The sequence below is a fragment of the Schistocerca cancellata genome, chromosome 11 (genome assembly GCF_023864275.1).
Source record: "Schistocerca cancellata isolate TAMUIC-IGC-003103 chromosome 11, iqSchCanc2.1, whole genome shotgun sequence".
NCBI classification, from domain to species: domain Eukaryota; kingdom Metazoa; phylum Arthropoda; class Insecta; order Orthoptera; family Acrididae; genus Schistocerca; species Schistocerca cancellata.
The window spans coordinates 107,161,187-107,305,365 of NC_064636.1; the positions used below are offsets into that span (position 1 = coordinate 107,161,187).

At 41.0% G+C, this 144,179-nt stretch overlaps 1 protein-coding gene across 1 annotated transcript; it reads right to left on the bottom strand.

The window, feature by feature from the left end:
• Window positions 1-36,098: 36,098 nt before the first annotated feature.
• LOC126108642 (zinc finger protein 729-like) lies at window positions 36,099-117,260 on the bottom strand. The gene is made up of 5 exons (XM_049913951.1): window positions 117,228-117,260; window positions 113,390-113,479; window positions 75,325-75,417; window positions 53,001-53,038; window positions 36,099-38,229 (listed from the first exon to the last, which is right to left on the bottom strand). The coding sequence occupies exons 2-5, from the start codon at window positions 113,459-113,461 to the stop codon at window positions 36,963-36,965; spliced, it is 1,470 nt and encodes a 489-aa protein (XP_049769908.1). The 5' UTR covers window positions 113,462-113,479; window positions 117,228-117,260; the 3' UTR covers window positions 36,099-36,962.
• Between the last annotated feature and the right edge of the window lie 26,919 nt (window positions 117,261-144,179).

Sequence of the window (144,179 nt, forward strand, 5' to 3'; positions counted from 1 at the left end):
GATGACTGCCATGAATAGAAATAATAGAAGTGGCCATCCTCGCAATTGGCAGTTTTCGTACCAAAAACCCATGGTTTTTCAGGGATTTCTTAAGAACCCCCCATGAATAAATGGTACTTTCATAAGCCGCCTAACATCCACCTAACAAATTTTCTCAATTTACCTGCTTTGGAGGAACTGCATAACGTTTAAATTTTGACCTATACTATAGAATAGCTACAGTATACCTGTTCTTCTGATGAGTATAAAGATGGTTGCTGGCCAATGGCTATCCAAAACAGTTGGCCCCTTTCGTCTGTGATCAGTAGAATCCGAGATACGATCCTCTGAAGAATCACATTTTCGTGCACAGCTTTTTGGAGCATTTTGGTACCGGGTACTGTCGTGTACAGATCAGTCCATGAAGAATGCATCCTCTTGAGTCTATATAATCCCTAGACCTTGGTTCACAGTGTCACTGTTGTCCTCATATATCCTATTACCTCTGTCATCAATTCCTGTAATGCATATCTATTGTGTAACACCTGTTGTTCCAAACTTGACAACTGTGTGACATACCATTCTACAACTGCTTTGTTACCTTACTCTTCCCATGTGCTATTGCAGACACCAGGAACTATTTGCCATACAGCAGTTATTAAAATGTTAAAGACTTACTAATATAGTAACCATGCATAAATACTAGACTTCATTCATGTTGTGTTGCTCATCGATAATTATTTTTCTGCTTTTTAATTTCCACCTCAACCGTAACAAGAAGTCACGCAAAGATATAAAAATGTATGTGTCGATATTTGGAATAATACTAAAGAAGGTTGCTTGCTTTGTCAAAACCATCCCATTCACTACGCGAAATTATCCTCTCTTGAGTATCAAAGTTTTCTATCGTTGCTATGACTAGTGCTGTATCTGGTGTTATCTGTGTGAATATTATTAGTGTGATGATAAAAACATCGTAGCATCCGTAGCATTTTCTTGTGTTCTGTTCCCTCCATTGTAAACGTTTGTTTAAAGATAAAATGGACAGGTAGTGAACACAAAAGCTCATTCACTTGTGTTCACTTTCATTCATTCTGATGTAAACGAGGCTTCAGGTGAAATGTTCAACTGCAGCCGCTTGAAGATACTGCAGTTACATTCACACTGGCTTTTGCTGTTGATGCAACAGCTGAGAATCGCCACACAGTTTCCTCTGCGCTGTTGCCACTGCTGAAGGTTACACGTCACAGACTGCCACACTGCCTCACAGCTGTTTGCCTCCACGGGCGCTGGGAGCCGCACTGACTGAGTGCTGAACTGCTCACGTTCAGCCTGCTGGCAGCTGGGCACACAGGAGAAACCACTGTACAGCAGGCGATGGAGTGCAGCAGCTTGCTCAGGAGAAGGCCTTACTGTATCTTCCATTTGTATATGCTTCCCGGCACTGTCATCTGAGCATTCATGCACTTTGCTTGAGAGTTGCTCTATTTGTCAGATTTGTACTTTATAATGTCTGTTCTGGTGCACAACACAACTGCTGTTTAGCCAGCAAGGCAACTCCACAGACCGCTCTGCCCTCTCCAGTTTTCTTCTTTCTTGTAGGGTCTGGACGTCAGCGCCAGGACATCACTATTTTAGGCAGTACAATGCAAACTCCAAAAAACAGTATGAAAATTGGAAGATTTCTGAGCACTGTTGAGCACCAAACATGTAGACTAAATAAACCATATAGTCAGACGCACTAATGATAAAGTACTTCGCTGAAATCTCGCCAGTAACAACTTTTTTAACTTAATTTGAATTCGATATTTATTAACAAATGGAAATACTGATATTTTTATTATTCATCACATGAAAAGAAATTAAAATTTGATACAGATATGCAAAATATCTTATCATTAAAAATGTTACACATGTCAATAATACTGTTCAGTCGCCAGAAATAGAAAAGTCTTTCACTTCCTATGTGAAATTTTGCATTTTTGCACCATATTTTAATTAACTCTGAATACTGGCACTTTCATATACCTGATAATTAACAGTAGAATGTATGTTACTTTTACTGGAAATATGATTCAATATTTGTTAATTAACATTTCCATTTGTTAATACATACAGAAATAAAATAAAAAAGGGGGAAGATGATGCTATGAGTGAGATCCGAAGAGCTCTGTGATCAGTCCCAGTCCCAGTGGTAACTGCCCCTGTACTATCCGATAACAATCAAGTTCTGCCCTGGTGTTAACAGTGCTGTCCGTGTACTGCACGGTGAATGGCTCCTTGTAAACTTGTCATCACTACTTGTACATCCAATACGCCATTGGTTAATGACTGCAACCATTATCTTCATGGCCAATGCATCCTCTCCAGTCTGTATAATCCCTAGACCCTGGTTCACAGTGTCAGCTGTTGTCCTCATATATCCTTTTATCTCTGTCATCAAATCCTGTAATGCATGTCTATTGTTTAACACCTGTTGTTCCAAACTTGACAACTGTGTGACATACCATTCTACAACTGCTGTGTTGCCATACTCTTTCCATGCTCTATTTAGCTCCCATATAGCATTGCTCTTCAAGCTCCCGAATAAAGTTTGCAATACCCCCACTCACCATCTAACTAACCCCTCTAGCGCCACTGCAAGGTACACTGTACTACATCTACTGGCTGCTGCATTTGCCCCAGTAACCATTTGTAGAACATACACAATTTATTGTACTCCAACTTCCCACACTTCTCTGAATACAACTTTGTTCTCCACTTCTTCTTATAACACTGAGAATACATCCTCCAAACTCCTCGCCTCACATGCACTAAAAGTTAGTCACAGGGTCCCTCAGGTAATGGTAAAAAGTAGTCTGCTTTTCAATTTCTAATCCCACAACATTCCCACTCCACCCTTGGTGAGCAGGTGAAACACTGCTATGAGTAGGATTCCTTGGAAAAAGGGAGCTGCAAATAACTCTCTTTGCCCTATTTGAAAAGATTTGCTGTCACAAGACATAATTCTCTCAGGCACAATGACTAACTCCGTGATATAAAAACTTGTTCCTTGCATCTTCCTTACAGTCAAATGTTGCCTTCCGATAGCCACACAATACAACAGCTCAACTAATGTTACTCTCTTTAATTACATTACAACATAACACAAAATATCCCTCCTTATTTCCTCGACCTTCACAATACAGTATCCCATACGCAAGTTGCGCCAGATCCTTGTGTTCATACTTACCCTTACTACTTGTAACCTTGTTCTCAGCAATGGATGCTGCTATCTGTCATAATGAATCTGGAGAATCTTAAAATGGTTGTAGGCATCTGACGTGAACTATTATCATTCTAGTTGGCAACTGAAGCTTGACATTAACTGATGATGTTGTCTATTACTTAATGCAATTCCTTGTATCTCATAACAAATTCTTTTGTTATGCCATTTGGGGTATACAGCCTTGATAGCATTACTCATAGTCCTGTTCTATATTGTGGTAATTCTCCAGTGTGGTTTCCTATTGACTCTTGGCATTCCAGGGACCTTGGTCTTTGCCCTGCCACACATCTCCATACTCCCCTAGTGTGTTGGCGAAATTTCGAACCAATTCCCCATCCTTGCTAATTTTTGGTCTTACCATATCGAACAGTGAAGGTATCTCTCTCCCATCACCTCATAATGGAATGGCTCAGTTGTATGCAGCTATGACAAATGACAAGTACATATCCCTACCATTATGGTGAGAGTTTACATACTAACTCAACATCCTACCAGTAGCACAATGCATGCATTTCATTCTGCCATTAGTTTGCAAGCATAGCGGCCTTGTTCTTAATGTCTAAGCCTCTAGCAAAAGACATAGCTGTTTCATCAAGTGCAGCATGAAGTTCGTCCTCTGGTCTATGATCACTGTTTCAGGTGCACCAGACTTGAGCAGCCAGTTGTTGACCATGGTCTGTGCAACTGTAGTTGCCTGCTGATTAAAAATGGCAGTCATTTCCAAGTACCATGAGAAGTGGTCAAATATCATTAAAATGAAATGGTTTCCCACTGGAGTCTAGTCCCAGGAAATCCATTCATATCATTTGAAATGATTTAGTTGTCTCTGATAATATTTGCAATAGTACTTGCTTATAGTCCATGTTTACTTGTCGTGCACACAATATACAATTTTTTCCATTCATATCTATAAGTTCCTTCTATCTAGTTCACCAGCACCATTCTGCTACCATTTCGTTCATTGCCCTATAACATTCATGACCAGACAGCGTGTGATTGTGTGTTTCCTATAACATTTCTTCCCTGAGCTTAACTCTTACTACCACACATAGCCCAAACATAGTTGACTTACATTACCAGCTGTCACTCATGCTGAACTATGGTTGTGTCATTTCCAACTTGCATTTGGCGTCAGTAGCTTGCACTGTCTGCCACTCCACAAGGCCATAACTCAGGGCTCATACTACTCTTACCTTCCTTCTCCATCCATTCATGTTCCATGCTTCTTGCCTGACATATGAACAACTACATAGTCAAACTTTTACAGTCTCAATACCACCTCATGAATATGCTAGAAAGGTCCTTCAACCATAATAACCATTTTAGACCTGCATGCTCGATTGCCGCCTTGAATTGTTTTCCCAAACAAATAGTATCAAAAATATGTAATTCCATATATTAATCTGAGCATTTCCTTTTTTGTCATGGAATAGTTCCTTTCCACATTATTCAGCCGTTGTAAAGTGTAAGCCACAGGACGATATTCACCATCTACCATCTGACTTAAAACACACTCCAATACCTGACTGGAAGCATAATATCACAGTACAAAGTCCTTCTTACAGTCTGGGATAATGAACACTGGGCTCCATGTCAAAGCTTTTTTCAACTCCTTGAATGGGACTTTGCATACCTTTACGACTTGAGTTTCATGCCCTTTTCCAGTAGTTATGTAAGTGGCCATATAACATCTTTGAAGCCATTTACAAATTCATCGTAATATTTTGCTAACCCCAAGGGTGAGTGCAGCTCCTTACTTGTCTCAGGACTAGAAAATCTCGAACTGCTTGTACCAATATCAGACTCATCTTTACCCCTTCTTTATTAATTATATTCCCTAAGTAACGAACTTCCTCCAAGACAAAATGAAGCTTCTCCATCATTAATGTAAGATGTGTGGCACACAACCTTTTCAGAGCCTCTTTTAACTGTTGTATATGCTCCCTCATATCCCTCAAGAACATATTTATACCACTGAGGTAAACCATACATTGCCAAGGTTTCAATCCCCTCTGTACCAACAACTGCTGAAATGTTGCTGGTGAAGTCTTTAATCCGAATGTCATCCTACAGTACTGATAATGACCCCAAGGGACCGACAATGTTGTCTGTGGTTGGTCCTTTGGAACCCCTCTAACTGATAGCACCCACTCCCGAAATCTTTGCTACAATTACCAGCACTATCCCAAGTTATCGATGGTCTCCATCGCACTGTGTATTAGATATGCAGCTGTTACTGATGATCCCCCCCACCTTCCTCCGCCCCCTGTCCCGCAATGGACTAGAGCTCTTCTCTAGTATTCCATCAGCTAGTTGTTCATTAATTAAATGTTCCATCAATGGCTGTAAATGCTGAGGTATATGACATAGTTTCTGATATACTGGTGCTTCATTTCCTGTTGGAATTTGATGCTACGATATGAGTGTTATCAGAAAACGGCCTTGAGCATAGAACATATTCTTGGACATTAATGGCAATTTCTCAATCTCTACACTTTCCATTTCTTTCAAATGCTCTACCTTCTTATGTAACGAAATTTTTTCAGTGGCCTGCAGATGTCCATGGTTCACATTTGATGTGTCATAATCATCCATATCTACATGTCTAAATTTGCTACCAAAAGTCCCTTAGTTAACTTCACCTCATTGGTGCTAAAATTATCTAAAATCGATGTTACCATTTTTCCACCATCTCCTTCTTGTACGCATACAATTCTTCTTCGCAAAAAAACAATGTGATGTTTCATATACATTGTTCTCCTGTAGTGGCTCTATCACACAACATATCAACAGGCATCGCCGATTCTTCATTAACCCAAAGGAACTTCCCAGCATCATCTTCTGGCACAATATCATGTGAATCAAGACTTAAAGCTTTTTTTTTTTAAGTTTAACTAGTTTGCCCCTTAAGGCAGATGAATCTCGCGCCAATACTCCACTTGTGATAGTTTTTCCTAGCTGGAATTTTGTCTCTCTGCATTCCACTGTATGTCACCAAAAGCTCAATTATGGCTTCATGTTCGAATAGAAAGTCCAACCCTGTGATCAGACAGTACTCGTCACTTACACAAGGCACTACTTGGACACACTGCTTAAACTATTCTGCATCAACATGAAAATTTAATAGCATTGAAACAGATGACTTCACATCAGTCTCCCACCCCACGTAACCTATAGCACAATAGGTTCAATCTCTTCTGACTTACAAGATCCAGACTTGCCACTGCCATGTGGCCCTGTGCCCAACAAAAACTTACGTTTTCTGATGCCTAAAATTCCCATTACACTATATTCTACCTCTGCATATGAATTTGTAGAATCAAAATTTAACAGGAACGCCACTCAGCTGACTTGTGGCTACCTTTTTGCATTTAACACCTGTCCATTTCACCAATGTCTATCTTTACCATTACTTTTTCAGTCTCATTGTTGGTGTACATTCACATCACATTTACCCCACTAAGACTGCTGACACTGCATACGGACATACTTTGACCAACCACACCTGTAACATCCTTCATTAATACAAAACACCACTCGCTTATCACATACCCCTGTCCCTATGTCAGTCTTCTCAAACTCTGTAGCCAATGTGACAGCAGTGTATAGCTATTATGCGGTATCTGTCTGAACCATCTACACAGATCAGGCGACAAGCCCCTTAGAAAAGCACCTAACGCCCTGGATTGGACTTTCTGGAGCATAATCCAGTTTGCATTGTCGCTCCCCCCTCCACTTGTACGTTTGAAAATTAATTTTACGTATCCTATCTGCAAAACTTTCTACTGTTTCACACTGGTTCTTTGTTATACATACTTAATTGTTCACGGAAAACCTCACGCTATTCTGTTTCTTTAAAACACTGCAGGAGGCAGTGTTTCAACTGATCAAATGACCGCATATCTCAACCACTCCTCCACGTATCTGATAAAAGTTTTGCCGGCCGGGGTGGCCGAGCGGTTCTAGGCGCTACAGTCTGTAACTGCGCGACTGCTACGGTCGCAGGTTCGAATCCTGCCTCGGGCATGGGTATGTGTGATGTCCTTAGGTTAGTTAGGTTTAAGTAGTTCTAAGTGCTAGGGGACTGATGACCTCAGAAGTTAAGTCCCATAGTACTCAGAGCCACTTGAACCATTTGATAAAAGTTTTCGCCTCCCCTGCCAACTGTAATATTGCTACCTCCAATACCCGATCATTTAACCAACTTCCAACCTTCACCGATTCCATGTAGTCCAAGACAGACATTACGTCCTAAGATGACTTGCAAAAAAAGGGGGAGTGATTAAACTGATGGTACGTTGATCTATCTGAGAACTAGGCTGTGTAGTTAATGCTAACCGCTCCTCCCTATCTGCAAGTTGCCCACTTGGTATGGTCTGCTCTCAGCTACGGTATCTTGCCAAGTAAACACTGTAATGCGTCTTGCTGAGAAAGACTCTGTGCCCTGGACTCTGACACTGTGGAATCTTTACTGTCATTACACAATTAGATACAACACAGCATCAATCAACATAGCCATCTCAACTCACTTCACTGCCTAGTCATGTGGTCATATCAGTGACAAGTAGAATACACAACTCCCACCAACTTCTCCTCTGCTCATGAAAGCAGTAACAAACAGTTCGTTCAGTCACCCCTATGCGCGATGATCAGAGCCTGGATTTGCATGTAAAAACAAATGCATGAAAATGTTTGGTAATATGCACCAAAATTCGTAAAATATAGATAAACATGCGGGAGGCCGGGTGGACGTACCGCCGAATTGCTCAACACGTGGGGCGTGAGGTCTCCACAGTACATCGATGTTGTCGCCAGTGGTCGGCGGAAGGTGCACGTGCCCGTCGACCTGGGACCGGACCGCAGCGACGCACGGATGCACGCCAAGACCGTAGGATCCTACGCAGTGCCGTAGGGGACCGCACCGCCACTTCCCAGCAAATTAGAGACACTGTTGCTCCTGGGGTATCGGCGAGGACCATTCGCAACCGTCTCCATGAAGCTGGGCTACGGTCCCGCACACCGTTAGGCCGTCTTCCGCTCACGCCCCAACATCGTGCAGCCCGCCTCCGGTGGTGTCGCGACAGGCGTGAATGGAGGGACGAATGGAGACGTGTCGTCTTCAGCGATGAGAGTCGCTTCTGCCTTGGTGCCAATGATGGTCGTATGCGTGTTTGGCGCCGTGCAGGTGAGCGCCACAATCAGGACTGCATACGACCGAGGCACACAGGGCCAACACCCGGCATCATGGTGTGGGGAGCGATCTCCTACACTGGCCGTACACCACTGGTGATCGTCGAGGGGACACTGAATAGTGCACGGTACATCCAAACCGTCATCGAACCCATCGTTCTACCATTCCTAGACCGTCAAGGGAACTTGCTGTTCCAACAGGACAATGCACGTCCGCATGTATCCCGTGCCACCCAACGTGCTCTAGAAGGTGTAAGTCAACTACCCTGGCCAGCAAGATCTCCGGATCTGTCCCCCATTGAGCATGTTTGGGACTGGATGAAGCGTCGTCTCACGCGGTCTGCACGTCCAGCACGAACGCTGGTCCAACTGAGGCGCCAGGTGGAAATGGCATGGCAAGCCGTTCCACAGGACTACATCCAGCATCTCTACGATCGTCTCCATGGGAGAATAGCAGCCTGCATTGCTGCGAAAGGTGGATATACACTGTACTAGTGCCGACATTGTGCATGCTGTGTTGCCTGTGTCTATGTGCCTGTGGTTCTGTCAGTGTGATCATGTGATGTATCTGACCCCAGGAATGTGTCAATAAAGTTTCCCCTTCCTGGGACAATGAATTCACGGTGTTCTTATTTCAATTTCCAGGAGTGTATTTGCACAACCAAATGGTACATGAAGGTTTTGGAAGATGTTTTCATCCCTATTATCCAAAGCGACCCTGATATTGACAAGATGTGGTTCCTGCAAGACGGAGTGTTTGATGTCCAGAGGAGCACTTTGGGGAGCGCATTCTGGCTCTGGGATATTCAGAGGCCACTGGCGTTGGCCTCCATTGGCCGCCATATTCTGCGGATCTGAACACATACGACTCCTTTTTGTGGGGCTACATTAAAGACAAAAGTGTACAGCAATAACCCCAAAACCATTACTGAGCTGAAAGCAGCCATTCAGGTGATCATCAACAGTATCGATGTTCCGACACTTCAGCGGGTCATACAGAATTTCGCCAGTCGTCTGCGCCAAATCATCGCCAAGGATGCCAGGCATATCGAACATGTAATAGCCTAAATCAGAATATCTGTAGTGATATTTACATGTTGAATAAAAAGTGCACAGACTGTAGTCTGTAACTAATTAACTTTTTTCCTTAGTTTGTCACAAAAGGTTTTGTAGAGCGAAAAATAGCTCCCTGCATCACAAGATGTCACCAGTACATGAGAAACTTCAAAGGTCTTTCTTGTGTTGTTCTTGCACTTCACAAGATTTCTCAGGCAGGTGTTTTGCAATTTCGCAAAATGTTATATAGCCTGTATTTTTACCAAGAACTACATTCAGCTTATCAGAAGCAATTTTTGCAACTCCATGTACTTGAAAGGACAATGCTTGCAATACCTGATTCACTAGGAACTATGTTTGTTGCAATAAATTATTCCTAGCTTTTAACTGCTTTGTGATTTCTAGTACTATTGAGGAATGACTACATATGTATTGTAATTTAGTTTGTATGTCACTTGAGTTGAAACTCTGTTGCACTATCTGTATAGAAGCTGCGTCTTTCAGGTCTGAACTGTCTACAATTTTTCAAACTACAGAAATGTTAGAATAGTAGCATATAGTGTCCAATCACAAACCCAACCACGTTAACATAGGCTGAGGAAATAATGCTAACTTTGGCGCCAGTCTTCTGAAAATTTAAACTCTAGCAGCTGGTTCAATGAAACGTTTCTTGACACTGGGAACAAGATGGTCAACATCCAGATGTTGCGATCTCCCCATTTATGCTATGGGCTGGGCTAAATGGGGCAAATGTATTTGTTTGGAGTAAAGAGCTTTTAATGCATTTGCTGCTTTCAAAATGCATGGAGCAGCGTCTGTAGAAAATACGAGTAACAGTAAACTGTCATATTTTATACCATTTGGCCACAAAAAATCTAGGGCACCATTAATAAAATATTGCAACTGTAGAATGTTTTACTGTTTCTAATGTCTGAATATTTAAAAGGTACGTTTTACTTCCTGATTTCATTGTAACTGACTACAGCACTAAATATACACTGGCATGCAACCTGGTCTCAACTACTGAAATCCAAATGTTTTCATGCTTCCTGGAAATGACGAATAACTTCGTTGAAACACTCGGGCACAAATTTCTGATGGTAGGTTCATCAAGATCTCTTTTATTTAGGTCTCTTTCTAATAACGTTTCAGGATACGTGTTATTTATAAACGCTGAACATATGTCCTTGACGGAGGAGTGACATGAACATGTGGGGATGTCGACCTGACCACTACATGACCTAATTAGAAATTTTTGACGTAAAGTAGATTTTCTGGCTCTAGTTTGTTTGGGCTTTAGTGTTCAGATGCTATACTACTTGGAACTTTTTGTCAGAAGCAATACTTCCTCCAAATGACAAACAAAATAATACTTGTCCATCCTCATTGAAATTTTCAATGCCAAACAACATAACATATTTATGTAACACCGACGACCATGGCAGTTTTACTGCTAGCGTAATTAAGCAAAGTATTACTGATTCCATATTCATGCTTTTGAACTGTGATTGCAACTGCAGATAAATGCATGCAACACATCCAGCAGAAGTGATCTTAAGGCATAACTCAGATGATTACCATCAACCTACGAAGAACAGAAACCCCAGCCTGAGTTACAACGTGGTTAAATAATTAGCTCATATGATGAACTCATAAATACACTCATTATTCCAAGAAAATTAAAAAAACTATTGCATGTGTCAATGAACTAGAATTTTATATACAGTACTTCAGAATTTGGTGACAAATGTTATTTTATTACGAATGAGAAATTTTATTTTGGGGAGAAAAAGAAAAATATGTCATTATTTGAAAAAAATTAATAAATACACTTGCAAAACCGGTTTCCCCCAAAATATTCAACTCTATGCACTTTAAAACTGACTAGTAAAGGCGAGAATGGTTAATAAATGAACTCTAAATAAATTCAAAAACTCTTTTCATTTTGCATACAAATGTGGACTCTGGTGTTGACACTGTGAGCTGCAGCTGTGATGTGGTGCTGCATGGATAGCGGCTTTTCCAGTACCAAGAGCACTGGCCAGGGGTGAAGAGTCACTTGTGTGCAGGGTGGTGTTGCAGTGGTGCGTCGCGGTGGTGATGCAGGCAGTTGTTCATGAAAATTGCATCAAAAAATTAAATACCTGATTCAGATTCATGCTACTACACCCATAGCATTGTGGCACAGTGTCTTCAGCTCACTGACATGGTTGACTTGGGGTGTGTTGTGGTGGCCAGCTATCAGCTAGGAGACCAGCTGTGACATCAGCCCCAGGAATGTTGATACCCAGGAGACTGCTCAGGAGCATTTGTGTCACAGTTATGTGCAGTGTGGCTGCTTGTGGTGGGCACCAGCGGTGCAGAAGCCCGCTGGAATTCTTGGAGTGGATGACAGCCTCCAAGGTTGGAACTCAACCCTGCAAGCAGAGGCATTTGGTGCCTGGATGCCCTCATCAGCACTGCAGGGCAAATGGCTGTATCACTGCAGTCATGAACTGCCGCCCCCATTCCCCCCACATTGGTCTCCAAGGGAAGAGATCTGGCTGCTGCCAAAATGAGACTGAGAGGTGGTTCACCAGCAGAAAGGCGCCAAGACGAGGGATGAGGAATTAGTACCAGAAGATGGTCCATCAGACACACAGGCCCAAGTTCCTGGTGGCTCTCACTGACCCATATTGCTCCATAACCTGATGTAGTACGTACTGCCAGACTGTGAATACCTACGCTATAATTGATGGTTATTTATACTCGTTAGAAGCTCATTTGCTGTGTTGATACAGTACTTACAGCCCTGTAATGAACAACAAATCCATTGGCTGATGGTGTAGAAACTACTCGACTTGTCCTGCAAAAAGCCCTATCTTTCCCCTGCAGCATCAGGATTGCTGTGCTCGGCCTGGCTCCGTCCACATCAGCCCTGTTACTGCAACAGGGCAACAAGTGCGCCAACACTTTGGCGCCTTCTGGCTGCTTGTGGCTAATTCAGTTACTGTGGGTGACGTGTCATTTTCCACACAAACGTCCAAAAATAGTGACAGTGCTACAATTTCAACAAATCAACATTTATTTACTAAGCAAAAATTCCTTAAACAATATTTAAAAGGCAGTACACAGAGCCTATTTATATTAGCCATCTTTTTATCTTTCAAAGTACCAAATAACACAAATGCTGTGTCATCAAGAGATGTGAAACAGAACCATGTACTAAGAGAGCAACACTTGCAAGGACAGTCTCCAGAGAGGCAGAACAGAACTACAATCATGCACTACAGACTGTGTGCACAACATGAACTATGTTACAGTTCTGCTCTACATGACACTGATAGTTCACAAGTGAACATCCATCTGCCAAAACCGGATATAGCCAGATGCACAGTTTCACTCAGACAGTTACTTCAACAGTATTAATACTATACCTGATTTATCTGCAGTCACTGCCCAAATCAGCCCAACTCGACATTCTATTAGCTATACTAGTCACCATTCACTATATTCAATACTAGACCAGTATCCAAAGATTTGTCAGTGCAACTTCACTGTGAACTACACTGCTATGCATGATCTTCACATGCAAGTTATAGAACGTATAGACTTCTTTAACAAGCTATTGTAATTTGTTGATGACCTATATCGCCATATATACTTTTTTTGTTTAGCTGTTGTCTAACCAAATTTGGCGTAGTGATGAGACTGTAAAGTTACTACATATGAACAATGTCATTGTGTTCTCACTCACTGATCAGTGGATATTCACAGCCACTAAGGTTGGCAGCCCTGCACCCGGCAAAATATATGAGTTACATTGCATTACATTAATAGATCATGAATACGACATTTTTTAATGATGTGGAATGTGTCAGCTTAGCACAAGTTTTCTTTTCATGATATAATTAATTTTTTTCATATCTAAAAATTCATCTATTGAGTAGGAGCTGCTCTTCAAAAATTTTTTTAATTTGTTTTTAAATGTTGGTTGCCTATCTGTCAGACTTATAATGCTATTTGGCAAATTACCGAAGATTTTGGTGGCAGCACAATTCACCCCTTTCTGTTTCAAAGTCAGATTTAACCCAGAATAGTCAAGATCATCCTTTCTTCTAGTGATGTAGCTATGCACTTCGCTATTATTTTTGAATTGGGTTGGGTTATTAATAACAAATTTTTTAAGTGAATATATATACTGTGAAGGTACTGTGAATATCCCAGGTTCCTTAAATAAAAGTGTGCAAGATGATCTTGTGTAGGCTCCAGCTATTATGCTGATTACATGTTTATGTGCAATGAATACTTTTTCTCTTCATGATGAATCACCCCAAATATGTCATATGAAAGAAGTGAATGAAAATAGGCATAGTAGGCTAATTTACTGGTATGCTTATCACTAAAATTTACAATAACCTTAAATAAGTTTCTTCCAATTCAATTTCTCATCAGTGCACACACCCAGAAATTTTAAAGATTCTGCCTTAGCAACAGACTTCTGGTCAAAGTCTATATTTGTCAATGGTGTTATGCCATTTACTCTACAGAATTGAATGTACTGTGCTTTCTCAAAATTTTGTGAGAGTCCATTTACAGAGAACTACTTAACAGTTTTCTGAAAGGCATTACTTACCATTTCCTCAGCTGATTCTTGTTTGTTGGGTGTGATTGCCATACTCTTATCACCAGTGAAAAGAATTAGCTTTACATCTTCATGAATGTAGAGTGGCAAACCATTAATATATATTAAGAACAATAAGGGACCCAAGGCTGATGCCTATGGGACACCATCTTGATACTTCCCCAGTTAGAGGACTCTGCTAATTTTTGCACACTATCTGTACTGTTAATTTCAACCTTCTGCATTCTTCCAGTTACATATGAATTAAACCATTTGTGCACTGTCCCATTCATACCAAATTACTAACGCTTATCTAGAAGAATTTCATGATTCATACAGTCAAAAGCCTTTGAGAGACCAGAAAATATCCCAATGGGTGATTTACAGTTATTCAAAGCATTTAATATTTGATCAATGAAAGCATATACAGCATTTTCTGTTGGAAAGCCTTTTTGCAAACCATACTGACATTTTGTCAGTACTTCAGTTTTACAAATATTAGATGCTACTTTTGAATACATTACTTTCTTAAGTTCTAAGTTTTTGCACTTTCATAAAGATGACTTCTTTAGAAGAGAGTAGAGCACTTGCCCGCGAAAGGCAAAGGTCCCGAGTTCGAGTCTCGGTCGGGCACACAGTTTTAATCTGCCAGGAAGTTTCATGACTTCTTTAGATTGTAATAACAGTTAGTTTAGTACAAATTACTCATTTAATAGGGGTATCAGGGCGTTTTTAAGCTTACTATCTAAGGTGTCACCTTCCTTTATTTATTAGTCCAGAAAACGCGAAAAGACTTAACTTCGGGCTGTAATTGTACAGTTGTTTACGTTTGGCACAATTAACTTAGAGAATTCCGCTTAGTTGCTCTGTTTTTCTTTCCAATAATTTAATTTGAGCATTTCCACTCACTGTCAAGTTCATGTTTCCAGAAAGTAGCGCAAATCTTAAGTTGTTTTATTTAGAATCTTTCTCACTAGTCGGTTATTTATGTGCAGTTTCTGTACAGTAGAGTTAGAGTCTTTTCTGATTAAAATAATTTAATGGATACAGCAGTTGAGTGAGTCATGAGTTGTTCTTGTAAGTGTAAAGAATAACTTTTGACGATATATCATACACCTGAACCACTAACATCTAGGCCAAATTTTTATTGCTCTTAAGTAACAAATATTCGTGTAATGTAAAGGGAGGCAATTGATTTAATTCTGTTATTGAAGGCGTAATCTGTGTTGCAATGGGATTGTAGGCTTTGCAAAAAAAACACAAGAGAATAGCTAAGTAGGAGGCAAAGATTTGTGCCCTTCAGGCTGAATTAGAAATTTGAACTAGATAGGTTGAATGGGGAAAAAGGTCTTGGAAAATGGGTAAAGGTGAAAGAAGGGCAGCTCTTCAACTTCACTACATCTGAGCTAACAGTATCAAATAATTTTGACTTGGTACTTGAAGTAGGAGGGGAAGTGATACATCCAGTTGTGCACCACAGTAGGCTTCTAGGCAAGGAACTCAATGTAGGATGGCGCCGAAATAGAGTAAGTAGAAAACAGTCTTGCTGATAAGTAGTAGTCATCGGAGAGGAGTTGGCCAGATGATACAAGACAAATTAATAACTGGCTACCAGGTCACAAGTATTGTGAAGCCAAGTGCTAGTCCTAGCCAGGTGATAAAGGAAATAGGGAATTTTTGCAAAGGTTTTGGCAAAGAGGAACAAGTAATTATAGTTGGTGGAGTGGGGATTTGCCCAGCTAAGAACAGTAATTACAGCATTAGGGGGTGACCTGGACGAAATGGGAGTCGCAACTACACACACAAAGATGAGTTCTGTGGAGGTCCTGGAGCGCCATGACCAGCCCTGGGTAAACACTACTGAGAGATGTGTGAATACTAAGTTGAGCACACTACTGACTGAAACACAATCTCATATGAGTGCAGTGCCAGTTGTTACAACTGGGAGGTGAGAATACACTAGGTATGGCCTACACCAGAATAGGAGAGGGAAAGATTGGATAGCTGAGCTTCTCGCTGATAATATACAGAGGTGGGGAGGGGGGGGGGGGCACCATCACACATAACAAGAGCCTTGTGGTTACTGGCGTCAGATGGGCACCTTTCTTAAGTTAGAATCAGAATGCAGGCACCCTGTTTTGAAAAATGTGAAAATAACAGAAGAGCCTGATAAAATGCTTAATAGTACACAGAAAAGTAAGGTTAGTTTATTTCATCAAAATATTATAGGACTGAGTAATAATGAAAAAGAGCTTCTTGTCTGGAAAATTTAGAGAACTCTGAAAAGATACACATCCTGTGCCTGTCTGAGCACCACATGACAGGGTTAGATTATTTACATATAAAATATTACACTACTGCTGCTTACTCATTAAAAATTACAAGGGAAAGGAGTTGTTACAGACAAGTTCAAAAACATTGTGACAAGTAGATTTTGTAATGATCAGCACCTAGAAGAGTGTGCTTGTGAGTGAAGGCTGAAAAATAGTTCACTTTTAATTTTAACTGTATTAGATCCCGACTGGGAAATTTTGAACTATATATAAGAAATCTGGATTCCTTACTATGCTATCTGTCAGACATCAGCAAGCAGTTAATCGCCTGTGGTGACTTCAATGTAGATTTTATTAGGGATTCTGACAAGAAAAACAATCTGGAAACCTCATTTGAATCCTACAACTTAGTTTCAGTAATTAACTTTCCAACAAAAGTGTATAAAAACAGTAGAAACATAATTCATCATGTTTCCTCTGATGATACTCAAAGTAAGAAAATAACTGTTTACCCAGTAATAGGTGCTGTCTCTGATCATGGTGCACAGTTGATTACGGTAAATAACATAGCACCTCTACAGTACGGATACTCCTCAGTGGAAAATAATTAGAATAATTAATGATTCCACAACAAATGGTTTTAAAAATAGTTTACAGGAGATGACACGGGATTTAATTTATGGTAACACAAAATTTAATCTGCTCCACGATAAATTCATGTCATTATTTGAAAATAGCTTTCCTCATAAGCAAATCAGGAAGGGCGCTAAAAATACATTTAAGAACCTATGGATCATCAGAGGGATTAAATTATATTGTGAACGAAAATGAGAAGTGTATCTTTTGCCAAGATCAACTAGGGATACTGTGCAATAGTTGCACACTATAAGAAATACACAGAATTACTCAGAAAAGTTATTTAAAAAATCAAGTAACATGGATATAATGTCAGAAATCAGTACTTCTGGCAACAGACTTACGACTATATGGAATATAGTGAAACGAGAGACAGGACAACCAGCCACAGAACATGGCAACATCTCTATTGACTAAAAATGTGGTGTCACAGGTAGCAAATGCATGTAATAATCATTTCTTAAATATAGTAGAAAGCATAAGCACAAACAATTCAAGAACAATATCACTGCAGTATCTTGAAAAATTAACTGTCATAAAATTCAATCTATATGAATGAATCTCTCAAAAACGGAATCTCATCTGGTTTTGATGAGTTTTCGAAAGAGTACTAAAAATTTGTTCCCGTGTAACAAGCAGTAAAGCACCATCTGGCAGAACTAAAGATCTAACTCAAAACGACAAGGGATTGTACTGTACCAACATCACGATCCCCCTGATGTATGTCCTCCTGCTACTCAAAATTGCTTGAGCAAATCAATCGACCACTACAGCAAGAATCAGGTACAGTTTTGTATTGACAGTCGTTGTTATGACTGTGGATCGCTATCTGATCACGGAAGATTCCAGTAGGAGCCGAGCGTCTGGCAAACTCTTGAACCCTAGCTTGTACAGTAGCTGCACTCTTTGACAACAAATTGAGGACAGATCAACCCTTTGGTGATTAGCAACTGCAACAATAATAAACACTGATGAGACAGCAGACTCAAATGCTAAACAATAACACCCAGCATTTTCATTATATGCATAATTCGAGGTCATACAGCAATGCTACTACAGCACAAATAGATACACCACAAATTGATACACCAAAATATCCAAATAACACGACCAATCGCTATCTACCAGCAATGACGAGACTAGCAGAAAACAGCAACAACACACGTTATCTCCCTATCGTCCAAAACAAGACACCAAAATTATTTAAATACGAGACCTGTTTACATTGTCAAGCTAAATTGTAAATCCAGCTTGCAATTGTCCTCACAAGCAATGACCTCATTCCAACACAGAACAATCGCTCTGGAACCACCTTGTAGTCTTTTAATAACTCTTAACATTCATCTCAAATATGAAGTGAGTGCAAAGACCAATTCACATTGTGGGAATCGCCAGAAGAACATCTCTGCAGCATTATTCTGTGACAACGAGCGCAACAGCAATCTGCTTTACTCTTTGAGTTTTTAAAAGTATTCTTTCTATTGACATGTTTTTCAGTTGATTGGTGTTCAGGCATTAGTAAATAAAAAGTTATTGCTTGACTACTACGTTGTATCACTTCAGCAGATGGAGATAAGCTGTAGTTGAACAAAATATTAAACTCTTATTTGGAAAACATTTGCACAGGAATAAAGATAACTGAAGCGATAATTCTATTTCTTGCTGTGTAATCTAACGTTCCTATGAAAATAATGACATGTAATGTATTCCACAGATTAACCTCTACAGCTTTGTGAGTATAATCGCTGACTTTTCATAACAGCTTCAAAGAACTTCAATTCTGAGTTTAACTCACAGAGAACTTCTCTTACGTAAATGTAATCTTGTTAGCTTTTATTAGTATCGGACTCTTGTGTAATTTGCGTGTACCAACGCAATTATGTAATTTGCATATAAACCAAAATTTCCTAATGTCAGCTCGAGATTATGTTACACAAGAAGCTAGTAATATCTCTGAAACATTTATTTGCTTTCACCGTTTTGTACGAGTTTCTATTGATTCACCTTTACGTGGTAACACTGTTTTCAGAGATTATTCATCACTCAAATTCAACCAAAATAAGTTTCCCTTGCACTTTGAAATTAAGTATCCTCCAAACACATCGCTTTCAGGGTGACAAACTTGCAATTACATCACAATGAACTACATGCAACAGCTACTAAATAACAACTTTTGACCCAACGAAACTTGTCTTTATTTGGGCTAGGTATCTCAATACAAGTTCAAGTCTCATAAGTGTTCAAGCGCCAGCAAAGACTATAATCCCCCCACAGAAACGGAAATTCAAGAACAAACAAATATATAATCAAAAAATAGGCGCCACCGCCTCTTTTGCCTTAACCATAATTAACAAGTCAAACAAAACTGAGCCTCTTATGGCGTTAGCATAACATGACCCACTAAAGTTCCCTAAATTAAATCAGGCCACTCTCCACTTCAACTAACCAAGTTTTTTGTTTAGTTATGTGTTGTTTGTAAATGGTTCCCTTCTATTCCTATCGCTTACTAACTCAACCTAATGGTGAGATCTCTCATATCGAGGTGAAACAGTTCAAATATACACAAGCCAATACTAGATCCACTGTAAGATCGTGGCATCCAAACAACAAATGTGTTCGAGGTTTTCCCTTCTTGATACACAGCAGTCATTGCCACACCACTCCCAAAAACAGCAGCAACACAATTACCTATAGGCGAGCCACAATAACTAATCACGCAACACGGACAGGATATCGGGTTCTGGCGATTCTCTAAAGATCATCAAATGCAAATCTCTCTGACTCTGCTCACGCTGTATCTACCACAGCAAAATAACCACTCCTTCCTCCGAACTGTCCACAGGATCCAACCAATCGACCACACAAAAACACAATTTCGCCAAAACAGTGTCTAATCCACGACTTCAAAATCCCGAATCTACACATATTCCATAGCTTGGCCTTGGGAGGAAAACTGCAGTTGCAGCTATATCTATCAACAGGGGCCTAAACGACAAAGTTGCCACACTGTCTTTATAAACTGCACAACATACTACACTGGTTTCACCAACCAAACTCCTTCATCTCTCCCAAGCCTTAAACACAAATTGCAGTTCCTCTATACAACACACAGTGAGTCAGTACCACATCCAACCTTGACCTGTCCCAAGATAAACTTTATCAGTAAGAAGTCTACTGGGGAACTAACTATTTTCTGATGTCATACAATAGGCATCAATTACATGAACACACACACAATGCGTCGCCAACTTTAGACAGTTAAATTATTATTCCATTTGGCCATCAGGCAACATCAATAGCAGCCGGCTATGTCGTGTCGCTAACATAGCATCTCTCGAATCAGCAATGGCCAGTTGTTACATCGCTGAAGCTGCGCCTGTTCACCATCTGTTTTCTCTGCGGCGCACTCAGGTCATCTACAACATGTTTTATCGCCTTTCAATAGATCATACACACATTGTTGTATTCACCAGGGTTTATTGGCCATTTAACAGACTGGATGCTCAGCAATTGTAACCGTGAACGAAATCTGTGCTTTCGACACAGCATAAAACACAGACTTATCTGAAATACGTAATGCATCGTTAACTCAAGGCATCTTTTCTGAGACGTAAATATATCGTCGTTAAACCCCTCTTTAAGAAAGGTGATCAGAGGGGGTACAAATCACTATCGAACTGTTTCACTGCTGTCATCATCCTCCAAATTTTTTGAGAAGATGGTGTATTCTAGAATAGTATCTCACCTTAGCAACAATAGTATCCTTAGCAAGTCACAGTTTGGCTTTCAGAAGGGTGCTCTATTGAGAATGTCATTTACATGTTTACTCACCAGATTTTACAACCATTAAATAATGAAACAGAGCCAGCTGATGTTTTCTGTGACCCCTGTGTGAATCACAGTATTCTCCTACATAAATTGACATTTTATGGGATTGATGGTATAGCCAACCATTGGATGTTGTCACATCTAATCAAAAGAATGCAGAATGTTGTACTTAGTAATTCAAGCAATACTCCAGGGACATAATTCTGACTGGGGAGAAATCGCATAGGGGTTCCCCAAAGTTCAATATTCGGTCCACTCATGTTCCTAGTATGTGAAAACTACCTTCCATCTATTACACAAAAAGCAGTAGTAATTATTTTTGCAGATCACACTAGTATTGTAATCAGTCCAGACATATCTACAGAAACAGAAGAAATTTTAAACGAAATTCTTAAAAGTATCATTGCCTAATTTTAAAGAGTTCTGCACGTCTAGAGGTTCAAATGGCTCTGAGCACTATGGGACTTAACTGCTGAGGTCATCAGTCCCCTAGAACTTAGAACTACTTAAACCTAACTAACCTAAGGACATCACACACATCCATGCCCAAGGCAGGATTCGAAGCTGCGACCGTAGCGTCACACGGTTCCAGACTGTAGCGCCTAGAACTGCTTGGCCACTTCAGCCAGCGGCAGTTCTTTATTCGGTTCTTCGTTATGGTGCCCATGGACTCAATGTTCTGATTTTTTAAAAGTATGTTATAAGTTCAAGGCTGCAAAAGAAATTGACAAAATAAACTCTGGGGGAAATATCTCTTGGAATACTTTTGCAAAGTGTAACCACAACTTGTCTTCATGCTAGCGTAAGGAAAAGAAAGACGGAGTTGAGCAAAAACAAAGCAGCAACTCCTTGTCCAAAGACATGCACACATCCATAAAAGATAATATCATGCATCTGCTGAAACAGCAATGGTGTGATGTACTACACGTTGCTTCCACAAGTAGTAACCATAACTGCTTACATTTATTGTTAATTGACATCTTGCAAAGACAATGCAACAACAACAACAACAACCAGGAAGACTGCATGAAGTGAAAACTCCAGTATAATGCCTGTCTACATTCTGCTAGACTGACAAAAATGACTACACAGTAGTTTTCACCTGATCTTGCACCTTCAGATTTTCACCTCTCCTGTACTCTACTCACTTCCTTCAAGGGACTTCCTTACCAGATGAAAATGACAAGGTCTTCACCCCAAAAGCAGATGACTTCTCCACGCACAGAGTCGAACATTTACTATAGTGCTGACAGACTATTGTAAGCAGTGAAGGAGAACATACTACTGTTGACTGAAGTTTACACAGAATAAGGTAACACAATTTGAAATCAACGTATTTTCACTCTGAATCCCAACAAAAATTTGTCGTCATATATGTATGAAGAATGAAAGACCAGAAATAGCAAGTAAGTCAACATTACTTAAAAATTTAAGGGGAGTTGGAATGCCCTATCTCGCCAATGTTAAATTTGCTAACTTTGTGTACCTTTTTCTTTGGAACTATTATCTTCAGAACTTTGAAATTCTGGCAGAGGTTTTCAGCATATATTGTGAGCCCACTGAACTAGAACCAATGTTTTCTTTTTGTTGGTATAGTATTTATGAATTTTTTACCATTAAGCCATTTTTTATTGGAAAAAGTATAACATAAACTTCCCTAGTTCAGAGAATAAGCCAGTTCTTGTCATGATTCTAGTTCAGTGGCCTCTTTGAACTGTTTTGCAGCATTTCTGAAAATTTGAATGTTGTTGGTTGAGTGGTTTATGAGATAAAGGTACATGTAACACTAAAAATGTCAAATGCCAGAAAATGCGATTAAAGTAATTTATTATGAAAATTCACAAATACCTTTTATTCTATTATCAAAAGTGTCCAGCAGAGTAATCAGGGTCATCTTCTAGTTCTTCTTCTTCACCTAGAAGCTTTCTTCTCCTTGCTGCCCTTGCTTTTTTTGTATTAAATTCAGCTGCATACTGAGCCTTCCTTACTCGCACGCTGTCCAGAAGCTGAAGACCTCTGATGGTGTTGATACCAGGAGCAATGCCGAGCCTTGCCATGACCTTTAGCCTACCCATATGACCATCATTGAATGAAATAACAGCATCACTGACTCCCCATTTCAATGTTTTTATCCCAACAAATACATTCTTAGGTACACGAGTCCAAATGAGGTTGTTGAACGACTCGTTTTGATTCTGGGTACAACCATGAAGACATTTTCGCAGAAGATCAGGATGCCCCAAGTCTCTATATATTGGTTTAATTACTTCCATAACAGCCAATGGAATATAATTTTTATGGTGATAAGGATCCCCAGTAGCTTGAGATTTTCTATAATTGCACCATGACTGAGGACCATCTGGACAAGCAAAATGTTGAGGATTATCATCAGTTGATGATCGATGTAAATATGTGGCCCATACAGCTTGTCTCATTTCCTGCAAATTATTTGCATTATTTCTTATTGCCATACCATAGTATTGTTGTAATTCATTTATAATTTTATCTGACAGGCGACCTCTAATGGTTTTACCATCTGACAAAATTTTGTCCTTCAGATTCTGTTTCAGTTTCCTTAGACGAGTGCCCATTCGTTTCTGAACATGACCGACACATTCTAGTTTAGTTATTGTCTTATTGACATATGGCATGGATTCTGTAACACTTTTGTATGCCTTGGAGTCCCCATCTCCAAGGAATTTTGTGTAAAATACTCCCCGTTCTTTTTCTGATCTGCTAAACATTTTCACAGCAGCGGCAGCCTCCATGCCTCCACTCGTACCTTCATAATTCTTGCTACATATGTGAGCTGCTTCTATCTTACCAGATGCACAATGGTAACAATGTTTAGTGAGCACTTCATAGTCCAAAACTTTACCGCTGTCCACACTAGTAACAGTAGCAACAGCATTTTTGGATGTGTGACCCCTTTTCTGCCAGGTTCCATCAAAAGCAACAGGGATATCTGGGTTTCCTTCATTTATATATTTTGCTTCACTGGCAGCAGCTTTCATTGATAAATCTGCTACAGACTGAACAGCATCTCCTATCACTTCAGTGTAATTGTCAATTTTAGCAGGTGGAGGTGGAAGATTCATTATGGCACAAAATGTTTGAGCAGCAGTATGTCCTTTACCAATTGCTCTCATTGCATACATTAGCCTGATATTACTCTCAAACAAATTGCTACTGCATGTTTTAGAGCTCCAAAAACAGGTCTCATTTTCACAACTGGCACAAACTATAGCAATTTTGCAGGAAAGTCCTATAGATTTTGTTATGTTCATATCAAAAGAACCTCCACAAAGATTACAACACAAACATTTCTTCATAAACTCAGTAAAAACAGGAAAGTCGACTAAAACATATTGTTCATTAGAAGCTTCATCTGTAATTTCACTTGCACAGTTTGATAACTTCTTTTTTGATGCACTGGTGGGCGTGTCTCCTTCACACATCTCAGCTGTACAAACGTCAGAACTTTCACCAGCATCAACAGGTGCTGAAGCAGAATCACTTGAACAAACGTTATTTGTAAATCTATTACCGCGAAACTTTCGCTTTTTAAATAATGATGCACTCCTAGGCATCGTAGAAACTACGCACTCACCACTGAAAGTCAAAACAAGACAGATAACAAACTCCAAATGAGCGACAAACTAAACTCGAGGCTCAAAACAAACACTCACAGATCAAAAACTGAACAATAAACACAGCTAGTCGTAAAAACAATGGTACCTATGGAAGGATCAAAGATTCTACAACTGAAGAGTGAAATCCACAGCCTTCTATATGTAATGTTTTCGGAAATGCGAAGATTTAAATGTGTACAAATCACAAGATGGGTAACTTTGCTGGGCGCACATGTAATTTTGAAAAATTAAATAAAAATACTTCCAATTGGAATTTCTTAACAAATTTTGCACCATTTTAAGCAGAAAATTTCAAATTAAGTTATAAGGTTAAAAACTGAAAATGTGAATTTTTTCCATTTTCCGGCATTCCAACTCCCCTTAAAAGCCACAGTGTTATGTTGCAAGAACGAGAATGATAATGAGAATGATAATTCATGAACCATGGACCTTGCCGTTGGTGGGGAGGCTTGCGTGCCTCAGCAATGCAGATGGCCGTACCGTAGGTGCAACCACAATGGAGGGGTATCTGTTGAGAGGACACACAAACATGTGGTTCTTGAAGAGGGGCAGCAGCCTTTTCAGTAGTTGTAGGGGCAACAGTCTGCATGATTGACTGATCTGGCCTCGTAACACTAACCAAAACGGCCTTGCTGTGCTGGTACTGCGAACGGCTGAAAACAAGAGAAACGACTGCCGTAATTTTGCCCAAAGGCATGCAGCTTTACTGTATGCTTAAATGATGGCGTCCTCTTGGGTAAAATATTCTGGAGGTAAAATAGTCCCCCATTCGGATCTCCGGGCGGGGCTACTCACGAGGACATCGTTATCAGGAGAAAGAAAACTGGCGGCCTATGGATCGGAGCGTGGAATGTCAGATCCCTTAATCCGGCAGGTAGGTTAGAAAATTTAAAAAGGGAAATGGATAGGTTAAAGTTAGATATAGTGGGAATTAGTGAAGTTAAGTGGCAGGAGGAACAAGACTTTTGGTCAGGTGAATACAGGGTTATTAATAGAAAATCAAATAGGGGTAATGCAGGAATAGGTTTAATAATGAATAAAAAAATAGGAGTGTGGGTAAGCTACAACAAACAGCATAATGAACATATTGTTGTGGCCATGATAGACACGAAGCCCACACCTACCACAGTAGTACAAGTTTATATGCCAACTAGCTCTGCAGATGATGAAGAAATTGATGAAATGTATGATGATATAAAAGAAATTATTCAGGTAGTGAAGGGAGACGAAAATTTAATAGTCATGGGTGACTGGAATTCGAGAGTAGGAAAAGGGAGAGAAGGAAACGTAGGTGAATATGGATTTGGTGTAAGAAATGAACGAGGAAGCCGTCTGGTAGAATTTTGCACAGAGCATAAATTAATCATAGCTAATACTTGGTTCAAGAATCATGAAAGATGGTTGTATACACGAAAGAACCCTGTAGATACTAAAAGGTATCAGATAGATTATATAATAGTAAGACAGAGATTTAGGAACCGGGTTTTAAATTGTAAGACATTTCCAGGGCTAGATGTGGGCTCCGACCACAATCTATTGGTTATAAACTGTAGATTAAAACTGAAGAAACTGCAAAAAGGTGGGAATTTAAGGAGATGGGACCTGGATAAACTGAAAGAACCAGAGGTTGTACGGAGTTTCAGGGAGAACATAAGGGAACAATTGACAGGATGTGGGAAAGAAATACAGTAGAAGAAGAACGGGTAACTCTGAGGGATGAAGTAGTGAAGACAGCAGACGATCAAGTAGGTAAAAAGACGAGGGCTGGTAGAAATCCTTGGGTAACAGAAGAAATATTGAATTTAATTGATGGAAGGAGAAAATATAAAAATGTAGTAAATGAAGCAGGCAAATAGGAATACAAACGTATCAAAAATGAGATCGACAGGAAGTGCAAAATGGCTCAGCAGGGATCGCAAGAGGACAAATGTAAGGATGTAGAGGCGTATCTCACTAGGGGTAAGATACATACTGCCTACAGGAAAATTAAAGAGACCTTTGGAGAAAAGAGAAGAGCTCAGATGGAAACCCATTCTAAGCAAAGAAGGGAAACCAGAAGGGTGGAAGGAGTATATAGAGGGTCTATACAAGGGCGATGTACTTGAGGACAATATTATGGAAATGGAAGAGGATGTAGATGAAATGGGAGATACGATACTGCGTGAAGAGTTTGACAGAGCACTGAAAGACCTGAGTCAAAACAAGGCCCCGGGAGTAGACAACATTCCATTAGAACTACTGACAGCCTTGGGAGAGCCAGTCATGACAAAACTACCATCTGGTGAACAAGATGTACGAGACAGGCGAAGTACCCTCAAACTTCAATAAGAATATAATAATTCCAATCCCAAAGAAAGCAGGTGTTGACAGATGTGAAAATTACCGAACTGTCAGTTTAATAAGTCACAGCTGCAAAATACTAATGCAAATTCTTTACAGACGAATGGAAAAACTGGTAGAAGTCGACCTTGGGGAAGATCAGTTTGGATTCCATAGAAATATTGGAACACATGAGGCAATACCGACCTTACACCTTATCTTAGAAGAAAGATTAAGGAAAGGCAAACCTACTTTTCTAGCATTTGTAGACTTAGAGAAAGCTATTGACAATGTTGACTGGAATACTCTCTTTCAAATTCTAAAGGTGGCAGAGGTAAAATACAGGGAGTGAAAGGCTATTTACAATTTGTACAGGAACCAGATGGCAGTTATAAGAGTCGAGGGGCATGTAAGGAGGCAGTGGTTGGGAAGGGAGTGTGACGGGGTTGTAGCCTCTCCCCAATGTTATTCAATCTGTATATTGAGGAAGCAGTAAAGGAAACAAATGAAAAATTCGGAGTAGGTACTAAAACCCATGGAGAAGAAATAAAAACTTTGAAGTTCGCCGATGACATTGTAATTCTGTCAGAGACAGCAAAGGAAGAGCAGTTGAACAGAATGGACAGTGTCTTGAAATGAGGATGTAGGATGAACATCAACGAAAGCATAACGAGGATCATGGAGTGTAGTCGAATTAAGTCGGGTGATGCCGAGGGAATTCGATTAGTAAATGACACACTTGAAGTAGTAAATGTGTTTTGCTATTTGGGGAGCAAAATAACTGATGATGGTCGAAGTAGAGAGGATTTAAAATGTAGACTGGCAATGGCAAGGAAAGCGTTTCTGAAGAAGAGGAATTTGTTAACATCGAGTACAGATTTAAGTGTAAGGAAGTCGTTTCTGGAAGTATTTGAATGGAGTGTAGCCATGTATGGAAGTGAAACATGGACGATAAATAGTTTGGACAGGAAGACAATAGAAGCTTTCGAAATGTGGTGCTACAGAAGAATGCTGAAGATCAGATGGGTAGATCACGTAACTAAAGAGGAGGTATTGAATAGAATAGGGGAGGAGTTTGTGGTGCAACTTGACAAGAAGGAGGGACCGGTTGGTAGGGCATGTTCTGAGGCATCAAGGAATCACAAATTTAGCATTGGAGGGCATGGTGGAGGGTAAAAATCGTATAGGGAGACCAAGAGACGAATACATTAAGCAGATTCAGAAGGATGTAGGTTGCAGTAAGTACTGGGAGATGAAAAAGCTTGCACAGGATAAAGTAGCATGGGGAGCTGCATCAAACCAGTCTCAGGACTGAAGACAACAACAATTGTTATGGCATCACTACAAGAGAGAGTTGCAAAACTGCCCCTCAGTTATGATTACCTTAGGTTATTACACGTTTGACGAGATATACCAAACCAGATGTCTTACACCAATAATGAATTGGTTGTAAAACTGAAAATAAATTGATCATAAGCACCAAGATTATGAAATAAAATACAAATCGTAAGTAGAGACTTCTGAAAACATCATGTTCATTCACAGAATGTAAGAAAAATACACAATATGAAATCACATTTAGAATGCATTAAACTGAAGTAATTCCTGTGTATGTATTTAGTCCAACACAAATTGTGCCTTTTAATTAACCCTTCAGCAGGCATGCCATTCAAACTGCCACTGCTTGCCACAATCAATCTCAAAGTTCATGGTATATAGTCTTTTTACATCACACAAGGCATAAATCATGTTTCCCTATTTTGTAGGTTTATTTAGAACAGGGGTCGGCACCACGTCAATCGTGATCTACTGGTAGATCGCGAGTGCTTATTTGGTAGATCGCGCGAGTTATGAGAGTGCAAAAGAAAAATTGTTGAATAAAATCGTCAATTGTTTTCCGTAGCAGTATAAATGCGTGTTCGTTCGGCACAAGTGGTTTTGTTTGTTAATAACAGCGTTGAACTGGCACCAACATCTACCTTGAACCTCTAAAATTTTTTCCTGCATTCGTTTAATCAGCCACTAACTGTGCGCCACTCGTTGCTTCACTGTTTCATTCATCTTTGTGAAATGTGTTCAGTACGTGTCTGGAAAAGGCGGTGAGTTCCGTGCCGTGCACTACCAACTTCTGCGATGTAATAGATAACGAAAAGGACATAGGTAGAACTTTTTGTGCTGCCGTACTCAGTGCTGAGCATGTGTAGTTGCGTACCCTGTTGACAATTTTCGAGAACACACTAGTAGTGCAGCGACTTCACACGTAATTAGTTATGTATAAAAAAAACGTAAAATTTATTTTTATTCCGAATGGGAACACGAATTTTTCATAACACAAAGAAATGGCACATGCATTTGTTTATTGTGTGACGCAAAGATTGCATTTGTGAAAAAGACAAACGTCGAGAGACATTTCCAACTGTGCACTCACGTGTTAACACAGAGTTTACAGGAAACTCCGAACTGAGAAAAGAGAAAACCAAGAAACTTAAAAATCAATTAAGTGTACAACAAAGCATGTTCACGAAACCAGTAGACAAAAGTGTTGCTGCCACTCTTGCTTCTTATCGTGTTTTGAATGTATTGGCGAAAAGGAAGGAACCCTTCGAAGACGGTAAATTTGTAAAAGAAGCGTTTTGAGAAGCTGCTGATGAGATGTTTCATAATTTCAAGAAAAAGTCTAAAATAGTTGCTGCCATCGAATCCCTTCAACTTTCATCAAGAACAGCCACAAGGAGAGTTGACATTATGTCTAATGAAGTTTCCTTTCAACTGAAAACAGATTGGGATGAGTGCTGTCATTTTTAAATGCAATTAGACGAGTCCATTGATGCAACAGGTATTGCTCAGTTGCCAGTTTTTGTAAGGATGGTTTTTGATAACTTTACTGTCAAGGAAGAACTTTTGAAAGTAATTTCTTTGAAAGGCCATACAAGAGAAGAAGATATTTTTTGCCATGAAGCAACTCATTCTACTGGAGAAAATACCTATCCACAAGCTTGTAAGCATTACCACAGATGGTGCACCAGCCTTGAGAAGTTCTGAAAGTGGTGTTATTGCTCTGTGCCAAAGAGATGAAAGTTTTCCACCGTTTTTAACTTATCACTGTATTTTACACCAGCAGTCTCTTTGTGGAAAGATTTTAAATTTGAATGAAACTATGAATACTGTTGTAAAAATAGTCAACAAAAGTAGGTCTCACTGTCTTCAAAGAAGACGTTTCAAAGATTTGGCAAATGAACTAGAACTACAGTATGGAGATTAACTGCTCCACACTGAAGTGCATTGGCTCAGCAAGGGAAAAATGCTGCAACATTTCCACAACCCTTTACCGTCTATCAAACTGTTTTTTCAAGAACACGATGAGAGTAGTGTCAGCCTGTATTGAAGATCCTCTCTGGCTTATGAATTTTGCTTTCTTAATTCGCCTAACAGAAAAGCTTAATGAGCTGAATTTGAAATTTCAAGGCAATGACTAAGATATTGCTGATATGGTATCTGAAGTAAATGCTTTTACTGAAAAATTGTTTTTGTGGGAGTGCTGCCTTACGAGGGGTGAATTAAGACATTTTCCAACTCTGAAGACACAAATAGAAGAAAGTGAGATACCTTACAATAGTGAATATCGTGCAATAATGATCTCCAGTTTGAGGGGAGATTTCAGTGATAACCCAGTTTGTATCTTTCCTTTGGGCTAACATTGAATTATTGAATATATCTTCTTCCATTGCAAAAGTTTCTGACATAGATAGGGCAGCTCTTGAACTTGAAATAATATCATTAAAAATGATTTGTTTCTCAAAAGTGTTGCAGAACCTAATACTGTTGGCCTCTAATTCCTCAGGAGAAGTACCCTATCTTAGTTAATGTTGCTCCTAGAATAAAGGCCTTCTTTGCTTCTACCTACCTGTGTGAATCACTGTTTTCAAATATGAACTTCATTAAAAATAAACACAGAACAAGGTTGGTTGATAAACATCTGGAGTCATGTATTCGACTAAGTGTAACAAGTTAAACACCAAACTACTCAGATTTCACATTAAATGCAAAATAATTCTTGGGTTATTAGTAAGAGTATACTTCAGAATATTATGAAATAAAATTATTATGTTTCGAATAAATAGTGAAAATTTAAAGCTTTTAGTTTTAATAGTTGTTTTGCAGTACCGGCATCCAAAAATTAAAAATGTAGCTATTGAATTTTTAAAAGTAGATCACTTTGATATGTTGGTAAGGAATAGTAGATCATGAAGGCTTTGTGGTTGCCTACCCCTGATTTATAAGATACTGTACAAATACACAGCATTCTCTGAAAGAATGCAACGTCTCGTCTCATCAATAATGACAAACTTACTGGCACTGCCGTGAGCAAGACAGTCGTTGACAAATTCATGATGGAAGCATCAATAGGTGCTAGTTTGTTTTCTCTCATTCGGGATGCCCAAGTTGTTGAACCTAAGAGTTCGAAAAAGAAAGGAAAAATGCTTATAGCTGAAGACAGATTGTAAAATGTTCATTCCTATGCCATCTGAACCCCACAGTTCACAGCAGTTCATGTGTGCTGCTCTTTTTATACCTACTACATATACTGCATCTAGAAGAGCCATTATCTATGGTTTTGTGGTGTCTCTATGGTCTCATTCTATTGAATGTGTAACTTCAGCTCTTTCACTATTCTGTGGGTGTCAGTTTATATTTTCCACAATTTTCTGTACTTTTAGGAGTTGCTTTTGGACTTGGCGAAAAGGATGAAGTAAGTATTTGGATTGGTGAACCACTTCCTCCTTGTAAAATCAAGGCCAAGAACGTGCCACCTGGCAGCAGTGCTCAAACGACAAAGTAAGGAATGTACGTAAGCAAAGCCTAAAACGAATGGATAATCATTCTAAAAAATACAGGCCACAGATGTGTAATTTCACTGATGCAATCAGTTCTAACCCTCCCCCCCCCCCCTGCCCCAATGAAACAAGCCTTATTATTGGTGGGGTGGTCATACTATAAGAGCAACCACAATGAAGGATTATCTGTTGAAAGGCCAGACGAAGGTGTGGTTCCTGACGAGGGGCATCTGCCTTTTCAGTAGTTGCAGGGGCAATAGTCTCGAAGACAGATTGATCTAACATCAGCCAAACAGGCCTTGCTGTGCCGGAACCTACCGCTGTAAATTTTAATTTTTCTCAGGTATACAATTCTGTCGTTAAAATGATGATGGCATCTCTTGGGTAAAATATTCTGGGGATAAAATAGTCCTCCACTCATATCTCAGAGAGGACTTCTGAAAAGGATGTCATCAGGAGAAATAAAACTGGCGTTCTAGGGACTTACAGTTGGTTTACGAATTATGAAAGATGAGTGTATCTGTGGAAGAGACCAGGAGACACCAGAAGGTTTAACAATGGTTATGTGATGGTAAGACAGAGACTTTGGAACCAGATTTAAGTTACGAGATATTTTCATGAGTAGATGTGGACTCTGAATACAATTTGTTGGTTATGAACTGTAGATTAAAACTGAAGAAATTGCAAAAAGGTGGGAAATTAAGGGGATGGAACCTAGATAAGTTGGATGAGCTAGAGGTTGTTGAGAATTTCAGAGGGAGTATTACAAAACAACTGTCCAGAACAGGAGAAATGAATATAGTAGAACACAAAAGGGTAGCTTTGAGAGATGAAATAGTGAAGGCAGCAGAGGATTAAATACGTAAAAAGACAAGGCCTAGTCGACATCTTTGAATAACACAAGACATTGAATGCAACTGATGAAAGGGGAAAATACGAAAATGAAGCAGGTAAAAGGGAATACAAGCACCTAAAAAACGAGGTTGACACCAAGTGCCAAATAGCTATGTTGGAATGGCTAGAGGACAGAGACAGGGTGACACACAGGAAACGGACAGTTTTTAATGAAATAATACTCAGCCAACTTTAAAATTAATGCATGTTTATTAACACAAAATCAAATGTCATTATTTGCCATTTTAGTTCACAAAGTTATTTGTGAAAAATAGTGTTGTCAAGGTGATGTCCATCATTTCCCTTCTCAAAATCCTCCATCACATGGACTAAAATCTCTGCAGGGATGGCAGCAATTTCTTGAATGATTGCATACTTCAACTCGTCCAAATTTTGAGGTTTAGGTTATAGACACAGTTCCTAAGGTAACCCCACACAAAAAAGTCACATACTGACAAGCTGGCAGACCTGGGAGGCCAATTAACATTGCCAAAACGTGAGACAATCCGGCCAAGAAACATGCGTCCAACAACTGTCACTGAAGTGTTTGCAGTGCGCGATGTTGCCCCATCCTGCTGGAACCAAATGCGTTTTAAAGGGATTCTTCATCTTCTTAGTTCTGGTTTCAAGAATACGAACGTGACAAATTGATTTAACAATAACTGTGACCCCATTCTCTTAAAAAAATAAAATAAAAAAAAATAAGGTCCAATAATGCCAACAGAGCCAAGAGCACACCCGACTGTTACTTTTTCTGAGTGTAGAAGATGATGGTGGATAAGGTATGAATGCTCTGGAGCCCAGTAACATAGTTTTTGGTTATTCATGGTCCTGTTTAAATGAAAATGAGCTTCATCGCTCATCAATAAAATTTCATTTTCATTCGATCCCAAAATCACTTTCATTCTGTAAGTGAAGTCTTCTCGTACAGCAAAATCAGTTTTCTTAAGTTGTTGGACAATGAGCATTATGTAGGGACGGAATCTTAATTTTTTATGCAAAATTCGTCTAACCGATTCACGGCTGATTCGTAACTCACTAGCATGACATCTAGCTGACCGTCCTGGGCTTCTGACTGCTGCTTGCCTTACCCTTTCAACATTTTCTGGTATCGTTACTCTGCGTCTCGGACCAGGATGCTTCTTATCCAGTATGTTTCCAGTTGATCTGAAGTTTTCCACCTATCTGTGGATTGTGTTATAGCTCGGAACAGCTCCATGTTGACCGACTTTAAACTGCGCACGAAACAATCGCTGCATAGCAATAATAGACTCACCACTGTTCACGAAACTGTCATAGACAAACACTCGACGTTGCAAGCCCCACTGCTCCATAGTGACTGAGTAAATGAAATGGTGTCTTGTGTGGATCAGAACTATCCCCACCATGACCACCTCCCACCACCACGCCCTCAGTACTACGCAGTTCAACACTGTCCATTTCCTGTGTGTCACCCTGTACAAGGATTCATATGAATCACTAGGGGAAATATAGATACTACATACAGGAAAATTCAAGAAGCCTTTGGAGAAAATAAAAGCAGCTGTATAAATATCAAAAGCTCAGATATAAATCCAGTACTAAGCAAAGAAGAGAGAGCTGAAAGGCAGGAGCATACTGTGATGAACTTGAAGGAAATATTATAGAAATGGAAGAGGGCATAGATGAACATCACATGGGAGATATGATACTGCAAGAAGAATTTCAGCACTGAAAGACAGAAGTCAAAACACAGCCTTGGGAGTAGATGACATTCTGTCAGAACTACTGGTAGCCGATGACAAACCTCTTCCATCTGGTAAGTAAGATGTATGAGACTATGAAATACACTCATACCTTATAGATGAATGTAATAAATCCAATTCCAAACACAGCAGGTGTGAATATTACCAAACTATAATTTTATAGGTTATAGTTGCAAAGCATTTGTAGACTGACAAAAAGGTTTAGACAGTGTTGATTGGAATACTCTCTCTGAAATTTTGGAGGTAGCAGGCGTAAAATACAGGGAGCAAAAGGCTGGTTACAACTTGTACAGAAACCACATGGCAGTTATAAGAATCAACAGACATAAAAGGGAAGTAGTTGTTGAGAGGGAGTGAGACATGGTTGTAGCCTATCCCTAATCTTATTCTATCTGTACATTGAGCAAGCCGTAAAGGAAACCAAAAAAAAAAATTTGTAGTTCAAATTAAAGTCCAGTGAAAAGAAATAAAAGCTTTTAGGTTGGCAAGTGACATTGTAATCCTGTCAGAGACAGCAAAGGACTTGGAGGAACAGCTGAATGGACTGGACAAAACAAGGATAACTGATTGAAGTTGAATTAAATCAGATGATGCTCCAGGAATTAGATTAGGAAACGAGAAAGTGGGAGATGGAGGTTTGCTATTTGGGCAGCAAAATAACTGATGATGGCCAAAGTAGAGGGGACATAAAATGTAGACTGGCAATGGCACGGAAAGTGATCCTGCAGAGGAGAAATTTGTTAACATGAGATACAGAGTTAAGCATTAGGAAGTATTTTCTAAAAGCTTTTGTGCGGATGTGAAACAGCTTAGACAAAAAGCAAATAGATGCTTTCAAAATGTAGTGCTACAGAATAATGTTGAAGATTAGATGACCAGATAAAGTAACTAATGTGGAGGTAATGAATAGAATTGGACAGAAATAAAATTTGTGGTACAAACTGACTAGAAGAAAATATTGGTGATAGGACACATTCAGAGATATCAAGGGATAATCAGTTCAGTACTTGAGGCAGGTGGAGCAGTAAAAATCATAGAGTGGAAGCAAGAGATGAATACACTAAGCAGATCCAGAAGGATGTAAATTGAAATAGTTATTCAGAGATGAGGAAGACTGCACAGGATAGTGTGGAGACCTGCATCAAACCAATGTTTTGACTGAAGACCACACCAACAACGGCCTCTGATGAAGGGCAGATTGTTAGGGCCTGCTGCCTGGGAATGAGCATCTGAAAAGCAACAGAACTGGTTGGCTGTTTGTGTGCTAGTTTTGTGAGCATCCATGGAAAGTTGTTCAAGGGCATTTAAACCACAGACTGGTGACAAAGATTAAGAAATCCATGTCTTTTTGCAGAATGTGAAGGTAAGAAGCTGATCCTCTCTCTAAAACAACAGAAACAGTGACACTAGCAGATGTGACAACAGGCCACAGCATACGAACACTGTATGTTCCCATTTTGATCCAACAACATTGACAATTATGACTGCAGTGAGCACAAGATTATTGGGATTGCATCACAGCCCAATGAAAATGTCACCTGGACACATAAGTGATTTTACTTGTTACAGCTGGTCAATAGTACTGTCCAAATAAGTCATCATGCAAATCAATACCTGCTCAAAATGTGCACCACCCCTGAGACACAGTCAATGCATGAAGTATTATGTAATGGGGGGCATTCACTTGGGCTGCTAGGAGACAAATGGCGGTAACTGAAGGACAATGGTAACTGAAGGACAATGGTAACTGAAGGACAATGGTGTGTGTGGACTACATGACCACTACTGCAGCAACTGCAGCAACCTACAGCCCTCTTCCATGATAATTGTTCATGTCACAATGCCAATTGTGCCAACAACTCATACTGACGTCTTGGCCACCCAATTTACCTGATACAAACCTAGTGGGACACATCTGGGAAGCTAACTTGGCATTTGTTCTGTGCTCACAAACCAGTTGGCCTACAATTTGGGAACTTAGTGCTCTATGTATAGACATCTGGCACAACATAGCTCTGGAAATCAGACCATGCAGAATGACTGCTACAAAGTGGTCCAAGGGTGGGCCAACACACTATTAATCCCATGATCTAGTTCTGGCTCATTAGTATATATTTACCATTACCAGATATTTCATAACAGAGGATCAGCAGAATAAGTACACATATGTACACAACATTACATACACAGCACTACTGTTGTGTAAGTATGCCCGAGTATTAACTACCTGAGAGAAGGATACGCCATGAACTTACTTTTTTTTTCCTGCTCTATGCCTAATATGAGTCTTGACATCCCATCTTTAGAATGATAACTGACAAACCATTACATTTCCTTCAACTATGTGGAGTGATGAATACTGCACGATATGTTCAATTACTAATGTAGGTAAGCAATTTCTCTACAATGATGAACTTCTGAAGTGCAATAGGGGCATAGGAGTATCAATCACAGAATCCACATAGGGTGATTGGTTTCTCATTTTTAGTACCGTAACTTCGTGAAATGTCTAGCTAAACAAATTGATCTGTCACATTCTCTGTGACTTCTTTCTAGTGCATATTACTGCATATATCTTCAAAATCCTGACACATGTAAAGGCTTTTCACAGGTGTCAATGTCTTCCTCCAATATGTATTATCATGTGGACCTTGAGGGCACCAGCAAGGGCAAATTCTTTGCCTTAGGTAGCATATTCCTTACGTCTCTTGCCAGTGTGTATTAGTAAATGGCTCTTAAGATGACCCAACTGAGTAAAAGACTTGCCACAAATTTTGCATTTGTGTGGTCTTTTTCCTGAGTGAATCGTTGCGTGCCTCTTGAGCCAACGCAACTCAGTAAAAGTTTTACCACAAATGTCACATTTGTGGGGTCTCTCTCCAGAGTGCATTAATTTGTGGCTCTTGAGGGTATCCAACTGAGCAAAACATTTGCCACAAATATCACATTTATGAGGCCTATATCCAGCGTGTAGTAATTCATGCCTCTTGAGATTATGCAAGCGTGTAAAAGATTTGCCACAAATACCACATTTGTATAGTCTCTTGCCAGTGTGAACCAAAGAATGCCCCTTGAGATAGCGCAACTCAATAAAAGATTTGTCACAAATGTCACATTTGTGTGGTTTCTTTCCAGAATGTATTAGTGAATGACTGTTGAGATGACCCAACTGAATAAAAGATTTGCCACAAATATCGCATCTGTGTGGTCTCTCTCCAGTGTGAATCAACGAATGTGTCTTCAGATGACGCAATTCAAAGAAAGATTTGCCACAGATATCACATTTGTGGGGTCTCTTTACAGTAACTACAGCAGCATCAGTACTGGCATTATCTTCTGTACATGAAGTTCCATAACTATCACTTTTGTCTTCTCTCTCTGCAACATGTGTTATACTGTGTGTGTCACATACGTCTTTCATGGAATTCTTTGAAGTTTTCAAAGTTTCTTTGTGTGAAAACTGCTTCTCAGTTTGTTCTGTTACAGAAACTGCTTTACCATCTTCCAAGATATTGTTTTTGTGCTCATCACAGCTGTCAAATATCTCTCTATTGCCAGCAGATAAGGCTTCATCTCCTCCACTCCCTTTCAAATGTTTGTTCAAGCTAGATTTACTGGAAAATACCTCCCCACATGACCTACAAACAAATATAGGTGGCTGTACACCATCAATGTGGGTGAAGATATGCATTATAAGCCTGTATTTTGAAGGAAATATCTGTAAGCAGAAACTGCAACTAAATTCATGCAATTCCATTTCACTTAAACTACAATTGTGTCTGGTGCTGAATGAGCTATCCTCTTGCAAAGTCAATCCTTGTGTATGGGTACCACATATGTAGACAGGTACTGTGTCCTCTGCACCTCTCTCCAGCTTGTCATGGATTACTCCTTCATGAACAGTTTCTTCGAATGAAATGCCACAGCTCTCACCCATACTATGAACCAACCTAAAGAATAAGAAGAACATAAAAACATTGGTTGGTGACATGTCCTCCAAATCCAGAGTTGTCATAAGGCTTAAGTAATGCAAATATATGCTAAGGTTTAACACATTTCTAAGGAAAATGATCAGACAAATATCAACAACATTATTTACTACTGATTCAGGTTGCTACATTTTAGTATGTATTTTAATTTAAAAGTGTGTGATTTTGTTTAACATATGGTACTGCAAGCTACTGGTTCGTATCTATTTATTTTAATTGCACTTCAATATGTTCCAAAAATGGAAGGCTGAGACATTGCAGACTTATGTAAGAGAAATACTGAATATGTATAATTAGATCCTTATTTCTTTAACATTCATCTCACAAGTGAACAGTGACTAGTTCATTCTGTAAGACTTTTTAAGTACAACTAATACTAGGACACAAAAAGAACCAGGAAAGTAGAGCAAATAATGATTTTAACCCTTTGTTGCCTGACGGTACTTAAAAGTACCAGTAAGTTTTGACTCTCATTATTTTCTCGTGGTGCAGTTTTGTGATCTGAAAGCCTGTCGGTACGTAACAGTAGCTCTGCTCTACTGTTTCATAGATGTTATTGTGCAATACATAGACCTCTCTGGCGGTCAGAGCTTGAAATTGTTTTTCGTGCGCTGCTGTGAAAACAGAAGATTGTATGCGCTCGTTTCCATGGTGTTGCCTGAATTTGTGTGCAATTTATTGAAACTTTCGTTGAGTTTTCCATTGTACGTACTTACCTTCTTTGTTTTTTTATAATAGTTTGAAACATTACGTTACAAGTGAATGAGATAAAGTGGAAAATATAAGGCGGACTTATTAGTACCGTCAGGTTGTGCAAACACTTTATTGTAGCAACAGTGCGTTACCTCTCACTATTTGTTCTGTCCACTTTTTCTCACACAGAAATCTGTAAATACATTTGCCTGTGGAACAATTAGAACAAACAGGAAAGGTTTGCCAGGGAATTTACCCAAAGAAAAATGTCTAAACCGTGGGGAATCAAGTCACAGAGAGTCATCTTTAGACCTAACAGTATTTCAATGGAGGGAAAATAAAGTAGTGTATTTTGCGTCAAACTTCCATGGCAGTGAACAGAGCGTAGAGACAAGAAAACAGAAAGATGCAAATAACTCCCCCAAAGAGAAGGAAGGATAACTTTTCTGTTCCGAAGAATGTACTTCTTGGCAACTGAGAAAACCATTTTGTAGTGTTCAGTTGTAAAGGAGGGTGATGCGAAATGTGTGCGAAAAATAAAATTCAGTCGACACCACATTCACAATGTTGTACATGTACCATGACCAGTTATTGTACGTGATTACAATAAACACATGGGTGGTGTGGATTATGCAGACAGATTACGTTCAACTTATGGTCTTGACAGGCGATCAAAGAAATGGTGGCACCATCTCTTCTGAGGAGCAATAGAAATTGCTTTTGTCAATGCTTACGTCATTTGCAGTGATCTACAAGGGGCACTGCCACTGCTGGAATTCAACCATGCTGTGGCACTAGGGCTAATGAATGAACAGCAAGTGCCAAATCTCAAAAAGAGAAACTCTGGTAAAGATGAAATAACTCCCCCAAAGAGAAGGAAGGATAACTTTTCTGTTCCGAAGAATGTACATCTTGGCAACTCAGAAAACCATTTTGTAGTGTTCAGTTGTAAAAGAGGACGATGCAAAATGTGTGCGAAAAATAAAATTCAGTCGACACCACATTCACAATGTTGTACATGTAAAGTGTATTTGTGCTGCAATGAGAAAAAGAACTGTTTCCTACAATTTCATGAGGTATCATTAACACTAAATATGTGATATGTATATACTGTCAAAAATGTATAGCTGAGTTACTATGTATTGTGAAGTTGCTCTAGAATAAATTTATGCGAAATTTAAAAAAAGAAATTCAGAAATATCATATTTCTGTTAATTTTCTAATGTAAAAATATTTAATATTTATGTGGAATAAAATACAAGTTATAAAAATGGGAGCACTTTTCTGCGCATATTGTGATTCTGTCCATGGAGTCTGACGGTACTTCTGAGTACCAGGAGAGAAAAAAGTACTGAAAAATAAAATAAAATTTTACAAAAAATCCTACCGTCATTTGAGGGCACAATAGCCTAAATTCTGCAAAGAAAATGTTAAAAAGTAAATTTTTTCTTATGTCAGGAAACAAAGGGTTAAAATAATGATAAAATAACACTTTTGCAGTTGGCTTTTCCTTTGTTTTGAAAAATATTTTTAGCTTTAGGTAAAACAGTCATTGATAAGTTTATTTCATTGAGTAAAATAGCAAAGTTTGTTATTTGATTTCATGTAAATCAAAAACAAGGGCAAGCTGCAGCGTTTTTATTGACCATCTAGTATGGCTCCAATTACATGGATAATGACTGTACATAAACAGGAAACAATTTCAGTTCAATAAATAAAAACAAATAAATATGCTGAGGAATTAATTAATTAATTAATTTCAAACACACACACACACACACACACACACACACACACACACACACACACACACACAGAGAGAGAGAGAGAGAGAGAGAGAGAGAGAGAGAGAGAGAGAGAGAGACATTGGCTCTGAAACAGATGTAAAACCCTGTATAGATGCAAATGATGCATGGTACACACATGCACCCCTCCAATACACCACAGACCTTTCCGAGACAGGGTAGCTAGTGGCCCTCAACAATACAGACAGGTATAATATCTGTGTAGCCACAACAGAGGAAATCTGTGGAGAGGTCAGAGAAACATGGTTCTTGAAATGTGTCCGCAACCTTTCCAGTAGTTGCAGAGGCGACAGTCTGGATGACTGACTGGCCTGGTCAGCCAACATGGCCATAGGATTTCGATATGCAGAAAGAAGCAGAGGTTGTTGAGAGTTTCAAAGGAAGCATTATGCAGAGATTGACTGAAACAGAAGAAAAGAATTAGATGAATGGGTAGCTTTGAGGAAGTAGAAGATAAAATAGGTAGAAAGACAAGATCTGGTAGAATCCTTGGATACTGAATTTAATTGATGAAACCAGAAAACATTAAAATGCAGTAAAAGAAACACACAAAATGGATTACAGATGTGTAGAAAATGAGGTTGACAAAAAGTGTAAAATGGCTAAGCAGGAATGGTTAGACGATAAATGCAAGCCTATAGAAGCATTTATAACTATAGAGAAGATAGATATCGCCTATAAGAAAATTAGTGACACCTTTGGAGAAAAATAACCCAGTTGCATGATAATATTGTCAGACACAGCAAAGGACATGCAAGAGCAGTTGAATGGAATGAGAGTGTCTTGAAGGAAAACTAAGATGAGCATCAACAAAAGCAAAACAAGGATAACTGAATGTAGTCCAATTAAACTGCGCAATGTTGAAGAAATTATATTATGAAATGAGATTCTTAAAGTAAAAGATGAGTTTTGCTATTTGGACAGCAAAATAATTGATTATGGCTGAAGTAGAGAGGGCATAAAATGCAGACCAGCAGTGGCAAAAAATATATTTTAGAAAGAAAGTCATTTATTAACAAATTATATAAATTTAATGTGTTAGGAAGTGTCTTCTGAAGCTATTTGCTTGGAGCATAGCCTCGTATGAGAGTGAAACATGGGAACTGACAGTTCAGATGTAAAACGAATAGAATCCTTTTACGTGTTGTGCTACAGAAGAATGCTGAAGATTAGAGGAAATAATGAATAGAATTGAGGAGAAAATAAATTTGTGACCTAACGTCACTAAAAATAATAATAATAATAATAATAATAATAATAATAATAATAATAATAATAAACTGCTGACAGGACACATTGTGAAGCACCAAGGAATCATGGATTAGTATTGGACGAAAGTACAGAGGTACAAGTTATACAGAAAGAGCAGAATACGGTAAGAAGGTTCTAATGACTGTAGATTGTAGTAATTATCTAAAGATAAACAGCCTTCCACCAGATAAAGTAGCATGGAAAGCTATATCAAACCCTATTCAGACTGAAGACCACAACGTTTGGCAGGGTGGAAACAATAGTAAGCTTAACAATACACTTACAATCAGGCATTTTAAAATATTTTTTTTTGAATCCCCAACAGCAGATCACCTGGGATGCGAGAAGACCCTCAACTGATTCAGGTGCAGGTGTTAAAGGCTAGGTCTCCAGATCACACACAGTGGAAGCTATAATACCATGCCGAAGGCCATTAATGGAAGCTATTCGCTGGGCTACCCATGTGGTGTCTGGGTCCAGTCATTACATCTACAGTTACCCACTACAGCAGAATCGAAAGGTGACATCTTTCAGGATCCCAATGTGTGCGTCATGTAGGGGCATGAAACTTGTGTGTGTGTGTGTGTGTGTGTGTGTGTGTGTGTGTGTGTTTCTTTTCTGGTTGTTGCTTCTGACTTGTTTGCATTTTGGTGTGAATGTATAGTTTTGTTCGGCACAGTATCTGGCAAATAGAAAGTGTTTTTTATACATATTTCCAATTTTCTCTACATCACAGCTCTGGTGTTGTATGGACAAATATTCCTCTCTTAATTTACCTGTTGAAATTTTTGTTTTCAAGATATGCATGTGTAGTGTTTCGTTCATTCTGAAATTGATGAAGAGGTGATCTCTTGCTTGTGGTACTTAAAACTGTGTTAACTTGACTGCTTAAGAACTGAGTAACATTTTTTTCTGCATTGCTATGAGTGATTGATGCTCTTCTATTAGTGATTTACCATATTTACTCGAATCTAAGCCGCACTTTTTTTTTCAGTTTTTGTGATCCAAAAAACCGGCTGTGTCTTAGAATCGAGTGCAAAGCAAGCGGAAGTTCTGAGAAATGTTGGTAGGTGCCGCCACAACTAACTTCTGCCGTCGAATATATGTAGCGCTACATAGGCAAGCTTAGTAGCTTCAAATATAAATACTGGCGAAAAAACCTTGTGACAGTAAAAAAAAAAAAAAAAAAAAGGTGCAAGACGAGCTTTTTTTCTCGACCCTGAGTTTCGACCACTGCATTTTCAGACATTATCCAACGAAGTAAATACAAATTCCGTATTGTTCATCTTCGAATGTAGCAGAATTTCAATGTACTACGAAAATCCAACTGGCAAGACTGTTTGGGATGTTTGTCAATATGGCCAACTCTACGTTCTCAATTTTTTCCTACCTGCGAGAAGAGATGGTTGCTAATAGGAACCTGATGAAATGTGAATCACATGCAGTATTCTCTTCACCATAAGAATAATACGAATATAAACATTTTGCGGTTAGATTCGAGTAAATACGGTACATGTTATTACTATAAGCTGTTCAGACTAGGGTTCTGTTTTCTTTTGTAGGTTCAAATGGCTCTGAGCACAATGGGACTTAATATCTGAGGTCATCAGTCCCCTAGAACTTAGAACTATTTAAACCTAACTAACCTAAGGACATCACACTGATCCATGCCTGAGGCAGGATTCGAACCTGCGACCGTAACGGTCTCGTGGTTCCAAACTGAAGTGCCTAGAACCGCTCGGCCACAATGGCTGGCTTCCTTTTATAGCTGTGATTTACTTTTGGTAGTCAGACTCTGCAGTGTTAATCTGTCTTTGTTGTTCATCCACAATATCTCATTTTGATATCCATTTTTACTAAGGGATAGGTTAGGTTTTGGGTGGTATATGCCTACTTGCTAATGTCAATGTCTGACAGAGTAATTCAGTTGTACAGGTTTCCACAATTAAAGTTACAGTTTCAAAATGCTACAACAAGAGAACCTCTACTCATGACATCAAATTTGAACAGCATATTATTGACACGGGGAAACACTATGGAACAAAAAGGACACTGACTAAAATCTGGCCAACAGATGGTACCATAAGCATCACAATATGCATGCCAACAGACACTTATTTGTAAGTTTGTGTCCAAGACCCCTGACATGACTGCCTCCATGAAGGATCGTACTCTGCTGATAAAGTGCACCAGTAACCTTGAAGTTCCATGCACTCAAGGGTATAAAAAAGCAATGGTCTGATGTCTGCTAAGAGTCTGGAGAATACGATTGCAAAATTCTAAGAGAAGTTCTTCTGACGTACAGTGCAGCAGAGAAAGGAAACCAGCTGAACAAACATCTGCTGAAGATGTGTCCACACTCCAGGTGGGGTCAAGGGGTGGTGGTGGTGGTGTGCAACACACGAGGAATTTCCTGAATGCTGAACATGCCTGCAAGCACGGTGCATAAATAACTGTTTTAACATCCTGCAGTGCTATCCATGCAAAATTGTCCATATTTAGGAGTTACTTCCTGCTGGCCTGCCAGCAAGACAAAAGCTCACTGAAGTATTTCTTCCATGGAACATTCTGAAGTTTGTTTCCATATCCAAGGACATGTTGCAGTATGCTGAATATAGCAAATGGAAAATCTGCACACACATCAAACAGTACCACCTCATTCTGAAAATGTTAACTGTGTAGTGCAGGTTGACAACAAGCACCATTAATTGTAGGGCCACATTTTCTGGAGGAGGTGAGTAGTGTGGGCCCTGTTATCTGTACTTTTCCTGGTAAATGCTTTGGGAATCATTTGTGCATCAACATCACTTCAAAATTGTGAATGTGTGTGTAGGTTTATTTTTATGCAAGATCACACTTCTGCCAACGCATTTTGAAAAAGCTAGAATTATTATCTATCATTTCTCCAACAGCCTGGCTGTCCAGATCACCTAATCTTAAACTGTGCGACTTCTGGCTCTGGGGTTATCTGAAAGAACGTATCTGAATCTAAGGCACCCACAGTGCAATGTGTTCTGAATGTGACCCCCAAAACACACTGATGTGGAACAAGCTGCTTCTCGATTTCAACTTGTCACAGAAAATGGTGGACAGCATATTGAGTATGTCTACCAGTCTCTCAACTAGAAACCGATGTCCTTTTGCTTTTTATGCAGTTTTTGGCCTCAGGACAATTAAAAACTGTTTTTTTCCCATCCAATGTGGTAGGATCTTGTCTTGGTGGATGGGCTTACCTAACTAACAGTGTCACAACTACTGATTACCAAACTTGTGGAGTCCTGTACATTTGACAGTACAGGTGGTGTAATGTGAATCTCAAACCATCGCCATTGTATTGTGACTCATCTGTCATTTGTAGCTGACCCAATTTATGTTAAGATGCGTGCAGTTCAGTGTACTGGTAAAATTTTCGTTAACTTTTTGTTCCTTTGCCCCTGCATCAATAATATGCTGCTCAAATTTGGCGTCGTTCTGAGTAGTAGTTCTCTTTCTACAGTGCTTTGAAACTGGAATTTTAATTGTGCGCACCCTACATATGTTGATGTGGGTTTTTCTGCTCAAGTTGAAAGAGAGGTCATTATTTTCTTTATGTATAGTGATGAATAGGATGTTGACCTCTGTGTGTGTGTGTGTGTGTGTGTGTGTGTGTGTGTGTGTGTGTGTGTGTGTGTGTGTGTGTGCACCTCCCTCTCAAAATCACCCCCCCCTACTCTGTCTCATTTCTCTTTCATGCAAACAGTTTGCAACAAAGAGAAAATTTAAGTGACCTGTAAGAGTAACTTTCCCTTTAATGGGATTTGTATACCGAACAGTGTACATAATTATTTAGTCTAAGTGTTTGGACAAATACATTTTCTATGTGATTAATCAAAATACTTGCAGTTAAGCAACACATTAGTTAATAGTATTCACTGCCAAGAATATACATAACAAATTATTCTTTAAGAAGAACTCCTCAGTCACAAAGCTAATGCATAATATTGTAACTGTCTGGTTCTTGTATTCTGTGGACTCATATTAGAGGTGGCCCAGAACACCTCATACTTTCACATCTACAGCAGCAAGGTGCTGACTGTCCATGTAAGAGTCCTCTAAGTACAACTACAAAGAGGAATGGAGTGGAAGTCAGTGTATTCCAGCGGCTGGATTGTTCAGGGTGGAGTGATACCTTTTGAATCAAGGCAAGAAGTCAGTAAATAGTTTCTTGGATTCTACAGCCTAGTAAGCCACTTGTTCAGAAAACTTTTTATTTAATGCTGCTCACAGCTACCTAGGGCCACATTATCACAGCTCTCGTGAAACGTACAGTCCTTCTCTGGTTTCAGGAGAGGAAATCAGATTGCTTCCTAGCATTAAGTACAAAGATCTCTAGTCAGTCAGCTTTTAATTAAAAAGAGCCCATTTCAAGGGGTGATGGAATTTATTTGACTTTTGGGAATACAGAATCCAAACTACACAAGAACATATAGCAAATGCTTGCATATTAGGTCTGTAAGTGCTGTACCAATTAGTACTCACTGAAAATAAAAAGGAATATCTACGTTTTTCATGGTACAGTTTTCGCCACAGAACTACACTCTCCAGTGTTTATGTCATCCCTGCTGATATAATAGCTTTGGTGAGCTATTATGACAGTAATAAATCACACTCTGTTTCTCGTATCTTCACTGAGCTCGGTAAACAATGGAAAACAAAATACATTTCTGAAAAGTTGTTCTGGGGGTAATGTTCACGAAACCAATGTTCTCTTAATCTACAACAGTTTGGTGTTCGCTGAACATAATCACCATTAAACTTGTCACCAAGCTGTACAAAAATGCCTGCTATGGACTGAAATACTTAGTTCCACAATAGGAGTGTATTAGCAGTGTGGTTAGTCTACTCCATGATATTCCTTGTCTGAGATGCTGTAAGCAATTCTGAAAATTTCCAGATGGTAAAACATTGCTCAATTTGTTCTACATGGTTTCCACCCCAATGACTTCCTTTTGTGTTACAAAGAACAAGCCCCTGAGAGGAGCTGGCAACCACTACGAAGCAAGATAAGAGATTAGTTGCAGAATGTGTTACCTTGCTGAAGCAAATGCTACTGCTTGTATTCAGAAGAGACAGCTCTTGTAACGACCAAGTTTTCTGCATTCTGACCACAGGGCGTGCTGGAATTCTATTACATATTACTGCCATTAATACCTCCTAAAAAAGAAATGGATGCCTCACTTTGCAGATGAGATTAGTAATGCAACTTTCAAGGGCTGCCTTGGCACAGTAATCAAAACAAAATAGACTCATCACTGAGTAAATGTTGAATTTGATGCTGTGAAAGCTTGATGTCCAACTCTTTTGACAACTGTTATTATCTATATGTTTTCCTCCGATGATTATGGTGGTCCTTTTGGTCTTAAAAGGTCAAGTATTATCTGTCTTTGAATGCTAGGAAAGAGTAGAATGTTAAGTGATACTTGTAACTGCTGCATCAGCTCCCAATCTGGAAGGAATAACAGTCTGTGCATATGGTCCACCATTGGATGTGTTCTCGAAAAAATTGCTGGTGAAAGCTTGAACATTGTATGTATCCTCTTTTCTGAATGGCGTCTCCCATAACAAAACCAAATGGCACAGCAAATATCCATCATCAATGCCAGTTAGTCATTCCTCAAAACTGCATAACTGTTTCAACAGTCAACAAAAACTTTTGAAATGTAACATCTTGGTCCTGCTCCATGTGTAGTTTTATGGTACTTTCCACAGTTTCTGGTTTCCTAATTTATACAGTGAAATCCCACTGAAAAAAAAAAACTTTAAACAGATCAATAGCTTGTCCTACTTGGGATAAATAGCATCACTTCAATGCTGTCTAAGCAGTTACACATTCTGTTAACAATGATAAAATGGAGTTTAATATTAATACCACTGTTGATCTCCAGCTCACTATTCCCATGATTTAAAATTTTCCTCAATTATTTTCTGCATCCTTTCCACCAGCCATCCTCCAATTCCTGTTCAGCCCCTTGACTTGGCTATATCTTGCACCATTCTCTCTTCGAACCCACGTAATTGTGCTCGTGCCTTCTAGTGCTTTCTTGCAGCACAGCATAATCTACCATTTTGGAGTGCTTCACTCAAATCAAATGATTGTTGTGATTTGAAGCTTTTGGCAGCAGCAATGTGTGCTATGAAAATAAGCTTGTTCCATTTGATTTATTTTGATAGTCTCGTGAAGGATTTTATCAGAGAAGTGAATGCATAAACATTACTTTTCCAAAAATTAGTATTTCAAGGATTACTTTCCTCGTGTAATACATTTCAAAATCGAGTTTCTCAACTACACCTTGTAGGAATAACATTACAAACAAAAATACACATCTCAATTGTTTGCTAACGTGTGCTTACATGATCAGTAAAGTATCTGCATGTGAAGTTAAAAGTATTCTTACTAATTATCATTGTTAACAGCCCTTCATCAAAAAAGAAAGTGTAACCTCAAGTGGATTCAGAGGATTTGCAAGATGAAGTTTTACACATGGTGCCCCCATAGGTGCAAATTTACTCTCCCCTGCATGAAAATTAACAGATTACATTCTTGTAGAATCACTGTCAGCAGTCAGTACTTCTTCGGCATTTGACACTTCTGCATCGCTGTCATTTAAGTCCTTACCTTTTCTGTCTTCTTTAAACTACAGAAAAGTCAGCAATATCTGCTAGATGACCATTACACAACATAGTGCAACACTTGTTGCTGATAGACAACTCTAAATAAACTTTGTAGCACCTCTTGAATACTGCCAACTGAGGCCAAATGCTGTTCTTAGAATTAATAGCACTGCACCACCAGGCACCCTGAACTCAGTTTTTAGTGCATGGTCCACAGGTTAAATTCTCAAAAATGGCTTACAAGAAACCATACATTTACTAAAGTTTAATATGTTGAGATATTCCATGACATTAAGTGTACAATTGCTGAAGTCCAGCCTGTTTTGATATTGTTTGACTTGTTAATTGTACATTTAATATCTCCATGACAAAATGTCATTTTCTAAAAGTCTGTGAGTTCTGGTAATGGTCAAATTATTTTACATCCTTCAGCTGTGTGACACACACCCCTCCCCTTTCCACATGAACCAATGACCCAGTTGAAACCAGATGGCTTGTATGCCTTAATGAAACAGACAGCCATACCATAGGTCCAACAGCAATGACATGACATCTAGAGAGAGCCCCCATTAATATGTGGCTACAACCGAAGATCAAAATCCTTTTCACAAGTTGAAGATGCAACAGTTTGGATAACTGACTGATCATGGCTTGTACAATAAGCTAATATGGTCTTTCTACACCGGTACTGTGAACGGCGAAACTACCATAATTAGATATCCTGAGGACATGTAGCTCTATTGTACAGTTTAATAATGATGGCATCCTGCTGGATAAAATATTCCAGAAGTAAAATAATCTGCCATTCATAACTCAAGACTACTCTGTAGGATGTTGTCACCAGGAAAAAGAAACAAATAATCCTATGGGTCAGAGTGCGAAATGTTAATTCCTTAGTCCAGTAGGTTGGTTAGAGAACAGAAAAGAGAAATGGATAGGTTCAAGCAGGATATGATGGGAATTAGTGATGTGCAGTGTGAGGAAGAACAGAATTTTTAGTCAGATGAATACAGGTTATCAAGACAAAATGAAATAAGGGTAATGCAGTAACAGGTCTAATACTAAATAATAATTTAGGAATGTGCATTAATTATTATGAACAGTATAGTGAACACAGTATTACACCCAACATGGACACAATGCCATGACCATCCATAATATAAGTAGTCATCCATAATATAAGTAGTGTATATACATATTAGCTCTGCAAATGATGAAGAGATTGGAAAAACGTATCATGTAGTCCCTTAAAATTTTGAAGCAGTGCAAAGATTGGCAACTTGCTTTACATGTTCAGACATAGAACAGTACACTTCACAAAAATAAAAAGAAATAATATACTATGGCTACATCATCAATGTCCCATCTTTTACAAATATCCAAATGTAACAATATGTGGTGATCTAAAATGGAATCATCAAACTGGCTCAGTCATAGATAAAGCTGGTGGCAGACTTCAGTACACTGCTAGGATACTGAGGAAATACACACATAGTAAATGAGAAATTTAACAAATTCCTGTAAATATTTTTGCAACACTATGAATAATGTGTTCTTTTACAACACATAAGGGGTAATTATTATGTCAAGAGAAAGTGTGGTTAACATCTGAACTCAAGTATCATGTGCCAGGGACAGCTTTAGTCAATACAGAGGGGTAGGTCTAACAAAGATTTGAATGTGCACTACAAATAGTATAGCAAAATTCTTCACAGTGTCATCAAACTTAAGCCATACAAACAAAAAAAGTTGTCCTCTGAATTATATAAAGCTCCCTCTTCCTCACACAAGATACTTAACCCACAAGCTTCTGTTCAATTTTATACCTTTTCAGGGGTAAAGAAGTCTAGGAATATGGTTAGCAAAAAGTATAATTTTCTGACCACACTGTCTTTTCAATTAACAACATTCATCCTGTAATCTAATACAGTAACTGAATCATTGCTTTCAATTCTGTGATAATACTTTCCTGCTATGATCTAAGCCTAACTGATCAGTATACTTTTGGCTACCACATTCTGGAAACTGGTGACCAATTGTTTTGCTACTACATCACTGATGGTTGTTGGGTTTATAAACAAACTTGATAGCTCTTGCACTATGTCTGTAAGTCCTTGTATGGCATAATTTTTTTTTTTTTTTTTTGGTAGGTTTTTGACAGTGGACATCAGCAATTTGAGGTATTTTCAGTTAGTATTATCTGACAGAGAATCAATATAAAAGTATCTACAAACATTGACACGTCAGTTAGGTCTTCATAATATTACTAAAACTGTCTTCAGCTGCTTAATCATAGTTAAGATACGTTTTGATGGTGGCCTGTGGAATGTTGGTACCACAAGATCATGTGTTTCCTGATCCACTATTGTGGCACAACAATCAAACAACTGTTCAACACTATGTCCATTAATCTGATGAGGCTGGAAATTCAATATAATTTTTGGATATACAGCCACTCAGCCCTTCTTCTCACTTGTACCGTAACATTAGCTTATACCCATCAACACGAATCTGTTGAATTTCAGTAACTTCCATAGTTCCAAGTTATCTTCTGGGAAGTACAGTATAACTGTTGAAATTCTATCTGCAATTCATTTCCCTGTATGTATATTCAAAGTTCTCATTTTTATTTTATGACAGCCATCGTTTATATATTAGCCGTTCAGCATGTTTACTATGCAATTGGCATTCACACTAAGGATTCTGCCTTTTACTATTGTTGTTTATCGATAGTATTTACTCGAGTCTAAGCCGCACTCGAATCTAAGCCGCACCTGAAAAATGAGACTTGAAATCAAGGGAAAAAAAATTTCCCGAATCTAAGCCGCACCTGAAATTTGGGACTCTAAATTCAAGGGGAGAGAAAAGTTTTAGGCCGCATCTCCAATTCGAAACAAAGTTGGTCCACTGTAATATGAGACAATTTAGGTCGAATGAATGACGATACAGCTACAGTAGTTTGGTTCGAGTCGTAAGCTTAGCAGTTAAGCTTTACCAGGTAGCCATTGCTATGCGTCAGGCGCTCCGTCCGTATTTATACGGGTACCCTTCCTTTTTCACGTGCTTCGTCTGTTTTGAATTGATTGCTTATTTTTCTTTGATCTGATAAGCGCAGTTTTCTTTGTTATAGGTGTTTACGTCACTCTACGCTGAATATGCTTTACTGTACTGTGTCATGCTTTGTTTGTCGTACTCCGATACTGCGTGTTTACGGCCTGTCGCTGATCGTGGCATGGCTTGCTTTTGTGCGCGCTACCGCCGCTTACAAATAAAAAAAAAGAGAGAGGAATTGTCTCATTAGCGAAACAATGGCAAGAGACTGCTACTTGTTGTTACTTACACTGCTGCTTTCTTTGATAATGATCAACAAGAACCAAATAATAGACCGCGTATGATAGAAGATGTTCTGAACGAGAGTTTAGCGAAAAATTTTCTCCATTTGAAAATCTTTGCAGGCGCCTCTTTAGTACATTACATTCTGCACAGAAATTAGAGTCATCTTAGATTTAAAAATCTAGTCAATTGCTCGCTTCATTTCTGACTGTATCACTGTTTAGCATAAGAATAATACGAATATAAACATGACATGATATGTATATTCTTCCGCGTTTGCTGTTGTCTCACTCCAGTTTTGTGGTTTATTACGCAGACAGGATTTAAATGAGATAGCAGCAAACACGAAACAGTACATGGCAAAATGTTTATGTTCGTATTATACTTATGGTGACGAGAATACTGCATGTGATTCACAATTTATAAAAGTTCCTATTAGCAACCATCTCTTCTCACAGATTGGAAAAAATTCAGAACGTAGAATTGGCCATATTGACTAACATCCTAAACATTCTTGCCAGTCGGGTTTTCGTAGTACATTGAAATGCTACTACATTCGAAGATGAACAATACAGAATTTGTATTTACTTCGTTGGATAATGTATGAAAATGCAGTGGTCAAAACTCGGCGCGGAGAAAAAAAGCTTGTCTTCCACCTTTTTTTAAAAAAATTTATTTACTGACGCAGAGGTTTTGGCGCCAGTTTTATCTTTGTGCCTACAAAGCATGCCTGTGTAGCGCTACATATATTCGGCGGCAGAACTAAGTTGTGGCGGCACCCACCGACATTTTTAAGAACTTCCGCTTGCTTTGCACTCGATTCTAAGCCGCAGGCGAGTTTTTGGATTACAAAAACCGGAAAAAAAGGGTGGCTTAGATTCGAGTAAATACGGTAATTAACAATTATCAAAGTAGATTTTATGTTTTAACTACTTTCATGTGCAGTAAATAAAAATGTAAACTGCAGAGAGAGTTCTGCAATGAATAACAAGAACTTACCTTACACTATCAGAAGCACATCTCATTGAGGCTAACACCTGAAATATTTCAAGAAATTATTAGTGATTTAAGAAACACTAAATAAATGAAACTTAATAAACACCAACTACCATCTGATTGTTCCACAAGATAATGTCTGTAATGCTCGCAAATAGCAATAAAGTGGACATGCTATAAAAACTGTAGTAGTTATTGACACATAACACAGTACAAGCAAAAATTTAAACTTCATTTCACCACTGTTTTTAGTACCATAAGTAACTATAATAACGTAGTGGTTCAGTTAAAACCATACTTCCTATTTGATACTTCAAACAGGAAAGTGGCCAGAAACATCTCATCTGCCACAACTTGCGTAAAAGTTCTCTGCTTTCTTTCATTATAAAATTATATCACGAGTGATGCATTTGGGACTTTGTCTTCTGGAAAGTCCAAACCAACAGGCAAAGGCAACTGAGTATCTTCTAAACTCAACTACAAAACTCAAACCCAAAATGAAGTACAGGCATGTAACATTAAATATAGAAACAGTACTAAATGTCGGCAAACTCAAACTACTGAAATAAATTGCTAATTTACAAGTTAGAATATCGGCATTAAAAATACCATATTCAAAGGTGAAGAAATATCACATTCAGTGGATTATAGGCTCTTCAAAGGGGAAACAGAGAAGAGTGTCATGAGAACTATGCCACACCTAGCCACTGCATTCATAATTAACAAATCTACACTACTCAGTATCAAATTTTCTATCATCTTCAGAAGGACACTTCGCCTTCACAATTCAACATGTAAAAAAGAGGTACACATTAAAAATACACATGCACCAATAAATTGTGAGAACAAAAATAATGCAGATGAAATACAACAGTTCTGAGAACAATGTGGAGAAGAGTTAAATTGCTTAATGCTCCAATATAAATAAACAGTAATAATAGTAAATAACAAAAATTAAAACATTTTTATGCCTGAACTTTTATTAAATGAATTTATACACAGCTGAGAGCAACATTGTGCTGGTCCGTCAGACACATTGAGCATCTTTCGGCAGAAGTTGGAGGAGAGCAAGTGAAAGCATCATTTCGGCACAACCAAGTGGAGATGGAGAGGACCGTTGCTACCCGAGGGGAGCATTCTGCTGTAACGCTACAGGGGCTACAGCAGTTCATATCTTTGAGCTGGAAGCAAATTTCTGACGAGTCTCCATTAAAGATACCAGATGGCAAGTTTTGGAATGGTTCACAAAAATTCAGCTGTCAAGTGGTCTTTCCCAGTGATGTTTCCACACTGTGCAACTCCACCTGTATATCTCCGGGTGTGCTGCATTTGTGTATAAGGTGCTTGCCAGCTTATCACGTTTGCCGAGTGAACTTTTCTCATGCCAAACTTTCACTATTGTGAGTGTAACGTGGGGCCTTGTTTTGGCTATACTCAGTCCCCCATGTCCTTCCGGTGTACTTATCTGATGTTTATTTAATGCCTTTATCTTGATACATATAAATGTATTTGGTGGTTTATAAATTTAAGGTATATTATGGATGTCCTTAGCACCTAGCATGTGAACTTTACTACTTCCTTGTGATTGCTTGTGCAGGAACTGTTAAATGAGTAATTAACAGTTGTCGTTACCTGCTTTACCTACAGGAAGTGATTAGTATGACTCCCTTTTCTTGAATTATCAACTGGAGAGAGAGAGAGAGAGAGAGAGAGAGAGAGAGAGAGAGAGAGAGAGAGACTCCTTCACTTAACTGTTTGGGAAACAAGTTGGCATATTGCTGCTGCATGATTGTGTGCATCTTCTATCTTCTTTCAGAATTGTATTTTGTGTGTGTGTGTGTGTGTGTGTGTGTGTGTGTGTGTGTGTGTGTGTGTGTATTTTAGAGGCAGTTAGTCTGAGTTGGTTGGTTGGTTTTTTGGGGGGGTTGATGAGGGCTAAACATTGAGATCATCAGTCCCCTGTTCCAAACAGACGTACTTGTAAAAGACCTACACAGTAAAAGCGTAACCTCTGCACCCAGAGGGAGGGAACACCAAGGGGTACAGAGCTAAAATGAACACCGCAATAACACAAAATAGAGGACACTTAAAAGGAGCAGAGCAAATAGTTGACTAGATTAAAACAGACTACAGTGGTTGATGGATCACGTAAAAGGTCAACCACTCAAATACAAACGAAGAACCTCCAGCTGGAAAGCGTTGATAGAGGTACCAACACAACTTATTACCATAAAAGACACTATTTTGGTATCCACGTCACAATTAAAAGTCACTGTAGTGGGTGTAGTCTGAGAAATGATGCAAGAGCACTCACACTAGAGTGAGTGGTAAAACCCAGCTGCACGGATAAAACATAAAACTGAGTCAGCTATAGAGGCATCGTCACCGAGAATTAAAGGAAGTGCAGCTAGTAAATTAAAGGACTGCCGCAAGGGGGCTAAAAGGGGGCAGTCCATCAGAAGATGGACCACTGTCAGTCCTGCACCACAGCGACACTTGGGCACGTTCTCACGGCGAAGGAGATAGCTGTGGGTCAACCGCGTATGTCCAATTCGGAGATGGCAGAGAACAACTGCGTCACTATGCGTACTCCTCAAGGATGAGTTCCATATGGCTGTGGCCGACTTTACCATGCGGAGCTTATTTGGCATGTTCAAGACAGACCATACAGAGCTCCAACCATCGCGGACCTTGCGATGTAGGGCTGACCGGAGGTCTCTTTCCACGAGACCAAGCCCCAGGGGTGGCGAAGTGGTGGCCTGCTTGGCCAACCGATCGACACGTTCATTTCCTGGAATGCCAATGTGGCCGGGGGTCCACGTAAATGCCACTGAATGACCACACTCGGTGAGAGCAAAAACCGCATCTTGAATACCGCGCACCAAAGGGTCCCAAGAAAAACACTGGTCGAGTGCTTGCAATCCACTCAGAGTGTCACTGCATATGACAAATGACTCCCCAGGGCAGGAGGAAAGGCGAGCGAGTGCACGATAAAGAGCAACCAGCTTCGCAGTGAAAACACTGCTCCCACAAGGCAGGGAATGCTGCTCAGCATAGTCGCCGTGAATGAAAGCAAACCCAGTGCGTCCATCGACCACAGAACCATCGGTGCAGACTACATCTGCATTGCGAAATGAGGCAAGAAGAGCCCTGACTTGTTGACGAAGACTGGCAGGTGGAACGGAGGACTTGGAGTCACAGGACAAATCCAAGCAAAGCCGCAAGTGAGGGAGGGACCAAGAAGGGGCAGAAGATGAGGGCCGGAAGGATGGAGGAAGGGGAAAGGACTCGAGTGACGAGAGAAGGGAACAAACGTGGACCACGATCAGGAGACCTGACCTAGGCTGCCGTCATGGGGAGGGGAGTGCAGAAGATGGAAAAGGAGCCTGCGGTTTGGGTGGTCGGGCGAGGCATGGACAAGGGGGATGTATGATGCAAGCAAATGTTGTCAGCGGAATCATAGGGGAGGGATTCCAGCTTCTACAAGAAGGCTAGTCACGGGACTAGTGCGGAAGGCACCTGTCGCCAATCTGACGCCACAATGGAGAATCAGGTCAAGGATCTGCAATGTTGAAGGTGCTGCTGAGTCGTACACCACACTCCCGTAGTCGAGATGGGACTGGACTAAGGCCTTATAGAGCTGTAGGAGGGTTGTTCGTGCAGCCCCCCAAAGGGTGTGGCTGAGGCAGTGAAGGATGATGAGGTGCCGCCAGTACCGTTTGTTTAAGATTGCAAAGATGAGGTGTCCAAGTGAGATGAGCATCAAACAGCATGCCAAGAAAGCGATGCATCTCCTCAATATGAAGGAGTTCATTGGCAAGGTATAGCTCTGGATGGAGTTGGACCGTTCGACGACAACAGAAATGCATCACTCGGGTCTTAGAGGCTGAGAACTGAAAACCATGGTTGGATGCCCAAAAATGTGCCTTACAGATAGCTCCCTGCAGCTGCCGTTCAGCAACACTGATGCCTAGGGAATTTTAATAAAGACAAAAGTCATCGGCATATAGAGAGGAACAGACAGATGAGCCCACCGCAGCCGCAACACCATTAATCGCCACAAAAAGATGGGAACACTGAGAACTGAGCCCTGCAGGACACCGTTCTGAATATGAGCAGAGCTAAAATAAGTGCCAACTCTAACCCGAAAGGAGCGAGTGGAGAGAAAATTCCGTAGGAAAAATCTGAAGTGGACCCTGTAACCCCATTCGTGCAGCATAGCAAGGATGTGATGGCGCCAGGTGGTATCGTACGCCTTCTGGAGATCAAAGAAAACAGCAAATAGATGTTCTCGCCGAGTAAAAGCTGTACAAATAGCCGACTCTACCGAGACTAAATTGTCGGTCGCTGAGCGGCCCTGATAGAAGCCCCCCTGATGTTGGGCCAGGAGGCCCGGAGCTTTGACGATCCACATGAGACTCCGACTCACCAACCGTTCCAGGAGTTTGCACATAGCGTTGGTAAGGCTGATAGGGTGATAGCTATCAACCACCAATGGATCTGCACCACGTTTCAGCACTGGGATGGTAACGCTATCCTGCCAACGAGTTAGGAAAACACCCTCCATCCAGATGCAGTTAAACAGGGCGAGTAATTCACCCTGACAGTGCGCCGAGAGATGGCGAAGAAAGTGGTTGTGAATTTGGTCTGGACCTGGAGAAGTATTGGGGAAAGCTGTAAGGGCACTTTGGAACTCCCATTCACCAAACAAGGTGTTGTACCGTTCCCAATGGTGCGTGCGAAACAACAACTGTGTACACTCAGCCTGCTCTTTAATGGCGCGGAATTCTGCGCTGTAGCCTGCTGTCGCCGAACTACGAGCGAAGTACTCTGCCAGATGTTCGGCAATAGCGATTGGGTCAGTACAAAGTGTACCCCGAAGAGAAAGGCAAGGGACAGATGCACGAGGGTGAAAGCCAAAAATGTGCCGAACCCGTGACCACACCTGAGATGGGGAGGTGCGAGAACCCATGGTGGCAACATATCGTTCCCAGCAGTCCTGTTTGCTCCTCAGGATTAACTGCCCATCCCGGGCCCACAGCCGTTTAAAGGCAACCAGATTAGGGAAAGATGACGCCGGTGTCATTGCAGGGCTTGCTGGCGGTCCCGGATAATTTCTGCAATCTCTGGTGTCCACCAAGGGACTGACTTACGCCTTAGAGTACTTGAAGAACAGGGGACAGTTGCCTCGGCAGCAGAAACAATGGCCTTAGTGACCTTGTCCACTGCCAAATTAATGTCACCAGGAAGCGGAGCAATGGCCAAAGTAGCTGACGTGTAGGCTGCCCAAACAGCTCCACGAAGAGACCATCATGGCAGCTGGTCAGGGGGATGGGATTGAAGAAGAGAAACCAGGATAGGAAAGTGGTCGCTACCACAGAGGTCATCGTGGACCTAAGGTATGGAAGAAGACCTGGGCTACTAAGACAGAGGTCAATGGCCGAGTATGTGCCATAAGTCAAGCTAAAATATGTGGGAGCACCAGTATTAAGGAGGCAAATGTCCTGCTGTGCCAAGAAAGCCTCAACATTCCTACCCTGGCGCGAGATCTGGGCCCCACCCCGTAAATGGTGGTGGGCATTGAAGTTCCCCAAAAGGAGGAATGGCGGGGGGAGCTCGTCGAACAAGGCAGCTAGGTCAGCAAGAGGGAAAACGTCATCTGGGGGAAGGTAGAGGGAACAGATGGTAAGCTCCAATCCTGCACGGATTCTAACAGCCACAGCCTCGAGAGCCGTGTGAAGTGGCACTGGAGCACTAGGAACAGTGGCAAGAACATAAACACAGACATCGCCAGGCACCCTGTCATATTCTACACAGTTCTTATAGTAACCCTGGTAGCCACAGAGGGAGGGGGTCCGCCGAACAGGAAACCAGGTTTCCTGTAGGGTCAGACAAATGGCAGGGAAGCGGTACAAAAGATGTTTCAACTCGGCAAGGTAGTGGAAAAACCCACGGCAATTCCATTGAAAGATAATGGTATCCGACTGTGAAGACATGAAAGAACCTTGGCGGGGGGGGGGGGGGGGGGGGTAGATCACACTTTAGAAGCACTCGCCGCCACCGATTGTGAAGTAGCCTGATCAACTTCCATAGGAGCTGCGGGTAGAGCAACATCTAGCTCCTGAGTGGATGCTAGATGCCCCACATCATCTTCAAGTGCAGTGGTGAACTCCTTTTCTGTCTCTATGTCCTCCTCTTTTTGCTTTTTCTTCTTTTTGGTAGGGTCCCATTTGTCCTTCAGTTTATCAGGCTGAGTGGGCTTTTCTGACCCAGTCTCATGGACCGAGGAAGACCTGGAAGCCCTACGGCTCTCAGGTGGTGGCTTTTTCAGCCAATGGCTGACATCTGGAGGGGCAGTAACCGTGGAAGGGAGGGCACCAAGCGATCCCTTCCGCACGAGTGGAGCCGGAGGAGGTGGGCACTTCTCCGGCTCAGAGGTAGGGACTGCAGTCCCCAAGGAAGGCGGGGTTGTTACTCTCGATGTTGAAAACAGGGGAGCAATGGAAGAGGGTGTTCCCCCAACTACCAGGAGGGCAGGAACAGACGGCTGGGCTGGAGGGGCCACAGAAAGCGGCTGAGCTTGGGGGCTCATCGCCAGGGATGGCGACATCAAAGCTGTTGCAGCATACGTCGATGAAATGAGCACAGGGTGAAGTTGGTCATACTTGCGTTTAGCCTCCATGTAAGTGAGCCTGTCCAAGGTCTTATACTCCATAATCTTCCGTTCTTTTTGATAAACTGCGCAGTCTGACAAGCAAGGTGAATGTTTCTGTCCGCAGTTGACACAAACAGGGGGTGGTGAACATGGGACGCTGGGGTGGGAGGCACGTCCACAATCCCGACAGGTAGAGTTGGCGTCACATCTCAATGACATATGCCCAAACCTCCAGCACTTATAGCAGCGCATGGGAGGAGGGACGTAAGGCTTAACATCACATCGATATATCACCACCTTCACCTTCGCGCGCAGGGTGTCACCCTCAAAAGCCAAGACGAAGGTGCCAGTGGCGACCCTACTATCTTTAGGTTCCCTGAAGACACGTCGTACAAAGTGGACACCGCGGCATTCCAGATTTGCACGGAGCTCGTCGTCAGACTGCAACAACAGGTAACGATGAAAAATAAGTCCTTGAACCATACTGAGGCTCTTATGAAGCGTAATGGAGACTGCAACATCACCGAGTTTGTCACAAGCAAGCAATGGCCATGACTGTGCTGGGGATGCTGTCTGTATGAGGACTGCTCCAGACCTCATTTTCGACATGCCCTCAGCTTCTCCAAACTTGTCCTCTAAATTTTCCACAAAAAACTGAGGCTTTACGGTCAGAAATGAGTCTCCATCTGTTCAGCTGCAAACCAGAAATTGAGGAGAATACGTCTCACCAGGTAATTTAGACCGCCATTCCTCCCCTGGTGTGGGCAGGGAAGGGAACGATTGGGGGTCATACACTTAAACATTGAAATTTCCTTTCTTGTGCTTGTGCACTATTCGTATTTCTTTTCATGGTGGTCCCACGAGCAGCTAGGGAAAGGAATGTCCACCCGGACAGAGCCCCACTTGCCTGGGTAAACCTAATACAACAGGGGGGCGGCAGGTTCCCCAGAGGTAGCCCGCTAGCAACAGTTCTACTTCAACAGTAATTTGTCTCCTCAGCGCGCAGCACACCTTGAGATTGAGGTTTCTTTTTATAGAGGTTTATACAATCCTCACGACCCACACAGTTAAAGCCAAGATCCCCGGGCTCTGTACCGTACCTTACGGTGGGCGTTGAAGCACGCTCAGAGCTTACGGTATTGAGGACTGGTGGCGCTTCCAGTCACCAGCTCAGGGACCCCGAATCGCAAAGCCCGTACCCAGCAACTAAATGCTGAGCCCCCTGAGGGGAATCTGAGGCTTTTTTTTTTTTGTGGTTTTAGGGCGCACAACTTCAATGGTCATTAGCGCCCAGACTATGTTAGGAATGCACCGCGAGGCACAAGTTTAAAACAGCAACTAAAAGGGAAAACACGATAAAAGATTGACAGGCATAGGATTAAAAAAAAACGGCATAATCAAATGTCCTTAGACAGGTGTGTCACGTTGATAAAACGAAGAACGCGAGCAGCTGCTCCTCGGTCATCTGCTAAAATGGCATCGAGAGTACATGGCAGGCCAAGATCAAGATGCAGTGTAGTAAAATCCGGACAGGACGTTAAAATGTGGCGGACCGTCAGCAATTGCCCACATGGGCAGAACGGCGCTGGCGCAGCCGTCAGCAGACGGCGATGGCTGAACCGGCAGTGTCCAATTCGTAACCGGGCCAAAACTACCTCCTCCCGCTGAGAAGGGCATGAGGAGGACGTCCAAGCCGCGGGAAGAGGTTTCAAGGCCCGAAGCTTGATGTCCGTAAGTGCAGCCCAATCGGCATGCCACAGCGATAAAATGCGCCGACAAATGACCCTGCTACAATCTGATGAAGGGACACAACAAGAAGCTGTCCGAGGCTGGAGGACCGCAGTCTTGGCCGCGGCATCTGCAGCTTCGTTCCCAGGGATACCGACATGGCCAGGAACCCACATAAAGCTAACCGGGGAACCGTCATCCACCAGCTGCTGAAGAGAGCGTTGGATCCAGTGCACGAAAGGGTGAACCGGATACTGATCACTGAGGCTCTGGATGGTGCTCAGGGAATCGGAGCAGATGACATAAGCAGAATGTCGGTGGCGGCAGATATAAAGAACAGCCTGGTAGAGGGCAAAGAGCTCAGCTGTGAAGACCGAACAATGGCCATGGAGCCGGTATTTGAAACTTTGTGCCCCGACAATAAAAGAACAACCGACCCCGTCATTGGTCTTAGAGCCACCTGTATAAATGAAGGTCATATTAATGAACTTCGAACGAAGTTTGACAAAACGGGAGTGGTATACCGAACCGGGGGTAACCTCCTTTGGGAGCGAGCTGAGGTCAAGGTGAACATGAACCTGAGCCTGGAGCCAAGGTGGCGTGTGGCTCTCGCCCACTCTAAAGGTTGCAGGGAGTGAAAAATCAAGGTGTTGAAGGAGGCGACGAAAGCGAACTCCAGGGGGTAGCAGGGCAGAGACATACAACACGTATTGACGATCAAGAGTCGTCAAAAAAGGAACGATAAGACGGGTGGTCGGGCATTGAAAGTAGCCGACAGGCATACCGACAAAGCAGTATATCGTGCCAGTAGGTCAGTGGCAATTCACTGGCTTCAGCATGAAGACTCTCGATGAGACTAGTATAAAATGCTCCGATCGCAAGACGTAAACCCTGATGTTGTATGGAGTTGAGGCAGCGTAAGATGGACGGCCGTGCAGAGGAGTATTCGAAGCTCCCATAATCCAGCTTGGAGCGGACGATCGACCGATATAGGCGAAGTAGGACGGTTCGATCCGCTCCCCACGACATACCACTGAGAACACGGAGGACATTTAGAGAACGGGTACAACGGGCAGCCAAATAAGACACATGTGGAGACCAGCTAAGTTTCCTGTCAAATGTAAGACCTAAAAATTTTGTTGTCTCCACAAATGGGAGAGCAACGGGACCAAGTCGTAAGGACGGTGGGAGAAACTCTTTGTAGCGCCAGAAGTTAATACAGACCGTCTTCTCGGCAGAAAAACGGAAGCCATTGGTGACACTCCAGGAGTAAAGACGGTCATGAGGACACTGAAGACAGCACTCCAGGGAACATGTACGCTGCGCGCTGCAATAGATGGTAAAATCGTCCACGAAAAGGGAGCCTGATACATCAGCTGGGAGGCAATTCATTATTGGACTGATCGCTATGGCGAAGAGAGCGACGCTCAAAACTGAGCCATGTGGCACCCCATGCTCCTGGTGAAAGGTGTCTGACAGGACAGAACCCACACGTACCCTGAACTGTCGATCCATTAAAAAGGAACGAATAAAAAGAGGGAGGCGACCGCGAAGGCCCCATGTATGCATGGTGCGGAGAATGCCCGCCCTCCAACAGGTGTCGTAAGCCTTCTCCAAATCAAATAACACAGACGCGGTCGGGCACTTCCGCAAGAAGTTATTCATAATGAAGGTCGACAAGGTAACCAGATGGTCAACAGCAGAGCGGCGCCTACGAAATCCACATTGTACATTGGTCAGTAGGCGTCGAGATTCGAGCAGCCAAACCAAACGAGAGTTAACCATTCGCTCCATCACCTTACAGACACAGCTGGTAAGCGAGATGGGTCGATAACTGGAAGGCAAGTGCTTGTCCTTCCCCAGCTTAGGAATCGGTACAACAATAGACTCGCGCCAGCATGCGGGAACATGTCCCTCAATCCAGATGCGATTATAAGTACGAAGAAGGAAACCTTTACCCACAGCAGAAAGGTTCTTCAGCATCTGAATATGAATAGAATCAGGCCCTGGAGTGGAAGACCGTGACCGGGCAAGTGCATTTTCGAGTTCCCGCATCGTGAAAGGGGCATTATAACTTTCACAATTCAAGGATCGGAAGTTAGGTGGCCTAGCCTCCTCTGCCTCTTTTCTGGGGAGGAAGGCCGGGTGGTAATGAGCGGAGCTCGAAACCTCTCGAAAAAGCGGCCGAAGGCATTGGAGACATCCTCAGGGGCCACAAGGACGCCATTCGCGACCGTCAAGCCAGAAACTGGCGAGTGGAACTTAGTGCCAGATAGCCGGCGCAGGCTACCCCAGACAACAGAAGAAGGAGTAAAACTGTTGAAGGTGCTTGTGAAAGCAGCCCAGCTGGCTTTCTTGCTTTCTTTAATAACACGACGGCACTGCGCACGTAATCGTTTATAAGTGATACAATGTGCCACTGTAGGGTGGCGTTTAAAGGTGCATAAAGTACGTCGACGAGCACGTAAAGCATCTCTACATGATGCGGTCCACCAGGGGACTGGTACGCGACGTGGAGAAGAAGTAGTGTGAGGGATGGAATATTCAGCAGCAGTGAGAATGACTTCCGTGAGGTGTGCGACCTGACTATCGCAGCTTGTGAAGGTTTGATCCTGAAAGGTCGCCCTGGAAGAACCCCCAGTCTGCTTTGGAGATGTTCCAACTAGTTGAGCACGGAGAGGGGGTATGATGCAGGAGATGGATGACACATGGGAAGTGGTCACTCGAATATGTATCAGAAAGGGCATACCACTCAAACCGGCGTGCAAGTTGGGTAGTACATATAGAGAGGTCTAAATGGGAATACGTGTGAGATGTGTCCGAAAGAAAGTATTGAGGCAGACAAGATTGAGCTGGTTCAAAAGGTCTGCTAACAGGGAGCCCCTCGGGCAGGATGCTGGAGAGCCCCAAAGGGGATGGTGAGCATTGAAGTCTCCAGTTAACAAAAATGGTGCAGGTAGCTGAGCAATAATTTGCATCATGTCTGCCCTGGTACCGGCAGACGACAATGGAGTGTAAACGGTACAAATGGAAAATGTAAAAGTGGGGAGAGTAATTCAAATGGCAACTGCCTGCAGGCCGGTGTGCAATGTGATGGGATCATAGTAAATATCATCCTGGACCAGGGACATAACCCCTCCATGAGCCGGAACACCTACCACAGGGGGTAGGTCAAAATGCACAGAGGTGTAGTGTGCCAAGGCAATGTGATCGCATGGGCGTAGCTTCATTTCCTGGAGGGCTACGACGAGCGGACGGTGCAAGCGGAGCAGCAACTTCAAGTCCTCTCGGTTGGAGCGAATGGTGTGAATATTCCAGTGAATAAGTGCCATCGTGATAGGAAAAGGAAGATGAAAGAAGGGGTCACCTCAAAGGCCGCTGAGGGACAGGCTTCGAGCGAGCACTGCCGCCGCTATCAGTAGGCGGACAGTCATCGTCCATTGGTTCTATAGGTTCATCGGCCATCTCGTTAAGATGGCCGGGAGGAGGAGCTTCCTCCGCCAGTGGACGGCCAGATGTTTGGCTACCAGCGGCACGGCCAGGCGAAACGGATGACGGCCTGGGGCGGCAACCGCGGGGTGGCACAGGAGACGAAATGCGCCACGGCGGAGAAGGAGAACTGTGCTTCCTATGAGCCTTCTTAGCATGTCGTTTAGTGGAAGTACTGGTCGACGGCTGGGAGTTCGAGGTACGTAGGAAGTCTGCACGGGACGGTTCCTTCTTGAAGGCCCATGCATCTGACTTCTGGGTCTTCGTCTTAGCAGAAGCTGATGAAGGTGCTTGTGTCTGAGGGGTGATGGGAGGAAGAAGAGACGTCGATTGTGCGATCTTAGCACTGGCCGAACGGACGACCGTGGTGCTGAAGGTCAGATCGCATGTCTGTGTCGCCACCTCCCTGGTAGTCCGAGGAGAGGTGAGGACAGTACTGTATTTTCCCACTGGGAGCAGCGTGGGCTTCCTATTAGCAAATAGCTTGCGAGCAGCCTTGGTGGAAACTTTCTCTTTGACCCGAATTTCTTGGATACAGCGTTCTTCCTTGAAGATGGGAAAGTGCGGGAGGACGCTGCATGGTCACCCTGACAGTTCACACAACGAGGAGACGGAGGTGGACAGTCGTCACCCTCATGGGCATCCCTGCCACAAGTGACACATTTAGCCGCATTGGAACAAGACTGGCGAGTGTGATTAAAACGCTGACACTGGTAGCAGCGCGTAGGTGTCAGGACATAGGGACGAACAGAAATAACCTCGTAGCCCGTTTTGATACGCGACGGCAGCTGAACACTATCAAAGGTCAAGAAAAATGTCCGGGTCGGTACAAGGTCATTGTTGACCTTTTTCATGACCCTATGGACAGCCGTCACGCCCTGCTCAGCGAGGAAAGACTGAATCTCCTCGTAAGTCAATCCGTCGAGTGATCGAGTATATACCACACCACGAGACGAATTCAAAGTGCGGTGAGCCTCCACCCGGACAGGGAACGTGTACAGGAGTGTGGCCCGAAGCAGTTTTTGTGCCTGAAAGGCGCTCTCAATTTCTAGTAACAAGGTACCATTACGCAACCTGGTACACGACTTGACAGATCCGGCTATGGCATCTACGCCCTTCTGGATAACGAAAGGGTTGACAGAGGAAAAATCCTTGCCGTCCTCAGATCGAGAAACTACGAGGAACTGTGGGACAGGTGGTAGTACTTTTGTCACTGGTGGCTGGTCAAGTTTCCGTTTATGGGCAGAAGTCAAGAGAGAAGAAGAAGAGAAATCCATTGCGGAGGAATCCCCCATGATTGCCAGCGTCTCCGATGGCGCGCTCCTTCCTTGTGGGGACCCTCTCAGAGGGCACTCCCGCCTTAGGTGAATGTTTACACCTCAGGTCACACCTCCCGAGAAACAGACGGAGGGACCAATCGGCATGGTCAGAAGGTGTCAGCTCAGGCAATCACCCCTCCCTGGGCCTGGCCTTTACCAGGGGGTACGTGCATCCCTTACTTGTCTACCCAGGGCAGGGAATTACCCGTCACCGGCTACGCGTGCGAACGCGTGGGTCGGCCTTCAGGCGCACACAGGGAGGAAGGAAGAAGAGGAAAAAGAAGAGAGAGAGAGAGAGAGAGAGGGAGGGAGAGAGAGGACAGACTGTCTCAAACACCGAGGTGGAGACCAGAGAGGGCAAGGAGAAGAAGGCAAGGGAACGAGTTAGGAAGACAGTGAGATGGGGAAGGACAAAGTAAGGAACCAACCAAAGGAAGGAAGAAACGAGAAGAAGTGAAAAACCAAAATGACTGCAAATATAGGTCGTGGAACCGTCCGTCTCCGGACGCGGGCGCTAACCACCCCCTTGAGGGGGAGGGACTCCTTTTAGTCGCCTCTCACGACAGGCAGGAATACCTCGGGCCTATTCTAATCCCCGGACCCGCAGGGGGGTAATGTGAGTTGCTCAGGCAGTGTAGCGCGAGATGTCTCAGTTTACAGTGACATCAGAGCCTATACTGTTTAGACTCGTGCACTTTCACAGTTGCTCTGGAAACTTTATTTCTGATTTTATGACATCTACTGTTCAAGATTTAATTCATTATTTAAAGCATTTTTTGCTATCAATATTTGATGCCTGATTTAAAGTATTATTATTAATTCCTGTTTGATCTGTTTTTGAACCTTCCCGAGACTAACTAGTATACTACCACATTTACTCGAATCTAAGCCGCACTCGAATCTAACCCGCACCTGAAAAATGAGACTCTAAATCAAGGGAGAAAAAATTTCTTGAATCTAAGCCACACCTGAAATTTGAGACTCGAAATTCAAGGGGAGAGAAAAGTTTTAGGCCGTATCTCCAAATCGATACAAAGTTGGCCCATTGTAATATGAGACACAATTTAGGTTGAATGAATGAAGATACAGCCACAGTAGTTTGGTTAGAGTCGTAAGCTTAGCAGTTAAGCTTTACCAGGTAGCCACTGCTATGCGTCAGGCGTTCCGTCCGTATTTATACGGGTACCCTTCCTTTTTCACGTGTTTCGTCTGATTTGAATCGATTGCTTATTTTTCTTTGATCTGATAAGCACCATTTTCTTTGTTATAGGTGTTTACGTCACTCTAAGCTGAAAATGCATTAGAAGATCAAAATCAATTTCAAAATGACACACATATCTGTATGGTGCAAAGCGGCAATTGTCTCTGAATAACGAAAAATGTGAGGTCATCCAGCTGAGGATGGAAAGAATTCCATGAAATTTTGGTTACACAATAAATCAGACAAATTTAAGTTTACAAATGAACTAGATACATAGGAATTACAACTACACACCACTTAAATTGGAATTATCACATACACTATCTAGTGGCGAAGGCAAACCAAAGACTGTGTTTTATTGGCAGAACACTTACAAAATGCAACAGGTCCACTACAGAGACTATCTACTTTTTGCTTGTTCATCCTCAGCTGGAATCTTGCTACGCTGCATGGGATCCTCAGCAGATAGAACTGACAGATGACACTAAGAAAGTCCTGAGAAGGGCAGCTCCTTTTGTATCGTCACTAAATAGGAGACAGAGTGTCATGGGTATGACAAGTAATTTGAGCTGGCAACCATTAAAATAAAGGCATTTTTCACTGTGGTATAATGTTTTAATGAAATTTTGATCATCAACTTCCTCCTCTGAATGTGAAAATGTTGTCACCATACTACATGGCATAGAGCTCTTACATTAAGATTTAAGAGTTAATTTTTCCACACACACTGTTAGGCAGTGAAACAGTATAGAAATAGTCTGAAGATGGTTTGAAGAACCCTCTGCCAGGCATGAAAGTGTAATTGTAGAGTAGTCATGTAGAGGTAGAATTCTAGTCACAACTTAGGAGTCAACCGTTCAAAGATTTGTTGCATATTCGGAATTGTATACTGATTCTTATGAAGAACCAGATGTGGCAGATGAGACACATCTAGAAGGCGTACTACAAGGATGTGAATGTTAATTTGATAATTCCTATACTGTTTATCACTACAGAAATTTTACATGAAAAAGGTTTAAAAACTAATTTCTATGGGAACTGTGAATGCGTCAATGAAAGTGTAGAAGTTAAAGTGATATTTCTGAAATCCATACTTGCACACCAAATGCTGGACGCTGTGGCCGAGAGGTTCTACGCACTTCAATCCGGAACCGCACTGCTGCTACGGTGGCAGGTTCGAATCCTGCCTTGGGCATGGATGTGTGTGATGTCCTTAGGATAGTTAGGTTTAAGTCGTTCTAAGTCTAGGGTACTGATGACCTCATGTTGAGTCCTATAGTGCTTAGAGCCATTTGAACAACACCAAGTGAAAGTGACAATTCTTCTGTCAAACATGTCTATGTTTTAAGACTAACAAATGAACCAATGGTTATTCTGCAAACAAATCTGTTAAAAGCTGGGACCTGCAACTATCTTAATTTTTAATTGCAAAAAGTAACACAAAAATTGAAAAAAGTAAAAATAAAACATTGATTTTTCCAATGTTCATAATTTATGTATAGCTTAGTTTTGTAGAGTACCATAAACTGCATTAAGTACAGGGTGTACACAAAGTCCAAGAACATTTTCAATTATTTATTGCACAAGAACCAAACATTGTACAAATATCATACATCATTTTAAAGAGAAACCCTGAAAGATTTTTTCACGTATACCACAACAACATAGTTTAGTTATTTGCCGATATTCAGCATTAGTTGCAAACATGGCGAGTTCAGGTGTGGAGCGTGCTTTCTGTGTGTTGGAGTTCAACAAAAACAAGTGTGCTACAAGTTGTTTAACTGATGTTTAGAACCAAGTATGGTACAAAGCTTCCAACAAAGAAGGCCATTTACCACGGGCGGTTTGCTTTTGCCCAGCAAAGAAAAGCGGACATTCCAGTGTGAGTGAAGAATGTAGAGCATGTGCGAGAGACATTCATAAGGAGTCCAAGGAAATCTGTGCATCATGCATCCCGTGAACTCGAAATGGCTCCATTGACAGTGTGGAAAGTCCTGCTACAAAAGCTGTCTATGACACCATTCAAATGTGGAGCTAGTGGAGAAGCTCAATGACGATGACAAAGACAACTGTTTTGAGTTTTGTTCGCAGTTGCAACATTGAATTTGAGCATGATTCCCCAAAGGTAAATGTTTTTTGTGCCTTGTCACGTTGAAAACTGCATGGGCCATTCTTCTTCACCGAGAGCACTGTCACTGAATATTCCTACTTGGATATGTTGCAACAATGGCTGATGCCTCAAATGCAATCAAACTCTCCGTTCATCTTTTAGCAGGATGGGGCTCCATCCCATTTTCATCGTGAAGTTTGTGGATTCCTGAACACACAGCTGCCGCATCTATGGATCAGCTGTGCTAGAGAAGGGGACAGCTGTGTCATGAAATGGTCTCCCCGATCACCAGATCTCACTCCGTGTGACTCTTTTCTGTGGGGACACATCAAAGACCTGGTGTATGTGCTCTGGGAGAGAACACAGCAAGTGACTGCCACAGTTGACAATACCATGCTCGGATAGGTATGGCAAGAATTCTATTACTGTATTGACACCTGCCGGGTAACTAATGGTTCACATATCGAACGTTTGTAAAAAAGACTTTCAGAGTTTCTCTTTAAAATGCAATATGTATGACATCTGTACAATGTTTAGTTCTTGTGCAACAAATAACTGAAATGTTCCCAGACTTCATTTACACCCTGTATTTGCATAGGTCTTGTACAGAATCAAAAGAGTGCCAAACAGAATTTGAGTTTTCACTTAAAACTTCCGGATTGATAGGCCGTGGTCTATATATAAAACTCTCCCCTGCGGGAGACATCCTACGAGGTAAAGCACTGACTTCACCTCTGAGGACGTCTCCCGCAGTCGGAAGAAATGTCAGGGGAGAGCTTTATACATAGACCATGGCCTATCAGCCCGGAAGTTTTAAGTGAAGACAGTACCGGCCATGAAAGCCTACATTGTATGATCAGTTTTTAATACACTGCCCGAGAAAAGAAATGACACACCCAGAATACATGGTCAAGTGTCAACTAAAACTTCGTACAAACACACACACACACACACACACACCACTGGCAGGTATGTAATTGATGTAAATTTGTCTGTGAGACAGACAGAATGGTCACCCTAGGCCTAGTATAATATACGAGGCCTGCCTAAAAAGTATCTGACCTTTGGCCAGAAAAAATATTTCTGATACCTGTCGGGGTTGGGACTAATCCACTTCAAAGTAGGCCACTTATGCTTGCACACACTTAGCCCTCTAATCCTTCCACTGCTGGAAACACCTCTGGAAGTCTTCTTTTGGAATGGTGTTCAGCTCCGTCGCCACGTTACTCATTCTCTCTTTTCTACTCTCATAGGGCATCCTTTCAGTGGCATCTTCAATTTTGGAAACAACTAAAATTCGCAAGGAGCTATGTCTGGAGAGTAGGGAGGCTGGTGAACAGCTGTGACCAAGATATTTTGGATCAAGTGGGATGAATGTGCAGAGCAGCTGTTGTGATGCAGTTGCCAGTTTTTCACCAGCCACATATCTGGTCTTTTGCGCCAAACTGCATCATGGAGAACATCATGATAGTAATCCTTTGTCACTGTTCGTCCTTCCGGTGTCTATTTGTGATGCACAATTCCACGGACATCAAAGAAGGCAGTCAGCACCATCTTGATTTTGCTTCGCACCTGCTGCACTTTCTTTGGCCCTGAAGACTCGGGATGCTTCCATTGCAATGGCTGTCTTTTTGTTTCTGGGTCGTACCTGTACACCCATGACTCATCTCCAGTTATCATGGCGTTCAGAAACCCAGTATCAGTGTTGGTGGTGTCCAGAAGATCCTGTTCAATGTCAAAACGGAAGTTTTTTTGTTCCAGCAACAACAACTTTTGCACGAATTTTACAGCCACTCAGTGCATGTTCAAATCATGCAAAATTGCATGTCCAGAATCTTTACTCACTCCAACCTCTTGGGCAATATCCCGCACAGTCAATCGACGATCTGCCATCACCAAATTTTGCACCCTCTCAACAACAGCTGCACTCAGAACAGTTTGAGGCCTGCCAGAATGCTGGTCACACTGCTGATGTGCGGCCGTATTTGAATCGGTTGAACCACTCCTTAATTTGTGTTACACCCATCACATCTTCTCCGAACACCTGCTGAATCTTATGAATTGTTTCACTTCGAGAATCACCAAGCTATTGACAAAATTAGATGCAGTATCTTTGCTCAACACTTTCCATCATTTTGAGAGAATCAGTAATCCAACAAACACGTAGTGTAGCATCTCACTCGGCAACTGACGCGCTGGGAGGCGGGGACCAAATTCATGCATGCATATAAAGGTCTCTTCCTTTACTGTGTCCAGTGGCACTGTGCTATCGTCTCTGTTTTGTGCAGGAAAATCAAAAGTTGGATACTTTTTAGACACTCCTCATAAGGAGTGTGAACAGTGTCAGATGTTGAGTGCACTGTGAAGGAAACCAAGATGTTTTGCACGCTTGCGAGACTGTGTTATCAGCACCTGACAATTAGGAAGCTGTTTCACTGCAGGTGCCCATTTGGTCAGCTGATTCAGTTGTGCAGCAGTATCCAGATTTGTGGGGCTTTCACATATGAGGGCAGGCATACTCATCATGAAGGTTCTGTTCAACCACATACCACCACTGCAAGGGAGGATCGCTGCATTACACACAAAGCACATTTTAGTCTCTTCACAACTGTGCCTACCATCTGAGAAAAAGTTATAGGCTCCCTGTAACATTCTGTCATCCTGAACCACTGTTCGGAAACTAGCAGCAGCCGGACTAGGAAATTACTATACTATGGGTAGGCTGCCATTAACACCATAACAGAAATCACTGGGTTTTGAAGTGTTGCCTTGACTGGGAAGCACAGCCTGCTGGAATGCCTGGGAAGAGATCACGTTCTTCCAATGTTTTTGACTGGCACAATAGTGTTACTCCTGACATCATTACGTGCACAGCCATCATGTGTGACTTCAGGTCATGTCTGATAGTGACTGGAAGAACTATGATGGCATAGAAGTACGAGGGTGGTTTGAAAAGTTCTCGGAACAGAATAGAAAAAAATACTTACAAGACTGAATTTTTTTTTTATTTTTCAATGTAGTCTCCTTGCAGATTAATGCACTTGGTCCAACGATATTTCAGTAACTTGATCCCATCTCGAAAATGAGTTGCCTCCAGGCCTGCAAAATAGTTGTTAACTATGGCTAACAATTCTTTGTTTGAAGCGAATCTTTGTCCATCAAGAAAAATTTTCAGTTTTGGGAAGAGATGAAAGTCTTGACAGAGCCATATCGGGTGAATAGTTCGTGTAATTTTGTCATGGCGATGGCACACAGGGAGCGCATCAACAGTCGTGGCACCAATCTTGCAGATAATTTTTTCGTTTATAATTCTTCAATTAAAATGTGATATACCCTTTCAGATGACATCTGGCAAGCGTGGGCAATTTCACGCACTTTCAATCGGCAGATCCTCTGTGACCATTTTGTGCACTTTTGCAATGATTTCTCGAGGAAATCTTAGCCGACCACTGCGCGGATCATCATCTAAATCCTCTTGACCAAATTTAAATTCCTCTGTCCACTTGGCAACAGTCGAATATGAAGGAGCAGAGTCCCCCAATGTATTCTGGAAATCAGCATGCATGTCCTTTGCTTTCATACCTTTCTTTATTAAGTACTAAATCATTGCTTGAATCTCAATTTTTTTGTATCTTCACAAATCACTATGTGGGAACAACAACAGAGCCACATCACTGCCACAGCTCTCTTCCAAGAACACCGAAGCAGCACGTTTACAGGCAGCACTCCAATGAATATCATGTGAACTACTCGTTGCACTAGTGCTGACCTCTCATGGTGATTTGAGCACATTTCAAACCACCCTCGTACATCAGAAATGTTCTGTGCCTTCATGCATTACTTCTCATGCGACAGTGTAGTGGTACTATTTTTCAACAGGACAATGCTCAAGATATGGCATGCCTCTATGACTGTTTGTCTGATGCTGAGGTACTCCTGCAGCCAAAAAGATTCCCAAATCTGTCCCCCGTACATGAAGAGTGGAACCAGCTTGTATGTCAACTCTTTCCCAATACCAGTATCAACATTACCTACAACCAGTTACATAAAATAGTTGTGGGTCAGCTTGCCTCAGGAGCACCTGCAATCACTTTATGGAACTCTTTCCAACCAAATCAGTGTAAGCATGCAGCCCAGAGAAAGTACATCATCATTATGATAAGTGACCTCATATCACCAATTTCTTTGTAAATTTGACTTGATATTATAATCACTTAAATAATTTAACATACCAGAAACCTGTGAAGTCTCACTATGTTTCTTCCTCCCCTTCTGTGTGCTTCACATGTTCTGGGAGCCAGTGAAGTTGTCTGGGCAACATTTCAAGTTTTAGGTAAGTTACTGAATGGCTGAAGTATTTCATTCTTCATGAATTTGAATTTTAATGGCAGGTTTTTAATGCCAATAAATTCTTGGAATTTTTAGAATCCGTACATTCTTGTGTGGTGCAACATACTTTTCATAATCTATATGGAACCTTTAATTTTCTGGCTGAAATACAATGCAAAACCAAATTTCTTTCATGGATTATATTTAATTCTGTTCAGACAAGTGTCTGAATGCAATATTAGTCATTTAGAAAAGAAAATGTTAATGTACTGAGTAGTGAAAAATGAGTCTGACTATACGACATGGCTCTTTAATCGAACAAATTTCCCTTGTGATTCAATTGACCCTTAACGACTCAAATCTTTTGTACCCCTATGCATTTTCACTGCTAGACTATAACCATGCTACCTATACCAAATATTTTAAATAATAATATTGAATAGTCTTAAATGAGTCAGTCATTTCTACAACGAAACAAATAAATTTCTTAACTAATTAAGAGGCCCTGCTAATCCTTTCATGCCTTTTCTTTATGCAAAATATTTTTTTCTTGACTGCTTCCACCATTTACTGGTAACGCATGACATTTTAAATCATAGTCTGGGCCATTCATCATAATGGTCCACAGAGAGTCAAAAGAAAATATTCTTTCAGAACAAAATTAATTATTTTTTGCTGTGTAACTAGCTCAACACACATCTGATCCACACATACTATATACAATATTTTGAGATTCAGTGGCACATAGATCCTCTGAACCCCTCAACACGACTCATATTCTTTTACGGCAGAAATTAAGACTCATCTCACATTAACTCACCCAAATCTCATTTAGGAATTTAAATATTTTTGAGAAAATATAAAATTATTTATAAACTTAATGATTAAAGAAATTATTAACTATCTTTGTGCCAAGTATTGGCAAACTAATTTAGTCATTCAACATTTCGCATATATGCGCAAGTACAATGTGTTGAAACTGAAGTAGTAAGGATGATTTAGCACACACAAATATTATAACGTTTAACAAATTTCCCACCCATTAAGAATCTTGGCATAAACTTACATATATCAAAGATTCACTGAAAAGGTAAAAAAAGTCCAATGTATTCTTCTCAATTGCATTAATCAGAAGTTATTGAAAATAGGAATATTTCATAAACAACCTACACCATCAGAATTTATACATCTACTAAGTGTGAATGCAAGGCATCCATCACATATAAAATGTTTGGTACCAAAAAGGGTTGCTGAGAATAGGTTTACACATATTGTTAAAAGTCCTGCTCAGATTCTAATCATAACTGTCAGCAAATAATAGATCACAATCCAAGTCAAGTTTAATAGTACAAGAATAGTGGAAAATTATTAAGGGCACTTAGTCCAAGAAAACTCTCAATATATGCCTAATTCCTTGCAATACATCCTTTACATTAAACAACCAAAGGCATTTTTCCTCACTCTATATGCAATAAATCAGAGATGTGAATGCTTACAATATTCTCAGTTTCATCCACATGTAAATTTGGTTCAGGATCCTCTTTGATAAAGTCAGTGGGGCAGGAGTCCCCCTCTGGATCTTCAAGAACCTGAAAAAAAAAAGGAAACAATCTCTCAATTAAAGCTGCTCTCCTGATATGGATCTCAATATTTCTTTCTTGTGAATCTCATCCATTCTTTCTGAGATTCTGATCACTTATGCTCAAATATATTTAGAAACATAATTTATTGAGCCACTTTTATACCAACACACATTCCCATGATTTCAACTTGTGCTGAACTGCACTACAAAGATCCAGTTCTTTCTGCTATGCAGCATACTTTACAGCACTTACTGATCTTTACCTTTATGTGCTGACCTAATAGTTTGCTGCCTCCACCTCGTCATTTACCACAACTTTTGTTCCATATTTAATGAACTCGCCTACTATGTGCTGTCCGAGTTTGCAAAATTAACAAATTCTCATGCTCACAGCTCTGGGTCGAATGTATTTCGGCTTACAAGACTTATTTTTCTGACAACATTACATTGTCATTTCAGCTGTTTCCTTTGATTTCTCCTTCTGTCCAGACATCACCAGAACCTTCCACTGGACCAAAGATACTGGAGATTTAGAGCTCAAGCTTCATCATCATCTGGGTTTAAGACTCTAGGAGTCAGTTGTATAAATCAACACTGGGAATGTAACTGCATTATATGCCTTGATTTCAGTTTTTCTGGGATAGCGTGTGATGTCAATTGTTGTTGTACTTGCAAGGTTATGGATGAACGAGGGTTGCCCAGAAAGTAATGCACCACATTTTCTTTCTCAGCCAAAACGTATGCTACATATGCAAAACGTTACGTATGCATAATCTGAAGTCTCCTGAGTGAGCACGCCAAATTTCCATCACTTCCATCAGACAGTTTCAAAATGGCATCTGTAGGTGATGTACATTACAAGCAGCGTGCCTTCATTGAATTGCTCACTGCAGAGGAAGAAACTATGGGGAATATTCAACAACGCTTGCGCAAAGTCTATGGAGCATCTGCTGTAGACAAAAGTACAGTTAGTAGCTGGGCATGAAGAGTGAGGTTGTCAGAAGGCGGTTTGGCGGAGCTCCACGAATTGCAGCTGTCGGGAGACCAACAACTGTCAAACCTGACATGTTGTAGTGGGCTGATTTCATTTGTGAGGACAAACACATTACAACTCAGCACTTTGAGGACAATGAGGTGGCGAGTCACATAGTGAAGCACTGGATCCACCATCAGGACAAGGACTGATACCGACAGGACACCGAGGCCCTTGTCTCGTACTGGAGGAGGCCTTAGAATGAGATGGAGATTACGTGGAAAAATAGGGTGTGTAGATAAAATACCATTCTCTTGTGTGCATAATCCTCATTCTGTTCAATAAAGAAAAAAATTGCAGTACATTACTTTCTGGGCAACCCTCATACTAATGCTCCATTGTTTTATATGCAGCTGTATGTTGCACCCGTATTTAAAAATTTTCCTAGGCTCAAAAATAAAATTCTCAGCTTGGAGTGAAGCAGTCTGCACTAGACCTCTCGAAAGAATCAAAGAACTATTATGTATGTTTTCTCAAGATTACTGTCCAGGTCAGCTCCATCTGTCCTATTGGCTACAAACCTCACTATTACCATTATCCCATCTCTGGACTTTGCCATGGCTGTATAAAATTATCCTGTGTTCAGCTCCTGTATTTGCCAGCAAAGTTACCACCTTTGCTGTTTCTTCTAATTTATTAATTAATATGATGAATATTCTTGGACAAGCAACATAAGCTTGTCATCAACCTGTGCATGCACTGAAACTTTTCACTATTAATATTTTAGGTATTACCTTGCCAATCTGTCCGCCACAGACCAGTAACATGGTCAGAATGCAAAAAAAGTTGTTTACCATAGGAACCCTTTTACTGACCCATAACATCTTAGTACAACTTTAATTTTCTACTGGAAGTGCTGTCTGAAATAGTGTTCACTGTTAAAACAGAAGCAAAACACAAAGAGAATGTAGATACACTAAAAAATCTTACCTACAGTCTAAAATACATCTGTATTGTACAGTAAGATAGTGTTACCATGAATGGAAATTTAACAAAATGGCTCTGAGCACTATGGGACTCAACATCTTAGGTCATAAGTCCCCTAGAACTTAGAACTACTTAAACCTAACTAACCTAAGGACATCACACACACCCATGCCCGAGGCAGGATTCGAACCTGCGACCGTAGCAGTCCCGCGGTTCTGGACTGCAGCGCCAGAACCGCTAGACCACCGCGGCCGGCTGAAAATTTAACAACTTGACTTATTTTGAACATGGCTGCACAACAGCAATGGTTACAGAACAGCAGGGATAAACCACAGCCAGCCTGCTGCAATAAATGGTGGATTTCAAATAACCTTTACCCTGGTATTGACAGATTTAAACCCATCTTCTTCAGAAGAACAAACAAACTTCACATTAGTAATTCATCCAGTAAAAGCTGTCTCTACATTACATGTATCAGCAACAGTTTGCATATCCATATGTAAAGATTAAGGGCCCTAGAATCAAGGGCTTCTCACATCAGTAAAACCAAACACTTAAAATAACACACCACATTAGTAACTAGCAGTAGGATCTGCATGTAGCAACTAATATGGTCTTATTTTAAGTGTATGGGATATACTGGCCATTGCCAATACAGACAGAATGTGGAGACAGCTTTTACTGAATGAAGTATTATTCTCATGTTTTTTGTCCTTATGAAGAAGACAGATTTAAAGATTATTTGAAACCCATAATTTATTGCAACTGGTTGGCTTCCTTTTATTCTTGCAGTTTAACATCTGCACATACCTTATTACAGTACTGCACTGACACACAACTAATTTCCACTTAACTGATTACAACATGAGAACTCGTATGACAAAAATGTTCTGTTCTTTAGCAGGATGAAAAAGTCTGTAATGTTCTTTTGCTCAGCAGATGACAAGCTTGATTTTGCTGCACTGTTCTGCCATTTCCTAATCCACAAAATGTGAGATATATTGAAGAGCTATATTACATGCTTTTCTAGCACCTGTATATGATTATCGATCTGAACCAAGCTGCACGTTCATTGTCTTCACCATCTTCCTCATTCTCATCAGTTGCTTGAGTTGCAGTATCAATCATTTTGTCATCAGTTAATTCTTCTTCTGTTGTGCAGTCAACTTCAGCTGTACTGATCCACTCAGACTAGTGACCTCAACATATGGTTGTAAAGACTGCAAATCTCTAAGAACTGCTGGTGTTTCTACGTATTGACTTTCATCACTTCTTGCACGTGCTGTTTCACCTTAATTCTCTTCACTTGTTTCTTTCATTCATTTTTTGCCAAATTTTTCAAATGTTGATGCCAGTATTTCCTCCCAAGCTTTGGAAATTGTACAGTTTAAATCTTTTGCATGTATTGATTTCATAGCTTTAAACAAGCTGCTACCTTGTTGTATCCTTTCTAAAATTGATCCAGTGAATTTTCAATGGTATCACCTCTTCAGCCACTCAGTGACACCCTCATCCACGAGTTGGATTAGATATGTTAAACTGTCAGGTAGAAATAAAGTTTTACTACTACTTCTTCACATTCATCCTCATATGGATGAGATGTTACATTGTCAAGTATCAATCTAACAAGTTCATGGAGGGTTTTTTTATTTTTATTTTTTTCATTCTGTAATGGTAGGGATAAACTAATCATAAAACCTTTTCTTAGAGGCTGTATTCCATCCATGCTGACTTTTGGTTACCATGATATACAGGTAGTGATGCCATATCACTGTTCTTGAGCGCCCTTGGTTTTTTTCCTCTTCCAATTATAAACAATGGCATTTTGTGGCTTCCATTAGCATTACTACAGAGATCAATAGTTATTCTATCTTTGGCAAGTTTTCATGTATTACAGACTCATTTTGTGCAGCAACAGATCTTGTAGGGAGCATTTTGTAGTTTAAGCCACACTCATCAATGTTATACATTTAGCAAGGTATCAGCTTTTGATGTTTAATAATTTTTTTCAAATTTTGGAACAAATTCATTGACAGCTGTTTTGTCAACAGACAGTTTCATACCAAAAATAATTACATTCCGAATGACATTCCACCGATGTTACAGTTACAGACTGTTACAGACTTTGCATTTCCAATATTTCCTCCTAATCTTTCATACAAAATCAATATACCGGGTGATCAAAAAGTCAGTATAAATTTGAAAACTGAATAAATCACGGAATAATGTAGATAGAGAGGTACAAATTGACACACATGCTTGGAATGACATGGGGTTTTATTAGAACCAAAAAAAATCTGATCAGAATAGCAATAATTAGCATAGCAAAGTAAGACAAAGCATAGATGATGTTCTTTACAAGAAATGCTCAATATGTCCACCATCATTCCTCAACAATAGCTGTAGTCGAGGAATAATGTTGTTAACAGCACTGTAAGGCATGTCCGGAGTTATGGTGAGGCATTGGTGTCGGATGTTGTCTTTCAGCATCCCTCGAGATGTCGGTCGATCATGATAAACTTGCAACTTCCGGTAACCCTAAAGCCAATAATCGCACGGATTGAGGTCTGGGGACCCAGGAGGCCAAGCATGATGAAAGTGGCAGCTGAGCATACAATAATCACCAAACAACACGCGCAAGAGATCTTCACGCATCTAGCAATATCGGGTGGAGCGTCATCCTGCATAAACATCGTACGTTCCAGTGGGTGTTTATCAGCCATGCTGGCGATGATGTGATTCTGTAACATATCAGCGTACCTCTCACCCGTCACGGTAGCACTTACAAAACCAGAATCACGCATTTCCTCAAAGAAAAAAGGCCCGATAACGGTAGATGTGGTAAATCCAACCAATACCGTGACTTTCTCGTCGTGCAATGGAGTTTCCACGACAGTTCTAGGATTTTCGGTAGCCCAAATTCTGCAGTTGTGGGCACTGACAGACCCTTGGAGCGTGAAATGAGCTTCGTTGGTCCACAACACGTTAATCAACCAATCGTCATCTTCCGCCATCTTTTGAAATGCCCACACCGCAAATGCCCTCCACTTCACTAAAACGCCAGGTAACAGTTCATGATGCTGATGGCTTTTCTACAGATAGCATCAGAGAGTACGCCTAAGTGCCAACCAAACAGTAGTGTATGGAATGCTGGTGCGACTGCACGAGTGCTGACTTCCCCGTGCATAGACGAACCCTCTACAGTCTCCAGTTCTTCCTGAACTGTCTCAGCAGCATTACGCCTTGTGCTCGGTTGGCCACTATGGGGTCTATCGACTAAACAACCCGTGGATTTGAACTTTGAAATAATTCTCGCCACAGCTGCATTTGTCAACGGACCTTTACCCATTTGAATCCCCTTCCTATAGCGATAGGACCATAACGCTGAACAAGCACATTCCCCATTCTGATAATACAGCTTCATTAAATGCGTCTTTTCAGGTAACATCAATGTGCTGCGACTGCTGGCGCATCTGATTCTCTCTCTCATTACAGCTCCTTTTATACACGATTGTCATGTGCAGTCACTGACGTTGTGCTGTCCAGTGCCATCTGTCAGACATTTTTTGTTATCATAAAACCCCATGTCATTCCAACTGTGTGTGTCAATTTTTACCTCTCTATTTACATCATTCCGTGGTTTATTAAGTTATCAAATTTATACTGACTTTTTGATCAGCCGGTATTTTCTTTTACAATTAGTCCAGACAACAGAGTTTTGTTTTCTTCTCTCCTGCTCAAACTATACCCACAAAGCATCACCTAGAATTTCACTTTTGGTGTTCTTCAAAGTCTTTCTCATTTTCAGTTCACTCTTCTCATCAATCATCACTGTGTCGCTTTCATAAATTTTTCTATTTTTTTCCATTCTTCAACTGTTGTTTTGTCATCCCCTCATTTGTAGTTTTTTAAAGAGACACTTCTTTAGCAAACCTTCTAAATCCTATCAGTTTCTCTGCTAAAGACAGCATCACATGTTTACGTTTAGTTGATGCTATAATTTAATTTTACATACTTCGATATGTAAAAAAAAATGGTCACTAATTTATAAAATGAATTAAAAGTAACACTTACTGATCAGGTAAGAAACAAGTTATTTCATACTAAAACTGATCGAATTACTGCATCTATCAATGGTCACCTGCCTACTGATCCACATCACAGAACTAACTGTGGTGACAGATGGGGTATGCACACAAAAACCAGAAATGGCATGGTCAGACTAAGTGGGGAATTGAACTATCCGAGGTCACATTAGCTAGGTTATACTGTATCACCTTACCGCTGTTTCTTACCACCCTCTCACTAAGTACACTACCTTCCTTGATTTCCAACACTCCCCCACACTGTTGAATGATCGATGTCTGATTACTGTCCACTCTCGTAAAATCTACAAATATTGGAGACATGGGTTATTTCAATTCCTGGAACATCTCCAAGATGTGTTTCATACTAAATATCCCTGCCTACAACAAATTATGCCACATGCTCATCCCTGAGACCTGTCATTCAAGTTACATCTTAACCATGCAAGCCACTTTATTGTATATTATAGAGTGTGCTTCTGGCACCATTACAAATATTTCCCACTTCCCAACAAGAGAGATACAACTATAAAAACATCTAAAGATTTCAGATGTTTTTGTGTGGTTCAAGTGCTTGGGAAGAACAAGTGTTGGAAAGCATCTTTATGGGTTCTACAGCCTCTGGTTTCGCCATCGCAGTCATTTTGCGAGGCATATATTAGAATAAATGTTACAATTTCCAGCTCTTCTTACTGTGTCCTTCGGAAATGGACCTATGACACATGCTTCTCAAGGAAAAAAGTAAATAAATAAATTACCTAACAGTTTTGAGCCTCTCTCATGACATTGTATCATGATTTTCTGCTATGCACTACACAACAATTAACTGTACTTCATTTACATATCCTGTTTGACATGGGTAACATTAATATTTGTATTTTTTGTCTTCTTCTGTATCTGTATCAAATTCAATGTCCTGAATTATTTGTTGGATGTATTCCCACCTCTGTCTTCCCCTGAAGTTTTGTCGTCTACAGCTGTCTCCAATATCAAGGAAGTTACTCCCCAATGTCTTAACATGAGTCCTATCATCCTGCCCTTCTTCTCAGTACTTTTCGTAAGTTTCTCCTTTGCCAATTCTGTGGAGACCACCTCAGTTCTTATCAGTTCACACAATTTTCTGTGGTATTCTGTAATATATTATTTCAGACAGTTCAGTTATCTTATTTTCGATTTTCTGACTGTGTATATCCAGATATAAATTTAATATTCACCCAACTTGATCTTATTTTCCAATGCTGGGTACTATTAGTGAAAATGCAAAGACTTAAAGTATCCAGAATTTATTATGGAATGTGGAACTGACCACTGGTTGTTACAGAAAGTGGATTTGCCAATATGAAAGACGGTAGGGAGTACTGATTTGTCACCCATCAGAATGGGTTGATCAGAAGAGATCAGTGACTTCAAAAGAGGACTAGTCATTGGGTGTCACCTGAGTACCAAAACCAACAGGGACATTTCAACTCTTCTATAGCTTTCCAAGTTAACTGTTGGTTATCTGATTTTTAAGAGGAAAAACAAAGGAACATTAGAGTTAGAAAAACCAGGCAGGCTTCATGTACCACTGTACAGGAATCAATGGGCATCAAGGTGAGCCGTTGTAAAATTTGCACGGAATTAGTGGAAGGAAACAGTCTTGAGTTCCAAATTGTTACCAGCAGTCTAGCTAGCATAATGACTGTGTGTAGGGGGTTAAAAAGAATGGGTTACAACAGTTGAGCATATCCTCATAAGCTACCCATTTCTGTAGTCAGTGGTAAGCAATGTTCGTGGTGGTATAAAGAATGATGCCTCTGGGCCATGCGTGACTAAATAAGTGATTTGGACTGATGAATCATGCTATATGCTGCGGCAATCCAATGGAATGCTTTGGGTTTGGTGAATGCCTGGAGAATGTCACCTCCCATCATGTGTAGTGCCAACTGTGAAGTATGGAGAACAGGTAGTTACGGTATGGGGCTGTATTTTGTGGCTGGTGTGTGCTTCTCTTATTGCACCTAAGAAAATGCTAAATGTGGAATGATACGAACATGTTTTACCGTTCTGTGTGCTGCATACAGTACAGGAACAGTTCAGAGATGTTTATTGTATCATAATGGTACTGCCCCCTGCTATAAACCAGCATCTGTGAAGCAATGGTTTGTGGACAATAATGGTGCTGAATTGCACTAGCCTACACCAACCCGAATCCTGACACAAATCCTATGTACCACCTTTGGGATTAGACAGAACATCCACCACCACTCAGACCCCAACATCCATTGACACTGCCTTCTTGGTTTCTGCTCTTAAGGAAGAATGAGCTGCCATCAGGTATTGAGATACATCACTGAAAGTGTCCCACAGAGTTCATGCCTTCATAAAGAAGAAAAGTGGACACTCCATATTAATTTTCAGCAATAGGTGTCCGGATACTTCTGATCAGATAGTGTATAAAATGTGTAACATATCCATAAATATTGAGACTTGCGAAACTTCCTAGCTTCACAGCCATACTGGAGTCTTCTATCACATATTTGTAGATATTTCCTTTATGCTCATTTTTTTCTTACAATACAACGTAAATTTGCTTCTGCTTGTACGAATGATCTTCTTGGCATGCTTTCATTACCTATCTCTGTCATAAAATCTACTCTTAGTCGCATGAGGACCTGCTGTATCCTAAGCTTACACTCGTGTGTGTGGCGGGGAGGGGGGGGGGGCAGGGGAGAGGTGATATAACATTTCAAAATTAAACACAGGAAATACAGATGCAAATGATTGCTTTGTCAACTGAAAACCCACAAACAGAAAGAGTGATTTTTGGTTATAAAATGAATACTGCTTCCCATACAGTATCAATAGAATTAACCAAATTTTGTGCTATTTACACAGCTTCACACTGTCACCATGTCTTTTCAGTGCATGCTGTTTAGGAAATGCAATGCTCCATTCTACATTCTACATCTGCACCCACATGGATACTACACAAATCACTTGAGTGCCTGGCAGATGGTTCATCAAACCACCTTCACAATAATTGTCTATCATACCAGTCTCAAACAGCGCGCAGAAAAAATGATCACCTATATCTTTCCGTGCGAGCTCTAATTTCCCTTATTTTATTACAATGATCGTTTCTCCCTACATAAGTTGGCGTCAACAAAATATTTTCGCATTTGGAGGAGAAAGTTGGTGATTGAAATTTTGTAAGAAGATTCTGTCACAACAAAAAAAAATCTTTTAAATGATGTCCACCCCAAATCCTGTAGTTCGCAATAACACAAATTGTGCTGCTGCTCTTTGAACTTTCTCAACATACTCTGTTAACCCTATCTGGTAAGGATCCCAGACCGCGCAGCAGTACTCCAAAAGAGGACAGGCAGGCGTAGTGTAGGAAGTCCCTTTGGTAGATTTGTGTCTTCCCCACAACATTTTCTCTGTGTTCTTCCCAATTACAGTTGTTCGTAACTGCAATTCCTTAGTATTTAGTTGAATTTACAGCCTTTAGATTTGACTGATTTATCATGTAACCGAAGTTTATGAGATCCCTTTTAGCACTCATGTGGATGAACTCTCACTTTTCGTTATTTAGAGGCCAGATCCCAATTTTCGCACCATACAGATATCTTTTCTAAATTGTATTGCAAGTCGTTTTGATCTTCTGATGACTTTACTAGATGATAAATGACAGCATCATATTCAAACAACCTTAGACAGCTGTTCACACTTTCTCCTAAATCATTTATATAGATAATGACCGGCAGAGAGCCTATAACATTACCTTGGAGAATGCCAGAAATCACTTCTCTTTTACTACACGACTTTCTGTCAATTATTACAAACTGCAACCTCTCTGAGAGGAAATCACGAATCTAATCACATAACTGAGACGATATTTCATAAGCACACAGTTTCACTACGAGTCACTTGTGTGTAACAGTATCAAAAGCCTTCTGGGAATATAGAAATACAGAATCAATTTGAAATCACTTGTCAATAGCACTCAGCACTTTGTGAGTGTAAAGAGATAGTTGTAGACACATATGAATGCCTTTTTCTAAACCTGTGCTGACTGTGTGTCAATAGACCATTCTCTTCAACATAATTCATAACATTCAAACACAATATATACTCCAAAATCCCATTGAATATTGACGTTAATGATATGGGCCTGTAATTGAGTATATTACTCTTACTACCTTTCATGAATATTGGTGTGACTTGTGCATTAAAACCCAAATGTATGTCTTGTGTACTGGATACAACCATCTTCCTTAACTTTAAGTATTCAGTGAACAGTAACTACTAAGTTTCAAATATATACCAACCAGATATTTTACTGCTTATGGCTGCCAGCTCTGTTATAGCAATGTAACACTAAGGCAGGTTAACAGAGCAACAATTACTGCAGGGAGGAATCTTCCTTCATACACTGACACCAGTCAATACCATCGCTGCGCAGTGTCGATGGTACTGTTACTGACGATTGTGCCGCTAAAGCGGAGTTATTGAACGCAGTTTTCCGAAATTCCTTCACCAGGGGAGACGAATGGAATATTCTAGAATCTGAAACACGAACAGCTGGTTAGCATGAGTTTCTTAGAAGTAGATACCTTAGGGGTTGCGAAGCAACTCAAATCGCTTGATATGGGCAAGTCTTCAGGGCCAGATTGTATACCGATTAGGTTCCTTTCAGGTAACGCTGATACAATAGCTCCCTACTTAGCAATCATATACAACCGCTCGCTCACCGATAGATCTGTACCTACAGATTGGAAAATTGCGTGGGTCGCACCAGTGTTTAAGAAGGGTAGTAGGAGTAATCCATCGAACTACAGACCTGTATCATTGACGTCGGTTTGCAGTAGGGTTTTGGAGCATATACTGTATTCAAACATAATGAATCACCTCGAGGGGAACGATCTATTGATACGTAATCAGCACGGTTTCAGGAAACATCGTTCTTGTGCAACGCAGCTAGCTCTTTATTCGCACGAAGTAATGGCCGCTATCGACAGGGGATCTCGAGTTGATTCCGTATTTCTATATTTCCGGAAAGCTTTCGAAACCATTCCTCACAAGCGACTTCTAATCAAGCTGCGGGCCTATGGGGTATCGTCTCAGTTGTGTGACTGGATTCGTGATTTCCTGTCAGGAAGGTTGCAGTTCGTAGTAATAGATGGCAAATCATCGAGTAAAACTGAAGTGATATCAGGTGTTCCCCAGGGAAGCGTCCTGGGACCTCTGCTGTTCCTGATCTATATAAATGACCTGGGTGACAATCTGAGCAGTTCTCTTAGGTTGTTCGCAGATGATGCTGTAATTTACCGTCTAGTAAGGTCATTCAAAGACCAGTATCAGTTGCAAAGCGATTTAGAAAAGATTGCTGTATGGTGTGGCAGTTGACGCTAAATAACGATAAGTGTGAGGTGATCCACATGAGTTCCAAAAGAAATCCGTTGGAATTCGATTACTCGATAAATAGTATAATTCTCAAGGCTGTCAATTCAACTAAGTACCTGGGTGTAAAAATTACGAACAACTTCAGTTGGAAAGACCACATAGATAATATTGTGGGGAAGGTGAGCCAAAGGTTGCGTTTCATTGGCAGGACACTTAGAAAATGCAACAAGTCCACTAAAGAGATGGCTTACATTACACTCGTTCGTCCTCTGTTAGAATATTGCTGTGCGGTGTGGGATTCTTACCAGGTGGGATTGACCGAGGACATCGAAAGGGTGCAAAAAAGGGCAGCTCGTTTTGTATTATCGCGTAATAGGGGAGAGAGTGTGGCAGATATGATACGCGAGTTGGGATGGAAGTCATTAAAGCAAAGACGTTTTTCGTCGCAGCGAGATCTATTTATGAAATTTCAGTCACCAACTTTCTCTTCCAAATGCGAAAATATTTTGTTAAGCCGAACCTACATAGGTAGGAATGATCATCAAAATAAAATAAGAGAAATCAGAGCTTGAACAGAAAGGTTTAGGTGTTCGTTTTTCCCACGCGCTGTTCGGGAGTGGAATGGTAGGGAGATAGTGTGATTGTGGTTCGATGAACCCTCTGCCAAGCACTTAAATGTGAATTGCAGAGTAACCATGTAGATGTAGATGTAGGGCATCCATTACTTATACATGTAATAAAAAGTTATCACCAATGGTCACGGTTAATAAAGTTACGCTTCTTATAAGTGTTCATTTAACTTTCATACATCACTTACACGTCAAATATTTTTACAAAGTTCAAAAACTTACATTATGCTCAGAGCCATTCGCAAGCAGTGAACACTAGGATTTCGGATGTTCAATGGAACTTTAAGAAAATAAAAAAATAATGCAATCAAGACTTCTGTACCTTGGCTGTATGTGACTCTCTCATAAGAGGGGTGGAGGAGGGGAACGTGGAGGGAATGCTTTCAAATGACTAATGATGTCACAGACGTAACGATTAGCATTAAATTTCTAACTTCCACTTTTTGGCTTGTCTCACCATATCATCTGCTGCAGATAGTGTTATTGGATGTGGTATGGGTTGGGGGCGGGGGGGGGGGGGGGGGGCATGTGGTCAACCCATTTAAGTCCTCCCACCAAGGAAAACCTTTGATCAACCTGGGAATCAAACCTATGTCACTCTTATGCCAGTCAGCTATGCTAACCCCTCAGCTACAAAGGTAGATAGCAGTTATCCCTAAACAGCAAGGAAATGTGGATGCCACAGTCAAACATCTTAAACCAAATGTCTATTCACTCTGGAAGTCTGCCATGTCAGAAGAAGATAAACCACCAAATATCAACAAAAATTAATTCTAACATACCAACTACACACACACACACACACACACACACACACACACACACACACACACACACACACACACATACGCTATTTTCCTTCACTAGAAGTTCCACCATTCTGCACAGAGTGGCATTTCATTTCTGTATAGAAAATAGAACATAACTTTCTCCTTCTCTCTAATACCACTGTCATGCTACAGAGACAGTAAATTATGGAGGCTTTATCAACCACAACATTTATTTTACACTTGAAATTATACAAATTATGAATTATCCTAAATTTGTACAGATAAAAATAAATATACTGGCTTCACCTACAACACTAGAAAGACTACATACATCATAGAAAACAGCTCGTGTATATGCCATGTTCACTCTAATGACCATTATTGTATTAATCCAAAACTAAAGACAAATTTTCCACCAGGACTATGAATGAATACAGCCTCTGAAGTAAATAGCAGTGACCACTTGCCTTACATGCAGTAACATACAAATTCTTAGTGGTTCTCTCCCCAAAACTTTCCAGTCTAAAGAACCCAAGCACACACTTAGCACAATTTCAGCTTTCAGTGAATGACAAGGTGGGCTACAGAAGGTCAGTTTTGAGCAACTGCCCTCCATTCACACCCATCTTTATTCTTTCCCTGATTCTTTACTTCATTTAATTTATGTACCTTATTGGTGGACTGTTTCCACATCAATCAAACCTTACAGTTGCAGTGATTTAATGAATTTATTTTTTGTCCCATTGAACTTAAAAACTCTTGTAGCATTTTCAGCAAATTAAAGGGGTCACATAGTGCATACAGAACAAGTGCAGAATGTTCTTTCCACAAGGTATTTTGTTTGTTTTACTGTGTGTTACTGAATAAGCAAGAATATGTAAGGTTTTCTCAGTGCACATTTAGGTTCATCTAGAATATGTAAGCTTTTCTCAGAGCATATTTAGGCTCATTTTTATCACTTGTGTGCTTGTGAGAAATAAGGCCAAATGTATAAATTTTGTGAATCGTCTTTGCCCTGCTATATATGCCACTGTCACCTGACTTCAATAGAACAGCAACTATTGAAAACCTACCCCAGTTGCAAAAATAAGCAGGGTGAGTTCCAGCAGCCGAAAGTACTTTCTTTGTGCAAAGCATTTAGCTTACTTGCTTTATTAAATAGTGTCAACAGCAACTGAGGTTTATACCAAATAAATTAACAAAAGATTGAGCTGATCCCTCATGGTATGCAAAATGGGTCAGAACACTAGCAGAAGCAATGAAAAAAGTAAGCCAAATTTAAATGAACACAAAATCTCCAAGATTGGCAATCTTTTACAGGAGCTCAAAATTTAGTACAGACTTCAATGTGAGATGCTTATAACAGTTTCCACAGCGAAACTGTCTCGAAACCTGGCAGAAAATCCAAAAAGACTCTGATCATATGTGAAGTATGCTAGCGGCAAAGCACATCTTGAATGATAGCAACAGAAACACCACTGATGACGTTGCTGCTAAAGCAGAGTTACTAAATACAGCTGTCTGAAATTTCTCCAACAAAGAGGATGAAGTAAATATTCCAGAATTTGAATCAAGAACACCGCCAGCATGAGTAACTGAGAAACAGATATCCTCAGAGTAGTGGAGCAACTTAAATCACTTAATTAAAGTAAGTCTTCCGTGTTCAGATTACCTCCTTTCAGAGTATGCTTATGCAATGACTCCTAGTTAATTATATATAACTACTTGCTTGGTAAAAGATCTGAATCCAAAGACTGGAAAGTTGTACACGTCACACCAATATTCAAGAGAGGCAAGATTTGTGATTTCCTGTCAGAGGTCACAGCTCACAGTAACTGACTGACAGTCATCAAGTAAAACAGAAGTGATATCTGGTGTTCCCCAAGGTAGTGTTATGGCCCCTCTGCTGCTCCTTATCTATGTAAATGATTTATGAGAATCTGAACAGCCACCGTAGATTGTTTATCATCTAACAAAATCTTGACAAGATCAAAACCAATTGCAAAACAATGTACATAGGATAGCTGTATGGTGCAAAAACTGGCAACTGACCCTAAATAAAGGAAAGCATGAGTCATCTGCACAAGTGGTAAAAGAAGTCTGTTAAACTTCAGTTACATGGTAAATCAATAAAATCTATAAGCCATAAATTCAGCTAAATTCCTAGGAATTACAATTACAAATATCAATCCCCAACTTTCTCCTCCAAATGCAAAAGTATTTTGTTGATGCCGACCTACAGAGGGAGAAACAATCATCATAAAAAAAATAAGAGAAGTCAGAGCTCACATGGAAAGATACAGGTGTTCGTTTTTTCTGTGCACCGTTTAAGAGTGGAATAATAGAGAACTAGTGTGAAGATTGTACAATAAACCCTCTCCCAGGCACTTAAGTGCAATTTGAGGAGTAGCCATGTTGATGGAGAGGTACATGTAGATGTGAGTTGTTCAGAACCTTTCATTTTACTAGTAACTTCTATCTGATAGTTAAATACCCACAGGGACTATGCTGGTTTTGTGCAGAGGCATGGTAAACTGTACAGAGATACAGGCAAGTAGAAACGCTTTCATGCACCATGGACTTTGTGATGGAGTTTATAATAGATACAAACAGTAACCGTGATTGTTGAAAGTGAGATCCAAACATCACATAAATAACTGTCCCCACTGATACTTATCAACGCCTGTAAGCAGCTGATGGTCTGGATTTCATTGTAATTTCATTATGATAATTTGGTTGCATGACTTTGTTGAAGAGAAAAAATACGAAGCTTATAGGGCTCATTTAGAAAGTAACCGAAAAAAGTTTGCGACAGTACGTACAGTGGCACGTCCCTCAATATTTATGCACAAATGATGATGTACTAAGATTTATTTTTATTTTCTCTGTCAGGAGCTGCTATTAGCAGGTTACTCTACTATGGATGTTTCTGTTGCTGTATATGACCCTCATGTTGATTGTATGATGAATGGTACTTACCTTCTGATAATCATTATGTCAGAATGAGATTTTCACTCTGCAGCGGAGTGTGCGCTGATATGAAACTTCCTGGCAGATTAAAACTGTGTGCCCGACCGAGACTCGAACTCGGGACCTTTGCCTTTCGCGGGCAAGTGCTCTACCAACTTCTGTAAAGTTTGGAAGGTAGGAGACAAGGTACTGGCAGAAGTAAAACTGTGGGTACCGGGCGTGAGTCGTGCTTCGGTAGCTCAGTTGGTAGAGCACTTGCCCGCGAAAAGCAAAGGTCCCGAGTTCGAGTCTCAGTCGGGCACACAGTTTTAATCTGCCAGGAAGTTTCAATCATTATGTCAACAGGTGTAAAACTGATGGAGGAGTCCTTAATAATATCCAACAATGTGTCAAATATTTCACTACCAATTGAGTTTCATTAGTCATTTGCGTTACTGTCTCAGTTATTGAATCAGAGGACAATCACTTAAGGTACCTGTACTCCTTAACCTAAGTACGAGAGTTTCTAATTTATGTTCATGTTGATAGCTACAATACATACACTGTAGTTCCTATAATATATACACACATTTAATTTTCACAAGTAATAATCCATGTGTACTTGCGTGTGCGCAAGCGCGCGCCCACACACACACACACACACACACACACACACACACACACACACAGTTAGGTTAGGTTAGGTTAGGTTAGACACACACACACACACACACACACACACACACACACACACCACTCAGTTTGTGGGTCATCGCTAGGAGCCCCCATGTCGGGGAGAAACAGCAGCTTTGTCAGGACAGAAGAGACTTGTCAACAATACAGGTTTGCCAGAGGATCTCATCTGAGATGTGGTGTAAATTCTATTGGGCAGCTATGAGTCACAGTTCAAGTGCACAACAGTGATTTAAAATGGAATGATCATATAATGTTGATCGTCGGTAAAGCAGATGCCAGACTGAGATTCATTGGAAGAATCTTAAGGAAATGCAATCCGAAAACAAAGGAAGTAGGTTACAGTATGCTTGTTCGCCCACTGCTTGAATACTGCTCGGCAGTGTGGGATCCGTACCAGATAGGGTTGATAGAAGATATAGAGAAGATCCAACGGAGAGCAGCGTGCTTCGTTACAGGATCATTTAGTAATCGCGAAAACATTACGGAGATGATAGATAAATTCCAGTAGAAGACTCTGCAGGAGAGACGCTCAGTAGCTCGGTACGGGCTTTTGTCAAAGTTTCGAGAACATACCTTCACCGAAGAGTCAAGCAGTATATTGCTCCCTCCTACGTATATCTTGCGAAGAGACCATGAGGATAAAATCAGAGAGATTAGAGCCCACACAGAGGCATACCGACAATCCCTCTTTCCACGAACAATACGAGACTGGAATATAAGGGAGAACCGATAGAGGTACTCAAGGTACCCTCCGCCACACACCGTCAGGTGGCTTGGGGAGTATGGATGTAGATGTAGATGTAGCAACAATGAAGTTTTATGGACTCTGTGAAGTCCTCTTCAGCTCTTGTTTTGGCCATCGGCTGAAAGGGTCATGAAGACTACAGCTGTTACCAAGTCAGAAGTGCAGCTTTCAATTAACAGTATCATGTTCTGCACCTATGACAGTCAGCCAGTTCCAAGCAGAGCTGAAGGCTCATATCAAACTCTTTGTTGATTTTCTGATAGCCTCAGTTGTATATTTTGCAGCCTATGTTACTGCACAAAGAAGCAGCCACGAGTGCAGTGCTCTCAGGAAGAAACCAGGTAAGTAGCACAGTACATTTGGAATGTACTCTCATATTTTTTTTACATTTGGAGAGCCCTTTGTAAAGCCTAGATGCAGTTAAGTGAAGGACATGACAGAGCTAAGAATGGCTCACTTGCTCGCCATTGGCACATACATGTCATGAAATGTCAGAGAAAATAAATGTAAATCTTAACTAAACCTCCCATCAACATAGAGGTTGTTCTCATGACTGCAGTGTTCTACTAAGCATGGTTCTACCGGGTGTGGTATGCCGCAACCTTCCTCCGACCTCTTCACTGACTAAAATTTAACAGACACTACAAACTATTGTGAAACTTTGCATTTTTTACACACACAAATCATTGCCAGCAATGAAAGAAATGCTGGGCAAAATTTCCCCTAGGTAGTATTATAGGCCCTCTGCTGTTCTTTATCTATATAAATGATTTAGGTGATAATGTATGCAGATATTGCTGTTGTTTATCCATGGTGCAAACATTGGCGATTGACTCTAAATGATGGAAAGTTTGAGGTCATCCACATGAAGCCTAAATGGAATCCATTTAACTTTGGTTACACAATAAGCCATAAATTCAACTAAATACCTAGGAATTACAATTACGAACAACTTAAATTGGAAATAACACATTGAAAATGTGGGTAGGACAAACTAGAGACTGTGTTTCAGTGGCAGAACACTTAAAGGTGCAACAGATCTGCTAAAGAGACTGCCTAAACTACACTTGTCTGTCCTCTTTTGGAGTACTGCTTCACAGTGTGGGATCCTTACCAGACCGGATTAACACCGGATTAACAGAGTACAGCAAGAAAGTTCAAAGAAGGGCAGCATTTTTATATTATCGAGATAATGGGGAAAGAGTGTCATGGACATGATACAGGATTTTGGATGGACATCATTAAAACAAAGGCGTTTCTCACTGCAGCAGGATCTTCTCAAGAAATTTCAATCACCAACTTCCTCCTTTCAATGCGAAATTATTTTGTTGACATTGATCTGCATGCACAGAAATCATCATCAAAACAAGAGAAATCATAGCTCACACAGAAAGAAGCCATACAGACTTGGATTTTTGTAGCCTCACACTTGACACTGAGACACAAAGCCACCTTATGTTCGAAAACTGCAGAATTCAAGATAAGATTCAGAGTTACTCTAATCAAACCACAATAGCACTGTGCTAAGAAAATTAAAACAAGAAACTAGAAATAAATAGCTGCAAAATGTCAAATTCCATATGGAATACACAACAGATGAAAATGCTGAACACATAGGAGGCTACAGAGCCTAAAGGAGTAGCCAAGAGATTCAATAAAAAAATTTGGGGTACAACTGGCCACACATTGGCAACATCATTATTAGTTACCAAAACAATGGTCTGTTGCATGTGATTATAAAGAGGCAAAGTCCACGCTAATTTGTAAGAAGTCACAGGAAACACGTACAGAAGTACAGACCTGTCTAGCAGATGTTAAAACCTTGTAGCATGATTCTGTGTTGCTACATGATGGCTCTTTTTTAAAGAAAAAAGTTTCTCTGCAAGAATAAAAATATATTCAATGACCACTGATCATGTAAAACTGACCCCTCTGTTCACAGTTTTGGGACTACTATACATATGCATATTGTTCTCTACAGTAAAAACACTGCAATAAACTCCACAACCCTCTTATTATTACATAATGAAAAAGAGCAACACTCTACAGTATCTATTTACTGCACTATACATAGAATACATATGTACAGTACAGTAAAAACTGAAGGTATCCTATACACTAGTAAAAAATCACTTAGGAAAAAAGTCAGTTAAAGATCTTTTGTGTACAAGGTAAAATTCTGGACTAAGCTGTAGTGTTCCACCATTTCTTGGTCTACAAAATGTCCATAAGTGTTGCAGTTGATTTCTGCTCAATGTACTGAAGGACAATAACAAAAGCATACTTGGCATCAATGTGTGAAATTAAGGTAGGGGGTCTGTCTTCACCGGCCAAGACCTTCAAAATTTCTTCACCATTTTCTTGCAAAACAGCAGCAATAATACAATCGTCATGGACCTCTTCACTCATTTCACAGTCTTTGTCACACTAGAAAATCCACTCCTCACTTCACTAGCACGGGCATTTGGTGGTACAGTATGTAGATCTTTAATGACATCCTGCGTGACGTCATTTTGCTCCCCTTCAAACTGGTCAGATTCGGTCATAACTTCCACTTGAAGCTTATGGTAAGATTTTTGCAGCATGTCAGATTTTAGTTCCTTCCATGAATCAGCAACTGCATAGGTATCGTCTATGACATTGAGGGATTTCACAGCTTCAAGTACATCACAACCTCCTTGGTATTTTTCTAAAATTGAGCTGACGTACTTTCTGCGATACTGCCTCTTTAACCATTACTCCCAGTTCCATTGGTATGGTACGCAATGTGATATTTGGTGGAAGGAAGATAGCGTTTTTGTCCCCTTTCACGAGATCCTCCTCAGATGGATCTGATGAGGCATTATCAAACAGCAACAGAGCACAAAGAGAGAACTTTTGTTTCAAGTCTTTTACAACAGAAGGAACAAACTTCTCAAAAAAAGATTTGAAAAGATTCCAGTCCATACAAACAGATTTTTGATTGCAGTAATAAACTTGAAAGGAAGATAAGTTGGTAATGTTCTTGAATGCCCTAAGCTGCTTACATATCCTAATAACAAACGGGAAGCTTGTGTGAATTATCAGCACTGCTGCAAGAAGCAACAATTAGCCTAACCTTTTTATGTTTCATTCCTTTCTCAGTTTCATTTGATGCAGCAAATATTTTATAGTTCAGGTCTGGCTCGTCTACGTTATAGACTAGGCAATCTAACACTTCATTTTCTTCAGAAGAGTCTTGGAACTTCAAACCAAACTCTTTAGCCACCTCAGCATCAGCAGATAGTTTTCTACCAGAAATTGAAACACACCAAATGCCATCATGGGTTTTCCAGCAATAAATCCAGCCTTCACTAGCTGCTAATTCGCTTCTGGCTTCTATCCCCCCCCCAAAGCTATTGCCTTTTCTTTTATAATGAGCCCAGATATCAGGCTCCTTTCCTTCTTCCTTTCTTTGTGGAACCACATCCACAATGCATTATCAAGCAGTTCAAATTTAGGCTTTTTCAATGTTCTGCAATTCTTAAGAGCATTTTCACCATCTACTGTCACTGTACATGATTCAAAGTCTGTCCGAATTCTTCTCTACTCTTTAGTTATCATGAAGCCTCTGATGAGTTCCTTTGCAATTTTTTCGAGTAATTCCCCTGTGTCCAGTTTTCGTAGCACTGCTAACTTTTCATTTAATGAAAGAGTAACGTGTTTATCATTCACTTCTGGCATTTTGAAAACACACACACACAAACTGTACAGCACACACAATCACAAATATATACAGTACTGTAACAAATACAGAAGAACTATGCCACACAATCAATAAACAGTAAGCACTAAAAACTTCACAGTGCAGTACTGTACAAAAAACACAATGATAAAAGCAATATGAGATGACGGAGCACTAAAAATGGACGTGCAATAACAATAATTACCTGTAAACAACAATGGCATGATGATTAGTGAGTCACCACCACAAGTTGGGGCAGCTAAGAAGAAACAAGCCTATTGCAGAGCCAGCAAAATAGGTGGGTTTTGTATGGTTGCTTTGCACCACTATCACAACAAATGACATAACATGAGTTTGTAACACATATCTATGGTAACGCCTCATCAGTATTGTCACAGCACTATGAGCAACTATTGTTGTTGTCTGCAGCCATTTGTACTTCACAACTGAAAGCTGCCAACAGCAGCAGGAGCACAACTTTAATGAAGGCAGAAGTGACAGATTTACAGAAAACGCTCAACCCAAAGAGAATTTCTTATTAAATATCAAAAGTGGTACTGACTTAAAAATGGATAAATGTTTACAATTTGAAAAAACAAACAATAACCAAGATCCAGCACTAACTTGAAACTGTTTAACTCACCAGAAGTCTGGTGATATTACAGTAGCATTGTATTCCAGGTACCAGTACCATGTAACAGGTTTTATGTGTGTGTGAAATACGGTGTCTTTATCATTTCGTGCCTCCACAGGTGAATAACACAAATGTTAGTGAGTACCACGATAGCTCCATTTCATCTATGTTTATTTTGTTGTAAATAAAGATCTTCATGTGACACTTCAAAATCTGCTAACAGTCTTCGTAATTAAGGTTAGTTGGTTTAAAGGGGGGGGGGGGGGGGGGGGCAAATTGCTAGGTCATCGGTCCCTTGTTCTATTCAAACAATGCCACAAGGGTGAGAATATAACAAGCAAGACTGACAACACAAAACAGAGAGAAAGGAAAAACCACAAGAATGATGGGAGGGTAACGAACACTTAATTGGACAAAAGGAGAGAAGAAAACCACAGAAGCACAAGTAACAGGCAGAAGAGATTAAAACAACAAAACAGATTACCATAGCTGGCTGACCATGAGAATAAAAAAGAAGAAGCCAGCCACTCTGCAACACAATAAAACCTCCACCCTAAACGCACTAGGATGGAGGACAGAAGGGGGCAAAAAGACATGCACTAAAACTTAGATAAAATGATAAAACCCACCCTCACGAATAAAATGTAAAACTAAATCAGCTGATGAGACGTTTTCAGATAAAATTAGCGACGAGTCCGGTAACCAAAGGTTTCATCAGAGGACAGTCAAAGTTGGACAGTGCACCAGAATATGGGCCACTGTCAACCAGGTGCCACACTGACACTAAGGCAGGTCTTCACGGCACAGGAGGTAGCTGTGGGTTGCTCAAGGGTGGCCAATGCGGAGCCAGCAGAGAACCACATAGTCCCTGCAAGGGGTCTGCATGGAGGACTGCCACACATTCGTAGTCTCATTAATGGCATGTAGTTTGTCGTGCGTACTGAGACTATGCCATTCCGTATTCCAAAGCCAAAAAACCTGGCGGCATAAAAACAAATGCAGGTCAGTTATTGGAATGCCAATCTCCATAGCCTGTTTGGCCAGCCTGTCAGCAAGTTCACTGTCTGAGATTCCGACATGTCCTGGGGTCCACACAAACACCACTGAACGACCAGACTGGTCCAGGGCATAGATGGACTCTTGGATGATCACTATCAAAGGATGAGGAGGGTAGCACTGGTCAATAGCTTGTAGGATGCTCAAGGAGTCAGTACATAGAAGAAACGACTCCCCAGGGCATGAACGGATGTGATTAAGAGCACGAGATATAGTCACCAGCTATGCAGTGAAAACACTGGAGCCATAAGGCAAGGAATGTTGTTCAATATGACCGCCATGGACATACGCAAAGCCAATGTGACCATCAGCCATCGAGCCGTAGGTGCAAACCACTTCATGCCCTCGGTACGTGTCAAGAATTGAGAGGAAATGACGGCAGAGAGCCCCGGGGTGAATGGAGTCCTTTGAGCCATGTGAAAGATCCAGGAGAACCCGCGGCCTAGGTGTACACCATGGAGGCGTACGCCAAAGGTCCTCGAGTATAGGTGGTAAAGGCAAGGACTCCAGTTCAGACAGAAGGGATTGAATGTGAACAGCAATTGTAAGCCCTGACCTGGGCCGCCGATGCGGGAGATGAACTGCCGAGGGTGGGAAAACAAGACGGTAATTCGGATGCACAGGAGAATTACGAACATGTGCAATGTAACTGGTGAGCAGTTGTGCACGCCTGACCTGCAATGGAGGAACTCCAGCCTGTCAGGCCACTGGTCACCGGACTCGTCCTAAAAGCTCCCGTCGCTAGTGGAACGCCACAGTGGTGCCCTGGGTCCAACCTTAAACCAGACTCACATAGTCAAGGCAGGATTGAACAAAGGCTCCATAGAGCTGCAGCAGCGTAGAGCAATCTGTACCCCAGTTGGTGTTGCCCAGGCAGCAGAGGGCATTGAGGTTCTGCCTGGAGTTCCGAGCAAGTTGATGCAGATGAGGAAGCCAAGTTAATCAGGGCATCAAAAACCAGTCCTAAATATCAATGTGTCTCCACTACAGGGGATCATCAGCGAGGTAAAGTTCTGCTTCCGGATGAACGGTATGATGCCGACAAGTGCATAACACACGACTTTGCGGCCAAAGACTGGAAGCTGTGGGCTGAAGCCCATGACTGCGCCTTGTGGATGGCTCCCTGTACTTTTTTTTTATGGTTTTAGGTCGCAAAACTGCTATGGTCATTAGTGCCCATTCTGTGGCTTAGGGAAGGGTAAAAAAAAAAAAAAAAAAAAAAAAAAAAAAAAAAAAAAAAAAAAAAAACAGAAGGAAAGCTTAGAAAACCACTACAGAAGGGGGGGGGGGTTGTTTTCCCCAGGAAGATCTTCAACTGACCGACGTCATCTCACTCACACTGATAAACTCGAGGACGCAATTGGCTGAGTGCGTGTCATCTGCTAAAATGGAAAATATATCAGGCGACAGCTGTAACTGGGCGTGTAGTGGAGTAAAATAGGGGCACTGAAGTAAAAGGTGTCTCACCATCCACAGTTGAGAGCAGTGGGGACAAAGTGGGGGAAGATTGCCACTTAAAAGATGTCGATGGCTAAAAAGACAGTACTCTATCCGGAGTCTAGTTAAAATTACTTCTTCCCAACGACGAGTTCGGGAGGAAGAGGTCCAAGCACTGGGAAGAGCTTTCACATCCTGCAATTTATTATTGGGAAGTGTAGACCAATGAGTGTACCATAAAAGAGAGCAACATAACGACAGAAAACACACTGTATATCGGCGAAGGGAACCGTGCAAACAGCAGGATGAGGAAGACAGACTGCAGCCTCGGCCGCTATATTGGCCACCTCGTTTTCACAGATACCAACATGTCCTGGAATCCAGAGTAATACCACAGAGACGCCCCCGTGGAGCAAGTGTAGGCAGTCCTGAATCCGGTGGACCAGAGGGCGGACAGGGTAAAGAGCTTGGACACTGAGGAGAGAGCTGAGCAAATATGAGCGTATAATATACTGTATCCGCTGATGGAGACAGATGTATTGGACAGCCTGGAGAACAGCGTAAAGCTCCGCAGTAAAAACTGAACATTGGTCGGGAAGCCAAAATCTATTAGGGGTGTCGCCAACAATATAGGAACTCCCAACACCAAATTATGTTTTTGGGCCGGCAGTGTAAATAAATACGGCATCCTTCATTCGTGCGCATAGAGCAGCAAATGCCCAACGATAAAACGAGAGAAGGGGTACCATCCTTGAGAAGCTGACAAAGGTCACGGAGCAGGCAGGTCCGGAGGCGGAGCCAAGGCAGTGCTGTACGCCCAGTTGTCAAGAAAGTTGTAGGAACGTGGAAGGAAAGAGATCTTGGCAGTTGACGGAAGTGGAATCCTGTTGGTAGTAGAGAGGAAGGGCGTCTTGCATACCCCAAATCCACAGAGGCATCGAAAAAAAGGTCATGGGCCGGATTAGCAGGCATGGAAGACAGACGGCTAGCATAACGACTCAGAAGGACAGCTCGCCAATTGGACAGCAGAGGTTCAGCAGTCTCAGCATAAAGGCTTTCCACAGCGATGGTTTAAAAAGCTCCAGATGCTAAATGCAATCCACGGTGGTGGACAGAGTCGAGATGCCGAAGAACAGACAGCCGAGCAGAGGAGTTAACTATGCTTCCATAGTACAATTTTGAGTGCACTAAGGCGCAACATAGGTGGAGAAAGACCACTCAGTCCACTCCCCAGGACGGACCCCTCAGAACACAGTGTTGACGGATCGCAGATAGCAAGCCAAAAGATAGAAAACGTGTGAGGACAGGTACCGTTTTTTGTCAAACCCAAGTCTCAAGAATTTAGTGACGTCTGCAAATGGAAGGTCGACAGGGCCTAGATGTAAGGAAAGCAGAAGAAATTCCGTGTGAAGCCAAAAATTTACACAAACGGTCTTCCTGGGGGTAGCCAATTTTGATGCTCCAATAGTGGAGACGATTGAGACATCCTTGAAAACATCGTTCAAGAAGGCTGGTCCGTTGAGAGCTGTAGTAGATCGCAAAATTGTACACAAAGAGGGAGCCCAATACATCGGGAAGGAGACAATCTATAATTGGATTTATGATGATGGCAAACAGTACAACACTTAGCATGGAGCCATAGGGCACCCCATTTTCTTGGGAGAAAGTAAAGGAGTGAGTAGTGCTCACCCGCACTTTAAATGTGCACTCTGTCATAAATTCACAAACAAACAGGGGTAGCCAACAGCGAAAACCCCAAGAGAACAGTCTGCGGAGGATGCCTGTCCTCCAATAGGTATCGTACGCTCTCTCCAGATCAAAAAATATTGCTACCACTCGGCATTTCCTGAGAAAATTGTTGATGATATAAGTGGAGTGAGCAACAATATGGTCAACTGCAGAACGATGCTTTCGGAAACCGCATTGGGCGGGTGTTAAAAGGCTTCGGGACTTCAGCCACCAGGCTAAATGACAATTCACCATACACTCCAAAACCTTACATAAACTACTACGCATGAGAGAAATGGGGCGATAGCTAGAGGGGAGATGATTGTCCTTTCCAGGTTTCAGTACAGGAACAGCGATAGCTTCCCGCCATCTTCTGGGAAAAGTACTGTCAGTCCAAATTTGATTATAAAGGTGAAGGAGGTAAAGCAGACTATGGTAGGATAAATGCAGCAACATTTGGACGTGGACACCATCTGGTTCTGGGGCAGAAGAGTGAGAAGAAGAGAGTGCGTGTTGGAGATCCCACACGGAGAAAACAGTATTATAGCTTTCGCTATTTTGAGATGAGAAAGCAACAGGCCGCACTTCCACTGCACCTTTCTTTGGGAGAAAGGCTGGCGGGTAATTTGAAGAGCTCGAAATCTCAGCAAAGTGTTGACCAACGAGTTAGAAATTGCGACTGGGTCCACTAAGGTATCATGCACGACAGTGAGCCCAGTGATCGGGGAGAAACTAGGTGCACCAGATAACCACTAAATTCAACTCCAAACTTCTGAGGAGGGAGGGAAAGTGCTAAAAGAGCTAGTAAATAACTCCCAGCTTGCCTTCTTGCTATCGCAGATGACGCGATGGCATCGCGCACATAACTGCTTATAGCAGATACAGTTGGCCAAAGTAGGATGGTGGCGGAAAATGCGAAGAGCATGTCTCCGCTCGCGTACTGCGTCACGGCACACCTCATTCCACCAAGGAACTGGGGGGACTGGGGCAAATCGGAGGTGCGAGGTATTGAACGTTCCGCAGCTGTAAGAATAACTTCGGTAAACATGAGTGACCTGATCATCGATGCTAGGAAAGCGACTGTCATTGAATGTCGCTAGAGACGAAAAAAGTGTCCAAGTGGCTTGAGCAAAGTTCTAGCGTTTCAGGTCACAGATGGCAGTTGTAGCTGCAATCGAAGGACACATGGAAAATGGTCACTCGAGTGTGTATCAGCAAGAGTGAACCATTCAAAGCGCCAAGCTACCTGAACCGTACCGACTGAAAGATCCAAATGAGAGAAATTTGTCATGGAGGCAGACAAAAATGTAGGTTCCTCAGTGTTGAGGCAAACAAGATCTGCTTGGTGGAAGAGATCAATCAATAGAAAGCCTTGCGGACAAGGACGCAGAGACCCCCAAAGCGGGTGGTGGGCACTGAAGTCCCCAACCAGCAAATAGGGGGTTGGGAGCTGACCAAGGAGATGAAGGAGATGTGCTCTTGCCATCGGTGTGGATGATGGAATGTACACGGTACAAAGAGAGAAGACATATCCAGAAAGGGAAAGACGGACTGCAACAGCTTGGAAGGAAATGTTTAAGGGGACTGGGTGATAATCGACAGTATCATGGAGAAGAATCATAAGTCCCCCGTGTGCTGGAGCTCCATCAACAGACGGGAGATCAAACCGTACCGATTGGAAATGAGGGAAAACATAGCGATCGTGGGGACACAGTTTTGTTTCCTGAAGACAGAAGTTGACCGGCAAGTATGATCGTAAGAGGATTGACAATTCATCCCGATAAGCTCTAATGCTGCAGATATTCCAGTGGATAATTGACATAGGGTGGACAGAAAAGGTAAGAATCTTACCACGGTTGCTCTCAACTCAACGACTTCTGAGAGCCGGCGGCCAACAGCGTGGAACGGCATTCAGTCAAAGGCAGAAGATCCTGATCCATAGGTTGTTCGGGGGCAGTTCCTGCCACCAGCGATTGGTCAGTTGATCGGCCGCCAGATGCCATGGCGGAGAAGGAGAGGAACTTCGTTTCTTATGAGCCTTCTTGGAAACAGGACACTGAGATGAGGGAGGAATCGTCGGTTGTGAAACTGGGGTATGTAAAAAATCTTCACGAGTAGGCTCTTTTTTGTAAGTCTGGGTGTCTGATTTTGGGGCTCGTGATTGAGCAGGTGCCAATGAAGGGTGAGCTGTAGAGTGAGCAGGTGATAGTGTGGAGGTTGAACGGGCAATCTTTGCACTGGCCAATCTGACGATCGTGGCACTAAAGGTGAGATCACAAATCTGCATGGCTGCCTCCTTAGAAGGCCAAGGAGATGCAAGGACAGTGCTATATTTACCTGCTGGAGGCACAGTGGGCCTGCGACTGGCGAATACCTTACGAGCAAAAATGTAGACACCTTTTCCTTCACTCTGGTTTCCTGAGTAAGCCATTCATCTTTGAAAATGGGGCAATCTCTAGAGGAAGCAGTGTGGTCATCCATACAGTTGGTGCAACGAAGGGACGGAGGTGGACATGCACCCCCATGGGAACCCTACCACACGTAACGCATTTGGCCGGAGATCTAGGTCCTCAGCGGCCTCATCCACAGAAGCAGAGCTTGTAGGTAGTGGTGGTGTGGGTGCCACTGCAATTCCCTTGCTCTTAGGGACCTTCTTGTTGGATTTCTCTCACTGCTTCTTGGGTTTTCCTGGCTGGGAGGACTTCACTCATTCAGTCTCCGGAACTGAGGATGAGTGTGAAGCCCTACGACCAACTGCTTTTGGGCTCTTCAGACACTGGCAGGTGTCATCTCTTCCACTAGCAGAAACCCGGGAAGGCAGTGACCCAAGGGACCCCTTCCTAGCAAGAGGAGCCAAAGAAGACTTACGCTTCTCCGGCTCATAAGTGGGGATTGATATCCTCGATGGTTGGGGGCGGTGTTGCTCCCAAAATAGGGGGTGTGGGAGCAACAGGGAAGGAAGTGCCCCCCACCATCAAGGGGCAGGTGGAGTCTCCTGGTTCTGAGAGGCGACAGGAATGTGAGGAACTGATGAGCAACAACTGTTTTTGTAGCGCCAGCGTAAGAGGAGGTCATAGTCACAGGATGTAGGCACTCAAATTTCCTCTTAGCCTCAGTGTAGGTCAGTTGGTCCAGCGTCTTATATTCCATGATTTTCCTCTCTTTCTGTAAAATCCTGCGGTCTGGCGAACAAGGTGAATGATGCTCTCGGCAGTTGACACAGATGGGAGGTGCGGCACATGGAGTATTAGGATGTGATGGACTCCACAATCTCAACATGTGACGCTGGAAGTGCAATAGGAAGACATATGGCCGAATGGCGCCAGACAAAATGAACACCTCACCACTCTAAATTGGAGCACAGCTTGTTGTCTGACTGCTTGTTGTCTGTACCTGTGGAATATAATTTCCTGGACCATATTTAAGCTCTTACGGGGCGTGATAACAGAAACATACCCTAACTTGTCACAAGCGAGTAACGCCTGTGACTGGACAGAGGATGCTGTTTTTATCAAGACTGACCCAGAGCACAGTTGGACAAGCCCTCCACTCCCCCAACTTGTCCTCCAAACGCTACACAAAAAACTGAGGCTTCATGGACATGAAAGATTCCCCATCAACTCTTGTACGTATGAGGTACTGAGGTGAATAAGCTTCACTGACATCCTTAGCCTGGCGTTCCACCCGTGGTGTGGACAGGGAGGGGAACAATTTGGTCATATTTCTTAGCATTGAAGTTAGACTTTGCCCACTTAGAGACTGCTGGCGACGGACCACCAGCAGGAGATGACATACTATGCTTCATGGCGTGTCAGCCACCCTGATGCCACCCACTTCGACCAGGGGCCCTTCCTATGGGCGCCACTCAGCATCAGCAAGGGCCACCTGGCACGATGACCATTGCCGTGAGTCCCGATGCCCCAGGGAGATGGGCATCTACTCCATGGCATACATGGGGAGTTAACGGCGCAGGCATCAGTAGAGCGATACTGTGTTGTCAGGGGGCTACAACCAACAGGGCACATGGTGGCCCCATCACAACAGACCGGCTACCATGCTGGATACGAGATGCAAGGAATTCCATGGTTCTCATTGGCACAGAAAACGACACTGCACAATGGGCAAAGGAAAATGCACCCAGGAAGGTGTCCTCGCTCAAGAGATGGCAGATGAGTGGGACTGCAATGCCACAACGAGAAAGTGGGCTAAAGATCTCAGTGCATGACGGACACAATGCACCATGTAAGGCGCCCTTCCCCAATTGGCTCACTCTTCAAGAAAATTTTGAAAAATGGAGGTCAAACCCTACAGGGGACCATCACATAAAGGCCAAAAGGTGTGAGACTCATTTTAATCACGACAGGCAGTAATACCTAGGGCCTATTCTAGCCCCCGGGCCCACAGGGGGTTACTGAAGAATGTTGGCCATCATATTTGGGAAGACCTGAGTGAGTTTAGACAGTACAGATAATCTCTATTTTACTATGACTAGTGGAGAAATTTATAGCCTAAGAAGGAGCTACACATAGCCTTTGCTGATTTGGTTAAAGGTTAAGCTTACGATATGGTTCCTAGTACAGACCAGTGACAGACTATAACTTTACAAAACATTGGCCCCTACATGCATCAATTAAACTCTTACAGAACAAGCAGCTTGCAGAGGGCAATGCACGACATGATGTTTCAGTACATGCTCAATGAGTCAGCAGGGGTAGTTTATCCATGGTAGCCTTTAAGCTCAAATTATAGCTCATAATTAATCCAGAAGCCCTCTTACTGGTACCGACAATAGTGACAAAATAAGAAATAATTAATTAAAATGAAGGGTAAATATGTTAAAACAATCATGTAGGCTGTTGATGTTGTCTACAATGAGCAGTTTAGAATTTTAACTAGAACTTTATTTTTGTAAGCACACAAATACATGTGAATGGTGGTTTCACATCAAAGTTAATAAATCAACTGTATAACATTCAAAGTAGCTCAATGAGGTATACTTACAGTGCAAGTGGATAATTTACATATAGTAGTAAGTTGGAATAAATGCACAAAGCCACACACTAATTCACAAAGAACTAGCAGCTGGTTCTTAACAGCTTGAGAAAGTGTGAAATTTCATTAGCATTCACAGTGAAATCTATAGTTCATTATCATGATGAAGATCATCATTGATGTAGAACAAGTTCATCATACAATTAATATGCAGCAAACTCACTAAAAGTTCACAGCTCCTTATAAACAGTTAAATACTAAAAGTTTACATGACTACAAAGAATCAATCCTTGCCAGTGACTTGAAAGTCCCAAGTTCCAACTGAATTTAAAGTCCCAGAGTACTTCTAATTGTTCAACTTGTGATCACCAAAAAATACCAGGCCTCATTAACACAGTCTGAAGCCACAACAGTGTTCTGGATGCACAACTAGACACAAGACCTTACCCAACTGAAGACGAGACCATTAGCTCGGGTCTGCAGTTTATTTTAAAGAATTCGTCACATTAACACTATGCTACTCAACCCAAGTATTTATATATGAACCACCATCCTTTCCTTTTCATGGATATTCATGGTTAGTTTATGAGCTGACAATAACCAATTTAAATCTAAATTGTTCGATAATAAAACTAGGGAAACTCCAGGTTGGAATGTCAACAACACAAGGAAAAGACAGATTACTACTTACTGTACGGATAACACATTAAGTTGCAGACAGGCACAATTAAAAGACATTTACACATTAGCTTTCGGCAACATCCCTCATCAGAAGAAGGAAGAGAAAAACATTATTCAGTCACACAATCAAGCACATTTCACACACACAGGACCCCCAAGCAGCTCTGGTCCAAGCTGCCAGGGTTGGTAATTATGTTTGCATGAGGTGTGCTTGCTAGTGTGAATTAATGGTGTTTCTCTTTCATTTTGTGACAAAGGATGTGGTCAGAACCTAATGTGTAAGTGTCCTGCAACCTAATGTGCCTCATAAAATAATAAAGCACTTTATGAACTTCTTGCTACAACTGCTGCTGCAGCCTGACTAGTCAGAACACCAACTTTACACATGCTCTAACACTGAACTATAGTAAAAAATGAAGGAAAAAAGCCTACACAAATTGGAGTTGTCATAGACTGGGGTAATCATGCTGCCATGTCTGCTTGTTTTCACTGCTTGTATCAGGGACTTTTAAACACTGTGCTATATGTGTAATTTATGTCTCTGCTACAATTGTTACGAATTTTATGAACAACAAATATAAATATTAATAACTTATAAATAATATAATTATTGCATTTCAGCACAGCAAGCTGGTGGAGGCTCTGTAATGCTTGTGCAGTTGGAGTGACATGGAACCCACCCGATATGTCTCGATTCAACTGACAGGTAACATGTACATAAGCTTTCTGTCTGACTACCTGCATCCATTCGTATCCATTGTGCATTCCGAGGAACTTTAGCAATTCCAGCTGGAAAATGCAACACCCCACACAGCCAGAATTGCTACGGAAAGGCTCCAAAAACACTCTTCTGAGTTTAAACACTTCTGCTGGCCACAGCAAATCCCCTGACATGAACATTATTGAGCATATCTGGGATGTCTTGCAATGTGCTGTTCAGAAGAGATCTCCACCCCCTCGTACTCTTACAGATTTATGGACAGCCCTCAAGAATTCATGGTGTCAATTCCCTCCAGCACTACTGCAGACATAAGTCGAGACCATGCCACATCATGCTGCAGCACTTCTGCATGCTCACGTGGTCCCTACATGATGTAAGGCAGGTGTACCAGTTTCTTTGGCTCTTAACTGTATCAGGAATATGACAAACGGGGATTGTAGGCGAGCCTCACAGAAACTCAGTATGTCACACTGAACAGTGATAGTTTTTACAAACACATCAATGATATAGCATTTACGAGGCAGGTAGAATGCTTTAAATATCTAGGGGTCATGTGCCGATAAGAGTGGATTGCGTAACACTGAATACAACAAAGGAAAAAAAGTAATAATGCATATGAATTTTTTTTGTGAGACAAGAATATTTCCAACAACAACAATAAAGGAGAGAGTAGTATAATGGCTGTATCTGTCCTATTAACAGAACTAAGGATTTTAAATATTGATCTAAAGAGAAGTGTGACAGCTGGAGAAATCTATTATTTAAAGAGAAGTAACAGAATGTCAAGAATTGTGGGAAAAACTAATGGTGAAGTTAAGAGCTAGAATGGTAAATGAAACAGTGACAGCATGGAAACAGAATCATTAAAGTGCTATCTGCATTTCCTGAGAACACCAGACTGGTGGCCAAAAAATTTTTGAATGGAAACCTCACGGCAGATGGAAATACAACAGTCTTTGACATCATTATTAATTTATCTTTTAAGATGGGAACTGGCAAATATTCATTCAGCCATTACGACTTCAAATGGACACTGACCAAAGCCATGGGAACAATGTCAAAGTAGAACTGTGGAGAGAATGATGACACCATGTGTTTAGCAAATGAAATATAAACCAACCAAAAATATTACGTTTTATTCAATTTGGCAACAAAGGTGGCTTTCAATGAATTCATACCCAAATAAATATCAGAAGTCAACGAAAATATTCAGTCTACCAACTAAAGTGGCAAATGAAGTGTGAGAAGATTTCATGGGGCTTCGCAATAGTTTCAGAGTTGAAGTTCAAACTAGTTCTCATCTATTCTAAAAAGTTGGAATTTTCAATTAATTTGCAAAGATTGTAAGTTTAAGCTACCAGATTGTAACAGGGCTCGTTCTGGCAGTAATGCCAAATATGGAACTTGCCAAAGCTGCCCATCAATAAACCCAACTGGTCTAAAATAAATGTCACAACAATAATAATAGTAACCCTTACAATATCCCATTTGTTGGCTTTGCTAGCTCAAAATAAAAAAATTACCTTACATTAACCTATACCTTAAGCTACCCTAAGGATGAGCCAACTTTCATTACATCAAGAGTTAATGCCAAAGCCTGATAGCAGCAGGTTCTACTCAACCTATTACTGTTTTCAGTAAATTTGATTATATATAGTTACTTCCCTAATTTTCTCAGAGCTAGTTTAGGATTTTGACAGATGCTGGAGGAAACAGATTTGGGACCTGCAGGTAGTTCAAAAGTCAACTGTTGCATAGTTGTGTCAGTCCCGTCCGTCCTTGTACGAAGCACTGTAAGAATGACTAATGGCACCCTGTGAGTTGGTCTATCCAGCAATTGCTGACCAGCCTCCAATTGGTTGCACTGTGTGAACCTTCACAGTGCTTAACTCTGTAGCCCTTTAATTTACACCAACAACTGCTCTGGTTTTCTGTATCATACTTGCAGTTTTACGAACATTATTAATGACAATGGAAAGTGAATTTACAGGGTGGTAGCAAAGAAACATGCTAACAGTCAAAGGGCAACCCTATGGCTATGTCACAACTGCGCTGCTAGCATAGTGATTCATTCTACATATATCAAATTGCATAACTATTAATTGCTGTCACTTAATGATATCCCTCTGAAAGTGAACTTAATTGCTCTCAGTCCTTACTGAAGTTTCGTTTACATTTTCAAAGCCAATGCAGAATGTAAATATTATTGTTGTTGTTGTTGTTGTTGTCTTCAGTCCTGAGACTGGTTTGATGCAGCTCTCCCTGCTACTCTATCCTGTGCAAGCTTCATCATCTTCCAGTAACTACTGCAACCTACATCCTTCTGAATCTGCTTAGTGTATTCATCGATTGGTCTCCCTCTACGATTCTTACCCCGCACGCTGTCCTCCAATACTAAATTGGTGATCCCTTGATGCCTCATAACATGTCCAACCAACCAATCCCTTCTTGTAGTCAAGTTGTGCCACAAACTCCTCTTCTCCCCAATTCTATTCAATACCTCCTCATTAGTTATGTGATCTACCCCCTCATTAGTTATGTAATCTACCCATCTAATCTTCAGCATTCTTCTGTAGCACCACATTTCAAAAGCTTCTATTCTCTTCTTGTCCAAACTATTTATCATCCATGTTTCATTTCCATACATAGCTACACTCCATACAAATACCTTCAGAAACGATTTCCTGACACTTAAATCTATACTCCATGTTAACAAATTTTTCTTCTTCAGAAACGCTTTCCTTGTCATGCGAGTCTACATTTTACTGTACTTCAACAATCATCAGTTATTTTGCTCCCCAAACAGCAAAACTCCTTTACTACTTTAAGTGTCTCATTTCCCAATCTAATTCCCCTTCATCACCCGACTTAATTCAACTACATTCTATTATCCTCGTTTTGCTTTTGTTGATGTTCATCTTATATCCTCCTTTCAAGACACTGTCCATTCCATTCAACTGTTCTTCCAAGTCCTTTGCTGTCTCTGAGCGAATTACAATGTCATCGGCAAACCTCAAAGTTTTTATTTCTTCTCCATGGATTTTAATACCTACTCTGAATTTTTCTTTTCTTTCCTTTACTGCTTGCTCAATATGCAGATTGAATAAGATCGGGGAGAGGCTACAACCCTGTCTCACTCCCTTCCTAACCACCACTTCCCTCTCATGTCCCTCCACTCCATCCGGTTTCTGTACAAATTGAAAATAGCCTTTCGCTCCCTGTATTTTACCCCTGCCACCTTCAGAATTTGAAAGAGAGTATTCCAGTCAACATTGTCAAAAGCTTTCTCTAAGTCTACAAATGCTAGAAACGTAGGTTTGCCTTTCCTTAATCTTTCTTCTAAGATAAGTCGTAAGGTCAGTATTGCCTCACGTGTTCCAGTATTTCTACGGAATCCAAACTGATCTTCCCCGAGGTCGGCTTCTACTAGTTTTTCCATTCGTCTGTAAAGAATTCATGTTAGTATTTTGCAGCTGTGGCTTATTAAACTGATCGTTCGGTAATTTTCACATCTGTCAACACCTGCTTTCTTTGGGATTGGCATTATTATATTCTTCTTGAAGTCTGAGGGTATTTCACCTGTCTCATACATCTTGCTCACCAGATGGTAGAGTTTTGTCAGGACTGGCTCTCCCAAGGTTGCCAGTAGTTCTAACGGAATGTTGTCTACTCCCGGGGCCTTGTTTCGACTTAGGTCTTTCAGTATAATATCTCAGATTTCATCTTCATCTACATCCTCTTCCATTTCCATAATATTGCCTTCAAGTACATTGCCCTTGTATAGACCCTCTATATACTCCTCCCACCTTTCTGCTTTCCCTTCTTTGCTTAGAACTGGGTTTCCATCTGAGCTCTTGATATTCATACAAGTGGTTCTCTTTTCTCCAAAACTCTCAAATTTTCCTGTAGGCACTATCTTACCCCTAGTGAGATAAGCCTCTACATCCTTACATTTGTCTTCTAGCCATCCCTGCTTAGCCATTTTGCACTTCGTGTCAATCTCATTTGTGAGACGTTTGTATTCCTTTTGCCTGCTTCATTTACTGCATTTTTATATTTTCTCCTTTCATCAATTAAATTCAGTATTTCTTCTGTTACCCAAGGATTTCTACTAGCCCTCGTCTTTTTACCTACTTGATCCTCTGCTGCCTTCACTACTTCATCCCTCAAAGCTACTCATTCTTCTTCTACTGTATTTCTTTCCCCCATTCCTGTCAATTGTTCCCTTATGCTCTCCCTGAAACTCTGTACAACCTCTGGTTCTTTCAGTTTATCCAAGTCCCATCTCCTTAAATTCCCACCTTTTTGCAGTTTCTTCAGTTTTAATCTACAGTTCATAACCAATAGATTGTGGTCTGAGTCCACAGCTGCCCCTGGAAATGTCTTACTATTTAAAATCTGGTTCCTAAATCTCTGCCTTACCAATATGTAATCTATCTGAAACCTTCAAGCATCTCCAGGCCTCTTCCATGTGTACAACCTCCTGTTATGAACCTTGAACCAAGTGTTAGCAATGATGAAGTTATGATCTGTGCAAAATTCTACCAGGCAGCTTCCTCTTTCATTTCTTAACCCCAATCCATATTCACCTACTACGTTTCCTTCTCTTCCTTTCCCTACTATCGAATTCCAGTCACCCATGACTATTAAATTTTCATCTCCCTTCACTATCTGGATAATTTCTTTTATCTCATCATACATTTCATCAATTTCTTCACCATCTGCAGAGCTAGTTGGCATATAAATGTGTACTACTGTAGTAGGCGTGGGCTTTGTGTCTATCTTGGGCACAATAATGCGTTCACTATGCTATTTGTAGCAGCTTACCTGCACTCCCATTTTTTAAATTCATTATTAAACCTCCTCCTGCATTACCCCTAGTTGAATTTGTATTTAGAACCCTGTATTCACCTGACCAAAAGTCTTGTTCCTCCTACCATCAAACTTCACTAATTCCCACTATATCTAACTTTAACCTATCCATTTCCCATTGCAAATTTTCTAACCTACCTGCCTGATTAAGGGATCTGACATTCCACACTCCGATCCGTAGAATGCCAATTTCCTTTCTCCTGATAACTACGTCCTCTCGAGTAGTCCCCCCCCGCAGAACCGAATGGGGGACTATTTTACCAAGAAGATGCCATTATCTTTTAACCATACAGTAAAGCTGCATACATATATCAAATTGCATAACTATTAATTGATGTCACTTAATGATATCCCTCTGAAAGTGAATTTAATTGCTGTCAGTCCTTACTGAAGCCTCGTTTGCATATTCGAAGCCAATGCAGAATGTAAATATTATTATGAAACATATTTCTCAGACTGATGAACACAATAAGTGTGTCTTCACACTCATTTCTGAAATAATTATTTTAAATCAAATACATAGAAATCTAAATTCGTGGTGCACACAGTGTAAAAAGATGTGATGTTTTTCATTTTTATATTTAGTGACATTGCTAATATTCATGAGAAAATGAACTTTAGTATTATGTAGGTCAATAAAGTTGACATTTAAAAAGAGATATATCAGATCAGAATAAACTCACTAAGCCAAATATACCATCAAAGAATTAGTTGGTGCACTACCTCCATTGTATGAGAACTTCCACACCAGCGATGACATAAAGTAGTGTTGTAACATGTAATATTTAACATGAACATACACTTCAATTTTAGAAAATTGAGACTGAATTACTCACTCACACAGCAACAAAATATGAATTATGTTTACTCACACACCATACTGCACACAGAAATTAATGAAACAGTAGCAGGAAATACAAGGAAGCCACTCACCATAGGGTCCAGCTCAGAAGGTACCTCATCTGTTATCTCTTGTTTTATCCAGATAGTATTCATGTCATCCATGGCTGCCACTGTACACGCCTGAAAAACAGACAATCAGATAAAAACCGCTGTACTCAATTTCCATTGTCACTATGAGGTATAGCTCAAAGCCAATATTTTCTGTCTCTTATGGACCGCAGCAAACAACAAACTATACAAGAAATACTTATGACCCTGGCTAAGAAACAAGCATCCAACAACATGACCTAATTTTTTACAGATAGTCAGAACACAATCTCAAAATCATGTACAATGCAAATAAATGAATACTGAAATATTTTCACAGTTGCGAATACCAACAACCATCAGCTGTTTAAGGGAATGATGACAATGAAAATCTGTGCTGCACCAAAATTTGAATCTGGATTTCCTGCTTTCCAAAAGTGGTCACCTTAACCACTTTGGCTATCCATCCACAACTCACAGCCATACCCAAACTTATGTACGTCATTGTTCCTGTGCCACAACCTGTATTCATACACACATTACATAATTCCCACACAGGAGAGGACTTTTAATTTGATGTCACTGCCCAGTATTGGTGAATAAATATATTTCAGTTTCTGTGCTGTTAAGAGAAATGACGCAATGTTCCTTCGGACATGCATGCATGTCTGCAGGAATAAGTGCTGCGGCAACTACAGCCATTGTGCCGTCATTCTTAACAATACAGGCACTGCAATATTGTATTATAAATCTACATTGATTGCTACAGTTCCTTTAGAGCACCGGCTTAAGGTATAATGCACTATGGGGCACTGGCTTAAGGTACATCGCACTATTTTGTGAACTATGGGAGAGAGATTTATCTGGATGAACTCTACATTTGGCATTATGATCAAGAAAAGAAACTAATATAGTACAATGAATTTACTAAGTAAAACCATATTGTACACTAGTTGACCAAATTTTGCAGATGAAGAAAGGAAGGTTAAATTGGAGCTCGTAGTTATCTGTTACATCAAAGTTAGCGGAATGATTCTGAGTCTATCCTGATGTACAATACAATGTAAGTGTGCATTACGGAAACATCTGATTCCACCCACCTGGCTCGACCCATGACGTCATCAAGGTGAGGACGTCCCCTAGTTCCACCGTATACAATATGGTGACCATAATGTCATTGCCTACAAATGTGAATAAAAATAAAAACGTCACCAGAAAATTTCATTCTAGCAATAAAATGAAACTAACGGCACAACTGTAGGAAGTAGGCACTAAATTTACGAGGACACGAAAAACAACATCACAAAGTAAATATCACATCCTACGTGAAAAACAAAAAATTCTCAACGTACAACGTAACATTACAAACACAAAAATCACACGAAACATACACTTATGTTGAACTACAGAGTTCAAAATGAAGCCTCCAGTATCAGGAAACTAAAATGCACAACTCCAAAACGTTGTATCACTAATGCCCTTCACCTACATAGCTCAAACAAAGCCAATGATATCAAAACCCGGGTCGACAGAAGCGTCCGATCCTACGCGTCGGCTTTGACCCGTGACGTAAGGGTGTTGTCGTGTGACGTCATGACGGCGCGGAGTTTGGTTTGAGTGTGGCTGTCTCCAGTTCTGTTTTATCTTATTTTATTTACTTTTCTGATCTGTTCGATCTATCTCGTGAGATTTTTTTAAATTTAAAAACGCTTATTACTTATTTTAATTATGTTTCCTCCAATTTCTGTTTTAGTTTATTATATTTATCTTTCTGATCTCTTCGTTCTATCCCGTGAGATTTTTTTTTAAAAAAGACAAGAAACACTAATCAGCTACTGAAGCATCTTTCTTCTATGGGTTGCGGGGGTTACGACCCCTGGGGAGGTGGGTGGGTATTCATGCATGGCTGTCTTCACTTACACGTTGTAGCTACGCAAGGCGTCTAAATTTGTTTATTATTTCCCGCGCTTGTCCCGTTAGTGTCATTAGGCTTCTTGTGGAAAGTTTGTGTGTTTGTTTTTGTTTCCGCCATATTTGTGACGTCATGGGTCAAAGCAGACGGGCGGGATCGGACGCTTCCGTATTTCCCAAAACCCCACAGACAAATTGAAAATCCTAAACGCCCTGATTACTTGGCCAATTACAATAGAAACAAGAACTATAGGCCTACACCAAAACAAACAAACCATATATAAGGCATTAAAAAGCAAATAAAAACAAAACATTATTCACAAACCACAGCCACCAACGAATACAACAAGATGCCCCCTCATGCCCCCAACACACAATTAACAAAAACGGAACAAAAACCTCCAAATAACTACAACCTCTCAACCCTCCCCCCCCCCCCCCCTTAACCAACCAACCCACCGAATATTAGTCCTAATCACAACACCCACAAGGAAATAGAACAAACAAAAACTAATACCATTCACACATAAAAAAATGGAAAGATGAACGCTAACCAATATAATACTTTACTAAAACAATCTTCCTGATACCTAAAACAAGGTCCTCCGTTGAATAGATCTCAAAATATTGTTGTGGCGTCAGAGTCACATACACAGGTCACTGATCCAAGGATACAGGACTCTTAGTTAACTTCATATTCTCGTTACACACCACACCCCACATTGTAGGCAATCACACCGAACCGCTGCATAAACCTTATTACTGTCATATCGTTACCCTGTGGAACCGCATAGCATAACTTACATTTCTTCTGTCATATCCATGCCAACAAAAAACAAGAAAACACTAACACATGTCAGTCCATACCAAACAACATGAGCGCATAATCCCCCGAAACAATAGATCAACTCACTGGCGACTGTAATACGTTCTTCCAGCAAATCCACATAATTGTTATACAAATTCACATCACCGAATGCCACACATAAATCATCACATGAACACCCACAAGCGCGCGCCACCAACTGCAACAATACGCCAACTATGTACAGACATGACCCGACTGTAATTATAATCATACCACTCTATGCTGCACTTTGAATTCTTAAAAGATTCACTGAACGAACTAGACGAATAATAAACACACACTGAAAACCAACAGAATGAATGGATTACACAGCACTTTCTTTCATCCCAATGTAACGAATCTCTCAAATGATTAGTAATAACTATGGGCCCCTGTGTCAAAAGAAATGACAAACTGCTCACTTTGTAATCTGAAAGAGGTATACATCAGATCACAGAAAAATTCTCTTTTGTTTCTGGTTGTCCCTTCACAAACATTATTATATTTACATGCGGTGTGCACGTCAACATAACCATTCTAATATTTTCAATGGGGAAACTTTACAGTGGCCCTTTCCGCCTGTCACCAAATATTTAACACTGACTTTCACGTGGATCACAGCACAGAGAAACTGTTCCAGACACACATAGCGATTTTATCATACAGTGCGAAAATAGCAAGCATTTGATACGACACTACACATACGTGAAAACGTGCCTTTATCATGACTGTCAACAGTAGACGAAAAAGGCTTTTTTATTAAGTATTCCACTCCCTTACCCAATACGAAAAATCGCATACTCGATGAAAGTAACGCAATTGTTTAGCTGTAATAAACAGTTATGTATGTAATTCATAACACCATCCAAAGCCACAAAAGTGATCTTGTCAGAGAAAATTAAATACCAAATAAAGTTATGTTCTAATGTGCCAACAACCGTAATAAACAAATACAATTGGGTTACGAAGTCATTACACCATGACAAGACATTCGCGAACTGCTTCAGGTATTGAATTAGTTCTAAAATAAATTGTTGTCTTTCCTTCGTACATGTCTCTAATCTTTAGACACTTGTCTATTACCTGAAGAACGTAATTTACCACTTTCCGGAAAACCAAAAAATTCACAGCAACTTCGCAAGACGCTGTTGTCTTGTGCTCTAAGATAATAAATGCGGAAGAACAAACTAACGCTATTGATCTGCCAGAAGGCAAAGATATACCTGTCCTCATGTGGGGAGCATTTCGCGACTAGTACGCGTGTGGCTGTTAAGCCGGGTTCACACGCGCAACGAAAGTATCGCCACAAGTCATTCTGGAGTGGCGTTGTGAGCTACCGTTCACACAGGACGCCACAAATTCTTCGTAATTGTGCAGTTTGCAAAATAGAGTCATCTGTCTCAGCTGATTAAATGGCTGTACGTATTACTAAATAAGATCTTTAGGAAACATAATAAATGCAAAATATTACTTATCAAACTGTTTCTCGTCTCTCTTGTCTCGACTACGTGTTTTAAGAACCGGTATGCAGCTTCAAACCAAGCAAGGCTGGGTTTATAAATACCGTCTGTAGACGCACCACTCTTAAGTGATTTCAGTACTTTTTTATGTTCATTCATGTAAGCATTTCGAATGTTTCGAATTTTTAATTTTGTTTTAGCTACATAAATTCCAGGCACATATTCACGCATACTGTATACTATTTCAATTAATGCAGCATCTCTCAAATTTCTGTCTTTGTATGATTCGCTTTTGTGATCCAAAGGCATTCTCGTTCTTGATACACCTCCAAGAATCTCATAATTGTCGCTGTTGAACACTTTTTCGACATATTAATAGCAAACGCACAAACAAAAGCAATATCTGCGAACGAATACGCACTAGAAAGGTTTGAATCCAGCCGCGAGGTAGCAATCGAATGACGTTATTCGATTATGCAACTACAAATTAACTGCAGTTCGTCATTAGCAGTGGCGATACTTTTGTTGCCTGTGTGAACCCGGCTTTACGTCAAGGTCACACAGTCTACACTGTGATTAAGGCACCAGTAAACAAGCAAACCTGTTTGTCAGATTCGCCCTTATGTAGCCGCGGATTTACTGAAGAAGCCCCTATACGTAAAAACAAAGATTGTCAATTTAACCTCACTTTGAAGCAGACATTGTTCGTGTTCATGAGTATTTTGAGAGTAGGGCGAATTGCCACAAATGGAGACAAAGCAGTCCTCGTATTGACATCGGTACTGTGTTTAAAGAAGAATAAGAAAACACGACGTTTGCCCAGGAAATGCCTTAAAGTGAGAGAGAGATTTACACATGATAATCTGTCAAAGGAAATATTACTCTTAGAACAAGAAGATTACAGCAACTTCCATCGAATGGGCAAAGAAACTTACACTAACTTGTTAAGGCGACAGTAAAAGGACAAACTTGTCTGTCAAACTCGTTCTTATATAGCCATAGAAGTGTCAAAAGAGCTCGTACATGTACCAAAAAACCTTGTCAATTTAACCTTACTTCTGAAGCAGGCGTTTCTCGTGCCGTATATGCCCTATTTTAACACTATTGGGAGTGGCTACAAACACAGATATGGCACTGTGTTTATAGAAGAAAACAAGACGCTGGTCCATGGAATGGTTTAAAATGAGAGAGAAATATACACACGACAAAAACCACTTAATGGAAATGCTATACTCAGAATCCGATGAGTACATCAGCTTTCTGCGGATGGACAGTGAAACATTTAATAATTCGTTTAGAGTTACTTCGTCCTCATACTTAAAACAAAGGCACAAGTATGCAAAATTTACTTTCTTCTCTTGGTCCTCTAACGATAGTTCATTAAAATACCAAAATACCACAACTGTGCGCAGGATGCACACAATTTTTTTAAATTTTTTTATTCATTTTTTTTTTTTTTTTTTTTTTTTTTTTTTTTTTTTTTTGCCACTCAAATGCCTCCAACAGGTGAGAATATTAAAATCCTACTGGTAAACTGCCCAAGCATACCCAACAAAGTAGCAGATTATGAAGCACTAATGATGAGTAGTGGAGCTCATGCAATAATAGGTACAGAAGCTAGTTGAAACCTGAAATTGATAGCACTAAGATTTATAAGGAAAATTTAATTATATATTGAAAGGATCGGCAAATGGGAGGCGGAGATGATGTATTTGTCACAGTAGACAAGAATCTCAAATCCACCTAGGTAGAAATTGAAGCTGCATGTGAAATCGTTTGGGCAAGAGTCAGTATCAGGGGTGGGTATAAAAATCATAATTGGATCCTTCTATTGTCGACCAGACTCATCTTCTAATGTAACTAAAAGCTTTACAGTTCACTTGTACGTAAGTTCCTCACTCATATTGTAATCATCAGTAGAGACTTCAATCATGCAACAATTAATTGGGAAAATTATAGTTTTGTTAGTGGTAGGCATGATAAGACATCCAGTGGAAATTTATGAAATGTCTTTTCTGAAAACTACCTAAAACAGATAGCCAGGAACCCCACCGATGATGGAAATATATTGGATCCAGTGGCAACAAATAGACCTGATCTTATTGTATCAATGACCACCATGTGATTGTAGCAACCATAACTACCAAAGTACAAAGGACAATTGAAACAAGCAGATATATATATATATACATATATATAGGGTGTCACAGCTATCTTGTCCACCCAAAATATCTCTGGAACAATAACAGCTATTGGAAAACGACTTTCACCGGTATCAATGTAGGGCTGGGGCCCATGAATGTACATATTTGGAAACATTCTAAAACGAAAGCATATGTGTTTTTTAACACAAACTTATGTTTTTTTTTTTAAATGGACCTCCTATATTTTTTCTCCAGAAATCCATAGCATGACAAAGCACATACACAATGGCGTTGATTGCATCGCAATATTCCCATTACATCCTGAGATATTAAGACGTGAAGTTGACACTTGAAACACCCGACATGTGCTGCTAGCGCACGTCCTGAGGCTCACACTTGAACCCCATGCTGCCCGTAATCACGATGTGATTGACATGCATAATCACACTGCCATACTTATCAAGAGGTCCGAAACAACGGTAAAAAATAGGAGGTCCATTTAAAAAAACATAAGTTTGTGTTAAAAAATACATATGCTTTCGTTTTAGAATGTTTCCAAATATGTACATTCATGGGCCTCATTGATACCAGTGAAAGTCGTTTTCCAATAGCTGTTATTGTTCCAGAGATATTTTGGGTGGACAAGATAGCTGGGACACCCTGTATATATATATAAATATATATATATATATATATATATATATATATATATGTATTCAGTAAACTAGATAAAAAATCAGTAGTGTCATATCTCAATGAGGAGCTTGAAACTTGCAGTACGGGGCAGGAATTCTGGCTCAGGTTTAGAAAAATAGTTCACCATGTACTGGTAGATATGCACATGTTAGAACAGTTCATAATGGGAAAGTAGCTCCCTGGTATACAATCACTATTAAGAAACTTCTGAAGAAACTGAGGTTACTGCATAATACATGTAAAACAAAGCTTAGGGCTATAGATATAGAGATGCTGTATGAAACGTGTTTGGTTGTCAAGGCAGCAATGCATGATGCCTTCAGTGACTACTGTAGCAGAATATTGTCAGATGATCTTTGATAGAACCCAACGAAATTCTGGTCATACGTAAAGGCTGTTAGTGGCACCATGTTAGTGTCCAGTCCCTACTGATGAGACACAAACTTAAATTGAGGGTAGCAAAGCAAAACCTGAAACACGTAACTCCCATTTTCAAATGTCCCTTTGCAAAGCAAAACCCACGAGATTTGCCCCAATTTAGTCTTCATATCACTTAAAAATTAGTGAAATAAGTATTAGTGTCAGTGGTATTGGAAAACAGTTGAAATCGTTAATATTAAACAAAGCTCCAGGGCCTGACAGATACCCTATCACATTCTACACTGAATTTGCGGCTGAGTTAGCCGCTCTACCGTAGATACCTCGAACAAAAAACAGTGCCCAGTTCTTGGAAAAAGGCACAGGTCACACACATCTACAAGAAGGGTAGCAGAAGTGATCCAAAAAACTACCGTCGAACATCCTTGCCATCGATTTGCTGTAGAATCTTGCAACATATTCTGGGTTCAAACGTAATGAGGTATCTCTAACAGAATGACTTCCTCAATGCCAACCTGCATGGATTTCGAAAACATCGATCATGTAAAACCTAACGGCCACTTTTTCACGCAACAAACTGAAAGCTATGGATCAAGGCAATCAGATAGATGCTGTGTTCTCGATCTCTGAAAAGCATTTGACTCAGCACCACACCTACACTTATTGTGAAAATTATGATCATATGGTGTATCAAGTGAAACTTATGACTGGATTGAGAGCTTTTTGGCAGGGAGGTTATAACATCTTATCTTGGATGGAGGATCATGGTCAGATGTAGAAGTAACTTCGGTGTGGTCCAGGGAAGTTTTTTGGGACACTTGCTGTTCATGCTGTATATGAATCACATTGCAGACAATATTAATAGTAACATCAGGCTTTTTGCAGATGATGCAGTTATCTACAATGAAGTACTATCTGAAAGAAGATGCATAAACATTCATTCAGATGTTGATAAAATTTCAAAGTGCTGCAGAGATTGGCAACTTGTTTTAAGTGTTCACAAATGTAAATCTGCACACTTTACAAAACAAAAAAAAGTAGTATCCTTTGACTATAATATCAATCACTTTTGGAATAAGCCAACTCATACAGATACCTGAGTGTAACACTTCATAGGGATATGAAATGGAATGATCACCTATGTTCAGTCTTGGGTAAAGCAGGTGGTAGACTGGTTTATTGGCAGAATAATAGGGAACACAATCCAACTACAAAGGAGGTTTCTTACATATCACTTGTGTGACTGGTTCTAGAATATTTCTTAAGTGTGTGGGATCTGTACCAGTCATGACTAACTGGGGATACTGAACATTATAGACAAGGACAGCACAAATGGTCCCAGGTTTGTGTAACCCATGGGAGAGTGTCACAGATGTCTGAATGAACTGAACTGGAAGAGTCTTGAAGTTAGATGTAAACTATCTCGAGAAAGTCTGTTAACAAAATTTCTAGAACCAACTTCAAATGATTACTCTAGGAACATAATACAACCACCTATGTACCACTCACATAGTGACCGTGAAGATAAGATTAGTATAATTACTGCACGCACAATGCATTCAAATAGTCATTCTTCCCATGCTCCATATGTGAAAGAAACAGGAAGAAACCCTAACAACTGATACAATGGGACGTACCCTCTGCCGTGCACCTCACGGTGGTTTGCAGAGTATAGATGTAGATGTGAAATGTGGGAACATTTTGCCCACATCATCCATTGAAGGATCAGAGAACTAAGATTTTTTTTAAATTTCATTCAATGCCTACTTTATGTTATGCATATAACACTGATTCTGTTCATATCCTCTTCCCGCATAATATAGGCTTATGGCTGGGAAAGATGTGAACATGCCTTTATTTGCATATACGTTACGAGAGGTACTCTGGCTGCACTCCTTTCAAAGATATACTTTGGCTGAAGCACCTGCATGAGGCCATATTGAATTTCGTCAAACTTGTATTTGGTGTCTTTTATCTTGTAACCACATAATAAAATGCTGTTCCACACAAATACATTGAAAATCTTTCTAAAAGGTACAATTTATTGACATTAAATGTCAGCTAATGAGTTATTGAGGTTACTAGTTTCAGCTGGCATATGAAACAGAACAAAGTGTGAAACTACAGTTAACCACTCTGGTGCAGTGGGTAAAATACGTAATGATCGGTGAAGGCAGTTGAAATGTAAATGTGGTTATTTTGGTTCGAGTCCTGCCATCAACAAAAATTTTACTATTCACCTTCATTTTCTGTGATCTATCTAAAGCCTTTGACCGTGTGAATCACAACATTCTCTTAAGTAAATTAGAATATTATGGTGTCACTGGCACTGCTGCAAAATGGTTTGACTCTTATCTAACTAGAAAACAAAGGGTGTCGTTGCAAAATACCTATGCAGTAAATAGTCAGTCTTCATCTAACCTGGAATTAATTACATGTGGTGTTCCTCAACGTTCTATCTTGGATCCATGGCATTTTCTTGTGTACATTGATGACCTCACACTGGTTACATTACGAGATACTAAGTTTGTTTTGTTTGTAGATGATACAAACATTGGAAGAAGTAGCAAGTGAAGTACTGATTCAGAAATAGCAACTAATCAAATTTTCACTGACATGAATAAATGGTTTAAAGCTGATTCACTATATGTAGTTCTGAACTTGTAGGAGATTTCCTTCCAGCATGTGCATAACACATGAAGACATGCATATTGAAAAGCTTGACAGTGTTAAATTTCAGGGATTACTTACTTTCATTCCATTATGTCATATGGGTTCATATTCTGGGGTAATTCGTCAAAACAAGCAAAAATTTTTAGTATGCAAAAGAGTGTAATAAGACTCATTTGTGGTGTAAATTCAAGAGGATCGTGTAGAAACCTATTCAAGGAACTTTGTATTCTAACCATTGTTTCTCAGTATATTTATTCCTTAATGAAATTGTCCTCACCTCATCGTCTCATCCTGCAAATAACACGATGCTTCATCGGACGAAATCTCCCATACCAGCGTCTCCGGACTAAATGGCTCACGGCGTTGTATCCACCTCCTCCTTCACAGACGGACAATGGCCAATATGACAATTAGAATGAACAATGTTCAAACGAGACCATAGCGCCTCATCACCTATTGCATTTCATTAGAAACAAATATACATGCCCGGTATGAATAATCGTTAGACTTGGTTTATTTTTGATGTTTACAGTAACAGGCCTCTCTTCAACAATTCTTTTAACTGTACCCGCATATTGTTTCCACCTACATCACTCAAATTCTTCGAACAATATAACTGAATGCAAGGATGAATTATATTAACCAAAACCGAATTCTGAACAGCTATTCCCTTCTTTAATATAAAAGCTATCCCTGCAAGCTGCAAACTATTTGAGTCCAATAAATGTCCTTTTCGTACAGATTTGGACTCCAGCATCCACACATATAAGCTGCTGCGTTGTGTATGTGCACTGTGCAGTTCACATGTAAAAAAGGTGAAAATCACCTTGCGAATATCGGAATTCCCACGAAAAGAACAGCTGAGGACAGTAATATGAGTTGAGATCACGCGACTTGAATTGGCTTGACGTGCCATGCCATGATGGACGGCGTGAATACACCCTGATGTGACAGCGCCGCGATGTGATGTTGCTGTGACGGTGCCATGACAGACTGTGTGAATTGGTCTTAAGCAGCTCTGTTTACATAAGTGACGTTGCTCATGTCTTGCCCAAAGCCTTTAAATACAGACCTGTCTGCAGCTCCATTTTGGAATGTCAAGTCAGTACATACTGCTAAATGGAGCTTTGGTCATGAGAATTAAATGCAGAAAAGAGGTTCAAATACGAATAATCTTGAGAGACCATGGTGACAGACTAGTCCATAGCGTAGTAATAGATACAGATTAGTGTAATATTTACATATTGGACACCCTTGCATTTTTCAATATGGCATGGACTTTGATATTAGGCTTTGCTACCAGCCAGTTTGTTACTGTAACCAGATTTTCTGCTTTCACGTTCATTGGTTTCCCTAACTCAACCCAGTTGTCACCTTCCAACCTAACGTAAATCTCAGGCTGCGCTACAGATCAGTCTGTCACTACAACCAGGATTTCAGGGGGAGGGACAGGGTCCAATAAATAACTTTAGCCAAGATTACATGCTTGAGTGAAGCCAATGAAGTGACTACAAACTATTAATTGAATGACACATGATTTATAGCATAACAAATAATATTTCACCTTCATTACTTGTCTCAACCTAGACCTCAGGCTGTACTACAGATCAATCTGTCACCACAACCAGGATCTCATGGGTAGTGGCGGGGTGCAGCACCAACTTCTGCCCAGATTAATGTGTTACATGATTGACTGAAGCCAATGAAGTGACTATGAATTATTAATTGAATGACAAAGTGATTTATAGCATAACACATATTATGTCACCTTCATTGCAATGTGTCTCAACGTTTTTCAATATATACAGCGGTGCTTCCTAATCTAATTGATGATCAGGGCTTAGCAGTAGTTAATTAAGAATTTGTCTTTACACCCATAGCAGCAGTAACAAATGTGGAAAAAGGGCCAAATGTGGGTAAAAGTTATATATTGGAATTTCTCTTCCATTTTTTGCGGTTTACATATGATATACGTACATAAAATGCATCAAAATATTCATCAGATGGTTTTTCATTGTCTAATATGTATTGTTGGGCTTTGCTATAGGGTTTTAGTTTTTATGACAAAAAGTGCGTTAAATATACCAAAGTACATTTAAATATGGCGCAAACATAAATACTAGGCAATGCCACACATCAGTCTGTTTCTATAAGCTTTATTTCACATTCACTGAGTTCCACAACTGACAATAAAATTATCTCTTTCAACCTAATGTAGACCTCAGACTGCACTGCAAATAGGCCTGTAACCTCAAGCAAGATTTCGTTGGGAGAGGGGAGGGGGGGAGGGGGGCAAGGGCTTGCAATATCATACTCTATCCCACATACACCAATGAGATAAAACATTATGACCACCTGTTTAACAGTGTGTTGCTCCACTTTTAAAACACAGTACATCAGAGATTCTGCTTAGCATGGATTCTACAAGTCCTTGACAGGATTCCAAAAGTATTTTGCACCATATATCTACGCACAGGACAAGCAATTCCCATAAGCTATGGAATGGTGGTTTACAGGCACACAGCTGGCGCCAAAATATGGGTTTCAACAGGTGCAGATCAGATACATTTGCTGGCCAAAACATCAATGTGAGTTCACTATAATGCACCTAAAACCACTGTAGCACAATTCGGACCTTGCAACACAAACAGGTTCATCCCATAGCATAATTCTGCCCTTACTGTTCTGCATTTGTGCCGCAGTGCACGCTTCGTGCAGTCATTCGTCTGAATGATGACGTGTAAGGACACAACCATTCACCTGTTTATAACAAGAAATGTGACTCATTCGACAGGCGACACGATTCTGCCGATCCACTGTGACAACTCAGTTATGCTGCGTCCACTACAATCACAACTAACAGTGTCACTGGGTCAGCACAGGAACACATAGGGTCGTATGATGTGGAGCTCCATTTTCAACAGTGGCCTTTGAATGGTGTGTTCCTCCCACGCCCGGATTCCCGGGTTCGATTCCCGGCGGGGTCAGGGACTTTCTCTGCCTCATGATGACTGGGTGTTGTGCAATGTCCTTAGGTTAGTTAGGTTCACGTAGTTCTAAGTTCTAGGGGACTGATGAACATACCTGTTAAGTCCCATAGTGCTCAGAGCCATCTTTGAATGGTGTGTTCCAAAATACTTGTGCCTGCGCCAGCATTGTCGCCAGGTCTGCCACAGATCGCTGCCCATCCTGGATTACACAGTGGGGGATCCTCCGATAGCTACGTTTCCTGATGAGACGTGGTCGTCCAATACAATATGGCCTACTCATGTTACCATCCTTGAAGCACTTTTCGTAAGTGCTCACGACAGAAGTACGCCAAAAGGCGACCAGCTTCATCGTTTCAGAGATTCTCGTTTCCAGCTGCAGCGCCACAACAATGTACCCCTCATATCAGTATATCTCCGCATTTGCGGCCCATATCTTCACTATAATGATTGCCCATTCGTCTCTCATCCACTTACATTCTTTTCTTACTGTGTCATGCGCCCGCAACACCACCAGAAGGCGTTCAACCTCGCAGTGGACAGTGGTCATAATGTTTTGGCTCCTCATTTTATATTCTCTAGCCCCAATACGTGTTATGCTTGATTTTTTTATTGTTGTTATGTAAACAAATAGCTACATGTCAGGTGCATCTAACTCTGTAATTTTTCAGAATCCAGTTTATCTGTATGTGGCAGTTTGATAAACAGAGCTGAATGAGGAATATTAATAGAGGTAGACAGTACTCACATCTCCAAATTATAGGACTGTTATACGTGCAAGCCACTGGTTATCACAGTGTACAGTGTTAAATGTGGAACAAATCATTTGAAACAAATCACGAGATAGCTAATATCAACTAATTTTTTAATGTAGTAGGCGGTCACTATTTTTTTCCGTATTCAGCATATATGTATTCACAGATACATACCATATCTGCTGGTGGAGGATACCTTGTAACACTGCAAATCATTTCCTTTCCAGTTTCACTTGCAAATAGACCGATGTAGAAATGATATCTATATACCTCTGCACAAGTCTTAATTTCTCTTATTTTCATGGTCCTTACGCAAAATATACGTTGGCAGCTGTAGAGTCTTTCTGCTGCCAGTTTGAGATGCTAGTTCTCCAAATTTTCTCAGTGGTGTTCCACGAAAAGAATGTTGTCTTTCCCCCAGGAATTCTGATACGAGTTCACAAAGCATTTCCATAATACTCACGTGTTGACTGATCCTACAGTTAATAAATATTACAGCCCACTTCTGAATTGCTTCCATGTGATCGTTTAATCCAACCTGGTGGGGATCCCAAACACTCAAGCTGTATGCAAGAATGGGTCACACTAGTGTTCTGTGTAGGTAGTTCCCTCTCAATGTGTGGTCCAAGTGGCCTTCCTCATGTACCCAATCTTCTCAAACTTGTGCATCTTCCCGGAGGAAGGAATTAAGACTCCTAAAAGCTAGGAATAGTTTTTTACTCAGCTGCTGATTTTCTGTAACACTTTATATAAACCATTTTATTACTGTACAAGGAACACCATCGGTTGTACATATAACAGTAAAGTTAAAAAGCTTTTAATATGAACATTAGTGTTAACTAGTATATGACCAAACATTATGATTATGGAAGGGGAGACTAATAAGATAGTCCTTTCCTTTGTATTTTTTTAAAAAATATTTTGCAATTTCCAGTATTCTGGTGGATGTCTATCAGCAACCCAATAAAGATTTTTGTATAATAATCTAAAATCCCATTTTGAATCTGAAGTAGGGATCGATAGACAACATGGAAATTTTTCTTGCTTCCCATATGTTGTCGGTTCATTTCAGTGATGATCATAAGTCACACTATTAACAACATATACCATTAGAGAGTCAATAGACTGACATGTAAATGTAAGAATACGAAGGACTAAGAGGCTTCTGTAAGACGGTCAACAAGTAGTTTTAAACAATAATCTTACTTGCATGGATAAAAAGTTCGGAGTTAACATGCTACATCAAATTTGGATCAAATCCAAAACTTCTGATGACGTCCTCCATCACCAGGGGACTGCTGTATAACTACCATTTTTGTGCCCAGTGGATGGCAACTGATTGGCTAAATTACATCACAATGACATCACAAAGATGGTGTATGCTTGTGTGATGTCCTCTGTACTCATAAGTTACGTTTGTGCTTGCTACCCAGCATAGTTTACAGCATCATGACTCATATCAGATGGTGAATTTCATATAGACTACATCATAAATTTGGTCAATATGTTGCAGATGAATAATAGAGATCTGGAATACAACTAGGTTAAAACAACAATCTAGACTGCAGTAACTTTTTATTATTGGCCTGTTTCGATTTCATGTAGAAGTTCAAACCGTCGTTAATAAAATATTATTGCGATCCAGACTGTTGTTTTAACCTGCCCATATGGAATAGATTACCATGTATGTGACTGGTTTGAAGACCCCAGTACATTGTCCTCGACGGCTAGTGTTTATCAGAGCCAAGGGTATTGTCAGGAGTGTACAAGGAAAGCATGGCAGGACTGCTGTTATTCGCTATATACACAAAAGATCTGGCCAAGAGGGTGGATAGCAATCTGCGGCTGTTTGCTGGTGCTGCTGTGTTGTACAGGAATGTGTCGTCGTTGAGTGATTGTAGGAGGATACAAGATAACTTAGACAATATTTATAGTCCATGTGATGAATGGCAGCTATCTCTGCGTGTAGAAAAATGTAAGTTAATGCAGATGAATAGAAAAAACAATTCCCTAATGTTCGAATATAGCTTTAGTAGTGTCCTTCTTGACACAGTCATCTCATTCAAATATCTAGGCATAATGTTGCAAAGTGATATGAAATGGAAAGAGCACGTAAGTATTGTAGTAGAGAAGACAGATGGTCGGCTTCAGTTTGCGGGGAAAATTTTGGGAAAGTGTGCTTCATCTTCAAAAGGAGGTCGCTTATAGCACACTAGGGCCGCACATTCTTGAATACTGCCTGAGTGTCGGTCCAAGTGGGATTAAAGGAAGACATCGAAGCAATTCAGAGGCTTCCAGAATGACATTTTCACTCTGCAGCGGAGTGTGCGCTGATACGAAACTTCCTGGCAGATGAAAACTGTGTGCCCGACCGAGACTCGAACTCGGGACCTTTGCCTTCACGGGCAAGTGCTCTACCATCTGAGCTACTGAAGCACGACTCACGCCCGGCCCTCACAGCTTTATTTCTGCCAGTATCTCGTCTCCTACCTTCCAAACTTTACAGAAGCTCTCCTGCGAAACTTGCAGAACTAGCACTCCTGAAAGAAAGGATACTGCGGAGACATGGCTTAGCCACAACCTGCGGAATGTTTCCAGAATGAGATTTTCACTCTGCAGCGGAGTGTGCGCTGATATGAAACTTCCTGGCAGATTAAAACTGTGTGCCCGACTGAGACTCGAACTTGGGACCTTTGCCTTCCGCGGGTCCCGAGTTCGAGTCTTGGTCGGGCACACAGTTTTAATCTGCCAGGAAGTTTCAATTCAGAGGCTTGTTGCTAGATTTGTTACCAGTGGGTTCGAACATCATGCAAGTATTGCAGAGGTGTTTCAGAAATTCAAATGGGAATCCCTGCAGGGAACGTGACGTTCTTTTGAGGGAACACTATTGAGATTATTTAGAAAACCGGTATTTGAAGCTGAGTGCAGAACGATTTTACTGCCGCCAATGTACATTTTGCGTAAGGATTCCAAAGGTAATATGAGAAAAATTAGAGCTTATATGGAGGCATATAGACAGTCGTTTTCCCCTTGTGCTTTCTGTGAGTGAAACAGTAGAGCAAATGACTAGTAGTGGAATAAGTTATGCCATGCCATGTACCACACGAAGGCTTGCAAAGTGTGTATGTAGATGTAGATGTAGAACTATGTTAAGTTTTCCTCTATCAATTTTCTTTCTCAAGTGCATGCCTCTATGTACTGTTTTACTTATACTAACTTGTTTGAAATCGAGTTAAAATATGTATTATGTGTTATATACTAACACTTGTGCAACATTTGGTCTGTTCTTGTATCTACATAACACACTAAATAATCAGCAGATAAATAAATTGCTAAGTGCATTGCCAGTGTCTCTATTGAAGTTGTGAGTATACTGTCTAATTTCTACTGCTTCCCTAATCACAGAGACCCAACAGTTTGAAATGCTAATCAGATTCCTCATCTCTACAAACATAATCTCGTGTTTCCACAAACTGCTGCGTTTTTAACGTTTGTGCACTTAAGGTGACAGTGTTCAACACACTGATTAGCAACAGCCTCACATACTGCCCCATGTAATTAATGCTGCACTCACAAAGAATCATAAATCCCTGGCATTCTGTAGCTAATAATATCTTTGACAGGTCACAACATTTCTTTTATTTTCCTGAATGGCCAGAAGACCAGACATTCCTCGCCTGTTTAGACTCTACCTATCTTACTCTTTGCTGCACCACAGAATGGAAGTTGTTCTAGGTGCTGGACCTCATGGTTCAGTTGAACGGCACCATGTCTTGGTTTCCTTTACAGATTTGACATAATTTAACACACAGAGTGCACACTGAGGCAGCAGGAGAGGGGGTTGGGGGGGGGGAGGAGTTAGATTGAGTATGAGGAATGGGAAGGCAAGCAAGCATGGTGAAGGGAAGAAGTAAGCTAAATAGGAAATAGAAGGATGAGGGGGAATGGTTGGGGTGATGAAGTGAACAAAACTATAGGAGATTATGCCTCAACATTATGACAAGATTGTGGACCACATGTCCTAATGGAAGATCACAATTTATATAGCAGTGTACCATCCAAATTAATAACAACCCCATTTGAACTGGAAATTTGCATAGACAAACAGATACATATACTACTTAACATCATAAAGAATGCAGCCATTATAAACAATATCATACTTGGCAGAATATGCAAACACACATAATGTTTTAATAATAAACAATTATGATAAAAAATAAGTCACTATTCATACAAAACAACAGTAAACACTATCCAAATAAAGTGGGAATGGAAGGAAACCCTCACCTGATTCCAAAATCACACGCCAGGCAGGTTTCACAAAGATCATCTTACTGCACCCAGCATCTAAAGACTGTCGATACCAGTCATTTAAAGATGACATCTACATTTACCTATTACTGTTGACATTGACAGTCACCATTTCAAGAAACAGTAATATTGTGTTTGCCTAGCTTGTGGTTCCACAATCAAATGAAGACACCATTCTGTTCTCTTTTGTACACCTTCCTTCCCTAAATTCTAGTTCCTTCCACCCTTTCAGTCCATTTTCTGTTTGGCCATGCATGCTCACTTTTCCCTCAATCATGCACAATCAATCCCTGCCTTTTTTTTTTCTTGGTGCACTCCTCTCACTTTTGTATCCCATTGTGAGCACTGTAAGTGTAAACTTATCTGGTTTATTACCCAGCTGGAGCAATTTGCATTTAACTGATAGAATAGATAGTTCCTTATTAGATTTGAAAAACAGTACTGTCATTTTAATGCTACTCATGGCATATGCAAATGCAAGTCTTTTTATATTTATGATGAAATAATGCTACTCATGGCATATGCAAATTCAAGTTTTCTTATGTTTATGATCTCTTCTAAGGCCCAATAAAAACTACTATTGGATTCAGATGAGGGGTTTAAATGTTTTTCTGTTGACGAGACTAGTGACACGCCAGAGAAGCTGACTATTGGAAAGTAGTTTTGTTTGTTCCTGGAGAAATAATGGTCAAGGAAAAAAAACATTAATTTGATGGTTATGCTCCGTTTTTTTCTATTGTAACGTGGACATTAATAAATAGTTTCATTGTGAAAGTCCGAACTGTTTCTCCTACAAATTTTGGGGCTCTGTTCGAAATCAACTGAATGAGTGATGTCGCAGTTTTGGTGCCTAATTCACGACGTTTACTCCAAACTTTTCTAAGCGTCGTTTTGCTGCGACGACATAGCGACATGTGATTCTGGCGATTTTATATCTACGACGAGGATTTATATTTTAACGACGATTAGCAGTAGCAGAGCGACGCAAGGAGACATTTGAAACGCGGTGGAAAAGAGAAGGAAGTAGCTGGCGAAAAAGCTCTGTAAACGGCAATGTTAAGTGAAATCGGAAAAGCAAACCACTTCACTGGTTAAAACCATTAGAGCTCTACATAAGTTAATTTTCTGAACAATTTCAGCTGGCAGAAGAAATCTGAAACAGTTGTGAGAATTTCCCTGTTTCCCTTTTCAGTCAGTGCCTGGTGAACTTGAAACTAAGAAGTCATTCATTGAATCATCATTTTCAGAAGCGGAGTTACAAACAGTCTCCAAAAAATTGTGTGTGGATAGTGGGACGAAAAATGAAATAACTATTAAAATTTGTGACCGGTGTTATTCATCCAACAATGACAAACTTGTGGTGAAAATTAATGATGATATAGAATGTGAAGAGGGTGGTGATGATGAGAGTGGTGAGCATTCAGACTGAGTGATTATCTAAAACATTGTGGGGAGTTTTTCAAGCTCTTATTTCATTCTATTTCATGGTTCTGGTATAGCATCTTATGATGAGGCAGTTGCTGGGCCTGGACTGGTGCTATACCACACGCTACTCGATGCACACCTACCCACACTCAGTTCACAGAGGGTATTGCTGACAGGGGATGCTATTCCAAAGGCATAGTGGCCATGCGATGCCTTAAGGTACCCGTCTGCTAGCCAATAAGAAAGCTAGAAACAGTGGGCGCCAGCGACAGGGGCACCTGACCACACAACTGCTCTCTTGCCTACCGGCCGTAGAACACATCACTTGCCTCTCTTTAATGTTAGGATCTGTAGATAATACATTCCAATTGTGATAGTTAATTTTCTGGTCACAGTCTGCATTTCAAGAAATTTCCTAGCAAACCTGGGTGCCCCCATCCCACCACCATCCTAACTTGTCCGTGCCTGGACAGAGTGGTGTCAGTTATGGGGCAGGATTAACCTGTCAATGTGGGCTGGCATAGCCTTTGCAGATAATCGCCACTTATTGATCCTAAGGGAGGGAGAGAGAGAGAGAGAGAGAGAGAGAGAGAGAGAGCTGCCTTACTGCACTACTTCCATCAGTTAGTGTTTGACGCTCTCTTTCGTGCCATGCCACACGTTTGTGTGTGAGTGATACGCGCTGCTGGCACTGCCAAGTGTCCGTCTGCACCAGGCCTTCCATTGCCACACATGCAGCCCCTTACATTCAGCAGTTGCTCGCTGTGCACCACCCACACCACACATCATGCTGCTGCACTGACTATCCCAGCAACAGTCAACGTCAACCCCGTCGCCACTGAAGGCCGAAGCCACATCTCATCATCACTGCGCTGTCTGTTGAGGGTCTGTATTGACGCCGATCCTGCTGACTCCAACGTCGCCGACACTTCACACTGTGCTGCTGACCGCGCTGACACTGCTGTCGGCACATCTCCCCACCCGACTCTGGAAACACGAATGGCAGTCTCGCTGCTACGAGAAGTTACATTCTACCACTGTCTTTCTGCGAGCTGCCGCCGTTGCACTTCCACACGGTTAGGTCTCTACGTTTGTTAATATCTTTGGTCTCTAGAACTTTCGGTATCAAATTTTGTAACAATGCCTGGCATGTGCTCTGGAGCGAATTGGCCGGACGAATGGCAAGAAGCCGCTGTTGCCGGGAATGTTGAGGCAGATAATGCTCCCTTCATCCAAGAACAGGTTAATGCACTGTTATGACATAAAATACAGTTACAGGAGCAGACTGCTGATTTAGTACATCAATGTGAACGTGAAAATTGACAGGCTGTAGGCCTGCAAGCAGTTCTAGAGCATCTACAGTGGAAACAGTCATATATATACCACATGTTTGCTAGTATTCTTTCTGCAGCTTCGTTTTTCCTTCCTTTTAGGAGAAACCCAGCAAAAGTGTCACCACATTTCTGCAAAACATCTGCTATGTGGCGTTCCAAAACATCCCAAAGGTGTTCTATAGGATTCAGGTCAGGACTCTGTGCAGGCCAGTTCATTACAGGAATGCTATTGTCGTGTAACCACTCCGCCACAGGCCGTGCATTATGAACAGGCGCTCGATCGTGTTGAAAGATGCAGTCGCCACCCCCAAACTCCTCTTCAACAGTGGGAAGCAAAATAGTGCTTAAAGCATCAATGTAGGCCTGCGCTGTGATTGTGCGACACAAAACAACAAGGGGTGGAAGTCCCTTCCATGAAAAACACGACCACACCATAACACCACCGCCTCCGAATTTTACTGTTGGCATTACACACGCTGGCAGATGACGTTCACGGGCATTTGCCATACCCACACCCTGTCATCGGATCGCCACATTGTGTACCGTGATTCGTCACTTCACAAAACGCTTTTCCACTGTTCAATCGTCCAATGTTTACACTTCTTACACCAAGCGAGGCGTCGTTTGGCGTTTACTGGCATAATGTGTGGCTTACGAGCAGCTGCCCAGAAGTGAATCCAAGTTTTGTCACCTCCCGCCTAACTGTCATAATACTTGTAGTGGATCCTGATGCAGTTTCGAATCTTGTATGATGGTCTGGATAGATGTCTGCCTATTACACATTACGACCCTGTTCAACTGTCGGCGGTCTCTGTCAGTCGACAGACGTGGTCGGCCTGTACGCTTTTGTGGTGTACGTGTCGCTTCACGTTTCCACTTCACTATCACATCGGAAGCAGTGGACCTAAGGATTCTTAGGAGTGTGGAAATCTCCTGTACAGATGAATGACACAAGTGATACCCAATCACCTGACCACATTCGAAGTCCATTCTGTCCTCTCAATACGTCTAATGTCTACTGAGGTCGCTGATATGGAGTACCTGGCAGTAGGTGGCAGCACAACGAACCTAATATGAAAAACGTATGTTTTTGGCGGTGTCTGGATACTTTTGATCACACAGTATGTGAGTTACTACCGACACTTGTCGTCCACTTTGCGCCAAAAAAACGACAATGTATTCGAGGCTTTTGCAGACAGAATAAGAACTGTGCCTTGCCACACATATGCGCTGGGCAAAGAGGTTCTAATTGAAGAAACCGAAGCAAGAGCTATTGACGTATTTATTTATGGAGTTATCCACATTTTGGGAGTGAAGTTAAGAAGGCATCCTCCACCTCATTACACAGAGCCATCAGATTGGCTTTGTTGCGTGAGGAAGCAGGTCTATTTGTTTCAGCCACTGTGCGCAGTAGTGATCCATGCCACATCAATCGAAATGGTACAAGCTGGCAGCAGTGTGGAAAACTGAACACTTGGCTCAGCGCTGTCACATTCCTTGTTGTACGAATTGTTCTCATGTTGTACCACAGGGCATACCACTGATGGCTGCACATAAAATCTGAGGCAGGGCTTCCACAGCAAAATTCACTGCAAAGAAATAGGCGAAACGAGAGGTTGGAATGGGGAAATGCAAATGCACAGTGAGAAAACGAGGTGGGCAGGCTCTGCCACCCACCCTTGCCCCCTACAAGAACAATGAATCCCATGAGAAACGGAGAAATCAGAATGGTGTCAAACATAGTCTTAGAAGGCAAGCTCAAAGGAAGGGCTGACAAAATGTTAATCGATAAAGGAACTCAGAATTTGTTTCATAAAATGGTAGATGTGCATTCAAGCTGCCTTGATACGAAACAAGTGAGTTAGGTGGGGAGATAATAGTCCCTGCAGGTAATTGTTTGGTATATTTGCAGATTGTTGGAGTAAATATGAATTGGACATGGAAGTAGTGAGGAAACACCAACGAGATTTCGATGTCAATTTGTGGGACTACTTCCTAAACCGTTTTCAGCCTATGATAGAGTATAAGAAGTGAACTGTACAATCCAATGGGGCAACTCACTGATTTGGCAGCAAGCGTGCACCCTAGTCACAAGGAATCTGTTATGTGAGACCTCTTTCACATGTTTCGATGGTAATGTGTACAGGGGTGTTAAAAACTAGCACCACTGTCCAAATCAGTGGAGATACGGAAAATGTTCTCTGGATTGATGTCAAAACTGAGATACTGCTGAGATTAGACCTCCTGGTAGATCTGCTTAGCTAGAGCAACGCTCCTCACCAGTTGCAATTCCATGTCAAAAGAAGTATAACTTAAACAGAAGCACTAGGAACGAACGCTCAGGTATCAATTAGTGTTAATAACTTTGGTCATAGAGATATTGAGATACCATGCAGAACTATATTGACCAGTAGAGAGAAAGTAATTGAAGGAGTGGTTCAGTGTGAAAAGTGGATTCAACATAATATACGGAAGAGGAAGCTTCTAGTGAGAAAGGTTCATGCCATAACAGCTTGGCTAAGAAATCATTTACAGGAGAAGTTAGTACATCTGCCTGAGTCAGAATAGAGCATTCTGTACCAAGTTCTGGAGGAATATGCATGGCTATACGAGGAATGGCACTATTTGTCGGCAACTTACCTTGTACAGTACAAAAATCCCATGAGAAATGCTGATTGCTCAGAAACCATACAGAGTACCATTCCACTTACAATCCTTTGTTGAGGATATTATTCAACAGCAGGTAGCTACTGGGTTAATTAATCCTTCTTAAAGCCCATCGTCGATACAAATGGTTGTGGTCCCTAAGAAGTTAGTCAATGGAGAAAAAACCTATGATCTATGCAGTGATATGAGAGTGGTAAGTAACATCACGACACCTGACACCGTCTACCCAGTATCGACAAAACACTGGACACATTATCACACTTGACATGTTCTCTGGGTACCATGACATTCCGATTGCACTATAAGATCGACCGAAGACGGATTTTGTGGTTTCTTCTGAATTGTATGAGTTTCTCCACATGCCTTTTGGTCTAAGAATGCACCTGTCACTTTCCACTGATTCACTGACCTGTTATTGAGAGGTTTAAAGTCCACAATGTATCTTGTGTATTTAGAAAATATAATTTTTTCGAGAACAATTGAGAATCATGTGGAGAGGCTAGGAAGTGCGTTGCCCGGGTTGCAAAGTGCTCATTTAAGCTTTAAAAATAGGGAAGTGTTCTTTTGCAGGTTCAGTACCTGGAACATATTATTAGTGCAGAGGGAGTAAAGCCAGACCCAAGAGTAACAGAATCAACTGAACATTTCAGTTCTCTGCAACGTTAAGGAGTTATAGTCATCTCTTGGCCTATCTAACTACTATCATGGTTTTATGAAGAATTGTGCCTTTATGGCTAAACCTTTGATGAGATTATTGAAGAAAGTTGTTGTGTCTAAGTGGGCAGAAGAGTGTGAGGCAACTATGAGACAAATTAAGGATGTTTTGACAAGTTCTTCTTTGCTGATCTACCTATGCTTTGAAAAGCTCTTCATTCTTTCAATGCATGCTTTGGATTATGCTACTGGAGCTGTCATAGAGTATGATAGCGAAGAAAGATCCATAGATTGTACTTCTAGACAGATGAACTCAGCGGAGATAAACTATAGTACTACTGAAAAGGAGTTGTTAGGCCTTGTTTTTTAAGTAAACTATTTCAAATGGTATTCGTGTGGGCGAAAATTCATTGTGGTCACTGACCAAACCGCCATACCGTTGATGTTAAGCTTAAAGGATCCCAGTAGTCGCTTAACTCGGTTGGAATTGAGACTGTCAGAATATGATTATGATGTACACCACAAGCCACATCGTCTATATGAAAATGTTGAAGGATTAAACCGCAAAGTCAAGGTTATTTAGACAAATAATGTAAAAGAACTAAAAGAAACACAGCAATGAGATGTAGGATGCCACCAATATCCTTCCCATTCAGATTTCATTACAGAGAATGTTATTTTATGCTGTAAGACCTCACTGGGTAGTGGATAAAGAGCTGCAACAACGCATCATGGTTTAGTGTCATGATAGTTTGCAAGTATGCCATAATCGATGATGGGCCACAAATCGTAGGGTAGCCTCCCATTTCTGGTGGAAAGGTAGACAGACAAATGTTAGGAAATATATATAGAATACTTTGTCTTGTGACCAAAGGCATCTTCACCAAGGACCAAAATTCCTCTACAGACACTTCCAAAAGCTACTAAACCATTCCAAAATGTCACCTTCAATACCGTTGGCCCCTTTCCACAAAGCACACAAAATTATAAGTACATCTTATCTATGACTGACCACTTTTACTGGCACCACTTGTAGAAACGATAGCAGAAACTGTGGCATGTGCCTTTGTTAGTCACTTAGTTCTATCTTATGGAAGTCCTGACGCTACCTTTATAGAACAAGGAACCAATATTATGTCTGCCTTATTCATACAAGTATGCAGATCGTTGAGAATTAAAAAATGGTGCACTATGCCTTTTCATCCCAAAGCTAACGTCGTCTTGTCCATAAAACAATCGTTCGAATGCTGTCTTGTTATGTGAAAAAATCACATTCAGTTTGGGACTGGCATGTCACTTATGCACCTTCTATGTGCAACAGTTTTATTCACAAATAAACTGTTTGTGTACCCTAAGAGGGAGTATACATAAGACTTATGAACTGCCCATTTCAACTCGACAAGTTGCCACCTGATGCTGATTTGGTTGAAGTAAAGGGTCCGGCTCACTGTCATGAGGCTGTCTGGGCACAGGTTAAACAAATTAATTCCAAGGCTACTCAGAACCGGTTACAAAGCTGCAACAGAGGGGCTATGCTCCCTCCCAGTTCAAATTAGGAGGTACAGTTTTGTCCAAAAATCCTATGGTTAAAAAAGAGAAAACTAAGAAATTCACACCTCAGTGTGAAGGCCCTTATCCTATTACATGGGTAACTTCTCCTGTGAATGCGGAGACCCAGGTCTCTTACCACGCTGTGATAGTGCATTTTGATTGGTTAAAACCATGCAAAGGCCCTTACAGGACCACCAAGTTCTCCTGCAAATACTTCACAGCAGAGTAAGGATACTGTGAAGAAGATGAGGAAGAAAAAAGACGAAATATTGCTAGCATTGCATAGGAATCCTTTAAAGGAAAGGAAGGAAGATTGCATTTAACATCCCCTTGACATTAATGTCGTTAGGGATGGAGCACAATCTCAAACTGTGTCAAGGATGGGGAAGAAAATCAGCCATGCCCTTTCAATAGAACCATCCTGTCATTTAGCTGAAGTGATGATGGAAAACCTAAAAATGGCTCTAAGCACTATGGGACTTAACATCTGAGGTCATCAGTCCCCTAAATGTAGAACTACTTAAACCTAACTAACCTAAGGACATCACACTCATACATGCCCAAGGCAGGATTCGAACCTGTGACCGTTGCAGCACCACAGTTCCAGACTGAAGCACCTAGAACCACTCAGCTGCAGTGGCTGGTATGGAAAACCTAAAGCTGGATGGCTAGACGTTGGTTTGAAATGTAGTTCTCCCAAATGCAAGTCCAGTGTGCTAACCACTACATCACTTTGTCTGGTGGTATGCTTTAAGTAACAAGAATCCTGATGCCTTGAGATCCAGGAATTAATTTTATTTTATGTACAGAGTAGATACTTACCTTGTAAGAGCTATGGAGATACTAAAAATGATTTATTTGAATGTATGTTGAGTATGTAATGTTTTGAGACCATTATATCGCTCTTGTGGCTCAGTTAACCATTGCATATTCAACATTATGTGTACATAGAGGAAATGTGTTAAGATGATAGAGTTGTTCTCAGTTGAAGTGATTGCTGTTTCATGTTATGGTTTTGTTAACTAGGAAGCTGCCTACTCTTCCCTGCAGTGTGTAAAGATCACAGTGTTATACCATATAGCAGTTATATCGTTAAATTTCAGTAAGCAAAGCAGTGGTAATTGTACATGTAATTGTTTGCAATGGACCTAAAGGCAATTATCTAAGAAACGAACAGGTGCTACCCAGTGTATTATAATGACATCGTTCCATTGAGCAAAGATCTGAAGGTACTTCCAGAATTACACAAACAGGAGTTGAAGTCAACTGGTAAAGGTACTCTGGAGATGGAACAAGGAAAGCACCAATAACGTATGCTACACAGTGAGCAAATTTGTTGCACTCAGTAAAGTGTTTTATACCAAGAATCACAGGTTTTCAAAGATCCATTTGCACTACCACAGACTGAGTTTATATATTTGCTCGATTAGTGTAACTATGAAACTGAATAACACTTTGTAGTATCAGTTTATCAGTGTAACTATGAAAGTAAATAAAACTTTGGAGTATAAGTTTATTGTAACACCTTGACCAACTACCACTTTAACCAACTACGTTTTCTTAAGGTTTTATTCTTCTATACGGTGTATGTGAAGCTATTTTACAGCACAGTTCATTACTCGCTTACATGTTTATTATAGAATCGAGGGAAACTCTACTGACCAGTATCAGATTGTTGGGGAGACGCAATTACAGTATTGGAATTATCAGTTTCTGTAACTACAACACAGATGAATGCACACCTTCATAACAGCTAGAAAGGCATAGAACAATTATTCAGAATATGACCATTGAAACTGACTCAGGTATAAAAACTGTACTCATTTTGATTAGGTAGGAAACAGAGTATGAAACATTAATTTAAAAAAGTGAACACAACTTCTAATCTTTTTTAAATAACGAACAGTGCGTAATGCAACAATTAAGTGTTGATCAGATTCTCACACAGACAATAAGCAGCAATTTTCTAGAAGGATGAGCCCTGTGAACTATGGAACCAAACAGAGTAAGTTCTGTTCTCAGTAGTGCTGGGCAGTACCATATTCATATGAAATGGGATGGGTAAACTGCAATTTACAACAGGAACACTTGTGGTACTGAGTTGACGCATAAGTTTACAGCGCTTTTCTGTAAGTTTAATAAACACAACAGTTACAACAGAGACTTTAGCTATCGATAATATATTCTCCTTCACTATTTACAACAGTCTGCCAACGCTGGGGTAACTTTTCGATTCCCTGACTGTCGAAATCACGTGGTTCTGAGGCGAAGAACTTGTCGAGCCATGTTCGGAGCGCATTTTCATCCAGAAAGGAAGTTCCTTGAAGTTGTTCGGTAGAGGGCGGAAAAAGTGAAAATCTAAGAGTGCAAGATCGACCGACCCACCAGGGTAGCCGAGAGCGCTAATGCGCTGCTTCCTGGACTCAGGTAGGCGCGCCGGCCCCGGATCGAATCCGCCCGGCGGATTAACGACGAGTGCCGGTATGCCGGCCAGCCTGGATGTGGTTTTTAGGCCGTTTTCCACATCCCGCCAGGTGAATACCGTGCTGGTCCCCACGTTCCACCTGAGTTACACCACTCACAGACATCCGAAATCGTCCACACTATTTCATGCCTTACACTAGGCGCAGACAGCTGGGGTACTCCACTTCCGTCCCGGGCAGTTCGGGGTGGTGTCAGGAGGGGCTTCCGGCCACCCTCTGCTATTAACACTGCCAAATCCATAGTAACAAAATCCGGCCCCGCATTGGAGCGGGACAAACGCCCCGAGAAAGAAAGAAAGAAAGACAAGATCCAGTCAATAAGGTGGGTGTGGAATGACTTCCCGAGCCAAGTCCTGTATACTTTTTTGTCTGTCTAGCAGAATGCAGTCAGGCGTTATCGTGCAGCAGCATCACTTCACGCAGTCTTCCTCATCGTCGATCTTGGACTGCGTCTGCAACACGTCTTAGTGTTTGACAATAAGTGTCAGCTGTGATAGTTACACATTGGGTAAGCAATTTGTAGTGGACCACACCGTCGCTGTTCCACCAGATGCGTAACATTATCTTTGGTGGATGCGCTTAGGTCTTTGTGCAGGACGTTGCTGCATTGTTTGGTCTCAACCATTCCTTTGTTTTCCTTATGTTAGCATAAAGACGTCATTTCTCGCCACCAAAAAGGACACACGATATGAACGGACGGTGTTGTTCACAGGCCAGTTGATAATGAACAAGCACAGATGCACATATGGCACGTACCGTATTTCGTGAGCTTGCCTTAGAGCATTCCGATTTTTTAACGTTCCCCGTTGCATGTAAGCTTCGCACAGTGACGGAATGATCACAGTTGAATACATTTGCCCGTTCACGAGTATACTGCCCTGCACCATTGTGGATTAATGCGATTAAACAATCTTCATCAAATCCCAAAGGTCTTCCTGACTGTGGAGAGCCACTAATGTCAAACGGTCCTCTTTAAAACGAGTAAATCATTTTCTCCCAAAGTCTTTCCAATGGAATTATCCCATACACGCCGCAAATATTTCGGGCTGCCTCTGTTGCTGTCACCCCTCTATTAAACTCAAACAGAAGAATGTGGTAAATGTTCCGATTTCTCTCTTTGGCGCTCAATTTTCTAGTGTCTATACTCCACTCACTACCTCCAAATTGCAAAATGACAATATGTAGACTCAAACAGCAACTGTGAGCTACAAATAATGAAATGGCAATCGCTAAACAGACCCATCGCAACCGAAATACCGACATCCAAAAAAAAAAAAACGCTACGAACTTATGCACCTACCAAGACATATTGTGAACATAAGAGGTTTCAAATGCAATACTGGCGTCTTTGCGGTTACGCACCAATATTAACTATAATATTTGGTGCTACTACCTGCTTGCTAAATAAATCTCTTTACCCACCGTTTCTGGATGATTCAGTGCTGCCGCTCTAGTGATGTGCTGCTCCAGGAATTAAACTTAATGGCAGTAATTATTGTTTGCTTACAAGGGAGTTAAGTGATCGATTCCTTGGTGCACAATTGCGTAATTGTTCCTATGATTTTCAAGCTGGTTAGGAGCCGCTACGTGGGGACCCACATAAGAACGTAAGTTCCATTAATAATAGAGGTCTTTGGAAAAAGTGGCTTTACCCCCTTAATTTGTTCACAGAGCAGAAACTGATCTCGGCCAAGCTTCTGAATTTGTAGAATATTACTCCCTACATTTTCATAGCTACAAGACACTGTCGACAATCCCTGAACACGGAATGCTTTGTCCATTAGCCACAGTAGGAGTTTAGCAGGAGTCCATACATTAGCAAAGCCAGCCCCTACCTTACGAGGTTTCGCGTGATTCGCCTGTTATGTGCTTCATAAGGGGTCTGATGCAGTATTACAGTTGAAGAATGTCCCGTGATTGTTATCTCACTGTTGCTTAAGAGAAAAATTCACCATGCCCATATAAGGGTCATTCAATAATTAAAGAGACAAATTGGTCTGGAGCAAAAAGCGTTTATTTTTGCAAAACAATACTTTTCTACTTTTCAACATAATATCCTTGAACATTTATGCGCTTGTTCCAATGGGCTACAAGCTTTTTTATTCCAGCTACAAAGAACTCTTTATCATGATGTTTGAACCAATTTCCCACGAATTTTTTCACATCCTCGTTGTTCTGGAACCTCTTCCCACGTAATGCCTCCTTCAGTGCACCAAACAAATGGAAATCACTAGATGCTAAATTAGGACTGTAAGAGGGATGAGGCAGTACTTACCAGCCCATTTTGTCGATGGTTTTATGGGTTAGTTGAGCAATATGGGGACGTGCATTGTCTTGCTGGAGAATCACACCTCTCCTCTGAGATCCACGACGCCTCTCTCTCTCATGGCTGGCTTCACCTTGTTTAAAAGCAAATCAGAGTAGTACTGGCTGTTCATTGTACCCTGCTCTTCGAGATAATCACAAGAAAAACTTGACCTTCAGCATCCGAAAACACTGTCAACATGATTTTCC

Coding starts and splice junctions, on each gene's coding strand:
- LOC126108642 (XM_049913951.1), bottom strand. CDS start 113,461: ATGGATGACATGAATACTATCTGGATAAAACAAGAGATAACAGATGAG. Junction 75,418..113,389: donor CTTCTGAGCTGGACCCTATG/GTGAGTGGCTTC, acceptor TTTTTTTTTCAG/GTTCTTGAAGATCCAGAGGG. Junction 38,230..53,000: donor TGTGCTTCTGATAGTGTAAG/GTAAGTTCTTGT, acceptor CTTATTCTTTAG/GTTGGTTCATAGTATGGGTG.